Below are 142500 nucleotides of genomic sequence, written 5' to 3'. Positions count from 1 at the left end.
TCGTCATCGCATATATGTCTCCAAAATCAAAACGTCTCTTTCTGGAGAGAAAGTATGAAGCAGCATTCACCGTGAGATTTATTCCAAAGCAGCATTAAGACAAACAAGCTGGTTATTAAAAACAGATGCACACTCATATACAGGCTCTCAGACTTCAGTGTGTGAGATGTGGAGGGTAGAGACGTGATTTAATGAAGCTGTTTTGGAGGCTATATGCTTTTCTGTGCGTGTGTGTACATGTATGTGTGTGTGTAGTTACAGTGAATGTTGTGTATCATGTCAGAAAAAAGTGATACATCTTCATTGCTAACTTCACAGCTAATTTCTAAGAATTACCAACATAACGATAACGTGACTACTTCTGATATTCTCACACGTTTTCAACCATGACGTATGCACAATTCCGGTTGGAACATAAAATAACATTCTAATTCACCGTTTTGCTAAACGGGTGGGTCTCTGATAACGTTCTAAACTGGTTTAAAAACTTACATTACTGCCAGAAATTTCTATGTACAGTAAGTCTAGGAGATCATGTGTTTGTGAAAACATGACTTGCCTTTTGGTGTGGCCAGGGGAGCTGTCTTGGTCCTCTGCTGTTTTCCCTATATGCTTCTATAGGAAACATCATTAGTCAGCATAATGTTAACATATAGGCTGCCAGTTGTCATAGTATTCTGTATATAAATTCATATGATCACAGCAAATACTAAGAACATACTAAGGCTGACCGCGAGTCCACATCAACATGGTCTAAGCATTTGTTGGCAAAGCCTACACTGCCACAGCAACTTGCTCAGTTGCCCTCAAATGGATCATTATTTTTTTATATTATTATTATTATCATCATCATCATCATCATCATCATCATCATCATCATCATCATCACCATCATCATCATCATCATCATCATTATTACAGTGCATGAAAATGCACTGTACTGTTCTTCCTATTCTTCTTATTATTACAGTGCATGAAAATGCACTGTACTGTTCTTCCTAGGCTTCTTATTATTACAGTGCATGAAAATGCACTGTACTGTTCTTCCTAGGCTTCTTATTACAGTGCATGAAAATGCACTGTACTGTTCTTCCTAGGCTTCTTATTATTATTCCACTACTTCTTCTAACGCTCGCAATTCAGCTTGAACCGTTTAACGTAGAAACTTGATTCAAACTTTGCTACGTAGGTCTTACTTAGGAGACCTGTGGAATATATTTTTCAACTTTGTAACTTTTATACTTTTTAAACTATGAATTAAAAACTATTAAAAATGTCCCCATAGACTTAACATTGCTCATTATGACATCACGGCAGCAATTAGAATGTTACGCCAGGTGGCCAGTCCAGGTGCAGCAGCTCTCTCTCTCTCTCAGGCTCTTGAGACTACATTTTCTGTTCCCCTGTATCAACTGTATCAACATAAGTCTTCCTAATTCCATTTTAACTTTCTATCCATTCATCTTCTTCAAACCATTCACTCATCCACCCATTCTAAACAGTCTGCCTATCAACATCAATTAGACGATCTACATTCAACTTTTAAACAATCTACTCTGTCTCAGGCTTACACTCTGGCTCTCTCAAGACTAGCCAGTTAAATTGATTACACCTGTATCTGTATCCACTACTCTCAGTAGAGAGCTGTGTCTCTCCACTCTACAAGAATATAAAGCACATTCCATCCAACTTTCTATCCATTCATCTTCTTCAGACCATTCACTCATCCACCCATTAAACTGTCTATCAACAGTGATGATTGATTACACCTGTATCAACTACTCTCAGAGAGCTGTATCAGTGTCTCTCTTAACAAGAATATAAGGCACATTCCATCCAACCTTCTATCCATTCATCTTCTTCAGACCATTCACTCATCCACCCATTAAACTGTCAATCAATATCTATTAAACAATCTGCCTATCAACATCCATGAAACATTCTGTCTATCAACATTAATTAGACTATCTACATACAACTTTTAAAGTATTTACTGTGGGTGCCTCTCAAGCAGCGTTTATATGTCCTCCCTCGCTCCTCGATCCTCAATGATCTACATAAAGAAAGATAGAAGAAGGGCTAGACTATCCCATTGTTGCCGCTCCATCATTCTTTATGTAGATCAGTGAGGATCGAGGAGCGAGAGAGGACGCGTAAACGCTATATGAGAGGCATCTTCTGTCTCAGGCTTTAAGCATACAATCTCATTAAGGCGAGACACGGCAGGTGAAAACATCGTTTTTGTGACCTCCGGTCAATTTCAATATTTTGTGCTAGTTTGCTACCTTAGCATGTATTCTACCACCCTACTACAACAATAAAGTCCGATTTGCACATTTAGGTGTTTATTTCATGACATTTTGTCTACTCGCGCCTATATATTTCTCCTAATTTTACCAAAAGTTCCCATTCTAAAGTGTCATGTACTACCGCGACCGTGAACCAAATCATATCGTGTGTGACACCGTTCAAAAGCCCCTTTTCTCCTGAATGACGCTATGCAATCCAAATATGGACATTTCCTTTGTATTAGCAACCAATCGCGAAAGTTCAAAGGCGAGTCTAGGCTTAGAACGTATCCCATTGGCTGTGTTTCAAGGCTGTTTTCTCAAAATGAGTTTCTTCTCCCACTCTGAGAACATAATCTCCACTTCTGAAGCACTTACATGCGCCAAACTTTCCAGTCTTATGCCAAACTATATTTACAAGACTTTTACAGAGGGGTTTATTGAAATATGATTCCTAACCTGATATATATGACATTTTATGCTTAAAAACATGGCAAAAACCGATTTTTCAAGGCTATTGACACTATATGCTGATTTACAAGACAACAGAAGTAGATATCCATAAATCCCTCTGTATTTTTTCTCCCATCTAATATATTAACACAATGAAAAAACAATTTTGAACCTGGCTTTATCCAAAACTCAGATTATGCATTTTAAAATATATGCAAATTAGCGCATATTTAATGAGATAATGCCTCATTTGCATATTTAAACATTAAGTTACAAAAAACTTGTAATACATTTTTTTCTTATGTTGATGTAAGTAATCAACTGGGGAAGTTTCATAGTGATATCTGCTAGTTAAAAATGTTACCCTATTCACCTGTAGTGTCTCGCCTTAAGACTACAGATCCTGTTTCACTACTTCCTCTGTCCACAACTGTTTCAAAATAAAGGTCCTCACTGCAATAATACACTATTAAATCATTTAACCATTGTAACTACTCAACTATTTAACTGTTCAACCATTCCAACTGTCAGTTATCAACTATGCTTCCAGTCAACTAAAACTCCATGTACCTAGCAACCAACATATCAACCATTAAAATTAAGCGTTTATGACCGTTTCCATAGCAACCAACATGATTATACTGCAGTAACTTATTGTTTCCTGATAGTGGCCACCATGGATACCCTAGCAACAAATGTTTCAAAATAAAAGTCCTCACTAGCAAGTTAGCTAGTTAGCATGGTTAGCATAGTTAACATTGTTAACATTTTTAGCATAACTGCAAAAAAAACATCAACTAAGTTAGCTAATCAACCTGGTTAGCATTTTTAGCATTATTTCTAGAAATCATCAGTTAAGTTAGCTAATCAACCTGGTTAGCATTGTTAGTTTAAGTTAGCATTGCTACCATAGTTAGCATTGCTAGTATAGCTAGCATTTTTAGCATAACTGCTAGAAATCATTAGCTAAGTTAGCTAATCAACCTGGTTAGCACTGTGAGCATAGTTAGCATAGTTAACATTTTTACCATTACTGCATGAAATCAGTAGCTAAGTTAACCAATCAACCTGGTTATCATTGTTACCATAGTTAACATTTTAACATGAATAGTAATCATTAGTTAAGTTAGAACTGGCAATGTTTCAGCTTTAAACTGTCTACCTTCACACTATCAACTCTCTGTAAACTATGCAACCACCATGTTTACCCTAGCTACACCTTAGTAACCATATCTACATTATCTATCTATTTTTGCATTTCATGCACTGGTAATTCCTTGGAATTGCATTTCTAGTTATTACAGTGCATGAAAATGCACTGTACTGTTCTTCCTAGGCTTCTTATTATTAAACTTCTTCTTCTAACGCTCGCAATTCAGCTTCAACCGTTTAACGTAGAAACTTCATTCAAACTTTGTTGCGTAGGTCTTGCTTATGCCATATGTGCTTTGTATTTTTCAACTTTGTAACTTTTATACTTTTTAAACTATTAGTTAAAAACTATCACCATTTCCCCCATAGACTTAACATTGCTCATTATGACATCACGGCAGCAATTAGAATGTTACCCCAGCTGGTCAGCCACCTGGGCACCAACTGTCAGTTTCTCTCAGGCTCCTCTCTGAAGACTACATATTCTGTTCCCCTGTATCCTCTGTGCACAACAGTATCAAAATAAGTCCTCCTAATTCCATCCAACTTTATATCCATTCATCTTCTTCAAACCATTCACTCATCCACCCATTCTAAACAGTCTGCCTATCAACAACATCAATTAGACGCTCTACATTGAACTTTTAAACAATCTACTCTGTCTCAGGCTGGCTCTCTTAAGACTAGCCAGTTAAATTGATTACACCTGTATCTGTATCCACTACTCTCAGTAGAGAGCTGTGTCTCTCCATTCTACAAGAATATAAGGCACATTCCATCCAACATTCTATCCATTCATCTTCTTCAGACCATTCACTCATCCACCCATTAAACTGTCTATCAACATCTATTAAACAATCTGTCTATCAACATCCATTAAACTCTCTGTTTATCAACATTAATTAGACTATCTACATTCAACTTTTAAACAATCTACTCTGTCTCAGGCTGGCTCTCTTAAGACTAGCCAGTTAAATTGATTACACCTGTGTCAACTACTCTCAGAGAGCTGTATCAGTGTCTCTCTTAACAAGAATATAAGGCACATTCCATCCAACCTTCTATCCATTCATCTTCTTCAGACCATTCACTCATCCACCCATTAAACTGTCAATCAATATAAAACAATCTGCCTATCAACATCCATTAAACATTCTATCTATCAACATTAATTAGACTATCTACATACAACTTTTAAAGTATTTACTGTGGGTCCCTCTCAAGCAGCGTTTATATGTCCTCCCTCGCTCCTCGATCCTCAATGATCTACATAAAGAAAGATAGAAGAAGGGCTAGACTATCCCATTGTTGCCGCTCCATCATTCTTTATGTAGATCAGTGAGGAGCGAGAGAGGACGCGTAAACGCTATGAGAGGCACCTTCTGTCTCAGGCTTTAAGCATACAATCTCATTAAGACTACAGATCCTGTTTCACTACTTCCTCTGTCCACAACTGTTTCAAAATAAAGGTCCTCACTGCAATAATACACTATTAAATCATTTAACCATTGAAACTACTCAACTATTGAACTGCTCAACCATTCCAACTGTCAGTTATCATCCACTATGCCTCCAGTCAACTACATGAAACCTCCATGTACCTAGCAACCAACATAGCAACCATTAAAATTAAGTGTTTATGACCGTTTCCATAGCAACCAACATGATTATACTGCAGTAAATTCTTGTTTCCTGATAGTGGCCACCATGGATACCCTAGCAACAAATGTTTCAAAATAAAAGTCCTCACTAGCAAGTTAGCTAGTTAGGATAGTTAGCATTGTTAGCATAGTTAGCATTTTTAGCATAACTGCTAGAAATCATCGGTTAAGTTAGCTAATCAACCTGGTTAGCATTGTTAGTAAAGTTAGCATTGCTAGCATAATAAGCATTTTTAGCGTAACTGCTAGAAATCATTAGCTAAGTTAGCTAATCAACATTTTAACATGAATAGAAATCATTAGTTAAGTTAGAACTGGAATGTTTCATCTTTAAACTGTCTACCTTCACACTATCAACTCTCTGTAAACTATGCAACCACCATGTTTACCCTAGCTACACCTTAGTAACCATATCTACATTATCTATCTATTTTTGCATTTTCATGCACTGGTAATTCCTTGGAATTGCATTTCTAGTTAAACTTCTTCTTCTAACGCTCGCAATTCAGCTTCAACCGTTTAACGTAGAAACTTCATTCAAACTTTGTTGCGTAGGTCTTGCTTATGCCATATGTGCTTTGTATTTTTCAACTTTGTAACTTTTATACTTTTTAAACTATTAGTTAAAAACTATCACCATTTCCCCCATAGACTTAACATTGCTCATTATGACATCACGGCAGCAATTAGAATGTTACCCCAGCTGGTCAGCCACCTGGGCACCAACTGTCAGTTTCTCTCAGGCTCCTCTCTGAAGACTACATATTCTGTTCCCCTGTATCCTCTGCGCACAACAGTATCAAAATAAGTCCTCCTAATTCCATCCAACTTTATATCCATTCATCTTCTTCAAACCATTCACTCATCCACCCATTCTAAACAGTCTGCCTATCAACAACATCAATTAGACGCTCTACATTGAACTTTTAAACAATCTACTCTGTCTCAGGCTGGCTCTCTTAAGACTAGCCAGTTAAATTGATTACACCTGTATCTGTATCCACTACTCTCAGTAGAGAGCTGTGTCTCTCCATTCTACAAGAATATAAGGCACATTCCATCCAACATTCTATCCATTCATCTTCTTCAGACCATTCACTCATCCACCCATTAAACTGTCTATCAACATCTATTAAACAATCTGTCTATCAACATCCATTAAACTCTCTGTCTATCAACATTAATTAGACTATCTACATTCAACTTTTAAATTATTTACTGTCTCAGGCTTTAAGAGTACACGCTGGCTCTCTTAAGACTAGCCAGTTAAATTGATTACACCTGTGTCAACTACTCTCAGAGAGCTGTATCAGTGTCTCTCTTAACAAGAATATAAGGCACATTCCATCCAACCTTCTATCCATTCATCTTCTTCAGACCATTCACTCATCCACCCATTAAACTGTCAATCAATATCTATTAAACAATCTGCCTATCAACATCCATTAAACATTCTGTCTATCAACATTAATTAGACTATATACAACTTTTAAAGTATTTACTGTGGGTCCCTCTCAAGCAGTGTTTATATGTCCTCCCTCGCTCCTCGATCCTCAATGATCTACATAAAGAAAGATAGAAGAAGGGCTAGACTATCCCATTGTTGCCGCTCCATCATTCTTTATGTAGATCAGTGAGGAGCGAGAGAGGACGCGTAAACGCTATATATGAGAGGCACCTTCTGTCTCAGGCTTTAAGCATACAATCTCATTAAGACTACAGATCCTGTTTCACTACTTCCTCTGTCCACAACTGTTTCAAAATAAAGGTCCTCACTGCAATAATACACTATTAAATCATTTAACCACTGAAACTACTCAACTATTGAACTGTTCAACCATTCCAACTGTCAGCTATCATCCACTATGCCTCCAGTCAACTACATGAAACCTCCATGTACCTAGCAACCAACATAGCAACCATTAAAATTAAGTGTTTATGACCGTTTCCATAGCAACCAACATGATTATACTGCAGTAACTTCTTGTTTCCTGATAGTGGCCACCATGGATACCCTAGCAACAAATGTTTCAAAATAAAAGTCCTCACTAGCAAGTTAGCTAGTTAGCATGGTTAGCATAGTTAGCATTGTTAGCATTTTTAGCATAACTGCAAAAAATCATAAACTAAGTAAGCTAATCAACCTGGTTAGCATTGTTAGCAAATTTAGCATTGTTAGCATAGTTAGCATTTTTAGCATTACTGCTAGGAATCATCGGTTAAGTTAGCTAATCAACCTGGTTAGCATTTTTAGTAAAGTTAGCATTGCTAGCATAATAAGCATTTTTAGCGTAACTGCTAGAAATCATTAGCTAAGTTAGCTAATCAACATTTTAACATGAATAGAAATCATTAGTTAAGTTAGAACTGGAACGTTTCATCTTTAAACTGTCTACCTTCACACTATCAACTCTCTGTAAACTATGCAACCACCATGTCTACCCTAGCTACACCTTAGTAACCATATCTACATTATCTATCTATTTTTGCATTTTCATGCACTGGTAATTCCTTGGAATTGCATTTCTAGTTAAACTTCTTCTTCTAACGCTCGCAATTCAGCTTCAACCGTTTAACGTAGAAACTTCATTCAAACTTTGTTGCGTAGGTCTTGCTTATGCCATATGTGCTTTGTATTTTTCAACTTTGTAACTTTTATACTTTTTAAACTATTAGTTAAAAACTATCACCATTTCCCCCATAGACTTAACATTGCTCATTATGACATCACGGCAGCAATTAGAATGTTACCCCAGCTGGTCAGCCACCTGGGCACCAACTGTCAGTTTCTCTCAGGCTCCTCTCTGAAGACTACATATTCTGTTCCCCTGTATCCTCTGCGCACAACAGTATCAAAATAAGTCCTCCTAATTCCATCCAACTTTATATCCATTCATCTTCTTCAAACTATTCACTCATCCACCCATTCTAAACAGTCTGCCTATCAACAACATCAATTAGACGCTCTACATTGAACTTTTAAACAATCTACTCTGTCTCAGGCTGGCTCTCTTAAGACTAGCCAGTTAAATTGATTACACCTGTATCTGTATCCACTACTCTCAGTAGAGAGCTGTGTCTCTCCATTCTACAAGAATATAAGGCACATTCCATCCAACATTCTATCCATTCATCTTCTTCAGACCATTCACTCATCCACCCATTAAACTGTCTATCAACATCTATTAAACAATCTGTCTATCAACATCCATTAAACTCTCTGTCTATCAACATTAATTAGACTATCTACATTCAACTTTTAAATTATTTACTGTCTCAGGCTTTAAGAGTACACGCTGGCTCTCTTAAGACTAGCCAGTTAAATTGATTACACCTGTGTCAACTACTCTCAGAGAGCTGTATCAGTGTCTCTCTTAACAAGAATATAAGGCACATTCCATCCAACCTTCTATCCATTCATCTTCTTCAGACCATTCACTCATCCACCCATTAAACTGTCAATCAATATCTATTAAACAATCTGCCTATCAACATCCATTAAACATTCTGTCTATCAACATTAATTAGACTATATACAACTTTTAAAGTATTTACTGTGGGTCCCTCTCAAGCAGTGTTTATATGTCCTCCCTCGCTCCTCGATCCTCAATGATCTACATAAAGAAAGATAGAAGAAGGGCTAGACTATCCCATTGTTGCCGCTCCATCATTCTTTATGTAGATCAGTGAGGAGCGAGAGAGGACGCGTAAACGCTATATATGAGAGGCACCTTCTGTCTCAGGCTTTAAGCATACAATCTCATTAAGACTACAGATCCTGTTTCACTACTTCCTCTGTCCACAACTGTTTCAAAATAAAGGTCCTCACTGCAATAATACACTATTAAATCATTTAACCACTGAAACTACTCAACTATTGAACTGTTCAACCATTCCAACTGTCAGTTATCATCCACTATGCCTCCAATCAACTACATGAAACCTCCATGTACCTAGCAACCAACATAGCAACCATTAAAATTAAGTGTTTATGACCGTTTCCATAGCAACCAACATGATTATACTGCAGTAACTTCTTGTTTCCTGATAGTGGCCACCATGGATACCCTAGCAACAAATGTTTCAAAATAAAAGTCCTCACTAGCAAGTTAGCTAGTTAGCATGGTTAGCATAGTTAGCATTGTTAGCATTTTTAGCATAACTGCAAAAAATCATAAACTAAGTAAGCTAATCAACCTGGTTAGCATTGTTAGCAAATTTAGCATTGTTAGCATAGTTAGCATTTTTAGCATTACTGCTAGGAATCATCGGTTAAGTTAGCTAATCAACCTGGTTAGCATTTTTAGTAAAGTTAGCATTGCTAGCATAATAAGCATTTTTAGCGTAACTGCTAGAAATCATTAGCTAAGTTAGCTAATCAACATTTTAACATGAATAGAAATCATTAGTTAAGTTAGAACTGGAACGTTTCATCTTTAAACTGTCTACCTTCACACTATCAACTCTCTGTAAACTATGCAACCACCATGTCTACCCTAGCTACACCTTAGTAACCATATCTACATTATCTATCTATTTTTGCATTTTCATGCACTGGTAATTCCTTGGAATTGCATTTCTAGTTATTATTAAACTTCTTCTTCTAACGCTCGCAATTCAGCTTCAACCGTTTAACGTAGAAACTTCATTCAAACTTTGTTGCGTAGGTCTTGCTTATGCCATATGTGCTTTATATTTTTCAACTTTGTAACTTTTATATTTTTTAAACTATTAGTTAAAAACTATCACCATTTCCCCCATAGACTTAACATTGCTCATTATGACATCACGGCAGCAATTAGAATGTTACCCCAGCTGGTCAGCCACCTGGGCACCAACTGTCAGTTTCTCTCAGGCTCCTCTCTGAAGACTACATATTCTGTTCCCCTGTATCCTCTGCGCACAACAGTATCAAAATAAGTCCTCCTAATTCCATCCAACTTTATATCCATTCATCTTCTTCAAACCATTCACTCATCCACCCATTCTAAACAGTCTGCCTATCAACAACATCAATTAGACGCTCTACATTGAACTTTTAAACAATCTACTCTGTCTCAGGCTGGCTCTCTTAAGACTAGCCAGTTAAATTGATTACACCTGTATCTGTATCCACTACTCTCAGTAGAGAGCTGTGTCTCTCCATTCTACAAGAATATAAGGCACATTCCATCCAACATTCTATCCATTCATCTTCTTCAGACCATTCACTCATCCACCCATTAAACTGTCTATCAACATCTATTAAACAATCTGTCTATCAACATCCATTAAACTTTAAATTAAACATTAATTAGACTATCTACATTCAACTTTTAAATTATTTACTCTGTCTCAGGCTTTAAGAGTACTCTGGCACTCTTAAGACTAGCCAGTTAAATTGATTACACCTGTGTCAACTACTCTCAGAGAGCTGTATCAGTGTCTCTCTTAACAAGAATATAAGGCACATTCCATCCAACCTTCTATCCACTCATCTTCTTCAGACCATTCACTCATCCACCCATTAAACTGTCAATCAATATCTATTAAACAATCTGCCTATCAACATCCATTAAACATTCTGTCTATCAACATTAATTAGACTATCTACATACAACTTTTAAAGTATTTACTGTGGGTCCCTCTCAAGCAGCGTTTATATGTCCTCCCTCGCTCCTCGATCCTCAATGATCTACATAAAGAAAGATAGAAGAAGGGCTAGACTATCCCATTGTTGCCGCTCCATCATTCTTTATGTAGATCAGTGAGGAGCGAGAGAGGACGCGTAAACGCTATGAGAGGCACCTTCTGTCTCAGGCTTTAAGCATACAATCTCATTAAGACTACAGATCCTGTTTCACTACTTCCTCTGTCTACAACTGTTTCAAAATAAAGGTCCTCACTGCAATTATACACTATTAAATCATTTAACCATTGAAACTACTCAACTATTGAAATGTTCAACCATTCCAACTGTCAGTTATCATCAACTATGCCTCCAGTCAACTACATGAAACCTCCATGTACCTAGCAACCAACATAGCAACCATTAAAATTAAGTGTTTATAACCGTTTCCATAGCAACCAACATGATTATACTGCAGTAACTTCTTGTTTCCTGATAGTGGCCACCATGGATACCCTAGCAACAAATGTTTCAAAATAAAAGTCCTCACTAGCAAGTTAGCTAGTTAGCATAGTTAACATTGTTAACATAGTTAGCATTTTTAGCATAACTGCAAAAAATCATCAACTAAGTTAGCTAATCAACCTGGTTAGCATTGTCAGCAAATTTAGCATTGTTAGCATAGTTAGCATTTTTAACATTACTGCTAGAAATCATCGATAAGTTAGCTAATCAACCTGGTTAGCATTGTTAGTAAAGTTAGCATTGCTAGCATAATTAGCATTTTTAGCTTAACTGCTAGAAATCATTAGCTAAGTTAGCTAATCAACATTTTAACATGAATAGAAATCATTAGTTAAGTTAGAACTGGAATGTTTCATCTTTAAACTGTCTACCTTCACACTATCAACTCTCTGTAAACTATGCAACCACCATGTTTACCCTAGCTACACCTTAGTAACCATATCTACATTATCTATCTTTTTTAGCATTTTCATGCACTGGTAATTCCTTGGAATTGCATTTCTAGTTATTATTATTATATAAGCAGGTTGAGTTTGATGATTGAGGCCAATATATTATTATTATTATCATCATCATCATCATCATCATCATCATCATCATCATCATCATCATCACCACCATCATCATCATCATCATCATCATCATCATTATTATTATTATTATATAAGCAGGTTGAGTTTGGTGATTGAGGCCAATAAGAGCTGTATTTAGACTGTGATTTTAAAACCAGTTCATTACTAATTTAATTTGTTTTACTTGTGATTGTAAAATAACTGATAGAAATATTAGAAAATGAGGGCATCCCCCTATGACTTTTTGAGGATTAGATAAAGATGGAATGAATTAATAAATTAATAAATGTCACTCGATCTTACTCTATTGGAGATGAGGTAGTCACAGGCAGAGTTAGGGGCCAGCAGTCTTTTGTGATAGCTGAAGAGAGACAATATTTTGACACATACAGATCTCTTTGATATGTGTGTGCATGTGTGCGTCTGTCTGTGTTATCTTATATTGAAACAGACAGGCACACACACACACTACAGAAGATTGATTAATTTCTATAGAGAGCGACCTCTGGGCCATATGTGATGTCATCTGTTAAGAATGTCTGAAAGGGGGAGGGGAGAAAAGGAGACACATCAAAATAGCTTAGGAGAAAAAGAGAGACTATAGTTTAGGAGAATAAGAGAGACTTAGGAGAAAAAGAGAGACTATAGTTTAGGAGAATAAGAGAGACTATAGTTTAGGAGGAAAGGAGAAAATAATTGGTACAATTATTGTTGTAGACAGCTGGCTTTCATAGTACTGCACTGACAATTACATGTTGAATAGAACAAATGTGTATCTTTTATTGAACACTTGTTTCCTGGACTATAAAAAAATGTGGTTTGTTAATTAGTGGTTAGGTCATATTGCAATAGAGTTTGTGTGACTACATCACGTTTGGATAGCGACGGCCATTTTATGTTAAATGAAGATACAGCGATTACTAAGGAGCGTCAAGTGGGGATAGGAAAACACATGGGCTGTGATATGAGCAAATGTGAGCTTATTCACAACGGCGAGAAGGCAACGTAGTGAAATAAAATAAAGCCCATTAAATGCAGATTTTCTGATTGTGAGGTCTATTTGACGTAAGTCATGCCGACTCCTTTGGATTTCTATCTGCACAGTAGCCGCCGTTACCGTGATTCCCACAATTCTTAGCGGTTTTGCGACACAATCCCGAGCTCCATGTTTCAGTGTTGTAGGCCATATCAACAGCCAGCGCTTCCATCATGTTCTTACCATTATCTCAACATACAGTATATAGGCTATAGGAAAGGAGAAAGAGAGAGGGGGAGGGAGAGAGAAAGAGTGAAAGTATGCCAATGACCCTGATAACCCTGTGTGTGTGTGTGTGTGTGTGTGTGTGTGTGTGTGTGTGTGTGTGTGTGTGTGTGTGTGTGTGTGTGTGTGTGTGTGCACGTTCTAGAGATGCCGTTCAGATTGATCAATGCGTATAACATCAGCGCCTGCTGAGCAATAGGCACACACACACACACACACATTCTCACTCTCTCTCCGTACAGAAGTTCTTTGCACAGGTGCCCACACACACACAAAAAGAGAAAGAGGGAGAGAGAGGGAGAGAAAGAGAAAGAGAGCGAGAGGTAGATAATCAATTAGAGCTGGTGCTATTTAGGGTGTACATGGTGCCCTTTTCACCTGTGACCTGCTGGTGGAATGCTTGTACTCTCATGAACACAAAAACACACACTCCAATTCTCTCTCTCACACACACACACAAACACACTCTGACACTAACTCGCACACACACATATGCACATGCACGCCCACACACAAACACACACACACACACACACACACACACACACACACACACATAGACATACTCACACATCTCTTGCATGTGTGTATTAGCTTGGTGTCGGAAATCATGAGTCCTCTGCTTCATGAACTAGTGAACTCTGTTATATTTAATCAGGAAATGGCTTCCTATCTGACGACTTATTTATTATAGGAGAACCTTCACCTGAGTCCAATACACACACACACACACACACACACACACACACACACACACACACACACACATACACACACACACACATATACGCAACACATAAAAACACGCATAACACATAGACACACATACAAACACACACACACACACACACACACACACACACACACACACACACACACACACACACACACACACACACACACACACACACACACACACACACACACACACACACACACACACACACACACACACACACACACACACACACACACACACACACACACAGCCTAGTTAATCTCCACCCTTGCTAAATAGTGGCGCTCTGAATGATTCCCCTGCCTGCTGAGAGCAGTGATGATGGGCTCTGGGCTCCGACCCAAACCAGCCAACCAGCTCTGTCCTCTGGTCCTCTACCGCCACCCGCTGGACGACTCTGGTATTTCCTTCCTTTGCTTCAGTTTATTGTCTAATGGTAGAGGAAAAGAATTTCATCCCAGTTTGCTGTTTGACATGAACACACAGCTTTTTTAAAATGTCTGAGTGATAAGTCAGAGTCTGCAAATGGGCCTTACATAGTTGGGAAATTAGGGCTTATAAAAATATCGCCGCAAATTACCAGCCGAAATTCCGAAACTTTACTTCTTTTCCACTTATTGGTCAGTAATACAGTATATCAGCCACCGACATATCGTGCTTTCCTACTTACAAGCACGGATTAGGATCTCTTTCCAGCGGTAAATTGACCACCCACACTCACCAGTCAGTTGATGATTTTATTTGGATCTGAACACCACACAGTGAAACCGTCAGCACATGCAGACAAATCAGCACCGTTGGCACAAACAAGCAAATAACCAAATCACATGAGGAGAAGAGCAAAAGATAGATCCCTGCTGAAAAAAAAACAGCAAGAAACCAGCTTAGCTGGTAGCTGGTGTTAGTTGGTTTTAGCTGGTCTTTACTGGTTTTCTTCCAGCTATTGCTGGTCTTTGCTGGTGTAGCTGGTTAGGCCGCCAGCTAAACATGCTGGTGTGACCAGCCTCTCGTTTGGGATACAGCTGGTTTAAGATGGTCATGCTGGTGACCAGCCTGTCAAGCTTGACAAAGATGGTCAAGCTGGTTTTCTAGAATGACCAAAATAAGCTGGCCATGTAGACCAGCAACACCAACTGAAATGACCAGCTTGAGGTGGTACGACAATCAAAACCAGCTGAATTACCTGGGTAAACCAGCTGAAGGTATGTTTTCGCGAGAGTTTTGCTGGTCTAGCTGGTTAACCATCATAGGGTGCATGATCAAATAAGCTGGTTAACAAGCTGGTCAACCAGCAAACCACCTTTAGCTGGTCAGGCTGTTTTTTTCAGCAGGGATTGATAGAAAGAGAGATAGGTTGATAGACAGAGAGATAGATCGATTCATTGATTGATTGATAGAGAGATAGATAGAGAGATGGATAGACAGTTGATCCCCGAAGGCGAAGAGGAGATGTCCGCTGAAGGTGGTGAGATGTGCTGTGTAGGCCGCGACCCACCAGCCTTCCTCCAGGATCAATCTCACCTTGTCTCCCTTCTCCAGCAGCAGGGTCACGCTCTGGGACGTGGTGATCTCGTGTTCGGCCTCGTGGTGAAAGGCGGTCACCACCACATCCTCGTTCTGGTAGAGCTTGGCTCCGGTTCCATATTGGCCTCCGGCAAAGATGTGGTATCTGAACTGGTAGACACCTCTCAACGGGGCGGTAAAAAGGCCTGGGGCAGAGACAATAAGACGGAGACACACATAAGGTTCCACTAAACAAGGAGCAATGGGGTTCCATCTCTCTCTTTTTTCTCTCTCTCCCTCCATCTCTCTCTTCTCTCTCTCTCTGTCTCTCACTCCATCTCTCTCTCTCCTCTCTCTCCCTTTTTATTTCTCCTCACCATCCAGTCAAAAGTTGTCTTGGAAAAGGAGAGGATAGGTCCTAAGAGGACGCTCGGAGAGGCCATGAAGAGTAGGACAAGGGAAAGTCATGAGGACTATGACAGGTCATGACCTCAAAGGAACACTGAGCAATTACAAACAATTCACCATATTCACACGGCCGCCATCTTACTATGACGTCAAGCTCAGGGTGGGAAGCAGGTGGGAAGTTCAAAGTTCTGAAAACAGTTACAGTTGTGTGTCGCGACTCGCGGATGTAACTGTTTGTATCCATTCACGAATATGTCTTACTGTTGTGTGCCTGGATGTAATTCCTACAAAAGACGGGAAAAAGACAAAAACCTTTCATTCCACCGGTTCCCGCCACCACAGTGAGGAGAGAGTGGATTTCTAAAATTAGGAGAGACATCGGTACATTCTTCCAGGTAAGTGTGAATATGGTGAATTGTTAATAATGTGTAACCGGTTAGTTAACTTCAAGCTAATGTTATTAACGATAGTTAGCTAGTAGGCTAACCAACCTAACGTTGTCATCCTACTTGTTAGATCAGCCGCAGACATGATGTCGTTTTATTTATGTATTGGAGGACAATGTGAACAGCCTTGATAAATGTCTCAAGCAGTAGCCTAGCTAGTCTTTTGCCGACTTCAGGGAAAGCCCTGGTCGCTGTATACTGCAGGTAACGGGTAGGATGTTGTGTGTTGTTCGTGCAGATTACGTCCAACACAAAGGTTTGCTCAAAACATTTCCCAAATGAGTGTTTTGTACACCATGAGGCTGGTAAAACATGCCTGCTGCCAGGAAGTGTCCCTCAGCTGTTCGCTTGGACAAAAAGTCTTCATGTAAGATCAACAAGAACTAGAGAGGGAGAGAGGTTAGTTAATTAAAGTCGTTTCACACGTCTCTTGTGTCATGTTTAGCCAAGGCCTACTGGTTGGTCTACATGTCACAATGTGTTGATTCATAGTAGTTTTTCAAGAATTAATATGTTATTATTACATATACACAGCTATGAACCTGCTGGAGAGACAGAATATGCAAGTGTAGGCCTGGCTGCAGGTGACACTGAGTAAGACACTTATAAAGCATTGCCATGTACATCTTGCAAAATATCACACAGCTGCTAGGCTACATAAGATATTATGTAGCAGCAGGGTAGACCTGCAACATGTAATCTTCATTAATTAAACAAATTCACTGCAGTAGCTTACATGGTATACTATACAGTGTGATACACATGCAATTGGAACTGAACTTTTTTTATTTGCAATTTTTTCCTATAGTGCAGACCAAGTCGTTAAGCCAGCACCCTACCCTGACCATGACTATGCTGAACCCTCTCAGTCACTGGAGGAGCAGCTAGAAGCAGCACGGCAGGAGATCTCTCGTCTTACGCAGGAGAACACCATCCTCAAGGCATCCCGTTTCAGCCTGAAGCGTTTTCAAAATGACTCGAAGATGCTGACATTCTACACTGGATTTCGGGTGAATAATAATCAAACCTGCAAGTTTTTGCTACAATGTTGTTACTATAGTACTCTCTACATTACTAGCAATACTTTGAACACAAAAACTCATACAGTAATTTATTTTCCTTGTGCATTAACTAGAACCATTAACCCAGTTTGTTTACGCACACCTGGCCAATAAAGCTGATTCTGATTCTGATTAACTTTGTGCTGATCTGTATTGTACAGTATAAATAAAAGGCGTCGATTTTCTATTTTCTGTTTTCTTCTATTCTATACTTTTTTATAGGACTACGAGACACTGAGAGCATTGTTCTTGTCCCTCCAGCCAACTGCAGAGAGCATGCTTAGGTGGAATCAGGCACAGAAAATGGTCAAACAGGATAAAACTCCGCAGGAAATGGCCCGAGTGGGCTTTAGGGCAGAGAGCTTATGTTTATTTGATCAGTTTTTTCTTTTTCTGTGCCGTGTAAGAGAGGGAGCATTAGAAGAGTCACTGGCAGAGCGTTTTCAGGTGTCCCAATCCACAGTTAGCAGGACACTAATAACATGGGCAAATTACTTATTCTTTATGCTTGGTTCATTGCCGATATGGCTACACAGATCAGCGGTGAATGCAATTATGCCACAGTGTTTTAAGGACACATTTCCAAGAACAAGGGTCATTTTGGACTGCACTGAAATTTACATTGAGAGAGCAAGTTCTAAGGTTATAAATTCTGAAACCTATTCTAACTAGGGATCAACAACTCTGAAGGGATTGATTGGTGTGTCCCCTTCTGGTGAGATAGCATTTGTTAGCAGTCTCTATGAGGGATCGATCTCTGACAAGCAGATTACCAAACAGTCAGGCATCTTGTCACTACTTGAGGAGGGGGATGAGGTAATGGCAGACAAGGGTTTCCTTATTGGAGATCTGTTGTCACCTATAAATGCTTCACTTGTTGTGCCACCATTTCTTAATCAGAGGAGACAGTTCACCAGGGAGGAAGTCACCACAACACAACAAATTGCCAGACTCAGAATACATGTAGAGAGAGCTATAGGGAGAATTAAGCAGCATCATGTGTTTGATGGAGTCCTTCCCCTTTCTCTGTTGGGGACTGTCAACCAACTATGGTTTGTTTGTGCCATGCTGACCAATTTCCAAGGGCCACTCTTTTAGTCATAGAGTAATGTCAGTCATGACATACTGTATCATATCCCTAACAGGAAATGAAATAAACTGAATAGATTCTAAAGCAACACAATGTAGTTCTTTTACTTGTAATGCATTGAAACGTTGGCTTTAAATGTTGATGCTAGATTGGCTTACAACACAGACATCAATAAGGTGAATAGCCAACAGATGAAGAAATACATTTTTAATTATAACATTTATGTACATCACAATGGAGCTGTGGCCACTTAATAGCCAAGAGTTGGCAAGAAATATTCAAAAAAGAACTGGTCAAGTTTGGTTTTCATTTCTTTCCAAAACACCGCATCAAAGTGCACTCTCTCCAGATGGTAGTCCTCCTTGCACATTACAAAAAAGTCACACCATTTTGCTCCTGTAAGAGCCATCTGTCCCATAACCTGAAAGTAATATTCATGGCTATCCTTGAGGGAGAAGGTTCCACCCACTGTTTTCAGGTATGCACAGTTTGTGTAAGACTCTTGATTTGGGCATTTTATTTCGAGCAGGCCATGGCAGGGATCCGAATTCAGGTCAGTGACTCTTCGGTCAGGTGTGCATCCTAGATGGGGTGCATTGATGTTAATTACAAATCCACAGGGGAAAATCTCATTTCTTGTGATATCAGAATATAATTTTGCAGCCACTGGCTCTAACTCAATTCCTCTTTTCATGGCTTGAGTTTGGATCGTTTTCTTCTGTAACACAGTGGCAAGAAACTCAAAATCTGCTCGCCGGGAACAGATTCGCTTGAAATTTGAGGCGGTTAGCCGTTGAGATCGTACATCGTGCCATAATGAGCTATTGTTTTGGAGCCTTGTTTCTTCTTCTAATTGTAGAGCTTGGTCAGAGGAAATTTTGAATGAGTCATATATTTCAGATAAAACACTGGGCAAAACATAAGAGTAATCAGATGGCTGTGCGGGACATATAAAAGTGGGCAAATCGTTTGAGAGATCAGGGGTGGTTAAGGTCTGATATGTGAGGGGTGATCCAAATGGAAGATTCCCAAATTCAGTGGGGATGTATTTCACACCAGTGTTGTTCTCCAACAGTCTTAACATCTGGCTGTTGCTTTGAATTGACTTTAAGTTGTCTAACAGTGAACTGGCAAATGATTCACTGGGTAGGGGTAAAGGGATGGGAGAGTACAACTTTGGGCCAATGCCATAATTTTTTTGTAGGCCTACTGAACTGTGATGACTGTAGGTCTTGTTGGATTTTATCTTGTTAATTTTTAAGAGGGTGACAGGTTTGGGCTGTAGGCCTAATTCTCGAGAAGGGATGTGCCATGTTTGGGGTAAGGAGGTTTTACTTTTGGTGATGGGGACTGATTTGTATCCTAATTTAGCGTAATGAGCAAGAGTATAAAGGAGGCCGATAAGGTGTGAGCAATGCCCAAGACCTGCTTTACAGGCACAGCTGGTTTGCTGAATCTGCTGATCCGTAGGCCTACTGGACAATTCAACCTGGAAAAAAAAATATATATTTAAAACGTGTTTATGACTTGTTTAAGTCTTTCTGCAAAGCCTGTTGATGCTCTGACCTCAAAGTGTTCAGTTCGTTTAGTAAAAAATGTATAGTATGCTATTTGACATAATTAACCTACAGTACCTGTACCCTGTAAGCTTGCTCATTTTTACGCATACTGGGATATGCCTTAGCCCTGACCATCACAGTATTGGCATTAGTCCTACCCTCCTCAGCCCTGACTGAAAGCAAAACATAACTTTCAATAATAGACAACTTGACAACTTATTGTAATCTCCGCGAAAATAAGACAATACAATCAAAGGATAAAGAGGAAGATCAATTAAGCTACGACGTGGGTTGCACCCAAACATTAATTATAGCCTGGTTGGGTTTGTAAGACAGATAACAGCCAACAGGGTAGCCTGCTACAGTGATCAGAATCGTAACTTGGCGAACACTACGATAATAATTTACCTAGCGCTCAAAACTCAATAGCCAAAGAAAACGGCCTGACTGCTAAAATGCTGAAATAGGCAACAGCCTTTGTTGATTGCTTGCAGGTTTAAATGTGTTCTGGACCGAAATAATAAACAATAAGGCCATACGATACGTTAATACAGGTTCATTGGTGCAGCACAGCTAGCCTACATAAAGTGGTAATTAGCGGTATCGTCTTACCTTCAACATCGTGGATATTCTCGATGTCAGGTTCCTACGTCACAGTCCTCCGCCATATTGGAATTGGGGAAAGAACATCGTCTCCGCCATAGGAACCCATTCAATTTAGCGTCAAAAGGTAGTAGTCAAACTTTTAATTAACGTGTCATTTTTTAACTTTGAGTCATTATCTGGAGAGACTAAGGCCTGATATATACACAAATCGATGTCAGGTTCATGGCCGCAGCCAAATTGAAAAGGGGGAAACAAAACATCTCCGCCATGCAGCGCCATAGGAACCCATTCATTTTTCAGTGAAGATCCACCGGTCTTCACGTACCTCGTACGGGCATCTCGTATAATCCAAACCTACCTAATTCGATTTGTGTATATATCAGGCCTTAGTCTCTCCAGCTAATGACTCAAATTATAAAAATGACACGTTAATTAAAAGTTTGACTACTACCTTTTGACGCTAAATTGAATGGGTTCCTATGGCGGAGACGATGTTCTTTCCCCAATTCCAATATGGCGGAGGACAGTGACGTAGGAACCTGACATCGAGAATAGCCTTCAATCCAGTTGCTGTATCCTTTTTGTTGTATTCGTTTAGGGATGCCGACCTGTTCATCTGCCCATGTATCAATTTCTTGAAATGTCAAGGCTGGCAGATTGGTTAAGTTTTTGGACCATCTTGCCATGATCGCGAACACCAACAGCTGACAGTTTTGACAGTTTTGACAGTTATTTGTTTAGGCTTCCTCTGGGCTTCCCCAGAGAGTTCCCACCCTGAGCATGACGTCATAGTAAGATGGCGGCCGTGTGAATATGGTGAATTGTGTGCATCTTTGGGCCTGTTTATGTTTGTTTCTATGATGCATCTTGCAACACATAGTCGTTAACACATGTCACTGTAACTAAAGTGTACAGCCTGAGAAGTTGCTGACCACTCGTTGCTGCCAATGTCACATTCATTAGAGCTCCTATTTTCTGGAATGCACTAACATTTACAGTACAAAAGATACTGTATGCATTAGCGTTTACAGTATGAAAGATATGTATTAGCGTTTACAGTGCAAATGATATTGAATGCGTTAGCATTTTACGCTACAAAAGGCATGCATTAGCGTTTACGCTACAAAAGATATACATTGCCGTTTACGCTACAAAAGATAATGCATTGATGTTTACGCTACAAAAGATATGCATTAATGTTTACGCTACAAAAGATATGCAATAATGTTTACGCTACAAAAGATATGCATTTGCGCTTACAGTACAAAATATATGGAATGCAGTGTTTATACAGTACAAGAGATATGCGGTCAAAAGTGCCCCAGTGCATGGTTTGAGTGATGCATCTCGGTGATTGTGTAAACTTGTATTTAAAACTGAGCACTTGTGATCAGATCACCCAAGACACATTTTAAAGATGTTGGTGCTGTAGTAGACTGGGCATGCAGATGAGTGTTACGGATTGTAGTGACCTGAACTCAGATGTGTGTGTGTGTGTGTGTGTGTGTGTGTGTGTGTGTGTGTGTTCAGCAGCGGACTGAAAATATAGATGTGAGTGTGTAGCAGTGAAATGAAAGGATAGGTGTGTGTGTGTGTGTGTGTGTGTGTGTGTGTGTGTGTGTGTGTGTGTGTGTGTGTGTGTGTGTGTGTGTGTGTGTATGCATAGCAGTTTACTGAAACTGTGTGTGTGTGTTTGTGTGTATAGCAGTTTACTGAAACTGTAAATGTGTGTGTGTGTGTGTCTGTAGCAGTGGACTGAAAGTGCAGATGTGTGTGTAGCAGTGAACTGAAAGGATAGATGTGTGTGTCTGTAGCAGTGGACTGAAACTGTAGATGTGTGTGTGTAGCAGTGAACTGAAAGGATAGATGTGTGTGTACTGTATGTAGCAGTAGGTTGAATGCATCAGTTTTTACCTGTGTTGGGGTCATAGGCGCTGCCGATGTTGATGAACACGTAGTTGAAGATCAGGGTGGTTGCAGAGCTGAGGGGTCCGATGTCTTTGTCACTTGAGACATTAAAGGAGGCGGAGAAAGCCACCTTACTGTCTGTGGGAGAGAAACAATAAGGCTCTGTGTTTGTGTTTTTATGAGAGTGTTTGTACACACACACACACACACACACACACACACACACACACACACACACAATACAGTACGTCGATCCATTTAAAAATGGCATGGAATAATAATAATAATAATAATAATAATACATTTTATTTATATTGCGCTTTAAAAGGATAAAAGTAACACCATAGAGGAATTTAAAACTAGCATATAAACTAAGCTATGGAATGGATGAATGTGTGTCTCTTACCTCCAGTGTTTGTACACACACACACACACACACACACACACACACACACACACACACACACACACAATACAGTACGTCGATCCATTTAAAAATGGCATGGAATAATAATAATAATAATACATTTTATTTATATTGCGCTTTAAAAGGATAAAAGTAACACCATAGAGGAATTTAAAACTAGCATATAAACTAAGCTATGGAATGGATGAATGTGTGTCTCTTACCTCCATTTTCTTTCTTCACTTCCTCTATTTGTTTCTCCACTTGGGCTTTGGCCTGGTGGAGCTCCACTCTCTGCTCCTCCACCGTCTCCTCGCTGGCTCTCAGGGCGTACTCACACTAGGCAATTCGTACCGTACCCGAGTACACTTTGCCCCTAAAGTCCGGTTTATTTGACCAGTGTGATCGCTTCGTTCCGTACTGGGGTACGGTACGCTAGTACGCTTCGAGGAGGTGGACTCTGGTACGGTACGCATGGAAGCACGATGTCATTAATGACGAAATAAACAATAACGTTCCAATTAACAATCACACGTTGCATAAAGATTCTAGAACACAGCAACTCAATCGTACCCAAGTACGGTTTGATATTATGCAGTGTGAGCGCAGACCAGGGACCAGAGGCAACCGTGCGCCAGTACGGTACGGGTGAAACGTACCTAGTGTGAGTGCGCCCTCAGTCTGGCCTCCAAGGCCTTCAACTGAGCGCTCATCCCTCTCAGCGCGGTGTAGATGTCAGGCTGGCAGGTTTGTTGGGTGGAGGCTGTGGCCCCCTCATCTCCCCAGGTCTCTGCTTCACCGGAGTGCGCCCCCTGGTGGTGATGTCCCCTCTATGGCATTGCTACATTCCCAATAAGGAAATAAGAGATAAGATACACACACTCTCTTGCTCACACACGCGCACACACACAGACTTGCTTCCAATAAGGAAATAAAAGATGCAAACAGACATGGAGAGAACAGCCAGTGTGTTCCACTGTGGTGTGATGTGTCCCGCATCCCCATCTTACTTATATTACAACAGCTAACACAGAAGGGGCGATTATTTAAAACAACATATTAGCTGCTTTCACCTTCCAACACGACAATGATCCTAAACATACTGCCAAAAGAACAAAGCAGTGGCTTAAGGAAGGTGAATGTCCTTGAGTGGCCATTGCTGGCCAAGTCAGCCCTGACTTAAATCCTATAGAAAATCTGTGGATTGACTTGAAGAGAGCAGTCCATCGCTGTTCCCCCACAGAATTTGACTGAATTTGAACAATTCTGCAAGGAAGATAGGGCAAATATTCCCAAATCCAGGTGTGCAAAACTAATAGACATATCCAAACAGATTGTTGACTGTAATTAAAGCAAAAGGAAGCTCTATAAAGTATTAAATCAGGGGTATGATGACTTTTCCAACCTTGTTCTTCTAGTTTTTCATTTTTTTTAAATTAATTTTCAGAACTTGTCATTTTCTTTCATTATTTTGATGTTGTACAGCTACATTTGTAAATAGAATTGGAAAAAGATTTAAAAAAAAAAAGGGTTTTGATTTCAGGCTGGAAGACAAAAAAAGTATGGGGTATGATGACTTTCTTTCGGCCCTAGAACTTACGACATGAAGGTGCATAATATGTCCAAAAGAGAAACATTCGTGATCTCGAGATAGCCACAGTGCAAGACCAGATGAACCTTGTTAATTTTGACAGCTAGAAAAGTGTCACCAAGAAAGCTGGGAAACTATGGCAATTTTTAAAGTGCAACTGACTTTATTTTTGCAGAGAAAAATTACACTACAAATACATAAGGAAAAAAAAAATATTCATGACTGTTGTGCTTTCCAAAGAGAGTAATTCTCTACACAGCCTATGACTATCTTAAGCCTTCAAATGTGTCAACATAACAGACTACAGTACATTACAGCAAGTAGGCTACAAATGTGCAGGAAAAGTCTTATGTCCAAGATATTCCATAAATTCAACTCTTCAATTTACCGAGAGAGAGAAATCAATAGACAGGGAGATAGAGAGATATAGGGATAGATACATAGATAGATAGATCAATAGACAGAGAGATAGATAGATAGATATATAGATAGGTAGATAGATAGATAGACAGATAGATAGTCGATTATATCAATCCAGGGAGCCGAAGAGCAGATGTCCGCTGAAGGTGGTGAGATGTCCGAGGTAGGATGCGACCCACCAGCCGGCCTCCAGGAGCAAGCTCACTGTGTCACCCTTCTCCAGAGTCAGAATCACGCTCTGGGACGTGTTGATGTCGTGAGGGGCCACGTGGTTGTAGGCTGCCACCACCTGATCCTCGTTATGGTAGAGCTTAGCTCCGGCTCCGTTGTCACCTCCGGCATAGACGTGGTAGCTGAACTGGTAGACACCGTTGAGCGGAGCGGTGAACTTGCCTGGGGAGGAGAGAAGAACGCGGAGACACTCGTGAGATTCCAGAGTGCAAAGAGCGGAGTGACGGGGTCCAATTCACAGAAGCGACAGCGGAAGCGTCTCTATGGCAACATGCAAACTAGCAAGGCTTTGGAGTGCCTTGCTAGTTTGCATGTTGCCATAGAGACGCTTCTGCTGTCGTTCTCTGTGAATTGGTGTTCTCGTCATTTACAAGTTCAGGCTGGTTAAAAAGTGCTATTCAATCTGCCCTGCACTGACTAGCCTGAAGTTTGGAACATGACCAGTAAGTGCTGGCCTAATACTGTAGGCCTACTTATACTTACTTTCAGAATCGAACTGGTGAGTCTTCAGTTATTCATTGTGCTGAAGCTAACCATAACATGAACCATATAAATAAACTTCTATGTCATGAGCATGCAACTTTCAGTCACACATGAGAGAAGTAGGCTAACTGTATTATCGGGATAAGAAACTCAAAGGTACACTCGAACTCTAGATCACTCTGCACAATATCAATTTCCTTTGCACGGCTACCAGACGACTTAATGTGTTCAGTCCGTTATTGTCACGTTATCACTCAACTGACATGAGTTACGCAGGGTTGCCAACTAGGGGTGTAAATCGGAGCCTTCATGCCGATTCGAGTCGATATCGATTTCTTAGGTCAGCGATTCGATTCTTTTCGATTATTTAGAATTCCCACCGATACGATTCGATTCGATTCGATTTTTACATGATATCTATTAAGTTTAAAAAATCTAGAAAAATAGAAATAATTTGCCTTTTATTGAGAATACAGAAACAGTAGCCTATTCTATTCACATGATGTGTATGTTACAGTATAAACAGGGCCAAATGATCTTTCTACCAGCCTTTTAGTGCAGTTTCTTCCTCCACACGCTGTGACATAGCCAGTAGGCTACCTGCTGACTGTGAGATAACCTAATACAAATTGTAGGCCCAATATATCTGCTATGGCATATGCATTTTGTGTGTAATCAATATTAGAAGATTAATTAGCTAAACGTTTAACTTTAGGTAATTTAAGTCATAGGCAGCCTTCACTGTATTGGCGATGTGAGATTAAATAGGTGTCTGTCACTTTAAGGACGTGAACTTGCGAAAACGTTCTGAAGTTGGAAAGATTCCATGGCCATGTCGTAGCGGTACAGGCTATGATAGTTGTCACTGTTCAAAATAAATCAGTCCACAACTGGAGAACTTTTTGAATCTGAGGAACATGCTCAGCCAAGACAGTATGGGAAACGAACACAAATCATAATCTGAAGCATGTTCAACTAACGGGATAAACGTTTCCCCAAAACTTTAAATTGATTCGTTTGGACACTCGTTTCTCCAATTCCACTTCGTCCTAATAACTGTTATTAAATAACACCTGCTACTCAGAACACAGAAATGTTCAGAACACGTAGCCTAACTTGTAAAACGACACAGTAACTAAAAGGTCTCTAGAATGCATTGGCCAAATGTCATTGCGTATAATAATGAATGACTAACGTCACTGTTAGCGTGCTCACTTGATCTGACGAATCCATCAGCTGTTTTCCACAGGGAAAAAACGTGTGCATCAGTGAAGCTATGGTAGGCCTAACAGTGAGGGTCACTATGCAAAACGTAGTCCACCAACTTATGCGATGATGACAAAACGCTTTGTTGCGGTGCTGAACGTTTACAGTGAAGCATGTATGTCAACAACCCGCCAATTGCGAATGACCTTTTAATTCTACTCGCCAATGCAGATTTTCACTCACATTTGGCAAGTGGCAGAGGGTGCCAATTTTAAACCCCTACTAGGCTATAAAGTAGAAGACAATAATGAGGATAGCGCTACCCGCAGATTAGGAGCAGGTAGTAGGCTACGCATAGGAGCATAATGCTGAAAATAAACAGACGAAAAAATACTAAAATAAATACATTAATCGATTATCTTGCGGACGTATCGATGCATTGAATCGTCGGCTCTAGAATCGATGCATCGATGCAAATCGATTAATATTTACACCCCTATTGCCAACTTTGGGTGTTTGGCTGGAGTGAGATTTTGTGAAGTTTGGGGGGGGGGGGGGGTTGCAAAAGGTATCAGCACAATCTTTAAGTGCAGGCCCCTTGCCAGACACACGGGCCCGCCTAGACCACAACATACTAACATATGGTTGTTACACAGGTGAATATAAGAGGCTACCAGTATGGGTTTCTTAATGTCATTTAGTGGTGTTGTAGACCGATACAACTCACATCCAATACAATATAGCTATTTACAGAATAATGTTCTGTAGGCTATCTATCCATCTATCCATACATATATTTAGGTCTATCTATCTCATGCATCAGTTAGGAGCCATAGCCAGTGAAAAATACATTATGAGAATTTGAATGTGTCACAATTGTTTTGATATTGATATCTCTTGATTTGATTTGGGATGCTAGTGCTTGTTTTCTAGTAAAAAAAATAAATAAAACTAAACAAGTGGAAGAGCAGTAGCCTAGTTAATTATTTTGGGGCGCTACATAGCCTGCAGTGGTTCTCAAACTTTTTCTTTCATTCCCCACTTTGATCAAGGGGGCTTTCTCGAGCCCCACCTGTCCATCATCATCACTCTAAAAAAAGTAGAAGCCTAGGTCAAGCTCAAAATTGTCAAATTTATTGACATAACGTCACTTGCTAAATATACCTCAGTAACAAATAACAGTTAGGTTACAGATAGGCCTAAATATCAGTTCAGAAATAGAGAAAATACAAATCTAAATCAATGACCAATATCGTCAGTTTTTGTCATTGACAAGGTGTTAATCCTTGCTTCAAATTTGCTGATTTCCAAAATTACAGAAATAGGGCCAACTATAGGCTACCATTGTGTTATAGGCTCAACATTTTAGTCAGGTCAGGTCAGGCCCTGACGCGAGCGCTTCCCTTGAATGAAACAGTCCGTCCGTTGCGCATCGGGCGCTACCCCCTCTTTCACGGTCTGGCCATTTCTTTTACCTGCTATCGTATGTGCGCCATCCGAGTCCCTCACAGCTTTCCCATTTGATGTCATGTTCTGCCAGGTAGACTAGGGTAATTGTTGAGAATGTTGAATAGCTCATCAGCAGTGGCCCTACTTTTGACAGAATAGAATATCTTTGCTCGCTGTCAAGTTAACAAAGCGGACATAACTTTGTTACAGTCATTGCTATTGCAATTTAAAAACTGGAATAGGCTACTCGGGAATGACTTATTATACAAATGAATTGCATTAATGTAGCCTAATAATAATAGGCTGCCATCAGAAAGATCGCGCTCTGTCAAGTGTCATTCATATCAGTGTGAACTTCGTGAGCAATCCGACAGAAACGAATGGTGCGCATTTTGCACTTCGCCCGCCGCAAATAATTTCTCTGCGCTGAGAACGTTGTAGACAGATATTATATACCTGCTATTGATCTAAAGAGCCTATACATGCCTTAAGTTCGTCTTCTGTCTACAATAGGCTATGATCTGCTGTGGTCTAGTCACCAACTGATTATGAACGGGTTGAAGAAAAAGAAGAATGGATTTTGGCGTGACATTGATGCTGAAATCGTGAGTGTCACGGCGGGAGCGTGAGAGTTGGCAACCCTGGTTACGTTACATCAGTACACCGACAGGAACGGGTTCAAATTGGCTTCACTCGTCTCTATTGAAGTCCTATAGGGTGACTGTGTCCATTTAACGGGTTCAAATTGGCTTCACTTAACTGTATTGGTTGTGTCCATTTCTTTTGCTGTGTATGACTAGAAGTAGAAGAGGTCAATGAAGATCTGGAGAGTTCAATGGAAACTAGGACGGGGGACCTGGAGATAAGGATAGGTCAATGGAAACTACAGTAGGACAGGTCAATGGAAACTACAATAGGACAGGTCAATGGAGATTAGGACAGGTCAATGGAGACTACAGTAGGACTGGTCAATGGAGACTAGGACAGGTCAATGGAGACTAGGACAGGTCAATGGAGACTAGGACTGGTCAATGGAGACTAGGACAGGTCAATGGAGACTAGGACAGGTCAATGGAGAATAGAACAGGTCAATGGAGACTACAGTAGGACAGGTCAATGGAGACTACAGTAGGACAGGTCAATGGAGAATAGGACAGGTCAATAGAGACTACAGTAGGACAGGTCAATGGAGACTACAGTAGGACAGGTCAATGGAAACTACAGTAGGACAGGTCAATGGAGAATAGGACGGGTCAATGGAGACTACAGTAGGACAGGTCAATGGAGACTAGGACAGGTCAATGGAGACGTCAGTGGTCACAAGGAGAGGTCAATGGAGCAGGAGAAGACATGGAGACTGTGTGTGTGGCTTGTAGTGGACTGAAGGCTCTTGTGTGTCCTGTCTTACCTGTGCTGTTGTCGTAGGCATTGCCGACATTGGTAAAGACTAGGTTGAATTGCAGGGTTTGGTCTGTCTTGAAGGGTCCGATGTGTGTGTCATTGTTCGTGAAGAGGGAGGCGGAGAAAGCCACGTTAGAGGGCCTGACTGCTGAGGGAGAGAAACAGTTAAAACAGTGTGTGTGAAGGCGCAGACGACTCCAGCATGATTCCGCGAAGCCAAACATGCTCTTCTATTATGCTTTTACAGTATGTCTATACAAATTTAGGAATGTGACTAGTGAAAGGCCATTTAAACATCTTCCCTCGAGTGTGATTGAGAACTAATTAGTAAATGTTTCTCTTTATAATCTTGCTTTATTGCTTTAATTGTACAAAATTAATCATGTACAGTACAATTCAATTCAATCAAGAAAAGGACAGTGGCACATTCATTTTCTTTCTTTTTGTTTAAGCGGGCAAGAGGCATGATTTTCAATAACTCACACCTGCAGCTTCCTACTCACTGTCTAGTGTTTTCTATTGAGTGTTTTCCGAATGCTAAGAAGTCTTGCCTCGTCTTTGAAGGATCTTACTTGGCAGGACCCAGATAGGAGGAATCCTCAAGTTTGATTCACACAACACAAACACAGGCACACAGAGACAGAGTTAGAGATAGACGGGGAAATATCTTGCCTCCGTTCTTCAGGTCCTCTATTTGTTTCTCCACGTGCGCTTTGGCCAGTTGGAGCTCCTGTGTCTGCTGCGCTACCAGAGCGATCACCTCTCTCTGCACAGCACGGACCTCAGTCAGACAGCTCTGCTCTGCTGCAGCCACAACCCCAACCACACCAGACCACAGCAACAGCAGCACAGCTACAGCAGTCTTCATCTTTTAAACTCTTCAGCTCAAACTGGAGCAGCTCATCAGCGTTAAACTAGCAGCCCTCTTGTGTTCTCTGTGTCCAACTCTGGTCTGTGGGCTTCATTTATTTGGGGTGAGAGAGGCATTGTGGTCATGTGTGTGTGTGTGATTCTGACATTAGGGATATGGATGTTGAACATTGTTGACATCAGCTGAGGTGGGGGAAAAAAGAGCTACCGGTGCATTTCCTGTTCTGTGGTTCAACAATGGAGATACTATAAATCTGTCTAGAGCTTAATCCTGCAAGCTGTTGTGTTGTTACTCCAAGAGTGAGCTGCAACAAAGGGGACATGATACCGTAATTTCCCAACTAGCCATAAATTGATTTTGCAAAATTTCTTCAGCTATGAGATTAATACACGAAGGCGGTTAATATGGTATTAATATGGTTCCGTTTCTTTTAACTTGCATAAAACACTGTCCTGTGGCTTACACTATACACAATGTGGCTAATAGACATTGGTATTATTCTGTTACAGCGCATATACTGTATTTGGGGCGGCATGGATGTAACACAAGCCAGTCATTTGCTCTGGAAATATGTGATTCAGTGTCACATCTGACTGTTGAATACCTGAAGACCTTCCCGTTTTTACCTGTCTAGACCATTTCTCCACTTGGTACAACTTGTTGCAGCTCAGGCTGGAAACCTACACATCTATCGCTTCTGTTCCCTGCCAGAAGCTTTAGCTCCAATCACTAACTAGCTTGATGGCATATAGACAGGTTAGTGTCAATGAAAACTTTTCTGAAAACTGACAAGTGTGCTCAACTTTATTTTTGAAAACGGAGGGAAAGAATGATTTGTTTATCAAAATATCTGTGTATGTGTGAACGTAGCCTCACTCAACATTTTGTTGTCTCTGTACTCTCTCTGACAATAAAGTTGAATCTAATATAATATAATCTAGTGTGTGTATGAGGGTGTCGGTAGAGGCCCATGCTAAACCCCAATGAGCAGGTGGGTCCCTGTACCCAGTCAGACAGCTACACACACACACACACACACACACACACACACACACACACACACACACACACACACACACACACACACACACACACACACACACACACACACACACACACACACACACACACACACACACACACACACACACACACACACACACACACACACACACCCTTTAGTGAAACACAGATCATCCCAACCTGTAAGCTCGGGTTAAAAGCACATTGTTGTTCTGTGTGGACAGGGAAGTGTATGTGGGCAGTTAGCGATTGCTTAAAACACATTTGTTAATTTGTTTCAAGATTGTTTTGTTTGACATCACATTTTCAAAATAGTTACCACACATGCTGAAGCAGAGGCATGTTGGTCAGAGTCCCTTATTTGGTCAACACACTGCTCACACAAACAAAACATACCACAAAAGCAAGTATTTCCTTCAAAAAATTCACCTGGGGTCAAGTTATTAGTATATCAAACATTACACAATGGAGCCAGTTGTTTAGTGCTGCTGATTAAGCAGTCTTTGCATAATCATAGCTGATTAAGCAGTCTCCTGGCATAGTCAGCTACTCAATACAGGCGCAGGACATAAATACCTATACCACTTGCCAAACAGTTTAAATGGAAACATTTGCTCTTCTGATGAGTGGAGATAGACAGTTTCGTTGCGTAAAATTGGCGTGGTCTCATTCAACAGTCTGTCAGAGGTGACACTGAATCACATACTTGCATTGATAGGCACCCCATATAAATGACATGCACTGTGAAAGCACAGCATAAATACAATTATTATGAAGTGCTTTTTGTTGCTGCTCGCTCGCTCTTGGAGTAACGACAGTTTGCAGCATCAAGCACAAAACAGATATAGTATAGTACTGTATCTTCATTGTTACACCACATCAAGCAGGAAATGCTCTGGTAGCGGTTTAATTTCCCCACAACGGCTGATATCAACGTCTACATTCCTCATGTCAAAATCACACACACACACACACACAACCACAATCCCTCTCTTCTTGGATAAAAGGAGCCCACAGACCAGAGTCAGATACAGATAGCTGGAGAGAGCTGCTAGAGAGTTTAACGCTGACGAGCTGCCCCAGTTTGAGCTGAAGAGTTTAAGGGGGTATTCACACCTGCCTTGTTTAGTTCGATTAAAACGAACTCAAGTTCGTTTCTTGCTTGGTTCGGACCTTTTTGACTGGTGTGAATACAATCACTCGAACTCTAGCGCGGACCAAACAAGCGGACCGAGACCCAGCTGAGGAGGTGGTCTCGGAGCGGTTCCTATCGAACCCTGGTGCGGTTCGTTTATGGTGTGAAAGCAGACCGACCTCGATCCGACCCAGTTACAGAAATCTACCTTTTTTGGATTTGACGAGCTCCCGTAGTTTTTGCGCATTATGGGAAATGTAGGATAGCTCCGTGACGCACAACAGCTGTAAGCAGCAGTGGGCTAACGCTTTTTTGCCAACAATAATTTGATTTTGCATCTCCTACCAGTTCCGTCTTCCGTAGGCCTGCTGTTAGCATGTTGGACACACATGAGAGCTCTTCTCAGCTGTTTTGTTGCACGTCTTCGTCGTTGCAAAATTACGAGCATGATATTGTTAAACTTGCATCAAACGGTCTTGACGCTCAAGCACTTCTGCAAAGCTGTAACAGTATAAACTATATTGCTAGGATAATAACGAGTACGCAAACATAGTATTTACGTGGGCCAACTTTGGCTTTGCCTTCCTATTCTTCACCCCACCTACACGTTTACCAGCCAATGGTTGAACGACCTTAGCACATGTGCTTTTGTTTATAAATTCTGGTCCGGTTGCAATTAATCACGGTGTGAAAGCGAACCGCACTAAAAAAGAAAAAAAGAAAAAAAAATTGGTCCGGACCAAATAAGTGAACTAACGGACCTTCCTGGTGTGAATACGCCCTAAAACATGAAGAGTGCTGGAGCTGTGCTGCTGTTGCTGTGGTCTGGTGCGGTTGTGGCTGCAGCAGAGCGTGGAGGCCTCCATCACCAGGCCACAGGTGTAGCTGCAGCCTCCACCCAGCAGAGTGACCTGACGGAGGTCCGCGCCGTGCAGAGACAGATGATCGCTCAGATGGCAGAGCAGAGAGAGGAGCTCCGGCTGGCCAAAGCCCAACTGGAGAAACAAGTAGAGGAACTGAAGAATGGAGGCAAGAGATTTCACCATCTGTCTCTCACTCTGTGTGTGTGTGTGTGTGTGTGTGTGTGTGTGTGTGTAGACAGAGACTAACTGTTCTCCTCCCATAGCACTCAAGCCCCTTCCGTACCGTTTCCAAGTGGCCTTCTCCACCTCCTTCTCTGTGAAGACTGACAAACACATTGGACCCTTCAAGATAGACAGAACCCTGATATTTGACTGTATCTTCACCAACGTCGGCAATGCCTACGCGAAAGGTAAGACTAGAAGAGCCTTCAGTCCACTACAAGCCACACACAGTGTCCATTGACCTATAGTCTCCATGACCTCTCCTCGCCTCATATGACCTTTCCAAGGGTGCCTCTCATTTGATCTTTTATACATCCTCCCTCCCTTCCTCGGTTCTCGTCCTCACTGATCTAGATAAAGAATGATGGGGCGGCAGCAATGGGATAGTCTAGGTATATAGTGTTAGTTATAGATCAGTGGGAACGAGCCTGGAGGACAGAGCATCGAGGATCGAGGAGAGTTTGAGAGCCACCCCTAGTCTTCATTGACCTCTGCTAGTTTTTATTGACCTTTCCCAGTCTCCATGACCTCTCCTAGCCTCCATGACCTTTCCTGGTCTCCAATGACCCATCCTAGTCTTCATAGACCTCTCCATAACCTCTCCTGCTCCCCATGACCTCTCTTATGTTGTATTTTAATTACGGTTCTACTCCATTTGTGTAGGCTGGTAGAAATTTTGGGTGGGAAACTTAGCAAAGTGGTCAAATTGGATCAAAATCAACAAAATGTTGTGTGGAAATTTCCAGGAATAATTCAACACTTAAGAAATGTCTCATATTAACAGCACACAGTGACTAAATAGAGATCTGTGTGAAAAACGGTCAGAATTTTCCTTGAAAGGGGACATATTATGCAAAACTCACTTTTTGCGGGCCTTTGTGTTCATATTTAGGCCTCTACTGTTCTTATAAACACTCCAAGCGTGAAAAAAAAACCATCCATCTTTTCTGTAGATCAGTAGAAAGACTTTGCTGTCAAGAATAGTATGCTGCTGTGAGCCATTTGGATTGCTCCCTTATTCTGATACTAAGAGAATTTGCATAGACCTGACCAACCCTAGCACCAGGGTCTAACATATGTGGTTGGATGCCGGCTCTGTTTGTAGTCATTTTCACCTGTGAAACGAGCAGCGTAATCAATACACGCAGCCGGAGGCGTGGCCAGCCCAGAAACGGCTCAATTTGGGAGAGACCAATTCTAACCTCGTTTAAAAAGAGGTATAATATGTCCCCTTTAAGGCATCAGGGTGGGGGGTTACCAAACGCATACACAGGCTTACAATACAGCTATATAGTGCCTATAGAAAATCATCATACCCCTTTTATAACTTGAAAAAAATATATTTTATAATGGGTTTTGATTTCAGGCTGTAAGACAAATAAAGTAACTATTTCAGAGGGGTATGATGATTTTCTATAGGCACTGTATCAGCTATCTACCATTACACTCAACACCAACTCCTGCACTGTACATCCAAGCTGGGTTTGAGACTGCACATTGCGCAGATACACCACTGAGAAATTGTGGCTTAGCCCACCCTGATCCCTACACAGAATTTCCCTGCATCCTACCCACTGCACAGGGTATAAATTCCAAGGAAAACAGTTCTTATTTGGAGTGCCCTGCTAGTTTCATATTGCCATGTAGAGATGTTTTGGCAGTAGTTCCCTTTCGAACTGAAGCAGAATACAGCAGAATAGAACCTCACGTGTCTCTTTGTTCTTCTCTTCACTCTAGGCCAGTTCATTGCTCCATTCAATGGCGTCTACCAGTTCAACTACCACATCTTTGCCGGAGGTGACAACGGAGCCGGAGCTAAGCTCATCAAGAACGAGGATCAGATTGTGGCCGCCTACAACCACAAGGCCCCTCACGACATCAACACGTCCCAGAGCGTGATTCTGATTCTGAAGAAGGGCGACATAGTGACCCTGCGTCTGGAGGCCGGCTGGTGGGTCGCGGCCTACACCGGACATCTCACCACCTTCAGCGGACATCTGCTCTTCCTCACCTCAGAACCATAAAGTCTAAAAAAAAAAAAAAACTATCTATCTCTCTGTCTATTGATCTTTCTAAAATGGATACTGTAGTTCCGGTCCTTGATTATGATTGGCTGAAGCGCGTTCGATCCCGTTGTTTATTCCAGTATAACCACACACCTTGACCACATTTCGTTCTATAGTAATGCGCTACCACAACTAGCACAAAAGTTAGAGTGGCTGCGTCTCATTCACATGGAGGGAATACATTTTTTGGCGGACGAATGATTATCTATGAATACATCGTTACTTTTTTCGCTGCTGAGCGTTTGTTTCATGAAATCGTTTTAGAAAAGCAATAAGCCACTCGGGTCCGTGGTTTATACTGTATGTTAGAACAGCTAAGGTAAGCGAACAGCTCCGCTTCGCGTCGTACCTAACAACGCCCCTTAGCTGTTCTAATATACAGTAGAAACCACGGCCTCTCGGGGCTTATTGCTTAAATCTATCTCTCTATTCCTCATTTGCTCGTCTGTGCCAACGGTGTTGATGTGTCTGCATGTGTTGATGGGTTCACTATGTGGTGTTCAGATCCAAATAAAATGATCAAAAGGCTGGTGAGTGTGGGTGGTTATTTGACACGCTTTGACATAATTCACAGCTGGAGAGATTCTTATCTGGGCTGCTACCATTTGAAGCAGGGCTCCAGATTGCCCATCTTTATGGTCAACATTGATGACAGGGTCCAATGCTAGGCTGTTTCTTTTGGTTTCATCCAGTCCCACAACACTTGCACTTGTATGGCATTGTGGCCAGTGTAAACTGTATTTTATATGTGCCTTATAAATCCATTTTACTTACGTTACTTACTTACAACTGAAAACACCCCGTCAGCGTCTGCATGGGCAGTGGCTAATAAATTAAAGTCTGAACTCGAGTGAAGATGGACTGATATTGGATTAATCCCAAGAGAAATGTGGCAATCGCTTTATGAAAATAACAGACACTAATAAAATACAATGGTTGAAGATGTCATCAGCTCTCTCAAAAATGAAACTGAAAAGAATTTTGTCATTTTGACAAGATGAGTGACAAGGTGCAGGATCTGACCCAGGTTAAAGGAGAATGCCGGTGTGAAATTGACCTTAAAGCAATAGTTCGGAATTTTGGACAAAGGACCTCATTTCCAACTTAGTCGGGGTGATATAGGTCGGTGAAGACCATTTTCAGTGAATTTCTGCCCTTCCTTGAGTTGCAGCGTTCATCTCGTGCTAACCTGGAGCCGAGATAACGCAAGTCAACGGTAACATCCAGCCTGCCACTGAAAACACTCCACAGAACATCCGAAACAAATAAATTATAACGTCAGACTATCGATGCACATGCCTGTGTTGATAGAACAATGTTAGAAATAAAACTAACCTTGCATCGCATTGCAATAGCCTACTTTGTTCCCTGTATGGCAGTGGCGGATTGATATTGAGAAACTAGTCCCTCAAAATGTAATAAATCATTGAGTTGCAAGGTTAGTTTTATTTCTAAAATTATTCTATCAACACGGACATGTATATCGATAGTCTGACGTTTTAATCGACTTGTCTCGGGTGTGCTGTAGAGTGACTAAGACTGTTGTTGATGTCAGACTGATGTTACCGTTGAAATGCTTTAGCTCAGAACCAGCATTAGCAAAGGGGAACGCTGCAACTGAAGGAAGGGGTTAAACGCGATAAAAACGGTCTCCACCGACCTATATCACCTCGGTAACGTTGGAAATGGGGTCCTATGTCCAAAATTCCGAACTATTCCTTTAACTGTACCGAAAGTTACAGTTAAAGGAATAGCTTGCGAAGTACTCACACATGTTGAAGACGCACCTTCGCTCACCCCCCAGCATTCCGAACTCCGCTGTTTTCAGCCGAGCCAAGTTACTCCACACTGCATTGGTAGACTTCTGAGGGTCCTGACATTTAAAACGAGATACTGAGAACTTTGGAAATGCACAGGAAGTTTATTAAAAAAGACTGTTTACAAGCAGTACCTTCATAGAATCTCTCCGCTGGGCGCCATCTTGTAATCAAGTCGCGATAAACCGACTGACGAGCACGAATGAACAGTAATTCCATAGGAAATATATAGTTATACTGTCTACATAAGCATGATGAGTAACAAAGCTCAAAATGTTTGCAATATGTCCCCCTGTCTGTGTCTGTTCAACTTGGTTAGAGTAGGGGATATGAATAGTTAATTTGTTTAAGTTTGTTGTTTGTTAAAAAAAAAGACAAACAAAATCATTCTATACTTGTTCATGTTTGCTTGAGTTCATTGAGAGCCAATTAGTGTGTGGCAGATCCACACAAACACACACAACACTGTTCATGTATCCAATGGAAGAGATTTTATTTTGTGTCAGCACAGACACACATGGTGTGGCTCCTCCTGCCCTCGTTCAGTCAGGTACGCTCTCTGCTTCAACTCCAGGCAGGTGTGTATGAAGGTGTGTAGATCAGTAGCCAACTACACACCCCTGTGGGCCCTTTGGTGTTGACTTCTAGTCTTGAATTTTCTATCCCAAGCGAAACCTGGGCAGACTACACTCCTGACCTTTACAGCAGGTGAGGAGCCCGGAGAAGGCCGATGGGCAGACTTCACCTTTGACCTTTACAGCAGGCAAGGGGCCCGGAGGAGGTCGATGAGCAGATTTCACCTTCGACCTCTACAGCAGCAGAGGAGCCCGGAGAAGGCCGATGGGCAGATTTCACCTTTGACCTCTACAGCAGCAGAGGAGCCCGGAGAAGGCCGATGGGCAGATTTCACCTTTGACCTCTACAGCAGCAGAGGAGCCCGGAGAAGGCCGATGGGCAGATTTCACCTTTGACCTCTACAGCAGCAGAGAAGCCCGGAGAAGGCCGAGGCAATGCGAGATCTCAGTGATGGCCTCCTGGTCCTCTCCTCGACTGGTCTCTCCTCGACTGCAATACAGAGCACATCACATGAGACAGGCCTATCTCTCACGACAGAACCTCAACAATCTGAGGGAATAATACGGAATGACTGGAGATCAAATGCTGTAGGTGAGACATACCTGCTGCTGGCGCAACGGATCTCTAGAAAAAGAAGAGGTGGAGAGATGGTGTTGAAGCAACAGATATATGCATGATGCTTGATGTTCTTACAAAAGTAACAACGTTAAATGTTTGCTTAGAAGAGATGGAGAGATGGTGTTGAAGCAACAGATACTGTATATGAATGATGCATGATGTTCAACTTCTTACAAAAGTAACAAATATTTGCTTACTCTAGATTTCCAGCGGATTGTGAAAACCCTTCTCCGCCGCACCGGCTCCCCAGCCGAGGACTTCACGTGTGCCGAGGCCTGCTCAAGTGAGCAACAGGGAAAGAACACAATTTCATTACTACTGTATTCATGGGTTTCATCAGGTCCCTTTCCACAGGTGGGTCAATCAAGCACCATGCAGTCTGCATTCATAATCAAGGTGCTTGATTTTATACACCTGTGGAAAGGGACCGGATGACACCCATGAATACTAGTATCACAACACATGCCAAGACCATTTCTGACATGGCCAGGTTCGTGTTCAGCATGTTATTGTTGTCTCACAGATAGGGATGGGAATCGAAAACCGGTTCTCGTTCAGAACCGGTTCCCCATGTTTAGATTCCTTGGAATCGCTTGGCAGTTTTGCAAACGATTCCCTTATCGATTCCAATGGGCACGAAGGACGTTGCCACGCAGGTTGCGTAGCTTACGCAAGATACGCAATGTCCGTGGCGTCGTCGAGTTCAGCGCAGGCGACTGCCATGGATGCAGCACGAATGGGTTTACACCCGAAAGGATGACAACAGGGCAAGTATAAAGCAAAGTGGATATTTCTTCAACAGGAGGAAATACTACCAATGTGCAGAAACATTTCCGTATAGGCTACAGTGAGTTCTATGACTTTGTAAGTAGGCTACACCGAACCAAAAGAATAAATCAATCAGTGGTTGCGCAATGACATGTAGCCTATCGATGCATGACAAACACAAAACTTCATAAGGCTAATGCAGAAAAGTATACACCAGCGTTCAATGTCCATTGCCCAATCAGTCTCAAATGCTAGTTAGTTTAAATAAGTTAGGTTATTAAGTTAGGCTACATTTGACGTTAGAGCACAAATGCAGTCCAAAACTGAAAGCACTCGGAGGGCGCAAACCTCCGCCAGCACCTCTGCAAAAGTGTTTAGCAGTAGCTAAACTTCATAATGATTATGATAAATGATATAGCCTAATAATAATAATAGCCTAATAAGTTGGCAGAAACAGGCAAATTGGGCGGACTGGTGCGATAGCCATAAGTCCTCCTCTCTTGGTCTCTTTGTGTAGGCTAGGCCTATGTGCAAGGGCAATCAAGAAGCAACAGAACAAGAAAAAAGGTATTGTTTCTATCATGTGTCTTTATCTATTTGATGGAATGAGTAGGCTTTAGGCTAAGCCCGTGAACGCAAAGCAGATAAAACTTGCGGTCTTTATGCAACGTGTGTTGGCAGCCAAAATAATATTGCAAACGTTGCTTACAATCCTTAAATTATGACCCGAAATTATATTTAACTGAAATAAATAAGAGCTCTTCTTAATATTTTATATTGTTGATTAGTTGGTTTGATATTGTTGTCAATTAAAAGTCGTTGTACACCATGGGTTTCCAACACACTCGCTTGCCGCCCCGTTCTGAGGCTGAAGCAGGAGACGACATTTAAACACAATTGGAGGCATTCCAGCCAACGTATTTAATTAAAAGTAGGCTAAATCATGCATAGGCTACCTAAATACTCAATATAGGCTACTTGGCTAATGCCTACTGAAGAAGGTTTCCATAAGCCTACAGCACCCACATTCAATGAATGAATGAAAGCGGCGCTCTGTCTCGTAATAAACAGCAGGTGGAAATACCGACACTGTTTCAACTACATGAAACGCAATCGTGATGCATCAAATACCCCCGAGCTTTCAGTGGTCATCAGTCACAACATTTAGCAATATAAGCAAACTGTCCAAAATTAATTAAATCCCAAACCAAATTGAAAATCTTTCGATTTTGATAGCCTACCGGTAGGCCTACATGTCTCACAATGAAACACGCAGACGGCCTGTCTCCAGTGCACGTCTGCCCCAAATAAAGTCCTCTGCTTTGTGCAGCCTAAGCAAATAAAATAATCTAGCCATAATTTGAGGATATATGGTATAGTTTAGCATAGACCTTTGAAATTATAGAGGTTTGGTTTAGCATAGTACCTACTTTTAAACAAACACTTTTTTTCTGTTTCACCGTTCATGTTAGTGCCATTTGCCTAGTTGTAGCACCTGCTATTTAACAGTTAACATTAAATGAACGCAACCATCTCATGCATTTAATTTAGAAGATGACTGTGACAAGGGGCGGACTGGCTCAGAGGCTGGCAGCACATGTCTTAAGCGGTATCCGCCGTTCATTCCGACATACCAGCACTCCGACATTGACGTCCAATTGTCGTAGTGGAGGCATGTCTCCTTATGGGAAAAAGTCCCACCACTCCGACATATTTTTTTTTCATGGTCGCAGTGGCGTATTTAACTTTTTTTTTCAAACAACGTGCCATTCCGACATGAGGTAATTAATAGGCTATTAATGTTACAGTTATTATTTTCCTGTCACTTCGTCTGTTTTATGACCTAGAAGGTTGTATTTGGCATCTGTGGATAGCTCTAGCTCTCCTCTTTTATCTGACATGCAAGCCATATATTTTTTACCATGGTTTCACGAGTAGCCTAAATCAAACGAAAGTAGCGGTAGCCGAAGCTATGACATTCTTATTTGTTCGTCACTTCGTCTGTTTTTATAACACAAAAGGATCGATGTGTTTGGTATCAATGGAAAGCTCTGTTTCTCCTCTTTCATTTGATATGCGTGTCTGTTGCCTGCGATGCCTGGTCCCGGAGTAATCCAAGCGAGAGCAGTGGCTGCGTGGAGCAATATAGACTGTAAATATGATAGGCCTATACTTTGATTTAAATTCATGATTTTATTTTATTTTCATACTTGATCGTACAGACACTGTCTAGTCTCGTTAAAGCCCCGGTTCTGCTCTTTCATGCAATATAGGTCTCATCTCGCTATGACTAATAATCGTGGAGCAATGTACAGAGAAAAATGGGTGTGTTTTTTGACGCACTTTGCGTCCGTCGGGCTCATAGGGTCCGTTAAATTGTCTTGGGAAAAAAATAGGATTTGTAAATTGTCGGAATGGGGGTACTAAAATGTGTCGGATTGGCAGCATGTCTAAATAGCAGCATGTCGAAATAGAGGCATGTCTAAATGGAAGCATGTCGTAGTGGTGGCATGTCTGAGTGGCAGCATGTAACCGTCTTAAGCCTACCTTACACTGACAAGATTTGGGAAAGATTCTTGAAAGATTGTAGTCTTTTAACTAATGCCCCTCATTCAGACTTTACTCAAAAGACTACAGTCTTTCAAGAATCTTTCCCAAATCTTGTCAGTGTAAGGTAGGCTTTAGTCTACCTCTAACCTCTCTTTTCACTTCTGAACTGAACTAAAGTTGATGCTACTTGATCGATGTTATTTTCTCCAAATGAGAGAATCGATAAGAGAATCGATAAAGAACCGAATCGTTTCGCAGAATCGAAAATGGAATCGGAATCGGAAAAATCTTATCAATTCCCATCCCTACTCACAGAATAAGATAAGCACAACTACACATATTTAGAGGTGAATAGAGGGACGTCAGCTTTGCCCATTAAAATAACCTCGTTTAGCATACAGCTGGCTAGTGAATGACCCTGGGTTTACCTCATCTGAACTCATGGCGATGGTTGCAACAGCCTCTGGTGTGATGGCAAGGCAGGAGGACTCCCTCGATCTCCGAGAGAGAGGAGTGTTGGGATAGCAGGTGGAGCTACTGGTGACACTGTTACTGCTGCTGCTGCTACTACTGCTGCTGCCTCTGCTACTGCTCCTGTTTCTGCTGTTGCTGTCTCTGTTGCTGCTGCTGCTACTTCTGCTGCTATTTCTGCTGCCTCTGCTGATGCTGCCGCTACCTCTGCTGCTGCTCCTGCTACTACTGCTGCTGCCGCCGCTACGTCTGCTGCTGCCTCTGCTGATGTTTCTGCCTCTACTGATGCTGCAGATGCTGCTGTGCTCATCCTCAGGCAGATGAGGAGGGGCAGCTGAGGTGTCAGCCTCTGTGTCCAGGCCCGCGTCCAACTGCTCAGATCTCAGTCCATCTGAGTCTGTCTGTAACAAAGCTGTAACAGCAGGCCATGGATAGATGAGCATCACCAGCTGATATTCTAAACATCAAATCTGGACAGCGATGCACACAGCCAAACTGATGCTAGTGACCTCTATCTAGCCTGACAACAACAATCTCTTCATCTCTGGTTTTGCAGACACAAATGACCATGAGATCGATAATCGTGAAGAAGGCAGAAAGTCTCATATCACCTCTCTGTCTGCTTATTCTCTCCACCGCCTCATCCAGAAACGTAGCCACGTTCTCAGAGACAGCCCTACAGAGTAGCTGCCACACAAACTCTCTGTCTGGCTCATATCCCTGTGGTAAGATTTAGTTAACATTTAATTTACATTGTACATTTTACAGTAATGAAATACATCTCACCAATGGGGCTGGGCGATAAACCGATTTTATCGATTGAAGAGAAACTATGCAGGATTGGCGATTTCATCTTAAGTTTCGATTTTGTTTTTCATTTTCGCTCGTTTTATGCTTGCATATTTCTCTGCAGAGCTTCCCCGACAGCTTTAGCGTATATATTTATACATATATAGGCTATATATAAATATGTAAATTGCAAGCGTGGTTCTTCTTGTTCTTTATGCGTCTCAGCCTTCCAGATGTAAACAGGGAACGATCGTCTCCTGAACAAACTGCAAGGTTGCAATAGCAGATAGGGACACTGGGGGCGGAAGGAAATATTACTGTTTTCGATAAAACTGGTCAGTCAAGCAAAACAACGATTTCTAAGCGATTTTATGACTATGAAAAAGTTGCATAGGGTCTCTTTAACTCGAGTGTGTAGTTCACGTCGACTTCGAAAATCGGTTTTCTCTTTAACATCCGCTAAACGCTTCCCTCTGGCCTACCGTAGAATGGGCTCTGCCCTCCCCTCCTCACAGAGCGCACATTTATCAAATAGTGAATGATAGTGATAGTAGTGAGTGACAACATGGCAGCAAGCAGGGAAGAACTCATTTTATGAAATATTATATAGGCTGCCTGATGAAAGTGGACAGCTAAGAGACATACTGACTAGGCTAGGTACTGTGTGGAAGATCTGCTCCATCCTTGTAAATGACCGATAGACAGCCAATCTGAACACCTGCTTGTACTACACCAACCAGCGGTATATTAGGCTACACATTGCCAGCTTTCGCTGGGCCCAGCAAAATAAGCGGTCACTCATTTAAAATCTTAACTAGCCCAGTCTGTAGCCTACCTAACTCGTATGCTTACGCATCCCACGTTATTAGGCAACCTGCTTGCCGACTATGAGGGCAGCAAAGTGAAGTAGGGCTGCGGTCGCACAGTCCAGTCGAACTTTTACAAATAACGATCCCAATTGCCACTCCGCTGTTGATGGGGCTTTTGCTAAAGGCGGCGAATGCATGAAATATAAACCTTACAGTGAAAGACGTAGGCTATGGCTTCTGATAACGCGATAACTAAATAAATGGTGGATAATGGCGCATTGGCGCTTCAGTGCTGTAGCCTCGCAACAAAATGAGAACTAGAATGTCCTAGTCGTAATAATAATTATTTTAGACTATTTCATTCTTAAACATTATTAGGCTACATCAAAGCCATCGATATCTCAAAGTTGTGACACTACCGTTGACTCCCGTGAACAAACAATGGCGGCACTTCCGGGAACTATTCCATTGAGAATGAATGAATATAATACGACTTTTCTACATAACTTATAGTCGTGTGCATAATAATGCATTTTCATTGAGTAATGTATATGTATGTGGAAATGCAGTTTATAGTAATTTTCATCGAGTATTCACCGTAAATATTAATGCGATCGCTGCTGTCAATCCCGTAGTAAACCAGGGACCGAGGGAACTACCGAGTCTACCCACTAACCACGTGACCGCGCTAATCTGGCTTTAACATGGAAGTCAACGGCTGTCGCAACTTTGAGATATCGATGGCTTTGGGCTACATGTTTTACGTTCAATGTAGGCTACACTGCGAGATATGTACTGTAGCCTTAAAAAGACAACAACACATTCACATTGCAAGGAGGACTTATTTGAAAAAGTCGGTATCTCAGACTAATGTTTTTTTTTCTTCTTAAATTTGCACTGACAGCCTCTTAAGCACCCTACATGTGCATCAGTTCTAGGCTCAATTTCATTTTCAGGGAAAGGTTTTTATATTATATATTTTAGCTTAGTCTACAGCAGAGATTAAGTGCCTGGCATGTAGGGGCGTGGCATCACGATGGTTGCTTTCCATGGTGATGTCTGTCAACCATCTCTTCAAGCTGTCCGTTAGTGGAAATCACTGTACAAATTCAGTGCGCATGCGCGCTGTACTTCTTCATCTCTTTGCGCTCTTTCTGTTAAAGAGGTCAGATTCCAGAGCCATATTCCTCACTTTGACAGATCTGTTTGGCAGCTGCGGTCACACAACTCAACTCAACTCACTCAACTTTTCACACCCAACGTAAGTTTCTATTATTATTTTCTTTTTTAATGTAATGCTGTAAAATGACTCGGTTAGCGGAAGTTCCTATTATTATTATTATTTTTTATTATTTAATGTGCTAACTGGTCTCGACAAGGGTCTGTGGAAACGTTAAGTCTAGCAGCTATAGGCTCTCAACATGGCTCTTACGTTAAGAGTTAGCAGCTAGCTGCTATGCAAGTCTGACTGAACTGTCGGTCGTTGATGTTTGCAATTGTATTTAAGTTAAACGATATTGTTCATCTCAGACTTTAAAAGTTATATATGATTATTTTCTTATTGAATGTATAACAATATGCTAGTTTAGGATGACCAGACTTTGCCGGTTTGAGGGAACAGTCTCCTTTTGTGGTTGCCTGTCCCCGGGCAAATACAGAAAAACTACCCATGTCCCCGTTTTTTTTAAAAAGATAAAACTTGTATATTTCAATCAGATTGATCGTCAAACTGAAAATGTCCTAGTTTTTTTCCTCACATTTTTGGGATTATGTCCCCGGTTTTGGTCTCAGACATCTAATCAGTAAAAGATCACCTCAGTCTAGCTGTTAGCTGATCTTAGCTAGCGTCCGTCGAGACGTTAAAGTTCCAACTATCGACATAACGTTAAGAGTTATCCAATTCAGACTGAACTGTCGGTCGTTGACGTTTGCAATTGTATTTCAGTTAAACGATATTGTTCATTTCAGACTTTAAAAGTTATTTCTCTTGACTGGACGACGGATGTAGCTATTGCTTTGAATTGGTGTCATCGCCGACAGCTAAAATCTATCAGAACATTTTGTCTTCATTTCAAGTAGCGTCTGTATCGGAGGTTAACGTTAACCGTGTCAATACAATTTGCAGGCACTAATTCCTAAATAATTAATATGGGCTATACAAATATATAATTTTCTTTACAAATGTAGTTTTGTTCCTGTTCATTATGACTCTTTTATTGTAACTTAATAGTTGTGCAGATGTTAATGATGATGATGATGAGAAGTGATTCCCAAATGATTGGTAAAGGTAAAAGATAACAGCACATTGAAATCTTATTTTCCTTTTCCTTTCAGATGGATCCAGGACGAGCGATGCCCTATAGCCAGAGCAGCATTAAACTGGCCTGTGTTGCCACAGTCCAGCGCCCTCAGGCAAAATCGTTTAACTTTGTCCCCACCCTAACAGCCCATATGGGCTCAGTTATGGTGGCAGCACTTACTGATGGGGCTCGGGTCTATACGGTCACTCCCACAGAAGAGCAGGCCCACAAATTAATTAAAGGGCAGTCATACGCCTTTACCAGGATCTCAATCAGGGGGTCCAGGGCCTATTTTGGGCCTGGTACAGAGATATTCCGTACAAACCACATGCATATCAGCGCAGAAGTTGTGGAGAGGGGAGACAGAGCCCTGTTCCCGCCTAGCTTCCCCATGGAGACTGGGGATGCTCATTCCCCACCTGCAGAGGGGTTCATAACCCTGCAGGGCTTTGTGGACTCCGTAAGTACAGTTAATTATATGTTAGTCCATTCTGTTGGGTTGGTTTCCAAATCTCTAAATGCAACGCGATTTTCATTGTCTTTGAAAGAAAAACATGATTTTGTTTAAATTCATGTTTTGTGAATTTAGTATATATTCTTAACCTTACTTGATTCAATTAGAAAAAGTGGATTGCTCAAACCTAATATGGTTGGTTAAATTGCACAGCCCTAACTTTTCCATTTTTGTCTGCATGTTTCTGTTTTCACAGATTTCAGCTCCAAGACAGGTGAACTCTGGGGGCCAGATAGTACCTGTAGAAGACATCAAATTAAAAAATGGATCAAGGCCAGTGGCAGTGGCGTTGTGGAGGGAGGCTGCGCTGACACCTCTGGATATCAATAAATACCTGTTCGTCTCTCATCTGAAGGCATCTGCGCGGGAGGGGTTTGGTCTAAAATGGAATACGACCGTGTATTCCCGCATCACAGTAAGTCATAACAATGACAATTATTAAAATATGCTGTCTTTGTTTAAAATAAATACACCCCAAACTTGGTGTAGACTTGGGGGCAGGGGGTTTGTTTTGTAGGATATCACCTGCAACACTGCTGTGTTTTATTTTTTACAGATCATGGATTCTGGCGCTGCAAGGCGGGAGGTGGTTGTGGAAGGTGTGAGCGCAGGGGCGGACCACTACACCCTACTCCTGCAGGGAGATGAGCGGGTCTTGGTGCCAAACGAAATGTGGAGGGGCACAGAGGAAGACTTCATTGCAAGGATCCCTTTAAGGCTCAGCCTTTTGATCCAGGGGGGGGAGGCTCGTCTGCGCTCGTCTGCGACCTTTTTTTTTTACAGTAAGTAGAACAGCTGACTAGTGGGTGGATGATATGACATTAACTTAGTAAACAATTTTAATGCAGTTAAACAGAGTCCACATGCAATATGTCTATGCCTGGGTGTTTGATGGAAAATGTAAATTCATCAGCAGTAGGCCTATACGGTCATTTCCTGTCTCATACTGACTATTTAGCATAATTTAAAATGTCCAACATAAAGATTTGCATTGAGCATTACGTTTGATATGATTTGTGAAAAGTGATAATTTTGTGCATGTATGTTTACAGAACTATAGTAGCCTAATATTTCCCACAATTTGTCTCCTCTGTCTAGGATGAAGACTAAGAAGAGGCCTTTTTTTTTTTTTTTAAGGCCTAAAGATGTTTGCATGATACATGCCACAGGGCATGTCTAAAGCCAGAGGTGGTAGATACAGTAGGCTTGTATTCCTGGCTAAGAATGTTTAGAAAAGTTTAGAAAAAAGTACCCTATGCTGTCATGTACAGATACCTGATGCTGTGGAATGTTAGGTTACATAAGGTTACATGTCATGTTACATTTTCACAGTTTACAATGGCAGGACCTGCCATATTGCCTTTTTGGCTAGTTGTTGTTGATTGCACTTTAAAGAGAAACTATGCAGGATTGGCGATTTCATCTCAAGTTTCGGTTTCGTTTTTCATTTTCGCTCGTTTTATGCTTGCATATTTCTCTGCAGATCTCCCCCGACAGCTTTAGCGTGTATATTTACACATATATAGGCTATATATAAATATATAAATTGCAAGCGTGGTTCTTCTTGTTCCTTACGCGTCTCAGCCTTCCAGATGTAAACAGGGAACGATCGTCTCCTGAACAAACTGCAAGGTTAATAGCGGATAGGGACACTGGGGGCGGGAGGAAATATTACTGTTTTCGATAAAACTGGTCAGTCAAGCAAAACAACGATTTCTAAGCGATTTTATGACTATGAAAAAGTTGCATAGGGTCTCTTTAACTCCGAGAGAAATAAAAATAAACAATTATTTTTTGGAACTATTTCTTTGTCATCTGCATCTGAATTTGGGGGCTGTTGAGAAAATCGATTTAAATCGTACATCGGATTTTTGTGAAAAAATCGGGGATTTGTTTTTAGGCCATATCGCCCAGCCCTACTCACCAATTGTTTTATTTATATTTGGAACATAATATAAATGTATACATTTCTGCCTATCTATCTATCTGACATTTTCACTGCATTCTTTACATTAGTAATCATATGCATTTGACAAATAAACATCCTTGTATCTACAGTATTTGCATAGAGAGCTTCTCATGATAATGTAAGTAATCTGTTGTGTAGGCCAGTGTTGTAAATAATAGTGAGAAGATTCCCATGATAATGTAGGTAATCTGTTGTGTAGGCCAGTGTTGTAAATAATAGTGAGAAGATTCTCATGATAATGTAGGTCAGCGTTTCTCAAACTGTGGGACATGCCAGGTGGGGCGCGAGCTGACGTGAAAAACCGGAGATTTTTTTTTAATCTGTAGGCTATGCCTTCCTTTATTGATAATTACGAGCATGCACCTCCATCTCACAAAACACACACAAACAAGGTAGGCCTAATATAGGCTCTTGTATCATTGACCAGATGAAAATGTCAGTCTGTCCTGGAACCATAATTCGAAAAAAAATGATTGACGTCGGCATTTTAATTGCAGCGGAAACAAAAAAAGAACGTTCATGTTCAAGACGAGCGCAGTGAAATTGAAGGATATCTTGGCTATCTGTCCAACGATACAATTGCTGCTTTGCGATCTCGAAGAACAACTGCTTGACAAACGGAAACACTCATGTTTTGTCTTGCAAGTGGACAAGGCCACGGACAGTAACAAAGGTGGTTTAGTTATTGCTTATGTCCGCTTTGTTAACTTGACAGCGAGCGAAGATATTCTATTCTGCGAGTATGTCAAAAGTAGGGCCACTGCTGATGAGCTATCACATTCTCAACAATTAGTCTACCTGGCAGAATATGATATCAAATGAGAAATGTGAGAGACTTTGCTCGGATGGTGCACAGATGGTAAAATAAATGGTCTGCAGGCCATGATAAAGAGGGTATAGCGCCCGATGCGCAACGGACGGACTGTTTCATTCAGGGAAGCGCTTATGTCATATCAAGGCCTGACCTGAATAAGATTTTGAACGAGGTTGTGAGATTGGTGAACCTTCATTTATAACACAATGGTAGCATATAGTTGGCCCTTTTTCTTTATTTTTGGAAATCAGCTTTTTTTGAAGCAAGGATGGACACCTTGTCAATAAATGACATTATTGGTCATTGATTTAGATTTTTATTTTCTCTATTTTTGAAGTGATAATCTGTCTTCAAATGTTATTTGTTAGGCCTACTGATGTAGCCTATATTTAGCAAATGACATTATGTCAATAAATGTTACATTTTTGAGCTTGACCTACTACTTTTTTAGAGCGATGATGGACAGGTGGGGCTCGAGAAAGCCCCCTTGATGAAAGTGGGGAATGAAAGAAAAAGTTTGAGAACCACTGATGTAGGTAATCTGTTGTGTAGTAGGACTTGCAGCAGCGCAGTTCGGCGGTACCTGTGGAAGGGTTGGCACCTCCTCCATCTCTGCCCCGACTCTGGAGGTGTACAGCAGCTGCAGGTGGCTCGGAGCATTCATGAGTCTCTCCAGCAAGCATCTGGAGGACTCCAAAATGAATTGCCCCATGATCCGACTCCGGAAATCAGCGAATTCATGTTCCACAACGTCTCCGCTGCACTGAATCTGCGATTGCCTCATCCCAACCAGCTGCTCTGCTGTGCCCTCGATCAGGTCCAGGAAGGCTTCCCTTCTCGGAGGCTGATGCCGGTTCGTTCTCAGGGACTTGCAAAAGTCCAGAGAACTGTCGTACAAGCCCCTGTCCCAGATGGAATACCCTGGAGCCATCTCCAGGAGCAATGACGGAATCTCCAGAGCCTTAGCGGTCACAAATTTGCCCACTTTGGTGCAGGTTTGTCTGTTTTTTCCAAACCTCTTGGTGACCAGGAAGTGAGGATGTGGTGTGCTGGCCAACACGAGGGTCTCTGCATTCTGCAGCCACCAGTCGCCTCCTGCTTGTGATCCATCGAGGTCCTCCCCACAGCCAGGAGCAGGTTGCACTAGTGCCACCGGGTGGCGCTGTGGAGCCACAGGGGCCGGCTTGGAACGGGGTTCCATCCGCACGCAAACCCTCAGAGCAGGCATGAGGAAGTCCAGGGTGAGGAACGCAACGCACCTGATGACCCGCTCCATGGCCCAGTCCAGCTCCTCATCAGTGAACTAATAATAATAATAATAATACATTTTCTTTATATTGCGCATTACATCAAATAAATTATCTCAAAGTGCTACAATGCATACACACACACACACACACACACAAAAGGTTAGAACTAGAGCCAGATCATGAAAATCACAGAGTGACTGATACACATCACCAACATACCATGGCTATGCTAACATATTATAAATTCCATACTGTCATGATGTATAATTATGTTTCTATGTAGCATGTGTCTAAATTATGTGTTATGTTCATTGTTGTCACTGTGATTTAAAAGAGTGAACCTGTGAGTTTACTAGCCTACTCTGTAGGCCTATTGATACCATATTCCACAGACCTTAATGGAACTGTCTATAGGCTAATGTATTAAGGTTGGCCTGCCTGCTTTGGTCCAGCCATTGATTTTTTTTCTTTCTCAAACACATTAAGAAGTAGACTTTAGGCAATTTTCACATCATTTACTTACTGCAACAATGAAAGCTGCCCTTATCATATCCAACTCCCTGTAACACAAAGCATAATCTTAGCCTGCATATTAGACACATAATGATGATAGGTGAGTGATTACATAAATGATTACATAAACTCATTACTGGGCATCTACAGCTTACTCACTCTGCAGGAAACTGCTGGGTGAAAGGAAGGACAACGATTCTGCAGATGTCCACATCTGGAATGTCGTCAAAACATTGACGCACAATCTCCTAGAAAGGTAATGCCATCATATTACAATTAGCCGACAGGCTATACTATACTAGCCTACTTTAACTGCCTGCCTATTGAGTTCGTGGTCTTTAGCATGTGCGCATGTCACGCATGTCCAAGTTGGGCGATAAATTGTCATGAACCCACATCGGCACGCAGTTAAAAGGCCCAGAGATAGGCCTACAGTCTCGTGTGGGTCCCAGACCTAGGCTTAAAAATGACTGACTGTTAAAAAAAATTGATAAGCTAGCCTACGTTTTGCATTTTCTAACCTTGTCAGTGCAGCTAAATGCCAGTTCAAACTATTTACGAACAGACGAAAAATATTAACTCTAACAACATTGTAGGCTACATACCCCAATTTCTCGAGTTCTCGATATGAAACTCCGCGATTTACTCGCCATCGTAAAATGCACGCGCTGATACCGTATAGAAATGAGTAAATACAGAGGCAACTTTGCTTTATGAATGTGATCCTACACTAATTTTTCACATTGCCTTACGTCACAGAGCAGGGGGAATGATCTCATAAAGCACACCATCTGCCACGACAACAGTTTCACGTCCGTTGACTTGTCAGATGCAGTGACTTTGACGGGTACGCTGTAAAATGAAATGAAATGTACAGACTGGGAATTTCCTTTCCTTGTGGAGTAAAATATTTAGCAAAAAGAGGGCATGTTGTATGAATGTAAATAACCGAGGGCAAAATAACCCAGGTCATTGATTCACTCTGCTCCGTTCTAGAATCTTTGGTAAACGAAGGATTTCAGAGACGTGACGTTCTGTTGCTATGACACTGCCGCATCTACTTGCTCACTATGATCATAACCAAAGATTCTAGAACAGAGCATCTTTGATCATAACGGAGCCGTTTGTAGGCTAGTTACCACTGGTCACACAAGCAGCCTGGATGAATGTAAAATATATTTATCATGAGGCAAACATGGTGTTTGGATTATTTTCTACACATTTATTTAGATATAATACTTCAAATCTGAAGTTGACAATGCATTCTTGTTCATATTTCATATTAACTAAAACACATCATTCTCTTCCAAACATAAAAACCAATCAGATAGGCCTAAACTTAAAAGTGCACTGTCATTAAATTGAAATAAATTATTTGGTTTTCAATAGCTGAACACTACTTTTATAGTATACTTTGTTAGATATACTGTATATAAATACATCTACAAATATTATCATTTTTTAATGAATGCTTTATTCTGAACATGTTATTTACTGGTAGGCCTAAATCATTCAACAAAATGTTACAAAGCAACAATATTTATCTAACAATTAACAAACATATGCATTAACAACACATCAACACGGATAAAATCTCTCAAACCAGTACTGGGTTTCTGACCTTTTCTCATTGACAGATTTGCTTTCTGCAGGAGTTTTCACACTGCACTGTTTAGAATGCACAGAAGAGGCACCACGATGGTAGCCTGGTCCTGACCATCCCATAATACTACCATTTCATTTCGTATTATGGTCTGGAATTTCTTTGCTCTGAAGCGCTTGCAGGAAGCGGGAAGTAACGCCCAGTTCTGGTTTGAATTGATTGGACAGCTCTCACCCAATCGGCGATAGTTACTCATAACAACATAGCGCAGGCGTTTAACGTCATCGTCACGAGTAGTGCCCTATATGTGGAGAGTATCGCCAACTCAAATCATGGGCGCCATCTTTACTACCGGAAGTGACGTTCGTCTCAATGATGGTCAATAGGGCGAATATGACATGTTGAAACAAATAGCTTAACATCGTCATAAACAAGCCTATACATTTTATAATGTGCATCACTATCCATTAAGATGTTAATGCTGTTGCAAATACGCTGCATTATACATTTTGAAAAAATTAGCAAAGACCAGATAAATAGTAATAAACGTTGCCTAGTCGGAGCCAGCTAGCTCTGAAAACGCCTACGAGGCGAACTTTGTTTATCCAATTTCTTACAGCAGTTAGATATTAGTCTGAGGAAACACCTTGAAATAAGGCAGTAAGAGAAAGCTGAATGCTTCATTTTGGTGAAATAAGCCTGTTTAGGGCACAATGAATAACATCTTACCTTACTTAAACCAGCGATCCCTACATGTTGCAGCAACTCTTTGAATCACTGTTAGATTTGACGTCTGACCTCCAGATTCGGACATAATGTATTTCGACCGTGCATGAGGCAAGACTAAAATATGCTATTTATTTTCTTTTTTATCAATAAGTATGTTGTTTCAATAGACTCTGGGACAGTAAAAGAAAATAGTTTTAATTGAACATTTTTTTTTAATGTTATTAAAAATATATATATATTATTATCATAAAGTTAGGCTATTATTATATAAAGTTATTATTATTATTACAAAACTACATGGAGGTCACCATTAGTTTGACCTCAAACTTTTCTGTTAAATAATAACTTACCCCTATGCACAAAACCTGCCAGACAATAATCACATTTTTCCCACTTCCATCACTCTCCTGAACTGTTTTTGTAATTGGACAGCACCACCTTGGCCATAAGTTCAACTTTTACAGACTAAATCACATGCTTCTTGCACATCTCTTGCAATACATTTTGGACTCAATCTATTGGTAGGTGCCTTATGTATATTGTGGTGCTCTAGTATGCATCTTCTGACTGCATACTACTGTATGTCTAATTGTTCCAACAGCTAATGCCAGTCAAATTCCTTGTAGATATACTTGGCCAATACAAGCTCATTCTGATACTAAAACACACAAACTTGCTAGGTTTTCAAAAATATTTTTCAATAAAATACATTTCCATTTATTATAATCATATTAAATAATCAAAGACAACAATTTCTGACTTGTGTAACAAACATTTACAAGACCATCAGAATCTAGGCCTATATGAAATGCAATATAAGCATGAGGGATGAGGATGAGAGATCTCCATGTGCTCTTTTCAGGTGTCACATTGTTGTCCTCCACCAAGTCCATCCCTTCATGGTCCTTTACATGGCCTGATTAGATGACATGGAGTTGATCAGCTGTCTGCGGTGTCCTCCCCTCAGACCAATTGTACCTTTGTTCTCGTCCTGCATGTAAAATAATGAAACTCTTGTCATTAAATGGGTAGATGTACATAAAAAATACCACTATTTCTACCACTGTAGTAAGGACTGCTCTTCTAAAAAATCTGAAATGTGCACAGGTTGTCATTAAATGTGTATGCTTCTACACCACACTCATTTATCTGTCTCACACTCTCTCACACACACCCACAAAACATGGGACACAAAGGGAGCAGACCGTGAATCTCCTCTCTCAGCCTCAGACTTGGATAATACAAGGCAGTACCATTTAACACCACACACGCTACATCCTCCTAATAATTTTACTAATGACATCATAGCAAAGTGTACCTGAGAAACTGCAACTAAGTGCCTTAATTAACCAAAAATATAAACATAATAATGTTAATGGTAGAACACGATGAAGAAAGGAAGCTGTTGTTTATCTTGACTTAAATTGATCCAGCTGAGGAAAGCACTTGTTCTTTGGAAGGAATTTCAATTTGTCTGCATGCAATATTGACACCGATCACATACCCTGTCTGTGTATAGTGTATTGTGCACACTGTGGTGGAGACTTGGGTCCATGTTGGGTCCATGTTGACTGGGCTGATTTGGTGATGAGGGGTGTCAGGCATCAGGGGAAAGGTGCTGAAGCAAGGAGCAGCAGCAGTAGCCTACAGGATCTTGAGGATGTTGAGGCGACGGGGCAGGGACCTTGAATCAGCAGACAGCTGTATCCCTCTTACTTCACCAGCCACTGACTCTTCTCTACCTACATCTAAAATAACAAAAAAGACAAAGAGGAAGCATAATATTTACTATATTGCTTTGTTTTATAATACAGACATAATTCATCACCTTAAACCATGATTCAATAAAGCATGGCACACTCACTAGAGGGCTGACAGATTGACAGATTGAAGTATAGCCTACAAAACCAGTGTTGAGCTGAAGTCTGTATTGACACCACTTAATAATGTTGTGATTAGCACACCACCTATCAAGTTTGACAGATAGCTAGCAAACGATATATCTTCAAACTATGCTGTGTACTTCAACAGATTTATTTGGACAATACATTCTTAAAATAGGCAAACAAGACGTTGTCTTATTTTGCTCGACAAGAAAGAAAATGCAAAACTAACAAGTTTATCAATGATTACAGATCGCTATGTTACCTGCTAAGCAGCTGTAGCACAAACACACAGGACACAACACTACGTACTGGCTGCTTGTCTTAATAGCCACTTTAGTGCTTCAAAAACGCAAAAATGCAAGGAAATTAAGACCATAAATGATAACAGTATGAGATGAAAAACCTTATTTACCAGAGTTGTTCCAACCGTTTTCCTTTTAGACAAGGTTAAGACGAACGATGTATGATGTATTCGCTGCTCCTCCAGAAGTGGCATCTCTCCGGGTAGTTAGAAACAAAATCCGTGCTGCAAATGTCTTAACAAGTCTTATCACTAAAAATGCTTATGACGTAAACGTTATAATGTTAACGTTATCAGAAAAGTTTCCAGTGAGAAAATGGGTCGCTGTATGGTGAAGATATTAAGACTTAATGCCAACGATACTCAAACACAGCCATCTGAAAGCATTAGAAAGCATTCTAGTCAAAAGTACTTTTGGTAGTAAAAATGGCGTCCATAAAACACGTGACCACCTCTGAACCAATCCTTGGCAGAACTGCTCTGAACATTCCAAACACAGTTGGCGGTACTCTCCACATATAGGGCACTAGTCACGAGCGCCCTCCCCCTTTCGCCCCCACCAACCCGTCTCTTCGTTTATTGGCTGCTTTCTGGAGGGGGGGCGTTCTGTTACAATAGGGCTCGGGAACAAGCCTTGCGTTATAGGAATAGCCGCCATATTGGTAGCGCACCGAGCGTAATATCCATTCATTCAGATGCAGAAGACAAGAAGCAGAAATGTGGTATTAGCGATTCTTTTCCTCTTGCGATCATGGGTGGTGCTGTTACACCCCACTACACAGCAACACACGACCAAGAAGGCAAAAACTAAGTAACAGGAACACACTAATATAGGCGGGAGTAAATCCATAGTAAATTTAGGAGTGAAGCTGCCAATATGGCTGCGCCTGCGAAGTTTTTTACGTCATGATCCCGAGCCCTATTCTACCGAGCAGAATGCTCCACAGAGGAGCACGGCCAGACTCGTAGTAGAGGCAATCCTTGGCCGGAAGTACGTGGATGGCTCGCAAGGCTACCACGATGGCTCTTCAACCAGGTCCTTGTATATTTTCTACGATCAAACTTGGAAGTCGGTGAGCCGTTGATATTAGAGAGTCACTTCACCCCATAACTCCACCCACTTCACATTTCTGAAAAAGGCTTTCAAAATGGGCGAGACATTCTGAAATTTGGAGAGGGAGTGCAGCACTGCTGCAACCAATCAACCATGGTGATTTCGTGTCAATCTGGGAATGAGTGCTGCAGACATGGCTTATCACAGGTAGGCTAATCAGGGCAGCAGGTGTTGGGGCGTTTCATTCCTAATTTGTAACGACCCGGTGACATAGAGTTGGACGAGAAGTACAGGACTTCATCAGCATTCCAATAGCATTTTGGACCAATATGCCATGGCATGTTTCAACCTGTAGAATGCGCGGAGAGCAATATCTTCAATACAAAATCAGACGAAATGTTACTTTTGTCGAGAAACACGATTTTTTGTCAATATTAACCCTGGTAATAGTACAGTTCACCACTTATGAGTATTTTCAATCAATCAACAGCTCAAAAAACATATTTTAGGGTGCAGTGACTCTTTAAAGGGATAGTTCGGATTTTAAGACACGAAGTTGTATGGGTTCCCTGTCAGCAACGTAGTGCATCAGCACTGACTTACCCCCGACAGCGTCCTGTGAGCCGAGATCCAGCCGGTTTTAGATCGTTTTTGATGCTGAAGAAAGTAGTCCGGCAAGTTTCTGGGGTCACGAAAGTAAAGTGTTTTTCTTCTCAAAACCATATGCGTTCAACAGAGTGATATATTTGCACCACAAAAACGTTGTCCAGAAAAAAATCAAACCTCGTTATCACTTACTTATTTTTCGCGATTCCTATCACTGCGCGCTACTGACAGCTGGACAACGTTTTTGTGGTGCAAATATATCACTCTGTTGAACGCATATGGTTTTGAGAAGAAAAACACTTTACTTTCGTGACCCCAGAAACTTGCTGAAGAAAATAGTCCGGCATCAAAAACGATCAAAAACCGGCTGGATCTCGGCTCACAGGACGCTGTCGGGGGTAAGTCAGTGCTGATGCACTACGGTGCTGACAGGGAACCCATACAACTTCGTGTCTTAAAATCCGAACTATCCCTTTAATCATGAAGTTTGAGATCAGAAGGACAGCCCTCTTGTCTGAGCTTATATTTTTCATAAGGCTAAAGTTCCTCTCACACTCTGCTGTACTGACAGGGAATGTTTTCATACTGTTCAAGTGGTTTTAGGTCCTTGGGCTCACTACTGGGCTCTTTCAGAACGTGCCGCATCCCATTCAGTGCTTGGTCTGTGCACAAGTTACACAGTCGCAAACTTGTTCTTCACCATGGTGGATGCTGGGCTTTGATGGCCACTTACTCTGATCAAGGATGCTGAGGTCCATGTAAGAACTGGCCTGGATTGATAGACTTCAGCTTTGCATTTGTTTTCAGAGCTATAGACCGAAACTACCTTGTCTGTTTTGCTTCTAAAGCGTCACTATATTTCTCACCCGGACTGTCTTTGAATGACTGGATCACTCTGATTGAACGTTTCAGCAGATGCTCTGCTCTGAGGAGAGCTATAGAACGAGACTGAAGCTCCCGTGACAGGAGACTTAGTTCATGGAGAGTGTCCAACATGAGGCCAAGGTCACAAATGAATTCTGGACTTTGAACACACACACACACAAAAAAAAAAACCGTGGCTTTACCACACTCAGTTTTTCGACATCTGTGAATTGCTGTGAGTCATACATCTTGCTGATCTCTCCAAGTCAGTAACATTACACATGAAGCGCAAACATAATATAGCAATTGTATACACACAAACTCACCTTTAAATTAAAACTGGCTGAACATTTTTATTATCTGCAGTAATTAACAGCAACACAGCGCAAACTAAGGTGCAAAATGAGTATGGCTCTGCCAGCCATAATGATCGTAACTCACAGGCTTAGTTTTTTTGCTAGGAAGACCATATCTGCTTTTGCTGGCTTTAAAGCTGATCGAGTGCAAGTCACTAGTATATTCCCTCCAGTGCTGAACAGACGCTCTGAGGGGGCACTTGTGGCTGGTACACACAGATATTTGCCGGCCATCTTGCACAGTCGTGGAAAGTGAATGTCGTGCACCTTCCACCAGGCTAAGGGATCATCCTCTCCGTCAATGACAGGGGGTCAACAGGTAGCTATTTAACTCTGCCTCCACAACATCTTCACGTGGCAGAGGCAAAGCTGAAGAGGCCGCACTGGTTTTAAAAAGGCGACGTATGGCGTATTTCCACTACGGGGTAAAACCCCGGTGTTTGGGGTAAAGCCTCGGGCTTGACGTCTTTCCATGATCCGGGCCGGCCCTGGGCCAGGGCTCAAACGGCCTCAGTCCGGTCCCGGAGTTGGGCAGGGCCGAACCGAGGCCAGACCGAGGACTTCGAACGGGAGTAGAAATGGAATCAAACGTAACAATGTTTTTAGCCTAGCCAGCTAGCTGCTACCGTTATTTCAGTTATTTGTTTCGAGAAAGTAAAATATAAATAAAAATGGACGCTAGTTTTCACGTGTTATACCACTTTGCAGCATTCCTGGTCACCCCGTTTTGAGTCAGTGCTTGATTTGTTTAGGTAGTAATAAGTTGCCAGCTAGTTCTCCAACGTCCGAGTGAGGGGCTGCTACAGTCAGCTTTCATGCAGAACTATTAACCTACCGTTAATATTAGCCTTTGTAGGCGTTTTAGTTTCAGCAATGTCGGAGGTTACTTCTGCTATGATAGGCGGCGATATGCATCTAACGTAGGCTATTACATTTGTATAGTAAACATTCCAAGTTCACGTAAAACCCCGGTGTTTAACTCAGTAGTGGAAATACAACACTGGGGCTAGGCACCGGTGTTTAAGACCGGGGTAAAGCCTGGGGCTGGCCCAGGACCGTAGTGGAAATGTCCCACAAGAGACTTCTTTGGCTTTCCCCCAGAGGCCTGTGCCGTTTCAGTGCGAGACCTCTGCCAGATGGGAAAAAAGACATTAGTTTTGCAGTTAGCTTATATAAATATTATGTGTTTGTGGAAATACAATTTTCAAGGATTAACCTGGTTATGTGTATGTAGCCCAGACAATAATGGGTTAAGCTCTGGCTAGCCCTTAGCCAATGGGTGCCGCCTGCACTACCAGGTAGCTAAGGCAACCAAACAAACTTCAAAACAAATTGAATAAACGGTACGAACGGCAGACACAAAAAGATATATGTACGAAAGGAAAAGATAAGAAGAAAAACGATAGAAGACAAAAAAGAGATAAGATAGAAAAGACAACGACACCAACAACGATACACGAAGCAAATAACCAAGACAAGACTGAACTACGCTGAAGTCTGTGAAGGAGTTTCAAACTGGTCAAGTTTTTTTAAAGAGATATTTGAAGTCGATGGCGAGCCCCCCAGACGTGAATATCCATCGAACTTCCCCCTATCGTTTTTCTTCTAAGTTCTTCTTATCCTTTCCTTTCGTACATATATCTTTTTGTGTCTGCCGTTCGTACCGTTTATTCAATTTGTTTTGAAGTTTGTTTGGTTGCCTTAGCTACCTGGTAGTGCAGGCGGCTCCCATTGGCTCAACCCATTATTGTCTGGGCTACATGTACGTCTTGCCAATTCCACCATTTCTGTCTTCAGTAGGGCCTAAAATAATGGTATTTGAATAGTTAATTCAAATACCATTATTCGCCATATCTCAATTAAAGGGATAGTTCGGGTTTTAAGACACGAAGTTATATGGGTTCCCTGTCAGCAACGTTGTGCATCAGCACTGACTTACCCCCCGACAGCGTCCTGTGAGCCGAGATCCAGCCGGTTTTTGATCGTTTTTGATGCTGAAGAAAGTAGTCCGGCAAGTTTCTGGGGTCACGAAAGTAAAGTGTTTTTCTTCTGAAAACCATATGCGTTGAAAAGAGTGATATATTTGCACCACAAAAACGTTGTCCAGCTGTCAGTAGCGCGCAGTGATAGGAATCGAGAAAAATAGTGCCAAGATAACGAGGTTTGAATTTTTCCTGGACAACGTTTTTGTGGTGCAAATATACAGCGCCCTCCACAATAGGGCTCGGGATCATGACGTAAAAAACTTCGCGGGCGCAGCCATATTGGCAGCTTCACTCCTAAGTTTACTATGGATTATGGATTTACTCCCGCCTATATTAGTGTGTTCCTGTTACTTAGTTTTTGCCTTCTTGGTCGTGTGTTGCTGTGTAGTGGGGTTTAACAGCACCACCCATGATCGCAAGAGGAAAAGAATCGCTAATACTACATTTCTGCTTCTTGTCTTCTGCATCTGAATGAATGGATATTACGCTCGGTGCGCTACCAATATGGCGGCTATTCCTATAATGCAAGGCTTGTTCCCGAGCCCTATTATTGGCACCCCTGGTTAAGATGTGTTCTTTAGCTTCTGATAAATTCATTTTTTTTCCAAATAATATAGGGCCACAATGGAAAAAAAGCGTAAAATCCAACCTTTAATACAAGTGCATTTATTTAGAAGGAAAAAAATCCCACATTAAGAAATAATTATTTTACATCAAATCATGTGTGCCACAATTATTGGCACCCCTGATGTAAATGCTTTGTACAACCCCCTTTTGCTAATAAAACAGCACCTAATCTTGTTTTATAATGTTTCACAAGATTAGAGAAAACAGAAAGAGGGATCTTCAACCATTCCTCTTTGCACAAAATCTCCAAATCATCCAACGACCTGGGTTCTCTCCTCTGCACTCTCCTCTTCAACTCACCACACAGGTTTTCAATGGGGTTGAGGTCTGGGAACTGAGATGGCCATGGTAGGAGCTTGATACGGTGTCTGGTGAACCATTTCTGTGTAGACTTGGCCATATGTTTAGGGTCATTATCTTGCTGAAAGACCCAGTGACGATCCATCTTCAGCTTTCGGGCAGAGGCCACCAGATTTTGATTTAAAATGTCCTGGTATTTCAAAGCATTCATGATGCCATGCACCCTAACAAGGTTCCCAGGCCCTTTGGAAGATAAACAGGCCCACAGCATCACCGATCCTCCCCCATACTTCACAGTGGGCATGAGGTGCTGTTCTGCATACTCATCTTTTTGTTACGCCAGACCCACTTAGAGTGTTTGTTGCCAAAAAGCTCTAACTTTGTCTCATCTGACCAAAGCACACGGTCCCAGTTGAAGGCCCAGTACCGCTCCAGACGTTTGTGCTTATGATTTTGAGTGAGAAAGGTTGTTTTCCCTGCATGCCTCCCAAACAACTTGTTGGCATGTAGATAGTGCCTGATGGTTGTTTTGGAGACTTTGTGACCCCAAGATGCAACCATTTGATGCAATTCTGTAACAGTGAGTTTTGGAGATTTTTTTTATTTCTCTTACCATCCTCCTCACTGTGCGTGGTGGCAAAATAAACATGCGTCCTCTTCCAGGCTTGTTTACCACTGTTCCAGTTGTTTTAAAGGGATATTCCGCCATTTTTGGAAATACGCTCATTTTCCACCTTCCCTCAAGCAAAACAATCGATATTTACCTTGTTCCCGTTCATCCAGCCATTCTGTGAGTCTGGCGATACAACTTTTAGCTTCAGCCTACAGATGGTACGGGTTGAGAATGCTCCTTTCATTCCCGCACATCGGGAAAACTGCAACCGCAAGGGGGCAACATAGACCGCCCGAGTTTTCGAATGTTTACAGCCTACCTCACAGCTCTCTCACTCGACGTAGCCTATAACTCAGTCAGTCCAGCAGAGATGCCAGAGCAACGTTTTGGTCAACGGAGAGGGAGAGAAATGCTCCGCATATCCGTCTCATTTAATCATTAAAATGAAAGTGATTGGCGAAATTAATCAAACGACGTTTCAATAAACCATTGTTGAAATGAATGAAAATGGTTTTAGAAACCTATAGGCCTATCAGAAGGACTATTTCCTTCAATTCAACCTGAAATAGGCTACTCGAAAGGCAACCTTAGATTAATTCATGAATTCATTACGGTTACAAGACCGCATTTCCGTGAATAGGCTATTATTGTCAACGTCAAGGCGAAGACGAAAGAGATGGACAAGATGGACATTTTGGCAACATTTACATGCTAGGAATACTTAGAAATGTGTAAGCTATTTTAAAACGGAGGCTTGCTCATTTTAACCGGCGACGTTTCAAGTACATCTCCCGAATAAAGCCTACTGAAGTTCACATCCAGCTGTGGCGCAAGTGGTTGATGCATAGGTATCGTATGCCAGCGACCGGGGTTCGAAACCTAGTCAAAGAACCTCTCCGGAACCCATCAAAAGAAAATTCATCGATTTATTAAAAGAAACGAAAGACTTCCTGTTTTGAGATTCTTTTTATGTTTGCGATGTCTGCTGAAAAGAAAAGTTAATATGTTAATTCGTGGTTCAGCGCGCACTCACACACATTTTTACATTGACATAGTGTCGGGCTCAAGTGTCGTGTCGTCCTCAGTGCCGCATATAGGCTATAATGTAGTGACCTGGTTAGACGAGTGTGGGGGAGGGGGAATGATCGCACAAGACAATAATGCTCTTCATGAAATGGATCTCACAGGCGGCTGTCTGTTTTTAAATGTAGCCTACTACACCACTTGCGAAATCGGACGTGGCACATAGCCTAATTATTAGGCTACTGGATAGCAAATCCATAGACTTTGTTCATCCTATATCCTTAAAATGAAAGTGATGACTGGCGAAATTAATCAAACGACGTTTCAATAAACCATTGTTGAAATGAATGAAAATGGTTTTAGAAACCTATAGGCCTATCAGAAGGAAATAGCCTTCAATTCAACCTGAAATAGGCTACTCGAAAGGCAACCTTAGATTAATTCATGAATTCATTAGGCTACGGTTACAAGACCGCATTTCCGTGAATAGGCTATTATTGTCAACGTCAAGGCGAAGACGAAAGAGATGGACATTTTGGCAACATTTACATGCTAGGAATACTTAGAAATGTGTAGGCCTAAGCTATTTTAAAACGGAGGCTTGTTCATTTTAACCGGCGACGTTCAAGTAGGCCTACGGCGACGTTCAAGTACATATGCCGAATAAAGCCTTTTGAAATTCACATCCAGTTGTGGCGCATGCGGTTGAAGCATGGGTATCGTACGCCAGCGACCGGGGTTCGAAACCCAGTCGAAGAACCTCTCCGGAACCCGTCAAAACAAAACAAAACGATTTATTAAAAGAAATGAAAGATTTCCTGTTTTGAGATTCTTTTTATGTTTGCGATGTCTGCTGAAAAGAAAAGTTAATATGTTAATTCGTGGTTCAGCGCGCACTCACACACATTTTTACATTGACATCGTGTCGGGCTCAAGTGTCGTCCTCAGTGCCGCATAGGCTATAGGCTATAATGTAGTGAACTGGTTAGACGAGTGTGGGGGAGGGGGAATGATCGCACAAGACAATAATGCTCTTCATGAAATGGATCTCACAGGCGGCTGTCTGTTTTTAAATGTAGCCTACTACACCACTTGCGAAATCGGACGTGGCACATAGCCTAATTATTAGGCTACTGGATAGCAAATCCATAGACTTTGTTCATCCTATATCCTTAAAATGAAAGTGATGACTGGCGAAATTAATCAAACGACGTTTCAATAAACCATTGTTGAAATGAATGAAAATGGTTTTAGAAACCTATAGGCCTATCAGAAGGAAATAGCCTTCAATTCAACCTGAAATAGGCTACTCGAAAGGCAACCTTAGATTAATTCATGAATTCATTAGGCTACGGTTACAAGACCGCATTTCCGTGAATAGGCTATTATTGTCAACGTCAAGGCGAAGACGAAAGAGATGGACAAGATGGACATTTTGGCAACATTTACATGCTAGGAATACTTAGAAATGTGTAGGCCTAAGCTATTTTAAAACGGAGGCTTGTTCATTTTAACCGGCGACGTTCAAGTAGGCCTACGGCGACGTTCAAGTACATATGCCGAATAAAGCCTTTTGAAATTCACATCCAGTTGTGGCGCATGCGGTTGAAGCATGGGTATCGTACGCCAGCGACCGGGGTTCGAAACCCAGTCGAAGAACCTCTCCGGAACCCGTCAAAACAAAACGAAACGATTTATTAAAAGAAATGAAAGATTTCCTGTTTTGAGATTCTTTTTATGTTTGCGATATCTGCTGAAAAGAAAAGTTAATATGTTAATTCGTGGTTCAGCGCGCACTCACACACATTTTTACATTGACATAGTGTCGGGCTCAAGTGTCGTCCTCAGTGCCGCATAGGCTATAGGCTATAATGTAGTGAACTGGTTAGACGAGTGTGGGGGAGGGGGAATGATCGCACAAGACAATAATGCTCTTCATGAAATGGATCTCACAGGCGGCTGTCTGTTTTTAAATGTAGCCTACTACACCACTTGCGAAATCGGACGTGGCACATAGCCTAATTATTAGGCTACTGGATAGCAAATCCATAGACTTTGTTCATCCTATATCCTTGGCGGAGATAATAATTAGGCATATCAAATTAAAAGCACACTACGACAGGTATACTTGTGTGATCACGCAACACAAGAGAGCATTTAGCGATGGGACAGTTGTGAATGAGTGCTTAACACCCTGGAGTCTAAATACCCCCGGGGGATTTGAAAAACTGTTCCAAACACACATCTCAATCTCTGCTTTTATCATATTATAGAGACACCATTAGAAGCCTTTAATCAACTCGTTTTCAAATATATAGCCTATGTTTTAAGAGAATATGGCAATGATAATGGCACTTTCTAAAAACAATAAATTCGTAGGATTTGTCCTCTCACCTGCAGCAGGCCCATTCAAAAGCCCATCCACCTAATTTGCATTTGAAAGAGCCAATCACTAAAGTGACACATTTAGTCTAGCCTACTTTATTAGTTTTTTTTGACCCCTCTAATAAATTGCCTATAGTCCTACTACGATAATGGAGGAAGGGCTGCCTAACTGTTCCCCCTAAGAGTTTTTTCATAAGATAAAATGTTTACTCTATTTAAGTTTAGGATTTGGTAGACAAGACAACCTCGGAAAAGTTCTTCAGATAAACAATGTTTTATTGAATTAAAGGAAAGAAAATGTATCGCCAGGGTTTCGGGGCTTGCGAAGGCATTCGTTGATCTTATCGATGCAGTCCTTGCGGCCACTTCTCCCCATCGTAGGAAACTTTCTGCTTAGTGTTGACAAAGGTCTTGACGTTGTGTGGCAGTGCTTGCTTGCCCTTCGATCCATCCCAGTTGGTGGTTTTGCACCAGGCTCTAGTGCTCCTTTGTGGTGATGGCTCTGAAGAGCAGGCATCCGTATCTACCAGTGATGCGCGGGCTGATCCAAATCGAGCGGGCGACCGCGGTCACCCGCGGTTATGGGTCAAGAAAAAATATTTTTAATGATATGCGGGTCATGTTTGGTCGGGTCGGTAAAAAAAATAAATTGTCATTTATATCGTACATAATTGTCTTTAGAAGAAAAAGACATAAGTTGCAGCATTCCCACTGAAACGCGATTCTATCCCCCACATTTTGTCACGAACATGTAGAAATGCACTTGTTGTTTCTGCGTAGACAGACCCTCGGCTACACTTGACATGCAGTTGTGTTCTGTTCTCAGAGCATATGCTTTCTCTGTCTATGATCTGCAGCTTTTATCTCGAACTGCTGGCCTCTACAGAAAGTGGCAGAATCGTCTACTGAGCAGCGAAGTTGCCGATGCAATGCGTGTTTCTCAAGTCTGATAATTTCCAGCAAGATCGAATGGTATTATGGAAAGAAAAATAAACTAAAAGTTTCCCAAATCAGGAAATATTTCTTAATTTAATGTCATCAAGGCATATAGCCTACAATTGGTATGAGCATGCAATATGTGCGTCCTTGCGCAACTTATAGGCCTAGTGGCTCGTTGGAAAGCCCCACGTCTGCTCTTCCCCACGTCGTGCAATAAAGGTTTCATCTCGCTGCAATTTATAATCGCGGAGCAATGGACTTTTGGTCCATTGATGAAGACGTTAATAAGGAGTTTCTTAATAATATTCTATGCCTGCATTTCATGCTTGGGAGAGCTTCAAGGCATTCATGTGAGGAACGGCTGAAACAGAATTTGTATAGGAAAATCCTAGGCTAATTATGTTCAATGTTGAGTCAAACAGCCACATTTTTGGATGAATGCTGACACGGAACAAAAAAAAGGTAGACTAAATGCATGTTTCCCAAATTCTGAGCAATTATAGGCTATATATAATTAGGCAATATAGGCTATATTATTGTTTTACATGCATATGAGATACCAATTTTGCATAGCTCAATGACGCTACGACTAAGTTAGACTAGGCTACTTTTTACAATAAGCGGGTCGGGAAGCGGGTCGGGTCCTGTATTTCAATATTTTTTTTTTTGCGGTCCGAGTTGCGGTCGGGTTAGTTGTAAACGGCGGGGCGGGGCGGGGCGTTCAGACACGTACCCGCGCATCACTGGTATCTACCAACGTTGCCGCGACTCTGCTGGTGAATTCGAGCATGTTGTTCTAATCTGGGCCAACAGCAAGCAAAGTCACGTCATCGTGCTGAGAAGGAACTTGAATGCTGTTGTCGAATGTGGCAGAGAATACAGAAGAAGACTTTAACTATTACTTATATATTCTTATGACGAAACGCGAAGAAAAAATACGAGGACTGACCATCTCGCCTCTCCGCGTTTCCCCCAATAGGCCTACCATGGCGACAAAGAAATAAATATGATTTGACATTTTAATGTTTGTAGCGCGCCAGTTTACCCAGTGTGTGTGCATTGAGTAGTTCCTTAAAATACGGAACAAAGAGCGTCCCGTAGGCTATCTGTTCAATACAGAAGAAGACTTTAACTATTACTTATATATTTCTTATAACGAAACGCGAAGAAAAAATACGAGGACTGACCATCTCGCCTCTCCGCGTTTCCCCCAATATCATGGCGACAAAGAGAAATACATATGATTTGACATTTTAATGTTTGTAGCGCGCCAGTTTACCCAGTGTGTGTGAATTGAGCAGTTCCTTAAAATACGGAACAAAGAGCGTCCCGTAGGCTATCTGTTTAATACAGAAGAAGACTTTAACTATTACTTATATATTTCTTATAACGAAACGCGAAGAACAAATACGAGGACTGACCATCTCGCCTCTCCGCGTTTCCCCCAATATCATGGCGACAAAGAGAAATAAATATGATTTGACATTTTAATGTTTGTAGCGCGCCAGTTTACCCAGTGTGTGTGCATTGAGTAGTTCCTTAAAATAGCCTACGGAACAAAGAGCGTCCCGTAGGCTATCTGTTTAATAGAGAGCCGAAGTCCCGCCCCTTCCGATTGCCTCCATGGGACCTATCTTTGGATTTTTTTTCAATGGCAGTCAATGGAGAAATATAAATTATTTTCTGGTCCCGATTGTCTTGTGCCTTGAATTACCCATATGATGTTTGTCAATTTTAATGACAATTTTTCATGTAAAGACATTTGAAAAGTATGTCGTAACTAGTGAATTACAACATTGTGAAAGATCGTGTTTCCAATGACTACAAACACATCAGTCGCGTTAGTGACGTTAGACCAATTCACAGCCACGGGCGCCAGCAACAGGTCTTATTTGAGCTTCCCCCTTGCCGATGAAAATATCATGAGTCAGAGGATTAAACACATCAGATAAGTTGTATTTCATTCATAGACTGTACAGACACTACTGTTAAGTGACTTAGCTGGCAGCAAGATGTAACCGTTAACTAGCATAATAGCTAGCTAACTAGCCAGCCTCTCATTTGCTAGTTGGTGGCTCAGTTGGTGACGTGCATCGTTTGAGACGAGAAATGTAGTCCACTGAACGGATTCGCACAAAACTTAGATAACTTTTAAAGTCTAATGAAAAACATAACTTTATTAATGTGAAAAATTATCTTTTAAATTCCCACACATCATATGTGAAATGCACGGTCCAACTCGAACGGGACCAAAAAATAATTGTTATCTCTCCATTGACTCCCATGCATAAAAAATCGTAAAATAGGTCCCATAGACCGGAAGTAGAAGGGCGTGACTTCGGCTCTCTATACGGAAGAAGACTTTAACTATTACTTATATATTTCTTATAACGCTGGCTGTAGGCGATTTCTATAACCATTTTCATTCATTTCAACAATGGTTCATTGAAGTGTCGTTTGAATAATTTCGCCAGTCATCACCTTCATTTTAATGATTCAGTGAGATTAAGGAGTCGACTATTGACGGATATGCGGTCTTCATCATTAAATGCAGTTGAAACTTTCTGCCACCTGGTGGTTGTTGGGTACATTGCCTTAGCCTCGAAAAAAATCGGCTTGACGCACTGCGGGATCTCTTCGGGAGTCCCGCGGGAGAAGGTGCATTCTCAACCCGTACCCACTGTAGCATAGATCATTGAATCGGATTAGACCATTAGCTTCTCGCCTGCTAGCTTCATGTTTAAAAGTGACTAAGATTTCTGGTAATTTTCCCATTTAAAACGTGTCTCCTCTCAAGTTAGAAAGTGCAATAAGACCAACTGAAAATGAAACCTGGCGTTTTTCAGGCTGATTTGACATGGAACTACACTCTCATCTGGCGTAATAATCAAGGCAACTTGCAGCTACTGGCACTACTACTGCTTGTTGTCTATGGGGACTATTTTCAGATGCTGCGTAAGATATCACTGCGCCTATGGTACGTTTGCAAGTTGCCTTGATTATTACGCCAGATGAGAGTGTAGTTCCATGTCAAATCAGCCTAGAAAAACGCCAGGTTTCATTTTCAGTTGGTCTTATTGCACTTTCTAACTTGAGAGGAGACACGTTTTAAATGGGAAAATTACCAGAAATCTTAGTCACTTTTAAACATGAAGCTAGCAGGCGAGAAGCTAATGGTCTAATCCGATTCAATGATCTATGCTAGGCTGAAGCTAAAAGTTGTATCGCCAGACTCACAGAATGGCTGGATGAACGGGAACAAGGTAAATATCGATTGTTTTGCTCGAGGGGAGGTGGAAAATGAGCGTATTTCCAAAAATGGCGGAATATCCCTTTAAACTTCTTAACGATTCCTCTGACCATAGATATGGGCAGGTGTGCGAGTGGCTATTTTCTTATAGCCATTGCCTTACTTGTGAAGGTCGACACACATCTGCCTTACTTGAACAGTGTGTTCCTTTGTCTTTCCCATGTTGAAGAGAAATGGCCTCTGTGTCACGTCATATTGATAGCCCAGGGAAACAGGATGCTAAGAATTACTAATTAAATGTTCCTACATACTCTGATTGACTTTGTAAACTACTGTAGAAATGACAGAAATACTTTAAATACATTTATTTCCAAGGAATTGTTAGGGGTGCCAATAATTGTGGAACAGGTGATTTTATGAAGAATAATTATTTCTTAATGTGGGATTTTTTTCCTTCTAAATAAATGCACTTGTATTAAAGGTTGGATTTTACGCTTTTTTTCCATTGTGGTCCTATATTATTTGGAAAAAAAATGAATTTATTAGAAGCTAAAGAACACATCTTAACCAGGGGTGCCAATAATTGTGGAGGGCGCTGTATCACTCTTTTGAACACGTATGGTTTTGAGAAGAAAAACACTTTACTTTCGTGACCCCAGAAACTTGCCGGACTACTTTCTTCAGCATCAAAAACCGGCTGGATCTCGGCTCACAGGACGCTGTCGGGGGGTAAGTCATTGCTGATGCACAACGTTGCTGACAGGGAACCCATATAACTTCATATCTTAAAACCCGAACTATCCCTTTAAGGGTGGGGAAAAACATGGAACAGATATGAAGACGCAAGTAGGCTATTTAATGTAACGCTTTATTCAACCTAAAGGTGCGCTGGTGAGTAGACCTACTGTTGTATTCTAAAATAACAGAAGAAGAAGAAAACACGGTGTGAATAATCCATAGGAATAATCCAGAGACCGGCTACGAGTAAAAGTTCTGCATTAGACTCGTTTACATCAGCCGTTTTCCGACAGGCGTGTATAATTTCCGTAAGGTTCACAGACTTTTCATATGTCCGTATAATATATCTACTAGCCTACCGGAACCTTTCCTGTTGCTGACCTAGTAGGCTAATGTTGCCGCCGCAGGTGCTATGTGAACGCAATTGCGAAAAAATTCCACACTTGTTAGTGATGATCGGAGGAAGTATTAGGTGTATTTAAAGCGCCCTATGTCACTGTATGTTCCATCTCTAACACGCTGCAGGGAATGCAGCAACTCTCGCTGAATCCACCATGCTGCCGGTGTAAAAATGTCACTCTTCTGCTGTCAGGCATGCACAGCTGACATCGCGGCCGCATAGGCTATCCTATGTGGTTGGTCATGCATGGTCAAAATTGAGATCTTAGTGTAATATTTTTTTTAAGGAAGGCATGATCAAAAAGTGATCTGTTAAGGCCGACGGGGTTCTTTCATAAATTAAAGGCTGCTTATCAAAGAACACCATCGGGCCTTAACAGAGCTCTTTTTGAACATGCCTTTCGTTCATCGAGCTTGTAGGCTACGTGAGTACTATGTGTAGGCCTACGTAAGGTCGATTTTCGATTAATATTCGAATAGTTGTCATCAATCGAATTGTGTTTTTGGCAAAAAGTCACATCCCTAGAGGGCATTCTGTACCTCTTATCCAGTGTAGTTACCAAATCATTGAACCCAGGCTTGGTCACCGTATTGACGGGCATCATGTCTTTCGCGATGCATTTGGTCACTGCTTTGGTGATTTCCGCGTGCCATTTTGAAGTGCGTTCATATGGCGTGACACCTTCAAACAGTTCGGGCAGTGATCCTTGCCGAGTAACGTCAGGCCTACTAGGATTAGTCTGCACAGTACTTGATTTTTTAGCCATACATCTATCATACACTGTTTTGTGCTGTGTTTTCAGGTGCTGGTACAGGTTGGTAGTGTTGCCCCGTGAAGTAGCAACTCTAACAAGACAGGTTTTACACAGTACCTGACTCTGCGCAACATATTTTTTAAAGCCAAAATAAATCCCACACGACTGATGTACTGTTACTCTTTGACACTAACATCCCGTCAGTGTCTGGTTCGGTTGAGCCTGAGGCCATTGTGTAAGCTACAGCTTGCGAGTTCACTCTCTGGTAGACTGTTTCAAAACTTTGATCTCCGTGTCACTTGACCAGAGTTCAGCCTCTGTGGTCACGTAAACGCGATATAATCACAGCCTTTGCAGTTAGAGAATTGTACTTGGTCATATCGCGATATTATCGCAAATGCAATATATCGTTCAGCCCTACTAGCACGTTACCTAAGACCGGACACAGCCACATAAGTAAATAGTGGCTACGCGGATCAGTATAACAATTTATTTGTCAGGTACAAGTTAGTCATCCAATACATTACAGAAGTACTGTACATCTAAATGCAAAGTGTGAAAGTTACTTCAACAGGTTCAAGAAATACTTAGGCTAAGATACAAAACAGGCAGAGAATGAATCATACTTTACCAGCTCAGAGGCTGCACACCATTACGCTACACACCATTACGTAGGGGTGCAACGGATCGAAAAAGTCACGGTTCGGATCGTTCCTCGGATCAAGAGTCACGGATCAGATCATTTTTCGGATCAGCAAAAAAAAAAAAGACAAGAAAAGACAAATAAACATAGTTTTGTCTTTGACGGGATGTTGTAACGTGGCTCAAGCACTTTCAGCATGTGTTTAAAGTAGGCTAGTGTCGTCACGATACCAAATTATTGTTTCGATACCGATACTAAGTCAAGAATGACATTTTTCGATGCTTTTTTACAATTTGATTTGGTGTTTAATCACCAGTTAGCCTTATATTGAATATTGTGTGATCATTCACACCAGTGGCCATCCAAGATTCTACTTGACCCTCCACACACAATCTGCATACTTAGCCTACTAGTAGCTACAAATGTTTAGTCATTTGTGTACTGATGTAGCATATCTTTAATGTGGTGTGTAGGAGTGCGCATAGGAGGTGTGTGTAATTGAGTCCCTGTCGCTTTAAGAAATATGTGAGGGTAATTAGCCTTCAGTCTCGTTTTTATTCTTCGAAAATAAGTTGCATGATGACAAGGATATGTCGATGCAATTCGTTATGCTTTCTATAAAATACATGTTAATAAAACGAACAAGTCGAAGAAAATCATTCTGGGATCATAAAAGAGATGAGTGTCTTGCAATGCTCCTTTATGATTTTAGTGAGCACAAGCTATCCCCAGATGTACAAGTTAGCCAAGGTTGCATATAGCTTATTGCTGACATTGAACACAACAGTAGGCTAAGCATAAATTACCTAAATATCATAGCATAGGTAGGTGCGCAACAAACTTGAGAGATGTAAGTGTGCACAAACGAACTTGATATTAGGCTATTATTGTGTTGCAGCCACATCAGCACTTAAACTAGCAGCCATGTATTGCTTATGGCATGACCGCTAATAACGTGTGTGAGAGCAGAAAAGACGCGCAGGCAGGCAAGGGGAGCAGAGCCTACTTGTAGGGTGGGACTAGAAGCATGCCTTGTGGACACGCATGTTACTTCAAAAGAAAACACGGACATTATTATTAATAATTATTATAAATAAATCCGCGGATCATGTGTGTGCCGAACCGAAGATACTGATCCGAACGGATCACGGATCAATGATGATCCGTTGCACCACTACCATTACGGGGTGGGAGATTCTGACTACAGAATGGCTCCTAGATTAGTGGGTTGACTATCTTTAAATAGGCTACCAAGTTTGTGATTGGTTTGGACAGTGATTAGGGTTACATGAATGGAGATCACTTGAGTAAATCAATCAAGACCACAGTTTATGAGAGGTATGGCTTTGATGCTAAAGATATTTGGAATGTTGATGAGACCGGGCTTACGTCAGTCCAAAAGCCGGGTCACCTTGTTGCCACCAAAAGAGAACGGAGAGTTGGGAGTATGACATTGGCTGAGAGGGGGTGCCTGGTTACCATGGCCATGGCTGGCAATGCTTTCGGAAACATCATCCCCCTCACTTTGTCTTTCCAAGGAAGAAGTTCCTGCCCCACTTCATCCGTGGTGGTCCTGAAGGGTCAATTGGCACAGCCAATGATAGCAGCTGGATGCTGGAACAAGATTTTGTTTGTGTGTTCCTTCAGCATGTTGTCAGCCACACACGGGCATCTGAAACACACAAAGTCCTGCTCCTGCTGGACAATCACACCTCCCGCATGTGAATAGAAGCAATTATTCCACTGCTTGGTTGAATTCCCCATTGTCCTGCGTTCTAGAAGGGTGTGCATTAACTTTCGATGTACGAACAGCTATGAAGTACCAATTTGTTGGCTGTATCACACTTGAATATTAATTTGCCAAACCCGTTAAGTTTAAGTGCACTGTCACGTTACATACAGTACACGCTGTAAAATACAGATGTTCAGATCATAGTAACATTTAGCATATGACGGAGGTGGCTTCAATGAATGTTATGCCCTTGGCCGATGTCCAGATAGAGTCAAGGGCCGCTGTTTTAAATGCAAATTTTAACAGAATGCTACCGACGTGTGTGTCGGCCTGATCAGGCAACAGAAGCGCTAGGCAACCGCGGTTGTTGATGAGTAGCCTAGCCTATGCAACGTTACGTGACTTTAACAGCCTGCTTACCAACATGGGTGCATGTGTGTCGGACTCAGCATGTTTATTAATTGACACAGAGCTTTCCAGCAAGCTGCTGGTGCAATTGACGGCTGCCATGTCCGAATCAAGGCACCAGGCGGCCCTGATGGTCAATGCTACAGAAACAGGAAACTGTTTCCATCGATCATCTTGCAGGCTGTCTGCGACCATCAGGCCCGCTTCACTGACACCTATGTGGGCTGGCCGGGATCGGTTCACGACTCACGAGTACTCCGGTACAGCCCATTGTATAGACAGTTAGTGTTTCCTCCTCCAGGGCACTTCATTTTGGCTTACGGTGGGTACCCGTGCCTCCGACACCCATTCCCCTCATCACTCCCTACAAAAGGCCAGTGCAAGGTGTGGGAGCCCAGCGCTGATGAAGACGAGGTTTCGGGCCATCTTCCTCCAAGCGCTGGAGGTGCACCACACCTTTGTGCCGCAGGTAAGGAATTTTTTGGACAAGATGTAAAATTAAATCAAACAAGCTTGTTACAAATTACAATTCCACCTCGGGGAAGCGCGGAAAAGCTTTATCAGCCACACAATGGGAACTTCCTCAAAGAGGTTGAGCTCATGGCCAAGTTTGATCCGTTCCTCAAACAACATCTTACTGAGGTGGAAAGAGGAGAAAAGCACACAACACACTTAGGAAAGACTATTCAGAACAAGTTGATTGATTGTATTGGTGACAAAACAGCATATGATTAGGGAAATAAAACAATCAAAATATTCATTTTGGATTGTACTCCTGATGTGAGCCACAGAGAGCAACTGTCAGTTGTAATGCTAACTGACGCAATACTAGAAAGAGCAACAGTAAAAGAGCACTTTACAGGGTTCCTTGAAGTGAAGTCTTCCACCGCAAAATCTCACAATATCGCCTATGGGCCAGAACCGGCCCTGATTATGCCAGTGCCGGCAGAAAGATAGGAGATGTACGGCAAATTACATTATGAAGAAGTGAACACCTTCACTTTAAAGGTATACTATGCAGGATTGGCGATTTCATCGCCGGTTTCGCTTTTAATTTTCGCTCGTTTTATGCTTGCATATTTCTCTGCAGAGCTTCCCCTACAGCTTTAGCGTGTATATTTTACAAAACTCCTCAATCGGTCAGTCTGCTGTGCCTTTTCATGAGACTTTACATGACACTTCCTGGAGTGGAGCATGGGTGCGTGCCCGAGGTCTCCTGAAGTTGCAAGCGTGGTTCTACCGCTACAGACCACTAGAGCGGCCAAAAAAACCACTGTTCGACCGGTAATGACTCATTTAATCATATACAGATGGTACGGGTTGAGAATGCTCCTTTCTTTCCCGCACATCGGGACTCCCGAAGCATCGGGAAAACTGCAACCGCAAGGGGGCAACATAGACCGCCCTAATAATATGAAGGTTCGGCTCATGGAAAAACCCGAGGACACCGCGCTGGTGACAAGCGGAGAAAAGAGACATGACGCTTGGCATGTTAGATTGCAGTTGCAGAGTTTTCGAATGTTTACAGCCTACCTCACAGCTCTCTCACTCGACGTAGCCTATAACTCAGTCAGTCCAGCAGAGATGTCAGAGCAACGTTTTGGTTGGAGAGGGAGAGAAATGCTCCGCATATCCGTCTCATTTAATCATTAAAATGAAAGTGATGACTGGCGAAATTAATCAAACGACGTTTCAATAAACCATTGTTGAAATGAATGAAAATGGTTTCAAAAACCTATAGGCCAATCAGAAGGAAATAGCCTTCAATTCAACCTGAAATAGGCTAACCTACTCGAAGGCAACCTTAGATTAATTCATGAATTCATTAGGCTACGGTTACAAGCCCGCATTTCTGTGAATAGGCTATTATTGTCAATGTCAAGGCGAAGACGAAAGAGATGGACAAGATGGACATTTTGGCTACATTTACATGCTAGGAATACTTAGAAATGTGTATAGGCTATTTTAAAACGGAGGCATGTTCATTTTAACCGGCGACGCTGGGTAGCCTACATGTACCCAGCACTTGTTATCACAGCTTTTGTCCCCACCACTTTTGACGACTGAAAATAAAATGTATTTAACAGAAATCTCTTTAATACATGCCTATGCTTGTCACTTTACTTATAACCGTAGGCTACATGCATGGAGAAGATCGCGCATTTTGTAACATAGTAACAATGGATGGTCAGATATGCGATAGGGCAGTGAGGGTGATTGTAACCATCGACAAGGAGGCCTAGCTCCGCAATATAAGTTTCTAGCAACGTATGTATCGTATGCATGTTCATGTTGATTCAGAGATAGGCATAGACTACCATAGGCTGCTGGGCGTCAAGCTATATGACAGCATTTTATCATGTGGTGAATTAATAACTAACGTCAGTTTAACATGTCAGAACTTTTGATCGGCGTTTCAAGTCCATGGCGCGAATAAAGCATAATGGTGGATATAATCGAGCTGTGGCGCAACAGGTTGGAGCATGTGCAAGGTAGCCTACGCCAGCGATCGGGGTTCGAAACCCATTCGAAGAACCTCTCCGGAACTCATCAAGAGAAAAGTTGTCGTTTTATTAAAAAATGAAAGATTTTCTGTTTTGCGATTTTTTTATGTTTGCGATGTCTGCTGAAAAGAAAAGTTAATAGCCTATGTGAATTCGTGGTTCAGCGCACACTCACGCACATTTTTACATTGACATAGAGTCGGGCTCAGGTGTCTGTCGAGAGAGAAGAGGGAGAGGCAGTCGTCCTCAGTGCCACGTATAGGTAGGCTATAATGTAGTGAACTGGTTAGACGAGTGTGGGGGAGGGGGCATGATCGCACAAGACAATTGCTCTTCATGAAATGGATCTCACATACGGCTGTCGATTTTTAAATGTAGCCACTACACCACTTGCGAAATCGGACGTGGCACATAGCCTAATTATTAGGCTACTGGATTTAATATAGCAAATCCATGGACTTTGTTCATCCTATATATACAATAAGTATACAATCCGACAATCCAAAACGATAACGAGATCTCCCAGAAACGAAAAACAAGTTTGTTGAGTAGCCTAGTCCTTCCAACAATCTCAGCTTTTGCGTTTGATAGATAAAAGGCATCCTGTCCTGCTGTATTCCAATGAGAAAAAAATCTCTCTCTCTCTCTCTTTCTCTCTCTCTCTCTCTATATATAGACCTGGCTTTTTACCAAATGGCGAACCTCGAAAATTATTTAGGATATAGAGCCGTGTCCATTACGCACTACAGTTATATTTTAGGCTATTGTTTTATTTGAGTGTTTTTGTCTACCATGGCAAACATAGTTGAAACGTTCGCTCTAAACTTATGTATTGTTTTAAGAGAATATGCCAATGATAATGGCACTTTGTAAAAACAACAAATTCTTAGGATTTGTCCTCTCACCTGCAGCAGGCCCATTCAAAAGCCCATCCACCTCATTTGCATTTGAAAGAGCCAATCACTACAAGTGACACATTTAGTCTGAAAAAAGTAGCAGGCTAGCCTACTTTATGAGTTTTTTTGACCCCTCTAATAAATTGCCTATAGGCCTACTACGATATGGAGGAAGGGCTGCCTAACTGTTCCCCCTAAGAGTTTTTTCATAAGATAAACTGTTTACGCTATTTAAGTTTAGGATTTGGTAGACAAGACAACCTCGGAAAAGTTCTTCAGATAAACATTTTTTTATTGAACTAAAGGAAAGAAAATGTATCACCGGGGTTTCGGGGCTTGCGAAGGCATTCGTTGATCTTATCGATGCAGTCCTTGCGGCCACTTCTCCCCATCGTAGGAAACTTTCTGTTTAGTGTTGACAACACAAAGGCCTTCACGTTGTGTGGCAGTGCTTGCTTTCCCTTCGATCCATCCCAGTTGGTGGTTTTGCACCTGTCCCTGAGTTATAGTCTATATCATGGGTCTTCAACCGGGGGTCAAGGCATTCTGCGTGAATTCATTAATCCAACGTTCTCCGCGATGTCATAGCCTACCATCAAAATGAAACGATAACGATAATCTTGTGTGTTTGTGTTTCCTTGTGTAAGACAAGTTATATTTACACAAGATGCAGAGGCTCTCTGTCTGTATCAGGTTGAGCAAATGAAGCTTTGCCTGAATTTAGCTGAATTTATACCACCAGAGAGGGTTAAAGCGGAGCTTCTCACACTTGAATATTAATTCGCCAATGTGAATGTAACGGTAAACACAGCAACGTTGTATCTAAGACAGCGGCAATATAAACGAAAATGATAGTAGCAGTGGTATAAACGGGATAATCAACTCTGCGCCGTGCGTTTATAGGAAAATAATGCACTGCAATAATGCCTGCGACGTCGGGACCTTATTAACACTTAAAACGTGCATTATTTTCCTAGAAACGCACGGTGCGTCGTTGATTATCCCTTACATATCCACCTTAGTTGACCCTTGTGACATTCATTCTATTATAGGGCGAGTTTATGCAACACTATGTAAAGAATTATCAGAAACGAGTTGTATAAAGCAGTTACCCCCCTGTTAATAATAACTTATGTTTAGAATGTGTGCGTTCGTGTGTGTGCGTGCGCGTACGTGCATGCATGTAGGCACTAATGACTGACGGTTCAAATGATAGGCATGATTTGAGGTGTGCCAGGTGTGGGGGTCCGTGCTCAGTCTCTCTCACAGCCAAGGGGTCCTTGGGCTGAAAAAGGTTGAAGAACCCCTGGTCTATATGAGTAAGCGCTTATGCTCTAACCGCATAATAAAAGAAGCAACTGCATTCCACAGCAGTGCTTATGGCAAGGCTATTAACACCTGTCACTGAGCTATGGACAAGCAGTTATGCTCGAAAATTATCATAATAACAGACACACCTAATTGTATGGCTCTATGTTTAAACACATAAAATTAGCAAGCATTTCCTCCCGATAGCAGCAACGTTTGCTTTCTTTTTCTGTTGGTCCGCGGTTGCTTGGTCAATTGCGCAGCAAATTATCAGATCACCGGACCTAATTTCACTCCATGTCTCGCGGACCAGCAGCAGTCTCCACGTTTCGCGGCCCATAGTTTGAGAAACGCTGCATTAAAGTGTCATTTGGTTGTAGTTTAGCGATTTCTTTGTGTGTTTTTCATTGTAGTGTGTGTGCATTGAGTAGGCTAACCATTTTCATTCATTTCAACAATGGTTCATTGAAACGTCGTTTGAATAATTTTGCCAGTCATCACCTTCATTGTAATGATTAAATGAGATTAAGGAGTCGACTATTGACGGATATGCGGTCTTCATCATTTTGAAAGGCGGGATGAAACTTTCTGCCACCTGGTGGTTGTTTGGGTACATTGCCTTAGCCTCGAAAAAAATCGGCTTGACGGCCTGCGGGATCTCTTCGGGAGTCCCGCGGGAGAAGGTGCATTCTCAACCCGTACCCACTGTAACAGTATGGAACGAATTGATTAATTGAAAAACGTTGCATAGTATACCTTTAACATCTTTTGTAGTTCAATGTATTACTTTGGTCAGCGTCTGGTAGTCATATAAACATGCCAGTGGTGTTGTAAGGTGAAATGGGTTGTGATCGCAAATTTACATAGTTATTAAACTAGTGATAACAGCACTAACATAGGGCAGCTAGATCGTAGTCTACTGTTAATATTAGCCTACTGTATATTAACTCCCATATGATCGTAACACAATAATAACAAAAAAGACTAATTGTCCGCCTTTTTGTTCGAAAATTCTAAAACACCGCTGTTTTTTAATACCTTAAAATAACAATAGCTAAACGAACCTCACATTTTTCAGTAGTCATAGGTGTGTAGATTTGAACAATATCTGGCTTGGTTCTTACCGGGGCCTTTATCTCCAGAAATATCCAATTTAGTTTACCACGCTCGGAGTTTAGTGCTGGCCTGAGGTGCGTTCAAGTTCACCGAACATAGGCAACCGTTTGCGAACGTTCGCAAACAGTATTCCGTTAGCCTTGAGTTTTTGGCGAACGTTTGCTAATAATCGCAAACAGTCTGAGGAGGTGGTGCGCCGCGAACATACAACTGGACGTGAGTTTGACAAACGCAACAATGCAATTACTGTTAGAATGGAATGTTAAAACCAAATCGTTCAAATTTAACTATTCAAAGAAAACATGTTCATCACGAACGTTCGCCACTGTTTGCCAATTTGAACACACCTCTGGTGTGTTAACTGTTGTCGGCCTTTTCACATTGTACATCAAAGATTCTAGAACAGAGCAAGATGGATCACAGGCCAGATAATACGATACGTTGAAGTGCGTTCTATGACTCCATAGGCGCCATTTTCGTAAGCTGGCTACTGTGGGAATCCTAAATATGAACTGATCCATCTTGCTCCGCTCTAGAATCTTTGCTGTACATCAACGGCTAGCTCGTCGCTAATCAAAATTCCACTCGAGCTCCAAGCGGTTTTGTAAATGCAGCCTTACAACAGTGTTTTACAGCTCTTCAAGTCACGGTAAAATGTCATTTTTAGTACATAGGTCATTTAGAGACACTTATGGTGTGGGTGCTTGTGTTTCTTTACGAATCCTCCGTCTTAGTTTGTATAGAAATTAATATTAAGTTGCACCTACACGGAAGAGGCCGACAATACGCAACGTCCGACAATACGTATCGTTCCGATAAGTATTTCTGGGCTAAAATATTTCAAACCGACGATTTGGCCACTTTATTTGTAATGCTCTTAACAGATGTAACATAGTCAAAACATGTCATTGAACACTACTATTAGCTATCCTAGCTAACGTTTATCTTAGCACTGAACTCGTTAAACGCACCGTCCCATTCAGAGTTTATGGTTGCTATAACAACCCTTGCTGAGCTTAGTAGACGGACCAGATGACAGTCCAATCGTGGTTGAAATACCCCCGGAACACTCAAGAAAACAAAGCAAAATATATCTGTATCAAGTAATCGGATGTTGATTCATTACAAACAATATGCTAGCAGTGGTGGAAGGGCATTATGAAGGTTAAATTTCACTATAATCTCTGAGCTATGTCCCAATCGGAACCCATTGATTCAACTCGTCTTCTTGCCCTCCAGCTAGCTATTTCGCTGTGGCGCGAGCTTTTATGACATCATTGGCAAGGGGTCAATGTTAAATTCCCATAGAGGATTTTTATTTTTATTTTCAAAGGCCAGTTATTTCATGGATCAGGACACTATGCACCAGTGGCGGCTGGTGGTTAGAAAAATAAGGGAGGAAGGAAGGTGCACTTGATCGGTGTTAGTGGCAAATGTGAGGTTGTGATGGTGTTGGTGGCATATTGACAAATGTGAGGTCATGATGGTGTTGGTGGCATATGTGAACAATAGAGTATGTAGGCCGCCTACCCAGACATTTAAACCACCGTTATGCACTTGAGCAAGGCACTTAACCCCAAATTGCTCCAGGGACAATGATCTTTGTTATATAATTGACATATGTAAGTCACTTTGGATAAAAGTGTCTGCTAAATTAATAAATACAAATGTTAACACTTGGAGGTCCGGGGCCTTTTCAGGCACCTTGAGGCAGCTAGCTATACCTTGAGATTTTTAAGTTTTTCATCTAACTAAAAACATCTATGCAAAAGTGGCACATATGGTTATATTCAAGAGGTCCTCCAAAATAATTATATGAGAGTAAAGTGGATGTAATGAAATCACTTTTTATAATAATTCAGTGTAAACACAACTATTTAAAAAACAATTTCAAAGGTTAAAGGTCAGAGGTATAAAAATACACTATACATATATATCGAGCTAAGACTTTTGAAGTTTAAACCTTGAAAACAATGGTGTTGGCTCCATATAAGTAAAAAGAACATTTAAAAATGTTATGTAATTTTACTACAAATTGGAAAAAAGTCAGACTAATGGGTCACTTAGTGCGTGTCTCTTTCAAATGCAAATTACTGTAAGTTGAATGGGCTTTTTGGATGGGCCTGCTGCAGGTGAGAGGACTGAAATCCTAAGGTTTTCTTTTATTGTTTTTATTGTTTTTACAAAGTGCCATTGATACATTCTCTTTTAACTAGTTGATTAAAGGTTTATGGTGTCACTTATATGTTTCTAGGACAAAAAACTAGCAAAGATTGACATGTGTGTTTGGAACAGTTTTTCAGATCCCCAGGGAGGGATTTAGACTCCATTAATCAATCTAGTTCTGGGAAGTCAGGAAAAATATACGTTTTGGATATTGCCGAAATTAGATCGTTTTGTATGGTTTTAGACATGCCTGTAAATAGTGACGAATTGTTGTCTGAATCAGCCCCCTCGTCATGCCCCCTGAAAGACAGTTCTTGCATGCCCAGATAGGCTGTAGCATCAATCAAACGCTTCACAGTCTCCCTGTTCTGGCGCACCTTTGCATTATGCTGTGCAGTCTGCAACCGCACACCTTCGTCCATAACCTGATCAATTGGCATTGTGCCCAGCAATCACAATCGAATTACAGCTTCAATGTGCTCATCACACAAATCGTGGCGTTTTGTTGCCCTATCCAAATTTCCAAATTGGCGTTTTGTTGCCCTATCCAAATATCCAAATTGTCAGTAAATCCCTGAACTGTCCACGTTCGTGACTTCCCCATTAGCAGGCAAGGCCAGCAGTATAGCAGACTGTTTTCTGTGCTACCAGTTAGCCACGAGTATTTGTCATACCATGTAGCATTCACTACACTAGATTTAGCATTACCATCTTTTTTTGGAATATGGATTTTTGGAACTGGTCTTCCTGCTGCTTTGATCCTAACCTTTGCACTGTAATTGAATGTGTAAAATGGTTTGTTCAATAAAAACATGGACAGCGTCCTCCGATGCCATTGTAGTCTTTATTTCACGAGCAATTAGCAATGCAAAACAAGCCTCCCGTTCAAAACAATATTCTTCTCGTTGTGGACGCAGATCACGGTCTTGCACGGTGTAATCCAGAGGAGCTAGCTGCTTATTGGTTCACCGTTGGCGCTAAATTCCAGAGCCTCTGGCTAGACCCGCCCACTCCAACGGAGGAGCTTCCTCCCTTGCCCATTGAAAACGACGGGGTTCACGAGCCGCTGGGGTCTGAGAAGTTTATAATGGACTTCAATGAGGGGTTTGAGGAGGAAGCTCCTCCGTACAGTAATTTTGAATTGTGATAGGGGGTGCTGTTGGCATTTTGACCTAGGAGAACGATTTTAGCTCATTCAACGTGTCCAAATAGTAATATTAAGAATAATTTATCAGATAAATTAAAAAAAATAAAAAATAAAAAAAAATCCCTGAAGTTTTAGGGAGGTTGTTCCTCCCTTTCCTCAATGGAGGAGCCTCCTCTGCTATGCACCCTGATTAAGTCCCCTTGGTCTTTGAAATGAAAATAACCCCTAAGATGCATGCTTTTATGTCAGTTATTAGCTGTTAGCTAATTAGCTGGTTTGAATTGCATTGAGCTCAATGAGAATGAAACCAGCTAATAGTGACACATTTAGTTTGACTTTTTACCAATTTGTAGTAAAACTATATTTTGAATGTTCTTTTAATATGGAGCTAACACCGTTGTTTTCAAGGTTCAAACTTTAAAAACCACACTAGAAACATATCGAGTTAAGACTTTTGCCTTTGGAAACCCTTCTAGGGAGAAAGGAAACATACCGGAGTTACGGGATAGAACCCCAAATGAATACGATTGGTTGTTGCGGCTATGAGTGCTCTGGTTGGTCGGATTACTCGGCATTCCGGTGACGTTCCTTTCACGACGTCAGAGCCATGCTCTGAGCAGCTCTGAGCGACGATCTCCATTTCTACGTGACGTTTCTTTCGGCGACCTACTACTATAGTTTTTAAACGTAAGGTACACAAAACAAAGAGATGGAAAATGGTAGGTCCTTCTTATAAGTCAGCAGAATATTTACTTATTTGATAAGAAAAACGTCATCTTCGTTAATGTGTCTAAACGTGTCTGTGTCTAATTGACCCTTCCAGAGCCACGCCCTAAAACCGCCACAGGCCAATCGTGGCTTAGCAACCCGTAACTAGGCAAGCAAGGCCTGGCAAGCTTTCGAGTTTTTGCCATGTTAACCTATGGAGACTGCATAGCCTGTGGGCCATTAAGGGCATTTATTTGGATGTGTGGTGCCCCCAAACACGTAAAATCACCGTGAAATAACATGTTGAACTATATTGACATGATATAGTTTGAAACAAGTGTTTTTCTAACTTTAAATTTTGCATATTGCGTGATAATTCCATAACCGCGAGATACGTTTCACGATGGCGGCAAAATGTTCTTAACAGACATTCAACGAGACGTATGTTTAGCCCGTCAGCAATTCTGTCTAAAATAATACCTAGTTGAAGTACCAATCATGTTATGTTGTCAAATATTGACGTTATGGAAGTATAGCTTAAAACGTTATGCTAGTTTTGTCCCCCGCCCGTTTCATTCGTACTAGCCTGGAGGAACCATCGAAAACAACGCGTACCTTCGACTTTTGCTTAAATAACTCATGAACGGTTTTGTTCAGAGCTGAAAATGCAACTGTAGTTGACAGAGGACAGATGTAGCTCGCTAGTGACCAAATATGAGCTTTCAGTGTGGTGCGATGTCTTTGTAAATTACATTTGTTTAAAAAATCCCGTGTCTCCTCCATTGTAATAGACGGGCAAGGTGCGAAAGTTTGACAGGCGTAGCAACAGTAACTATGGAGGGCGGGACTTCTGGAAGGGTCAATTGTACTTGATATCCATGCATATTTATTGTAGTCTATGCAAAACAAAGCATGCATGTTAGCTAACGTTAGCTATAACTTCTAATTCGTGTTAGGGTTTTTGTAATCGTGTTTAAAGCAGACATAAATTTAAATAGCTTCATTCATTTTGTTCATCACTTCACTCAGGATAAATAAACTATCTCCATCTATCTATCTATCTATCTATCTAATAATCATAATATACTTATCTAGCTTATTTGTGGCACTAAAATAAAACGTCACATACACTAATTCTAACATTTAATATGTTGTGTCTGATTGCTTAAGTATTAAAAGTGAGTTTTGTATTTAGTAAGTACGTTTTGTAACTACTGGTTGTTTTTCAAGCCATAATAACATCCTAAATTACTTGCAAAAGCTATCCTAAATATTTTTATAAACTGTGCACACTCTTTTAGAAATGGTATTTGTACATCAGAACACAGAAGTTATTTTGTGCACACTCTTTTAGAAATGGTATTTGTACATCAGAACACAGAAGTTATTTTATTTTACAAATGTGCTTTACCTAGACAAGCCCAAGCACAGGCCAAGGAGCCAAGCCCAAAGGAAGAGGAGGCATAACCTGTCTCAGTGGGGTCAGGTACAGAAGAGGGTAAGCAATGGTTAAGGTCTTGGTATAATTCCGTGCACATGGATTTGCAAAATGTAGACATGAAATAGTTCCTCCATCTAGTAGACCTTCCATGTAATTCAGATCTACATTCATGTAGATTGTAGATATACTTTATGTACTGTAGTGTTGTGGAGGTGTGCGTGTGCGTGTGTGTGTGTGTGTGTGTGTGTGTGTGTGTGTGTGTGTGTGTGTGTGAATGAGTTTTATTTTTTAAATGAAGAGGACCAACAGGAGTCAATCCCAGAGCAAGTGATTGGTATGTACTGTATGACTAAGGTAAGGTTGTTAAAAGAGCTATTGTGGCTTAGTGGCTTTGGCTTTTGGCTTTGTCAATGCAGAGTGTGAGAGAATTTGCTTGAAGCTTGCTTGCTTGGACTGCTGCTGCTTCACACTGTATGGCATCAGACTCTGCTGGAGCTTACTGCATTATGATGTGTCAAGTGTTTATTAATACCTATATTGAGCCATTAATGCTATATATAAATTGATATTTTTCAGATGAAGAGGGCCACACCAGACCAGAGAGGTGCATGTGACTGAACACAGTGGGGGCAGTAAAAATAGTGGCGACACAGCCTACCATTTATTAGGCTATTTGTTCTGTATATTACCGGTATATTGTTGTTACTATCTTCCAGCAGTGGCCAACGAGCAGGAAAAAAACGTGAAGAGCCTAATCCATTTGTTGTGGTGGCCATGGTAGTGCTTTTGTTTGGGCAGCTGTATGTGTCCTATTCGGTCTGTCTAACGTCCTATTTGATCCACCACTGTATATCCATACATCCACGTCCAACAGTTTTCAAGGTGATACACTGTCAACAAGTGCGGTGTGCCAATGCCCTGGCCTCAGCCCGGCTGTTTTTTTTGTAATTCTTATTTTATATACAGTATATCTATAGATAGATAGATTCTGCCTTCTGTTTTGTTCTGCCTTCTATGTCTGTGAAGGTTCTGCCTTCTACTTTGCTTTTGCCTGGCTTGGTGCACATTAGCTATAGAGATTGCCTGCTTTACACTGTATGCCCGCTTCTTTGTCTATTTGTTTCCCTCAGTTGCGGTGGAACCCTGTGGGTGTAGTGGACCTACTGTTTGGCGGTTGAAGTACAGCTTCGGATAAGATAAGATCATTCATCCTGTAATGTCTATAAATAGTCACACATGATACATATACAGTATCTACTGCACTGCACTACTGCACTGCACTGGATCACACCCTCCTACCTGCAAAATATCTCACCTCGTACGTGGTAGGCGGGCGTCGCCAAACTCACCAGCTCAACTCCAAGCCAGTAGGGTGTAACTATGGGACACTTACACCTAGGTGCCTTAAATCATATATTTTCTGAAAGCTCTCGACATATACATGTCATTTCATGTATACAACAACATATCACACCCTCCTACCTGCAAAATATCTCACGTCGTACGTGGTAGAAGGGCGTCGCCAAACTCACCATCTGAACTCCAAGCCAGTACATTTTAGGGTGTAACTATGGGACACTTACACCTAGGTGCCTTAAATCATATATTTTCTGAAAGCCCTCGACATATACATGTCATTTCATGTATACAACAACATATCACACCCTCCTACCTGCAAAATATCTCACCTCGTACGTGGTAGGCGGGCGTCGCCAAACTCACCAGCTCAACTCCAAGCCAGTACATTTTAGGGTGTAACTATGGGACACTTACACCTAGGTGCCTTAAATCATATATTTTCTGAAAGCCCTCGACATATACATGTCATTTCATGTATACAACAACATATCACACCCTCCTACCTGCAAAATATCTCACCTCGTACGTGGTAGAAGGGCGTCGCCAAACTCACCAGCTCAACTCCAAGCCAGTACATTTTAGGGTGTAACTATGGGACACTTACACCTAGGTGCCTTAAATCATATATTTTCTGAAAGCCCTCGATATATACATGTCATTTCATGTATATAAATACATATCACACCCTCCTACCTGCAAAATATCTCACCTCGTACGTGGTAGGCGGGCGTCGCCAAACTCACCAGCTCAACTCCAAGCCAGTACATTTTAGGGTGTAACTATGGGACACTTACACCTAGGTGCCTTAAATCATATATTTTCTGAAAGCCCTCGACATATACATGTCATTTCATGTATACAACAACATATCACACCCTCCTACCTGCAAAATATCTCACCTCGTACGTGGTAGGCGGGCGTCGCCAAACTCACCAGCTCAACTCCAAGCCAGTACATTTTAGGGTGTAACTATGGGACACTTACACCTAGGTGCCTTAAATCATATATTTTCTGAAAGCCCTCGATATATACATGTCATTTCATGTATACAACGACATATCACACCCTCCTACCTGCAAAATATCTCACCTCGTACGTGGTAGGCGGGCGTCGACAAACTCACCAGCTCAAGTTCAAGCCAGTACATTTTAGGGTGTAACTATGGGACACTTACACCTAGGTGCCTTAAATCATATATTTTCTTAAAGCCCTCGACATATACATGTCATTTAATGTATACAACAACATATCACACCCTCCTACCTGCAAAATATCTCACCTCGTACGTGGTAGGCGGGCGTCGCCAAACTCACCAGCTCAACCTCAAGCCAGTACATTTTAGGGTGTAACTATGGGACACTTACACCTAGGTGCCTTAAATCATATATTTTCTGAAAGCTCTCGATATATACATGTCATTTCATGTATATAACTACATATCACACCCTCCTACCTGCAAAATATCTCACCTCGTACGTGGTAGGCGGGCGTCGCCAAACTCACCAGCTCAAGTTCAAGCCAGTACATTTTAGGGTGTAACTATGGGACACTTACACCTAGGTGCCTTAAATCATATATTTTCTGAAAGCCCTCGACATATACATGTCATTTCATGTATACAACAACATATCACACCCTCCTACCTGCAAAATATCTCACCTCGTACGTGGTAGGCGGGCGTCGACAAACTCACCAGCTCAACTTCAAGCCAGTACATTTTAGGGTGTAACTATGGGACACTTACACCTAGGTGCCTTAAATCATATATTTTCTGAAAGCTCTCGACATATACATGTCATTTCATGTATACAACGACATATCACACCCTCCTATCTGCAAAATATCTCACCTCGTACGTGGTAGGCGGGCGTCGCCAAACTCACCAGCTCAAGTTCAAGCCAGTACATTTTAGGGTGTAACTATGGGACACTTACACCTAGGTGCCTTAAATCATATATTTTCTGAAAGCTCTCGACATATACATGTCATTTCATGTATATAAATACATATCACACCCTCCTACCTGCAAAATATCTCACCTCGTACATGGTAGAAGGGCGTCGCCAAACTCACCAGCTCAACTCCAAGCCAGTACATTTTAGGGTGTAACTATGGGACACTTACACCTAGGTGCCTTAAATCATATATTTTCTGAAAGCTCTCGATATATACATGTCATTTCATGTATATAACTACATATCACACCCTCCTACCTGCAAAATATCTCACCTCGTACGTGGTAGGCGGGCGTCGCCAAACTCACCAGCTCAAGTTCAAGCCAGTACATTTTAGGGTGTAACTATGGGACACTTACACCTAGGTGCCTTAAATCATATATTTTCTGAAAGCCCTCGACATATACATGTCATTTCATGTATACAACAACATATCACACCCTCCTACCTGCAAAATATCTCACCTCGTACGTGGTAGGCGGGCGTCGCCAAACTCACCAGCTCAAGTTCAAGCCAGTACATTTTAGGGTGTAACTATGGGACACTTACACCTAGGTGCCTTAAATCATATATTTTCTGAAAGCCCTCGACATATACATGTCATTTCATGTATACAACAACATATCACACCCTCCTACCTGCAAAATATCTCACCTCGTACGTGGTAGGCGGGCGTCGCCAAACTCACCAGCTCAACCTCAAGCCAGTACATTTTAGGGTGTAACTATGGGACACTTACACCTAGGTGCCTTAAATCATATATTTTCTGAAAGCCCTCGATATATACATGTCATTTCATGTATACAACGACATATCACACCCTCCTACCTGCAAAATATCTCACCTCGTACGTGGTAGGCGGGCGTCGCCAAACTCACCAGCTCAAGTTCAAGCCAGTACATTTTAGGGTGTAACTATGGGACACTTACACCTAGGTGCCTTAAATCATATATTTTCTGAAAGCCCTCGACATATACATGTCATTTCATGTATACAACAACATATCACACCCTCCTACCTGCAAAATATCTCACCTCGTACGTGGTAGGCGGGCGTCGCCAAACTCACCAGCTCAACCTCAAGCCAGTACATTTTAGGGTGTAACTATGGGACACTTACACCTAGGTGCCTTAAATCATATATTTTCTGAAAGCCCTCGATATATACATGTCATTTCATGTATACAACGACATATCACACCCTCCTACCTGCAAAATATCTCACCTCGTACGTGGTAGGCGGGCGTCGCCAAACTCACCAGCTCAAGTTCAAGCCAGTACATTTTAGGGTGTAACTATGGGACACTTACACCTAGGTGCCTTAAATCATATATTTTCTGAAAGCTCTCGACATATACATGTCATTTCATGTATATAAATACATATCACACCCTCCTACCTGCAAAATATCTCACCTCGTACGTGGTAGACGGGCGTCGCCAAACTCACCAGCTCAAGTTCAAGCCAGTACATTTTAGGGTGTAACTATGGGACACTTACACCTAGGTGCCTTAAATCATATATTTTCTGAAAGCCCTCGATATATACATGTCATTTCATGTATACAACGACATATCACACCCTCCTACCTGCAAAATATCTCACCTCGTACGTGGTAGGCGGGCGTCGACAAACTCACCAGCTCAAGTTCAAGCCAGTACATTTTAGGGTGTAACTATGGGACACTTACACCTAGGTGCCTTAAATCATATATTTTCTTAAAGCCCTCGACATATACATGTCATTTAATGTATACAACAACATATCACACCCTCCTACCTGCAAAATATCTCACCTCGTACGTGGTAGGCGGGCGTCGCCAAACTCACCAGCTCAACCTCAAGCCAGTACATTTTAGGGTGTAACTATGGGACACTTACACCTAGGTGCCTTAAATCATATATTTTCTGAAAGCTCTCGATATATACATGTCATTTCATGTATATAACTACATATCACACCCTCCTACCTGCAAAATATCTCACCTCGTACGTGGTAGGCGGGCGTCGACAAACTCACCAGCTCAACTTCAAGCCAGTACATTTTAGGGTGTAACTATGGGACACTTACACCTAGGTGCCTTAAATCATATATTTTCTGAAAGCCCTCGACATATACATGTCATTTCATGTATACAACAACATATCACACCCTCCTACCTGCAAAATATCTCACCTCGTACGTGGTAGGCGGGCGTCGACAAACTCACCAGCTCAACTTCAAGCCAGTACATTTTAGGGTGTAACTATGGGACACTTACACCTAGGTGCCTTAAATCATATATTTTCTGAAAGCTCTCGACATATACATGTCATTTCATGTATACAACGACATATCACACCCTCCTATCTGCAAAATATCTCACCTCGTACGTGGTAGGCGGGCGTCGCCAAACTCACCAGCTCAACCTCATGTATACAACGACATATCACACCCTCCTACCTGCAAAATATCTCACCTCGACATATACATGTCATTTCATGTATACAACGACATATCGCACCAGCTCAAAATATCTCACCTCATCAACAACCTCTACTGCAGAATTAGTGTATCAGAAGAAGTGATTCCCTTGTATGGGAAGATACCAGAAGCAAGTACTATGGAAACAATGGAGGTTGAAGCGAGTGTGAATGCAGACTGTTTGCTTATTAACTTTGGTGCAGTAATGTAATATAGGGGCTTGCTTTCTTGCTTGCTTGCTTGCTATCTTGCTTGCCTGCTGGGACCGCTACTGTTGCTTTTACCTTTGTGCAATCTGTTACTTGAATGCAGAATCTGTGTATGGTGGTATTGCTACCTGATTCAGGACTAGAACTTGAAATATTGCATTATGCAAATTTCGTTTTACTGTAAGGGGTGAATAACAGAATACTGGAATTAATAATAAAGTTACTTTAAGCTAACTATCTAATTACTGATGTGATATCTTAGTGTGTGGATTTCCACTCAGCTATTTAAATTTATGTAAAATCATATCCATTTCACGGGAGTATACCAAAACCTTTTGTGCTGTCATTCAGTTTCATAATACCTGTAAATCAGTCTGTGACTAGACCTGTGAATTATATTAGTGAGATAACATATTACAAAATATTCTTTTAGATTTCAACGTGGTGCAATAAATCGCAAAATGAGTTTGGCGTTACGCCATTTTGCTTTTCTTTGTGGCTTGACACAAAGAAAGGCAAAACAACCGTCAACTTTACAGGTATTGGTAGTTGTGTCCATCTAGAGCACCAAACCATATACTCCCTTTTGGAAAGACATCATTCTAATTTCACAGTTAAGTAAATCACTGTTCTAGCTGGCTGTTCAGAGTGTTTTCATATTCAGTTCTGGCACTGAAGTTGGGTCACACAGAGTCTTAGTCCATGATCATGATTGGTATAATCATTCAACGCTTTGAGTCTTTTTTCTTTACTGTGTCAGTTGTAACCTTTTTTAAAAAAATAGTGAGTGAGTCTATACCTTTCACAGATTTTAGAACAATTAAGAGGCTGTGTTTACAAAGAATTTTATTTTGGAACTAAAAGACCTCCTAAATGGTCCTAACCACTGGTTGTTTTGTTTGCTGTTGCTGGCATTACTGCATTCTTTGCAAGCTGCACAATAATTCACTGGGGATAATGAGTTATAGGTCCTCTGAACCTTTAAACTATTGGAGTCTTAGCTACTTCTTTGAAATTGCTTTGATAATAGGAACACCTTTTATTTTTTAGATTCTTTGTCAGTATGGCCTCTGGTCTAAAATCTGTGTAACCCACAGCCTCCTCAGTACTATTGCTTTATCACATACTGTACACTGAACATTGCCCGATTGGAACATTTTGCCCGGTACAAAATAGAATGGAGTGGTTAGTTTGGTGCATCTATGATGGTGGTTCATTTTGTGAGTTCAAGGTTCAAAGTTTGACAGTTCAAAAATGGTGTACTTATGAACTGCCATATTGTTATGACTACAGTTTCACTGCAGCTTTAGTGTCCTGACATGGTACTGAATCTGTGTTGTCTCTGTCTATTTGTGCATTGCACATATGTTCATGTTTTACTAAGACATACAGTTTTATATCCCTGACTTTCCCACCTTCCTTTGATGCTGCCTGTCAAAACAAATTGATGTGCAGCTGGAGCTGCACATCAAAGGGTTATTATGGGATATATGTTATGCACCTTCACCTTCTAAATTCTTGACATTGAGAATGTTTGTGACATTTAATTTACGGTTTGTTTGTAGCAACCACATATGCCAACACAGGTTCTTTCTTAGGCTGAAGTTACAAACATCTTCATGTAAGCCCTGTTTTAACACAATTCTGGCACCCAAACTTGCGTTTGTATGTTTGTTTGATAAATGAGGGGAAGCGTGATATTTATTCCATTGTGATATGCTAAAAAATCTTTTGGATTTCAACCTTTCACATGACAAAAAGGTGAAGGTGTTTCTTATGCACTACTGTTTAATCTTGCTATAATCCTGTTCATTTGTTTCATGTTCAATCCTGTTCATTTGTTCTGTTCCTGTTCTGTTTGTTTTATTTTCTGTTGTTGTTTATTATTGTTATCATGACATTGATACCACATGTTTATTTACACAGGACCAGAGTATTTGAAGGCGTTTTTCAATGACGATATGGTGACAAAATTGATTGAGCACCACTCGTCATACAAGCAACACTTCTTGGGTAAGTTTATTGTATAGTTTTTCTCAAATGCTAAAACACAAAAGCCAATCCTCTAAACCAAATGACCTGTTGTCTAAACACATTTACTAAATCTAGCCATAGTTTTTCAATATCATAAACACATTTCACATGAAGACACAATTCACAAAACACAATCCCCCGTTCTCATAAATCTAAGCTTGCTAAAACACATTCTCAAATGAAAGCTCATGTGATGCAAAATGCTTGCCACAGTCAGCAATATCTGAACACTATGAACACACCTGGCGTCATTTATTACACACAACGACTCAAAATTGAAGACACTTGTTGCTAATGCGCACAGTGACTGTGGTGTGTGTGTGTGTTATGTTATTTTGAAGTTACTGAATTTGTTTCATTTTTCTTTATTCTAAAAACAATGAAGAGCATGGAGCTGCAGAGCAAGGAGCTGAGGGGGTGTATGTCGACCCCAGTGTCGACATTCACTTCCTGAGGGCTACTATTGGCACCATCACGAAGAAATACTGTAAGTAAATGTATGTTACAGTAATAATTGGTATAGTTACCTCAGCTGGCAGCAAGCTGATCAAGGGCAGATCAACGAAATCACAACAAAAACATGCCAAAACTCATAGTCCACAGAGTTTCTGCCTGTATCTTCTCCAGGAAGCCACAATTTTCTCCCAAAGTTGCTTTTAGGAGGTGTACTGCCACGTGCCACCACCCTAAAAAGATCTTTGGTACTTGACGGGTGAATGCATAACAGCTGTCCTAAATTGATCACAAAGCATCCATGATGACTGTTTTCCATTGTTTGTTACCTGATCATGTCACATCTAAATATTTCATGAATATCTGATCTACTTGAAATGTCACTTTACTATACTGTACAAGTATTTAGAATCACTTATCTGAGTTTAACATTGAGTGCTCAACAACATAGAGCTCACCAGTATTTGTGTAACCCTATATGTACGGTCACCTCCCAATGTTAAACTCTGATGTAATTATGAATACTTTGTCTGATGACAGTGAAAGAACAGAAGAAATCACACAGGTACCTGCCTGAAAATCGACCTGCCTGGTGGCCTCTGGCAATACCTTTCAGCTCGCCAAACAATGGTAAATAAACAAATATGGTTTATGACATATGTTTTTCGATAGGACATATGTAAAAGCTGTAACTTTTGCTAGTTTATACATTGTGGATGCATCTCTCTAATTAGGAAAAAATCAAGAGAGGAAAGACCTCGATGTACAGGCACTGCTGGCCATTGCAGTGTCATATAATGAATTTCATGGATTCAAGAGGCCAGACGACACTGAAAATGTGAGACGTAGTGGTGATGTGACTTGCAGCCTTGCCATTTTAACTACATAGATAGATATACAGTAGATACTTTATTAATCCTGAAGGATGTAAACAAACAGTAAATAAACATACAGTACATATAAACATACAGTACACAATCCATACACATACTAACCTATACTGCCTTACAACACACATAGTAGCCTACCTACCCTAAACAGACAATACAACCCTATGCATCCCTCCCAGTACTACCAAGACATTCACACACTATACATACTACACCAATATGAAATACAGTATGAATGAATGAATTATGTACCCTTACAGCGAGTAACTAATGCTAAGTAGCATATAGAAATTATATAGCCTATTATTATATGGTGCAGTGAAAACAACAATGGCAGTGCAAAAACAATGTACTATTCAAGTCTTCTTTTTTTCCTTTCCTTTAGGAGCAAGTGGCTGGGACTTCCTCTTCTCAACAAGAGAATTAAATGATGGACAGTGTTGGGCAGTTCTTGTGTGATCTACTGTATTGTGATGCAAGAGTGGTGCCACAATTAAAACACAAAAGGTCCACAATGTACCCCAAAACCAATCGTGTGTCATCTGTCACTCACATGTGCACATTGCAGTAAATAAAAATAGTCATAAACAGTCATATTAGACCATATATAGGACCCAATAGAGAACATACACATAGAACTACTATTCTGGGAACTGAATGTGGAAAAAACACCCAAGGATTATTGTTTTAAAAATGTTTTACCTACATAAAAGTACAATTACTTACTATATACTGCTGTGTGACTGCTGTGTGACGACTATTGAGAGACTGTTAGTTTGATCACTAGAATCTTAGTAGAGGGTTGGATCATTTTGTTTATTTATAGGCCTTTTTGTACACATAGTGCTGTAGCTTCATGTTAGTTAAACTACTTCTGCCATTTTATTGTATTTATCTTGGATGTTGGCAACTATTTACCACATTATCATTGAAGAGTGCTTTTAGGTATACCTTAATGTGTGTAATTGAATAGGCTACAGTACACCTAGCTCTACACGCACCTATAGATACATAACACACTGTATTTAAATTCTGAGGAGATACGTCCTACACTACTGTACCTTGAAGTTAAGTGTTGTATTTCCACAGTGATAGTGTACCCCTATGTCTCCAAATCACAGTCTAATATCAACCGAATCCCTCTGTCAAGCATGCTTTCTAAGGATGTATGGTTCATGAATGTTGGCAAAAAGACTAAAACTCAGACCGATGGGTCTGTCTATGTCCAGTGCACACACAGTGATAGAAATCAGTCCATATATGACAGTTTTGAAGGTGTTTTCGCACTTGGTGTACCCCTATGTCTCCAAATCACAGTCTAATATCAACCGAATCCCTCTGTCAAGCTTGCTTTCTATGGATGTATGGTTCAGGAATGTTGGTAAGAAGACTAAAACTCAGACCGATGGGTCTGTCTATGTCCAGTGCACACACAGTGATAGAAATCAGTCCATATATGACAGTTTTGAGGGTGTTTTCACACTTGGTGTACCCCTATGTCTCCAAATCACAGTCTAATATCAACCGAATCCCTCTGTCAAGCATGCTTTCTAAGGATGTATGGTTCATGAATGTTGGTAAGAAGACTAAAACTCAGACCGATGGGTCTGTCTATGTCCAGTGCACACACAGTGATAGAAATCAGTCCATATATGACAGTTTTGAGGATGTTTTCACACTTGGTGTACCCCTATGTCTCCAAATCACAGTCTAATATCAACCGAATCCCTCTGTCAAGCTTGCTTTCTATGGATGTATGGTTCATGAATGTTGGTAAGAAGACTAAAACTCAGACCGATGGGTCTGTCTATGTCCAGTGCACACACAGTGATAGAAATCAGTCCATATATGACAGTTTTGAGGGTGTTTTCACACTTGGTGTGCCCCTATGTCTCCAAATCACAGTCTAATATCAACCGAATCCCTCTGTCAAGCATGCTTTCTAAGGATGTATGGTTCAGGAATGTTTGAAAAAACACTAAAACTCAGACCGATGGGTCTGTCTATGTCCAGTGCACACACAGTGATAGAAATCAGTCCATATATGACAGTTTTGAGGGTGTTTTCACACTTGGTGTACCCCTATGTCTCCAAATCACAGTCTAATATCAACCGAATCCCTCTGTCAAGCTTGCTTTCTAAGGATGTATGGTTCATGAATGTTGGTAAGAAGACTAAAACTCAGACCGATGGGTCTGTCTATGTCCAGTGCACACACAGTGATAGAAATCAGTCCATATATGACAGTTTTGAGGATGTTTTCACACTTGGTGTACCCCTATGTCTCCAAATCACAGTCTAATATCAACCGAATCCCTCTGTCAAGCATGCTTTCTAAGGATGTATGGTTCATGAATGTTTGAAAAAACACTAAAACTCAGACCGATGGGTCTGTCTATGTCCAGTGCACACACAGTGATAGAAATCAGTCCATATATGACAGTTTTGAGGATGTTTTCACACTTGGTGTACCCCTATGTCTCCAAATCACAGTCTAATATCAACCGAATCCCTCTGTCAAGCATGCTTTCTAAGGATGTATGGTTCATGAATGTTGGTAAGAAGACTAAAACTCAGACCGATGGGTCTGTCTATGTCCAGTGCACACACAGTGATAGAAATCAGTCCATATATGACAGTTTTGAGGATGTTTTCACACTTGGTGTACCCCTATGTCTCCAAATCACAGTCTAATATCAACCGAATCCCTCTGTCAAGCTTGCTTTCTATGGATGTATGGTTCATGAATGTTGGTAAGAAGACTAAAACTCAGACCGATGGGTCTGTCTATGTCCAGTGCACACACAGTGATAGAAATCAGTCCATATATGACAGTTTTGAGGGTGTTTTCACACTTGGTGTGCCCCTATGTCTCCAAATCACAGTCTAATATCAACCGAATCCCTCTGTCAAGCATGCTTTCTAAGGATGTATGGTTCAGGAATGTTTGAAAAAACACTAAAACTCAGACCGATGGGTCTGTCTATGTCCAGTGCACACACAGTGATAGAAATCAGTCCATATATGACAGTTTTGAGGGTGTTTTCACACTTGGTGTACCCCTATGTCTCCAAATCACAGTCTAATATCAACCGAATCCCTCTGTCAAGCTTGCTTTCTAAGGATGTATGGTTCATGAATGTTGGTAAGAAGACTAAAACTCAGACCGATGGGTCTGTCTATGTCCAGTGCACACACAGTGATAGAAATCAGTCCATATATGACAGTTTTGAGGATGTTTTCACACTTGGTGTACCCCTATGTCTCCAAATCACAGTCTAATATCAACCGAATCCCTCTGTCAAGCATGCTTTCTAAGGATGTATGGTTCATGAATGTTTGAAAAAACACTAAAACTCAGACCGATGGGTCTGTCTATGTCCAGTGCACACACAGTGATAGAAATCAGTCCATATATGACAGTTTTGAGGATGTTTTCACACTTGGTGTACCCCTATGTCTCCAAATCACAGTCTAATATCAACCGAATCCCTCTGTCAAGCATGCTTTCTAAGGATGTATGGTTCATGAATGTTTGAAAAAACACTAAAACTCAGACCGATGGGTCTGTCTATGTCCAGTGCACACACAGTGATAGAAATCAGTCCATATATGACAGTTTTGAGGGTGTTTTCACACTTGGTGTACCCCTATGTCTCCAAATCACAGTCTAATATCAACCGAATCCCTCTGTCAAGCATGCTTTCTAAGGATGTATGGTTCATGAATGTTGGTAAGAAGACTAAAACTCAGACCGATGGGTCTGTCTATGTCCAGTGCACACACAGTGATAGAAATCAGTCCATATATGACAGTTTTGAGGATGTTTTCACACTTGGTGTACCCCTATGTCTCCAAATCACAGTCTAATATCAACCGAATCCCTCTGTCAAGCTTGCTTTCTATGGATGTATGGTTCATGAATGTTGGTAAGAAGACTAAAACTCAGACCGATGGGTCTGTCTATGTCCAGTGCACACACAGTGATAGAAATCAGTCCATATATGACAGTTTTGAGGGTGTTTTCACACTTGGTGTGCCCCTATGTCTCCAAATCACAGTCTAATATCAACCGAATCCCTCTGTCAAGCATGCTTTCTAAGGATGTATGGTTCAGGAATGTTTGAAAAAACACTAAAACTCAGACCGATGGGTCTGTCTATGTCCAGTGCACACACAGTGATAGAAATTAGTCCATATATGACAGTTTTGAGGATGTTTTCACACTTGGTGTACCCCTATGTCTCCAAATCACAGTCTAATATCAACCGAATCCCTCTGTCAAGCTTGCTTTCTATGGATGTATGGTTCATGAATGTTGGTAAGAAGACTAAAACTCAGACCGATGGGTCTGTCTATGTCCAGTGCACACACAGTGATAGAAATCAGTCCATATATGACAGTTTTGAGGGTGTTTTCACACTTGGTGTACCCCTATGTCTCCAAATCACAGTCTAATATCAACCGAATCCCTCTGTCAAGCTTGCTTTCTAAGGATGTATGGTTCATGAATGTTGGTAAGAAGACTAAAACTCAGACCGATGGGTCTGTCTATGTCCAGTGCACACACAGTGATAGAAATCAGTCCATATATGACAGTTTTGAGGATGTTTTCACACTTGGTGTACCCCTATGTCTCCAAATCACAGTCTAATATCAACCGAATCCCTCTGTCAAGCATGCTTTCTAAGGATGTATGGTTCATGAATGTTTGAAAAAACACTAAAACTCAGACCGATGGGTCTGTCTATGTCCAGTGCACACACAGTGATAGAAATCAGTCCATATATGACAGTTTTGAGGATGTTTTCACACTTGGTGTACCCCTATGTCTCCAAATCACAGTCTAATATCAACCGAATCCCTCTGTCAAGCATGCTTTCTAAGGATGTATGGTTCATGAATGTTTGAAAAAACACTAAAACTCAGACCGATGGGTCTGTCTATGTCCAGTGCACACACAGTGATAGAAATCAGTCCATATATGACAGTTTTGAGGATGTTTTCACACTTGGTGTACCCCTATGTCTCCAAATCACAGTCTAATATCAACCGAATCCCTCTGTCAAGCTTGCTTTCTATGGATGTATGGTTCATGAATGTTGGTAAGAAGACTAAAACTCAGACCGATGGGTCTGTCTATGTCCAGTGCACACACAGTGATAGAAATCAGTCCATATATGACAGTTTTGAGGGTGTTTTCACACTTGGTGTGCCCCTATGTCTCCAAATCACAGTCTAATATCAACCGAATCCCTCTGTCAAGCATGCTTTCTAAGGATGTATGGTTCATGAATGTTGGTAAGAAGACTAAAACTCAGACCGATGGGTCTGTCTATGTCCAGTGCACACACAGTGATAGAAATCAGTCCATATATGACAGTTTTGAGGATGTTTTCACACTTGGTGTACCCCTATGTCTCCAAATCACAGTCTAATATCAACCGAATCCCTCTGTCAAGCTTGCTTTCTATGGATGTATGGTTCATGAATGTTGGTAAGAAGACTAAAACTCAGACCGATGGGTCTGTCTATGTCCAGTGCACACACAGTGATAGAAATCAGTCCATATATGACAGTTTTGAGGGTGTTTTCACACTTGGTGTACCCCTATGTCTCCAAATCACAGTCTAATATCAACCGAATCCCTCTGTCAAGCATGCTTTCTAAGGATGTATGGTTCATGAATGTTTGAAAAAACACTAAAACTCAGACCGATGGGTCTGTCTATGTCCAGTGCACACACAGTGATAGAAATCAGTCCATATATGACAGTTTTGAGGATGTTTTCACACTTGGTGTACCCCTATGTCTCCAAATCACAGTCTAATATCAACCGAATCCCTCTGTCAAGCTTGCTTTCTATGGATGTATGGTTCATGAATGTTGGTAAGAAGACTAAAACTCAGACCGATGGGTCTGTCTATGTCCAGTGCACACACAGTGATAGAAATCAGTCCATATATGACAGTTTTGAGGATGTTTTCACACTTGGTGTACCCCTATGTCTCCAAATCACAGTCTAATATCACAGTGATAGAAATTATTCCAGCCGAATTCCTCTGTCAAGCATGCCTTTATCTGTGCTGATGTGGATCACACTCTTGCCAGGATTTGCACCTGGAATCTTCCACCCAAAGGATGGATGTGTTGCTATTACACCACAAGAGTTGTGTCAAATCAGAGCACAAATAAATAAGAAATAATTCATACATTCTAGGAAACATGATTGAGGAAGAAGTTATGTACTGTACCTTTGACCTTCAGCTCGCTGTCCACGGGTTTGACGGCGGAGAAGTCCTGCTTGCATTAGCGGTGGTGTTGTCAGCTACACAATGAAAACAAAATAAGCATATCCATCAGAGAGTTTGTTAGTGCCGATACATGTTAGTGTAGTGTTGAACACGTGGCAACATACAGATTTGTTGTCTCAGTTAAGGACTCAAGACCAGCAAGCAGGGGGATGTTTTAACTGAAGCTCATGATCATCTACAATTACAATTACTACCTGTTCTTTTTGAAAACAAACACAAATAAAACCTTCATATAACCTAAGCTTTGCTTTATAGTACTTTATCATAGTACAGTTTTGAAGAAGTTCTCGGACAGTTCAGAGAGGACAGTCAATTTTCAATTTCAATTTTCAAAAGCTACCAACACTTAGGCTACCAGCACTTAATGACTTCAACAATGATAATCACGTTCTCAAACTTTTGTGAAACTGTCATGTAGCCTACTCCCTGAGACACTCACTGCTTGCTTTGACAATCAAGGTTTCTGCATAATTGTTGATACATTAACAATATGTAAACACATTATGTTTCCGAACATACTGTAACAACATGGTGGCAATTAGGGATGGCTTGAATAATGGATCTTTATGCTGGGGAGAGCTAAGAACCTATTTGCAGATTTATTTAGCTATTTTACAAAAAGTCTCTGGAAGAATAGAACAAGTCAGTCCACATTTCTATATGTTCTATGGTAATTCGATTTTTAGCAGTGTTCTTTACAAAATCATAATCTCTGTTCTAATTCCTTCATATAAGGTAATAATAATTATGATAATAATAATACTAATAATAGTAGTAGTAGTAGGTCTAGCTTACCAAACCAACATCAACATCTCTGAAGGGCCCATCACATCAGACGCGGCATGCGCTATGAAACCCATTACCAATGGGTTGAGAGCGCAAGAACTGGTCTGCCGCTGCGCTCAGTATAGCGGCATTTTTGCCGCTTTGACGCTCTTGCGCTACCGCGGTCAAAGTTGAAATATGTTGAACTTTGACCGCGGCGCGCTGTAAGTCAATGGTCTTTTGCGCGGAACCCAGCGGTAACCACAACAACAATCGTTAGAACTTTACCTCAACCAAGAGCATTCCAGCGGTGAGCGCAGTGCATGCCGCCTCTAATGTGACGGGGCCTTAACACATGCCAGGTTTTCAAGCATCAACAATGACCTTATGTACATCAATCACTGTGTGATTAATAGGAGATTTGCAGGTAGGAACAGCATGCAGCAAAAGTAATATTATTCCCTCTGCCTTTGCAGTTAAAACACAAAATCAATGTGATCAATTCAATCCATAGCCTGTTGCTTGAGGTCATCTAGTGCTGTGAAATGTGAAAACAAGAGAATCACAACACAAACATGCATTTAAGTGTTAACACTTATTACAGTTATTTAATAAACAAAACACAACCACATCCCAAAACACAGTGACACCACAGGACAAAAAGACAAAAGCCTGTGGTGTACTATTTGAAATATAATTATTCATGTACCCTTATAACAATATAAAAATGATTATTACTGATACTACTAAAAGTTATTGTAATAATAAAATCTAATGTACTAATAGAATATAACCTAATAATACTATAAATAATAATAATAATAATAATAATAATAATAATGACCTACAGTATAAGGATATCACACGTGTAGTACTACTACTGCTACTACTAATAATAATAATAGAAGTAGTTGTTGTAATAACAATAACCAACACCATATAATTGAACAATACTGCAAATAACATAATAATAATAATAATAATAATAATAATAATAACAATAATAATAATAATAACCTACAGTATAAGGATAGTACACTTGTGTAATACTACTACTACTACTACTACTAATAATAATAATAGAAGTAGTAGAATAGTAGTAGAATAGTAGAACTAATTATAATGCTAATTATGATAATAATACAAGCAGTCTATGAGGATATCACACTACCATATGTCATGAAATTAAACTGCTTCTGCTTCTGGAATGCTTCTGAACTGCTTCTTCTTCTGCTGTCTGGAATGGTACCACAGGAACAGCTTAACATGTCTGATGAAATTTTCCCGAGACATGTAGGGAAGATGGTGCTTTAATCGTTTCAGCCGTGAATTGAACTGTTCTGCAACCTGGGAGTTTAGGGCAGAGAACTGGGGATACAGGTCCATATTATACCCGCCATTGCATCCTGTGTGCACCAAAAATATCACAAAGTCAATGTTATGTTCACTGTGTACTTGAGTAAAGGAGAAATAAAATAAAAGGGAAAAATAAACGCACTCTTAAGTCGGATGCGTTTTGGCAAACAGCCATCCTCAGTGTCGGCAGCTGTTTGCCAAAACGCGTCCATCTTGGGCATGTGATCAGTGTAATAAAACTACAAGAATTAGTACTTGTGAGTGCGTTTATTTTTCCTTTACAAACTGTGTGACATTGCTGACTACACCTTTCGAGTAAGGCCACACCATTACTGAAGCATTCCAATAGATCACATATGCCACAACAACTCTCTTGAATAATCTACACACGTGATAAGACAGTTTTTATGTAAATGGGGACACAACACAAACGCAATGCAGCCAGTGTAAGTTCATGGTTTTCCAAGTTCTCTTTCTATGAGGTTTAGTATGCCTTAGTATGTATATCTGTGTCTGTGTTTTTGTGAAAAAACATTGTATAGTAGCCTGGACATGCACAGGCTCACATCAAGATGAGGTTGGGTCTGGGGAATCACCATTGGTTCTGTGTCCTAAAGTTATTTTGAGGCTAAAAGTAGCTCCTAACGGGCAAATGTAGGAGAAAATAATGGGCGTGTCAGTCGCAACTCTAGGGCTCCAATGTCTTTTTTACTAAAAGTCATTCACAAAGACATTTAGTGCTAAAAGTAGCACTTACTGTAAGTCTGGGACCGCTTAGAAGTATCCCAGAGGACTCACTAAGATCAATTAATAAAACATCCGAAGACAGTAGCATCTTTTGCTAGAATGTCGAAAGGTGTTGGGGAGTGAATCTCTGCACAGCCTAACATTACAGTATTCAATGAACAAACAATATGTACCTGTGTGGTTCTTCCAATGAAGACGGTCCACCAGAAACCAGGTTTCCTTAAAGAAGTCTGGATCCCTGTTAAGTGCATATGCATGCAGTTTGCATGCATTGTCGTAGAGGACAACCCTGGGCCCTAAAAAATAATACAAAAAATTGTCTGCAAAGGTTAGAAGTGTGCATGCACATTTCAATTGCATGCACTTCTGTCTGGCGCAACCATGCCATTGAAGTCAATTTCCAAATAGTAAAAAATCAGGAAACAACTGCAATTCCTTGTCTGTCGCAAATCTTATGTGATGATCAACAGAATATAATAAGCAAAATAAAATAAACACAACCCATCCCATAACACATCACACACATCTCCCCTCTGTCAAGCATGCCTTTAAACAATGCTTGAACATTCTATTTTGGTCCCCAACTACTTCCTGTTACATTAACATAATATGGAATGTTAAACAAGAAGTCCTGGGGGACCAGCAATGGAACTAGAACCTGAAATGGCCTATACGTTTTGAAAAGGTGTACCCATGCGTTGAACACAGTAGAGAGACTGGCATAACGAGTTCAATCTCCATTACAAACTAATCAAAAGACGAGAGAATAAACTATGCTGCTCCGACATGAGCAATATGCTGTTTCACCTTGTAGTGGCGCTCGACCTTATTCCAGCCCTCCAGAGTGCGTAGCTGGAAAAGTGCTTAAGCCATGGCAGAATGCGCGCAACAGTTGTGTATAAAAGAAACGCCCAGATTTTGGGGTTGCTTCACCCAAAACGTGTAACTCTCTCTACCACGCGTACATTACCGAATAAATGGGATGGCAGAATTCACTTAGCGGGAAATGTGCGTAGTTGCACGTTTTTTTGGACTTACAGTACGCACCCTTACGTGCATGGGAGAATTCCCCCCTATCTGAATAAAGGCATAAAGGCATAACTATATCAATTAACCAAACCAACCAAACCAAACTAGTTAAAGGCTCCAGACCGAGATTTGAGAATAAGTCTAGTGTCAGTTAGCCAAGCTTATTCATTCTCCAATAAATAATTTAATATTAAAGGCCATATAGCTCTCTTTTAACACTTCACCTGACTGGAACCTGGTCCGTAAAATGGTGAACGGGATGTTGACCGATTCAGAGGTCTCCATTACGGCAAAGCCATAGCACACTCCTGTAGATAATACACAAAGTATTCATTGTTTTAATGGTATGTGTCAATGACCAGTTTAGTGAAAATATGTAAAACTATTTGAAGAGCCCCTTGTATGAAAGGTAAAAGAAACAACTTTCTAAACAAAGACACATTTTCCTACTGATGAGACTGATCAAACAATATTTTCCATACGTTCCTGGTTTACAAGTAAGACTGCTTACCATGGACACAGAACAGCGTAAAAATCCCTGGAATCAGGGTTGAATGATGCCCTATAGTCTTCCTGCATCCATCTGGAGGACCCTCTGTTCTTCCATTATCTAGAAGGAACCTTCCCCTGGTCCTCTTCATGGGGAGGTGGGGGAAGTACTGCAGTGCGCTCTCTTGTGGAGGTTCAGCTGGGCAGGTGACCGGGCCTCCCACACCGTCAAAAGCCTGTTTCGCCACCCTATACATTGCTTGAATGAGGGGTACCACCTCTTTCCTCAAGCCATCAAGACACAATACCTGCCACAGCAGGGGGCAATGCAAGTGCAATTTATGCATCAAGGCTGTATGGTGAACGATACTCCCTGATTGCTCCTTCGAGACATCTTCAAGGAGGCTGTCCAAGTCGGTACAGGGGTGTAACAGTGCACACGTTGGTGACGACTTGGACAGCTCGGCGAGGAGGCACCGGTAGGCCTGTGGCGCTTGGTGTTGATGGCCGCCACAGCTGAAAAATTGCAGTAGTGGAGACAGGAAGCTGGCTGTCCTTTTGGCCTCAGCCTCCATCTCCCTAAACTGTTGTTCTGTACAGCCACCCCGGCTGTACTGGGACAACATATCCCTCAATGTTTTAGAGGAAATGAGGACCCGGTCCATGTGCCTAGTACTCAAATAAGGAAACACTATTACAATACAGTAAAATGTAGGGAAAGCGAAGCAATTCATTTTGTGCATTTCGTATTCAATGTAGTAAGTTAAACGATTTAAAGAGGTTTTTGGACATGAAAGCAAAAGACGCAACAAACTTGCACATTTACAAAGCCATATACAGTATACTTATCTTCCTGTTCCCAAATACACGTTGTCCACCGGTGGCAGATCCATTTTGTATCTCTGGTGGTAGCCCAGTGTTGTGCCATCCATTACAAGCTCTCTTAAGTGAGAATTAGTGGAGAACATAACAGAGTTGCAATTGAATGAAAATAACCATTCATTTCACCCACCACCACAGCACCCCAAAACTGCACACTATACACCCCTACAGTTATGCTCAGAAACCTGATGCCATTTCAATACATACATCTCTATCAAGATCACTTTAGTCAAAATAGTTAAATAATATTTGAAATAAGTTACATTTGGCAGTATGGCTCTGTTCTGGGACCTCAATACCCTTCCATGTGCCAACATGGAAAGCCCAAGGCAGGGAGAGCAGTAAAGAAGAACCCCCCACAAGGAATACAGAAAAGAGCAAGCATCGATGACAACAGCATTGATTAAGACAGATAAACAAAGGTGGAGTTGGCAAGCCTTTGCTTACGAGGCCAAAAATGTAAATCCTTGTATTCATTTTCTTACTTGGGCTCATCCTGACACAGGTGGCACCTGAAGCCTTCAATGCTGTCCAGCTCCAGCAGAGCCAGAAATGCATGCCATGCCATACGAAATTTGTAATATGAGAGTGTGAAATCACTCCCATGATCCTGGTGGCGGGCTTCCAACACCCGGTAAAAGTTAAAAATAGATGTGCTGTTTTCGTATGGAAACACAACATACAGTACAATTAAGCACACATTAAATCTAGGCCCTGATTCTCCGATGGGCGCTTAAGTCAATTTTTATGCACCTTGAATTGCACGCAAGGCATGTTTTGACTGAGAGTACCCACATTTTGAGGTTGCTCCACCTAGAGAGCGTATCTTGAACACAGGCGCGTAAATAAGTGCGCAAATGGCATCGCTGAATGCGCTTAGCAAGTTACACGGCAGATACCCAATTTTTTACTTACACGCATGGGAGAATCGGGGCCCTAGTGAAAAACATTGGTTCAGTGATGAAGTTCACTTTCCTATGAAGTTCACTGTTCTATGAACTGTGAACTGAACTTAACACAATTAAAATCAAAGAACTTGAATTTCTTTAGAGAGAAACACGTGCTTACCCAGAAAACAGAAAATGAAGCATGTAGTCGCGGAGAACTGAATGGTGGATTAAAAAAGTCCCCATGTTCAACATGAAAGACTCCCCTCCATCAAAATAAAATGAGCAGGGGCATCTTGTGTCCACACATACATACTTGAAAGCTAAATTATGGAAAAACAGAAGGTTATTTACTATGACATGATTTAACACATTTTCATTTTGTGAAGTCAAAACTGACATTTGTAAGGATAGCTTTAAATAAAACACACTCTGTGTAGAGAACACAGCTGTGTTGCAAAACAGGGGGGCTTGCTCAGCTGGTACAGGTGTCATCGTAGCCCCACACACACACTCTCCCTCTATTTTAGGCATGAGCTGCAGCACCCCATCCACTGATTCAAACAGCTCTGTTGGAGCTTTTCTGTAGACTGCCTACACACACAAACATCAGAAATTAGTTTTCAGTCGATTGGTGGGAAATTTCGGCTGAAAAGAAGGCAAAGAAAGTCAATGCACACATACACAACGAAGTCAGAGTAAACGTGTTACTTCACTCACACACAAACAAACAAACACGCATGGTTGAAAACAGACAAACCTGGTCTGCCTCCTGTAGCTGAAATTTAACTTTTTTTTTGGAGACAGCAGCAAGAGACCTCTCCTGGAAATGTGTGGCTGTCTCCACACAGCGCATGAAATCCGCGACCTCTGGCATATGCCGGAGGCTTTTTATTTCATTTATGTGGATGCAGCTGTAGCGGCAGGAGCAAAGGCAACAATACATTTTTTTATCTTTGCCTGCCACTACACTGCATCCATGTCTCCCTTTGAAAACGAACTTCGTTGGATCAAAAGGAATCCGAAGTAGAATATCGGAAGAGTCCTGAAAGGGCAAAATCACACATTAGAAATACTCATCCTTACAAGTATGCACAATTTAAAGCACTAAAAATAAATATTAATGTTATTTGTCTAATGAAATACAAACATAGTTGGATGAAGATTAAGAGTTTAATGTGTTTAACTTACATCCACCAGCTGCATGTCAGGGTCTGAAGAATGTAAAAAAGGTGAAAAGCACTTGTGAAGAACAGGATAAACAGAAGCTTTGCTACAGACAGTATTCTATAAATGTATATGCTGTCACTATTACATCAGTATGAGCCACTTACCACTTGTCATTTCATCCCCTACAATAACCATTAATGCCCGAGCATGCAGGCAATTCGGATATAGCCCAAGAAACTCTACAGTAGATCAAACATGGAAAGACAAGTGTAGTCCCATTGTCATAGTATTACACAGCACACCACAGCACATATTGCATACAACAAAATTCTTCAATTGGGAGCACCTCGACTCGGCGCAGTAATATCCTCACTCCAAAGTGAAACTGAAAGTGCCACAGTGAAGATATTAAGTCGAAGTGCTCCCAAGTTATTCCGCCACATAACATAGTTATCCCTCTTACCCGCTTAGAAATACACCATGTTTTATTTTCTCTCACCATACTTGGTCGTGTGACTACTCGTGTTACTGAATTTTAATAGAGAAAACATGGAGATGTTTGGTCGCTTCTAAATTCATCTCTGTTTGGATCCTAATGAATGAACTGAGCTAGCTAAGTGCTATCAGAGTAGCGCCGCGCGCCAGGGCCAGTGAGTGCACGCATTGAAAAGTGTAGGCAATGTATGATAATTACCTGCAAAGGTTAATTGGCCTTGGCACTGGACTTGCCTATTGACTCTGATGTAACCATTGGACTGGAGTGAACATATTTTTGTATGAATCATTTCAATTGTGCTTGCTCCAGTCTAACATTCATTACCATTTTTGGTTTAAATCTGTTTCCTGAACATGTCATATCAGAGTCAATCAGGGTCCACAAATACTGGTCATATATATTTTTTTTTCTCTCAAACTTAGATAAGTGATCATAAATACTTTACAACAATATAGTAAAGTGACACTTGACGTTGGGTTCATAAGATATTCATGAAATATTTAGATGTGACATAATCCTTTAAAAAAAAAAAAAAAAAAACACTGATGCAGCTTTGAGGCTGTTGGACTTTTATTTTGATAAGTTCTCATCATTCGGTCTTCCATGTTTATGAAAGGTTGGGTATGAATGTTGACTCATGTCTTATGAAAAAGAACTTCTACTTGAGTACTTGTGTACTTTAAGTAAAGTGTAACCGTCTTTAGTAATGTAGAGAAAAATGACATACCTGCACGAGCTAGAATCGATTTCTGTTGGCTCGCAGATATGGCCTTTGCTTGGATGTTGTTGCATGAACAAGTGTACACCCAATGAAGCCCATCTGCGAACTCCATGGCCTGTCGGCTGACCATGACATACTTTGACATCTAAATAACAATAACAGTGATGTTAACATTTACAACAATAAAACAACTTAAAGATATAAAAAATGTGACATTAAAACATAGCCTACATCTGTGGAGCTTCCACGATACTGTGCCAACAAATAAGTTTGCCTGCTGCCAGTGCTGCACAGCATTATCTCGTCTGAGAGAATAAGTTGCTGGGCGTACTCCTCATCAGGTGACTGAAAAAAAAGGATCACTCTGCTTCATGAATTTGAAATGAAAAATGAAACTAGAAAATGTAATTTCGAGGAAATTACCAGTGCATGCAAAAGCAATACATACATTAAGATAAAATGTGAAACAAACTTAAATTTAGAAACAGTTGTGGACAGAGGAAGGTGAACAGGATCTGTAGTCTTAAGAGAGTCAGATTGGGGGGGGGGGGGGGGGGGGGGGGGGGCAGTGTGTTGTATGTGTCTGGCTCCGAATCTAAAGTCGGAAAATTCAAACTGATACAACTTTCAGTTCCCTCCCCCAAACTCTCCAAGCTCCAAACTGCCCCCCAAACCCCTCCCCCTCTGTAGACAAGGTTGTTTACGTGAGCAGCAGAGTAGCAGAGGTTGGATAGCAGCATGCACAAGCTGTGACTGACGGGTAACGATTCCTCCCCCCTAACATGATTGCTTAAACAATATAGGGAGCGCTCGATTTTTGCGAGCACGATTACAGGTTTTAGAGGGAGCTAGAGAATTCGGAATCTTTCCTAAACAGCCTATTTAATATTCTACCTCCAGAATCATGACAGTTCAAGCTAATATGACTAAAAAAATGCTGCCGACGGCAGCTTTAATAAGATGCTGGTAAGGGGCAGTGTGTGCAGAGGTGGAAGTCCAGCTTCAGAAAGTAAAATTCCTACCACATATCTGTGCCAACCACTTCAACCAGCTGATTCTAATCTTGAGCCAGGCAGAGCAGTGGGCAGTGGCCAGTGGGCTGGATGTTGTCTGTAAGGAGTGGGGCTTGTGGGGAAGTGAAGTGGGGGAGTTACAGTAGGTTAAGGTGAGAGTGTTGTGGAGTGCATGAAGAAGTGTGGAATGAAGTGCTGCAGTCAGGTGTGTGTGTGTGTGTGTGTGTGTGTGTGTGTGTGTGTGTGTGTGTGTGTGTGTGTGTGTGTGGATGAGTGAATGGTTTGAAGAAGAGGAGTGGATAGAAAGTTGGAAGGAATGTGCCTTATATCCTTGTAGAATGGAGAGACAGAGAGCTGAGCAGAGAGCAGTAATGCAGGTGCAATCAATTTAACTGGCTGTCAATTAAACTTGATAAGGCCTACGTTAAACGGTTGAAGCTGAATTAGATGCAGAAATTTTGGTTAGAAGAAGAAGAAGAAGAAGAAGAAGCCACCGCCTTCGGATAACAGAGCAGTGCATTTGCATGCACTGTAATAAACTGCATACATGAATTGGTACTTACAGTTGCTAAACTAAATTCCTCAGTAGATGAAATGACTGCAAATAAGAAGAACAAAAATAATTGGCAAAATGGAGAGTGGTCAGACATTTGGTTTGAGTCATGTAAACTTCTCCTTCTGTTTCACATCATTTGGCCATATTCCAGTATCTGGCATAACCTTTCAAAACCAAAATAGTTTAACCGTGCTCATTTATGAAATTATTTAAGTCTTACCAGTATCTGAAGAGGAAGGAAATTCCACCTGAGATGGCAAATCTGTAGAGGAGAGGAGATAAAAATGCCCCTATTAAATAACCATGTATTAGTGATAAGTAAAAGACACAAAAGACACAAAAATACTGTGTGTGATTAAACAAAACATCAACTATGGCCCCAAAAGGCATAAAAAAAATACAGTTTGGCGGTAAAGAAATTAGCTGATATGGTATTCAGAACTGAATTTACAAAAAAATAGATAACAACCTCAGTGAAATAAAACCTAAAACCTTAACTTTATATAAAATATTTACGATCAAATAGACATGTTGTGTTTTTTTTCCGGGAGCTCTTTAGTCTATTTTAGTAGATTTCAAGATTCAACTTCAGTAAATTTCGCCAAAACCAAAATTCAACTTCAACAAAGATGTGTAATTATTTACCTAACAATTCAGAGGCAGGTTGAGTAGCTGCTGAGCCTGTGGCAGGGGTAAGGGTTGGGGCAGGGGCAGGGGCAGGTTCCAAGGATGATGCCAGAGTACCTGATACAAATATTATATAAGTACAATTCAATACAAGTTTTATTTATCACATGCATGTGGTTACTTAAAGTGCATAAAATATATTTGGGAATGGCTAGGGGTTCTATTAAAAGTTAAGAATTAAACTAAAAAAAAAAATAAAAAATAAAAAAATATTAAAAACAGGGGGATGAAGATGTAAGGTGAATGGTGAGGACTAGGGGCAAGAGATGTGGCTTGCTTGGGGGGGGTGGGGGCAAAATAAACAAGGGGCATCCAAGGGGCAACAGGGGCAAGGATAAAAAGAGGAGAAAGATCAAAGAACAAAAGGTTGCGCCCATGCATTACAATTTTTCACAATTGCTAAAAAAACTAAACCTCTCTGAACTACTGTACATTTCTCAGTTGCCTGGACATATTTATTGACCATAAACACCTAGTTCACCTAGGAAAACAACTCAACACATTCAGATCCCACTCCTCCCCCCTCTCCTCTGGTGTTCCCCAAGGTTCTGTCCATCTCCATCAACAATTCATCTGTGTCCCCCCCCTCCCCTCAGGTTAAGAGTCTGGGTGTCATCCTCCATAGATTATCATTCCAGTCCCACATCAATAACAGCACTCAGTCAGCCTAATACCATTTACAGTAAGTAACATCTCTCGTCTGCGCCCATCTCTCCCCCCAACAGTGCTGAAATTCTGGTTCATACCCTGGTCACTTCCCGCCTAGACTATTGCACCTCTCTCCTCAATGGTTTACCTGACAAATCCATTCATAAACTACATCTAGTCCAAAACTCTGTTGACCGTAACATTACCAGAACCCATGGCTTATGAATGTTTTAAACCGGAATGGATTTAATTGATAAATAACATCACTATGTGACATTTTACTCATAACTAGGGCCTCAATTTTTTATACATTAAAAAAATGCAACTTATTATTATGCAGTGTTGGTTCAATTACCTATAGGTCCAGATGGAGCAGCTGGAACAGGTGCTAGGGCAGGTGCCTGTAGAGCTAAAATAAAATTATATATTTAAAACTGAAATCTGAAACATACTACTTACTACAATCTGAAACTTACTACTACATGTATTTAAGGTTTTCATTCAGTAATAATGAAAGTAATGAAAATAGATTCATTCAATAACAATCGGCCTACCATGTGAGCTCCCAGAGGACATGGATGGAGTCCATGGTTTCTGATGATTACAAACAACAGTTTAACAAAAGGACAAACTGTCCGCCAAAAACACAAAGAAAGCTGCTTCTTCTCACTAAGACAGCACCCACCCTTACACTGAACATAGTCAATCAACCTGTTCTGCTCATCAACCTCGTGTGCACTTCAATCTTACAGTTACAATATTGTTATTAACGCATTATCATTGCACTGAACTGCCTTGCACTATATTCTTAAACCTCAGTCTGTACTGATATTGCGCTGTTCTCATAGCCTAGAAATCTAGACGCCCCTAGTGACGCAAATCTTATTTGGCTGCCAGGGCAGTCTAGCAACGCTCCGTAGAACTTGGGAGCTGGGAAATGGAAGAATCACGACCGGACCAATCACATTGTGTATAGAGTCGGTGGGCGGGCTTAGGGTGACTGACATGCGACCAGTAGTTGCAACGGTTACGCATCCTGCTATTTGAAGAAGAAGATGATTCGTTTAGTGTTATCCTATTGTGTGGAGAGGGAATTTGAAAGACAACTGTTCCCACCCCTCCGATTGAGCCCTGCCTATGGTGAGTTCCCAGACCCTACATCTTGTTGTGGGTCTGGCTGGTCAGGCTACTATTCCCACCCTCTTTTCAATTGTAAATTGCATCTTGCCTGTTGAGGTGTGCATGACCATGGCAACCTTGACAGGGAAAACAAGGAGGCACTCCCCCTCCGGACAATCGCATTACCCTTTCCCACCCATAGTCTATATTCTACTGCCCTTCAATCTATTCTTACGGTTCTATGCTTTTATTCTTTTTGTGTTTTATTTGCTGAGTGTTATACTTTCAGAGCAAAGATTAACAGGAGTCAAATTCTTTGTTTGTTTATGCAAACCTGGCCAATAAAGCTGTTTGAGGAAATGATCAGTACATGCAAAAGCTATACATACATTAAGATAAAATGTGAAACAAACTTCAAGTTAGAAACAGTTGTGGACAGAGGAAGGTGAACAGAATCAGTAGTCTTAAGAGAGTCAGATGGGGGGGGGGGGGGTGATCTTAATAAGATGCTGATAAGGGGCAGCGATAAAGTCCAGCTTCAGAAAGTAAAAGTCCTACCACATATCTGTGCCAACCACTTCAACCAGCTGATTCTAGTTAGAGGAAGAAAACATCGGAAGACAGAACAGTGTGCATGCACTGTAATTAAGTAAGCATAGAATTGAAAATACGTACAAGTCTACTTCTCCTGATTTTTTTTAGTTTTGGAATCCTGCCTAAATCAATGGATAAATCATTTGGACCAATGAATTGTGGCTTTAAATCACTTATGCGACGTTTGTCTGCGAACAAAAAAACGAAATTAAACAAATCAATACACATTAGAGAACACATTACATTACAAAGAACACCAAAAATATATATAGATGGGAATTGTCAAATATGTTTGAAAAATGTTTCTTTATGGTCATTCGATAGATTTCTGTTCTATGGCCAATGACGGCACTAAATCAAAGGCACATAGAGTGAGTTACAGGGGGGTTGTATGTGTGTGACTTAAAAATGTGATTAGGCTACATATTTCACTACTTATGTACTAGGGTAAATACTACTTATTTTACTAAGTAAGCTACCTCCTGCACTTCCATTCAGTAGCCTTTGTATTGTTAATGAAATGATAACAAATCATTATCATTTTTCCATTCTATTTTACAGTCAGTGAAATGAGACCCATTTCACATTTGAAAACAAATTGTATTCATGGGTTTCATCAGGTTCCTTTCCACAGGTGTATAAAATCAAGCACCTTGATTATCAATGCTGAGCTGCATGGTGCTTGAAAGGGACCTGATGAAACCCATGAATAGCCTACTCTTTATTACTTATTTAGCGATTTAAACGATTCTCAATGATGTTTTCAGTGGTTTGTTTTCAGACGGGCTGATTTTCTAATGAGCATTGCTACTAGAAATAACATGTTATTTTCCAATAAAATCTCTTCTAAATGTCTTCTACAATCTACTGTAAACCTTTTCCAATCTATTCCCATAGATGGCGAAAGAGTGCATTAACTATCACAGCGGTACAAAAACAATAGAAGAAATGTCTTGGTTCGCCTCTGGTTCGCACATTATTTGCACACAAATTACACGGGATAATGTCGTGCAAGAGCTAACAACGCTAAAAACAAGTAGAAACCCTCGTGCATTTTAGCTAACAAGTGTAAACAGAATGCTTTAATAATTGTATGTTGCGTTTGACAACAGTTTGTAGTATCAATTGACGGACGCTAATCAAATGCCGCAACTTACCCGCCATGATCTTCGAAAAAAGGCCGTATCCGGGTATGTAACCAATCAGAATCGAGTAGCGTTTCAACCAATCATTTACATTTGGGGTTCTATCCCGTAGTCTTGGACTGCTTCCTACCTCCTTCTAGGTGAGGAAAAACAAACAATACAGCTTGCAGCTCAGTTTGTGTATTTGTGCCACAAGGTGAGAGAAAACACCTAATGGACAAAGATCAGACATCCAATCCTAGTCTCAATCTGCGAGATTACCCAGATTTCGATTCTTAGATGAAGGCCGAGTTGTCGTCACCATCATCTCAAAGGACTGCTGAGCCCGATTCATTTGAGTCAAGAGTTGACTGTGCTTGCTTTGATTTGCAGCCTCTGATTCTCTCAACCAATACACTGTTTGGTGGCCTAAATCTCGGCCTAGGAGTACTGGCCCTGGGTGTGTTCACTAACCTGACTGTGCTCACAGTGCTTGGAGGACAGGATACAAAGGGAGCTGCAGCTGTGCTACCCTGTGGAGATGGGCTGGCCTGGCTAGCTGCAAGTAACTCCCCACCCTCACTGAAAACAGGGCTGCGGATCTGGGTGCCATGGGATGTTCCAATAACTGGAAATTTGACATTGTGATTTGGCCCCATTTCATAGAAAAACTTGAATCGCATAGTTCCCCTCCCTGCACGTGCTTCCTTTCTTTTTGTAAGCGTCCACAAGGGTGTTCCATTTTCTATTTAATTTGGCAGGGTCAGATACTTGACCAAAATGGTCAGACGGCTGACTAGCCATTTCCTCCCACATACCTTTAAACCTTTTCCTGTTTTAATCCTACTATTAAGCTCTGCCAAAGTGCGGGGGAGTTCACTCCCATTTGCCTCCAGGTGTCTCCTCATTAAGTCTATAAGAAAGAGCCTGTGCTCTCTAGTAAAGGTATCGATGGTCTGCATCTGTGCACTGCTGGACTCTTCTTCCATACTATCCTCTCCGTGATCCTGTCCCTGCCTCTCTCATTTTCTGTCAGAAATTGAGGATGTGGTCAGCTTCTTTCTTTACTGTTTTCTTATACTTCTACTATGATCTAAGCACTAAGCACTTCCACTCTGTTGTGTTCACACTCTCATCTGGCGTAATAATCAAGAAAGTTGCAACCGTACCATTCCTGCTTGTTGCCTAGGGGGACTATTTTCATATCACTGCGCCCATGGTACGTTTGCAACTTGCCTTGATTATTACGCCAGATGAGAGTATAGTTCCGCGTCAAATCAGCCTAGAAAAACGGCAGGTTTCATTTTCAGTTGGTCTTATTGCACTTTCTAACTTGAGAAGAGACATGTTTTAAATGGGAAAATTACCTGGGCCCGTATTCACAAAGAATTTTAGGGCTAAAAGTAGCTCCTAACTGGCGAATTTAGGGAGGAACTCCTAAAAATAATGGGCGTGTCACTCCTAACTTTATGACTCCTAATTTTTTTCACTAAAAGTTATTCACAAAGCATTCTAAGCCTAAAAGTAGCTCCTAAGTCTAGGACAGCGTAAAAGAACTCGAGAGGACTTCTAACTCACTAAGACCTATTCACAACCCGCTTTTAGTGGCATTTCACGTCGCGATGTTTTGAAATGACCGTGCAGTGCAGGAGCTCGCTGTCATGCAAGGGAATAAATGTGCATTGCAACTAAGGATGCAAATGCAATAATGCCACCGACAACCAAAACCACCATTGCATGTAAACTAAATGTAACGTCTTATTGTGCCTAATTAAATTAAATCGCTTCTCCTCTTTGCAAATATAGGCTACGTGTTTTCATACAGATTAATTTAAAACATGTTGCAAATATACTGCTCCAGTCCATAGTGTTTCATTAAGCCTAGGCTTGCTTTACTCTTTATTCATTAAGGTTATGCCTATTTATTCATCATCTTCCATCCTTCGACAAAGAGAAATAAATATGATTTGACATTTAAGCTGATTGCTGACAAATTTGCCACACAATTCGGGAGAAGCAGCGGACAGGAGCGCCACCACAAGCAAGCACTTCTAGCCCAAATTAACATGGCAACGTTGCCTATGACTAAAGTGTCTAAGTAGGCTAGTCCTACTAATATTACATTTGATTGGTAACATGTTTGTAGCGCGCCAGTTTACCCATCCCCTACATCAAAACAGCTTAATCAATCAAAGAATAAGCTGTGTCGGCGTGAGGCTGTAGGCGATTTTCTATAACCATTTTCATTCATTTCAACAATGGTTCATTGAAACGTCGTTTGAATAATTTCGCCAGTCATCACCTTCATTGTAATGATTAAATGAGATTAAGGAGTCGACTATTGACGGATATACGGTCTTCATCATTTTGAAATGCGGGATGGAACTTTCTGCCACCTGGTGGTTGTTTGGGTACATTGCCTTAGCCTCGAAAAAAATCGGCTTGACGGCCTGCGGGATCTCTTCGGGAGTCCCGCGGGAGAAGGTGCATTCTCAACCCGTATCCACTGTATGTCCCACATGTGGAGGAAGCATGCACTGTCTAAGCATAGGAATCGCAACATTACTTCTGCCCTTACTACTGTACTAGGCATGTTGGTTTGTCAGGTTGAGGGATGTGGTCAAACATTGGCTGGTTTACTTAGTCTGTGTGACCACTTAAAGTGGCATATTAGGGATGGTAAAGGGGTTACCTGTCCCTCTCCGAACTGTGGGAAGAGTTTTCATGTCATCCTTCACATTGCTTGTGAAGTCTTGCAGGACATAGAAAAGGCTGATCGTGAGCAGGTCGATGATGGAGTGGCATGCACTCTGATTCTTAGTCTTTTACTTTCTCATAAGTCGGCTGATACTGTAACGTTAACAATGACTAACATTAGCTTCTGTTCGGGGTCATCCCTATGTTCCCCGTTTTTTCCCAAAAGGGTCTTATGTTCCCCGGTTGCAATACATACCGGGTAACATAGGACCCTTTCTAAATTGAAAAAAAAGGGTCCTATGTTCCCCGGTCCCATACAAAGTGGGGAACATAGGTACGCTCCCCTTCTGTTCCATTGGGCTGATGGGCTTGCCTTGACTAGCCTGCCTTGAGTGTATCATTTGTTATTTTGTAAATTTGTTTGTTTATGCCTTGGTGTTACGGGTACGGTCGGAAGAATCCTTGCCACCAATAAATGCCTTCAAAACCGTTCTGTTCATCTTTTGAAGAATGAATATTCGACAAATTAATTGAAATAGCAGAATCAATGTCAGTACACAACTCCTCGCTGCGTGCCGCCATTGTTGTTTGAATCAAACACTTGTTTCGCCACTCCTGATTGGTTCATTGCATTGCACGTGAATGCAATGTGTTATCCCTATAGTTATTATTCTTCCTCCGACCAAAATCCACATTTTATAACGCTAAAACCACTTAACCGTTTGACGTCATTCAAACACTCCTACAAAGGTCTTGTACCGGAGATTTGTCCAATGTATTTTTCACATTTGTGAACTTTATACTTGTAGAGATATTTACGATAAAAGATTTTAAAATTCCCATAGAGTTAACGTTGAGACCCTTTGGCGGCAAAGATTAATTGTTACGTCAGTGCTCAGCTGTCTGTAATCAAGGATCTCTGATCCAAATGCCACCGTCCGCTGCACCAGGCTGTAACAGCCATATATCTATGGTAACAGCTATGAAAACATTCTACCATGCCACTGCTGTAAACCAGGACGTTATCGTCTTGTCTCCTGCTACTCCTTACTTGATTTGTTTATATCGTTACAGTAACCGGTTTGCTCTCGGTAACGTTATCAACAGCTAAAGACAATCTAACCTAACGTAAACACTGTATTTAGCTAACGACAAGCACGTTAGCAAGTTACAAGCAACTAGTTGCTAGCCTGGCACGCCTTTGAAAGTCGATGGTAATCAGGCTAACTAGTTGCACCATTTAGGTTCAAGCCTTCTTATCACAGTCGTTTCTAGTAGCCTACAAACTGCATTGCTATCATTTTTACGTTTGTTTGTTAGCAAGCTAGTCATTTCAGCTATAGGGACTTGCCAGCCAGGCAATCATGTAAAGCTTTCGGCATCATTCACAAATTAAAAACCTTTGTTAACTTAGCTTATTGTACATTCCTATTAGGACAATCACACACCTGGAAACACTTTGAAGAACATACTAGCTCATCCTGTAATATGTGTAGCCTACATAAAATATCCTACTGTAAGCTAACGTTACATTTGCTAGATATCCTACTTGTTGCTGCATCATCGTTGATTGATTGGCGTTGTTTGAGATTGTATTCCGTATTCCAATGGTGTCTAAATCTATAGCCTATGGCCTACTTTTAACCTGCATTAGTGTAGATATGACGGCTATGTAAGCTATCCTACCAGTCGTCACTGTAGGCTACTAAAGTGTCAGCTCTTGCAACTCGTTTTAAGTACTGTAGGCAACTTCATTTCAGTCTTTTAAATTCTAATAAATGAAGAGTTATTTTCCAAAATAGCCTATATCCACAATTTTGATGCATTTTCATAAATCACTTTTTAAATGTGACTTTCCAAGTAATTTCAGTGGAATTGTAATTGGGTTATTGTTATTCTATTCTTCTGTGTAGCCTAGTTGTCTTTTTAACAATAGGCCTAATACAATGTTTTACACAGTCAGCAACCTTTTTGCATTTACATGCAATGGTAATTCCTTCCATGGAATTATATTTTCTAGTTATTTTTTGCTCCCTTGAAGGAGTTTGCATTGCCCTCGAGCCCAGACCCTTGTGTGGAGCTCAGCGAAACACCTCTGGTGGAGCATGGCGGAACTACAAGGGTCTGGTGAGAGTCAGGCTAGGTGTCAGTGCCATTTCTATGGAAAGCCTTTGTGTCATCTTATATTTAAATGTCTTCAATTTCCCCGTGGCAATCAATATATTATCTATCTATCTATATTCATCACAGCAAATCTGGCTGTAGTAGCTCAGATAAGTGTCTCTCTCTATCTGTGAATTATGTGAAAGCGTTGATCATTTTATTTGGATCTGAACACCACATAGTGAAACCCATCAGCACATGCAGACAAATCAGCACCGTGGGCACAGACGAGTAAATCACATGAGGAGCAGAGAGATGGATAGATAGATAGATACAATAGAGATAGATAGTTGACTTTATCGTTCTGAGGTGGGGAAAAGCATATGTCCGCTGAAGGTGGTGAGATGTCCGGTGTAGGCCGCGACCCACCAGCCAGCCTCCAGACGAAGGCACACCGTGTCGCCAGACTGCAGCTTCAGAATCACGCTCTGGGACGTGTTGATGTCGTGAGGGGCCTTGTGGTTGTAGGCGGCCACAATCTGATCCTGGTTCTTGATGAGCTTGGCTCCGGCTCCGTTGTCGCCTCCGGCAAAGATGTGGTAGTTGAACTGGTAGACGCCATCGCGTGGAGCCGTGAACAGGCCTGGAGTGGAGAGAAGAACATGGAGACACGTGAGGTTCCGTCGTGTATGGAGCTGTGCGACGGTGTTCAGTTAGAAAGGGAACTACAGCCAAAACATCTCTATATGCCAACTTGAACACTAGCAGGGCACTCCAAATAAGAACTGTTTCTGCCAATAAAGGTAGGGTAGAAGATCCTGGAAAACAATTCCAGCAAAGCTGCATTTTGAAAATACACAGGTCGAAAGTCCCAACCCCTTTCTTTAGACTTCCCCCCTGAAGCCACGCCTCCAGAGTACAGGAACGTGCTATGCTTGTTCACAAGCGGGAGGGAGGAACAGATTGCAGTTTGAGACATGCATCAGAATCCAATCATCGTTAACAGTCCGTTCAGTATCATGGAGGTATTATATATAACTGGAGAGCGTGACTAAGTCCCGCCCTCCATACAAATGAATGGCCGATGCTAGGCTAGTAAATCCGGCCAATTTTTGTCAACGCCATATTGAACACTGGAGCTCCGATCCAGCGCCTGTCGGCTCTGACCATGCGCAAAGTTCCAAAGCTGGAAATGACGCATGGATCTACATTGATTTCTAATGGACATTCTGTAAAAAGAGTCATCCTCCAGTTCAGAGGGTGGCGATGCACATACCTTGCTTGCCGCGTAACAACAAGCAGAAAAAGTTGCTCTGGAACGTACACCTGAGTCCAGTGGCGTGTCGCACGGAGTAATGATTGGCTGTAGGTACCCGTCCACCAACATGTACGCGCATGAGAGCTCGTGCTCAACACGGATTTTCGTGCACGGAGCTGGTTCTAAATGCTGTCGCCATACTTGAAAATGGCGCTTGCTAACATGCCGAAGCTAATCTACACGGCGTTGACCCCTGGATAGGATAGTGTTTTTCCTGAATTGTTCGTTCTAGATGCCACTAAAACTTTTAATTAATTGGTTGCAATGGGAGTGTGAAGAGTATTTCAAGCAATATGTTAAAAAATGCTCCAGAACATGCTCCAAACATCTCCTACCCCACCTTTAAGTTGCCTGTGACACTTCCTTGGAATTTATGCCCACAGGAATGGGCCATCCCTAAGCTAGGCTTGGTCCCTTAGTTCCAGTGAAAGGAACTTTGAATGCTTCAGCATTAACAAAGAGATTTTGGACAATTCCATGTTCCCAACCTGCACAAACTTTGCATTGGGCAAAGTAACTCAAAGATGAATTGACAACAAAAGTAATATTATCAAAACACACAACTATTCATGCACATTGACATATGCATTTATGAACATGTAAAACGACTTGACTCGTTACAATGACATTAACAAAACACTTCAGGGGTGCGTTTCCCGAAAGCATCGTAAGCCTACGATGATCGTAAAGTCCCTCTTACGACCGTCTTAAGGTTTGCCGACTGTTTCCCGAAACCATCGTAGCTTAAGAGCATCGTGAAAACACTCGTAGATCTACGAGTGATCCAGAGTGCTCTTTACTGACTAAGAGCGTCGTAACGCTATGCCTCAGTGGAGTCACCAGCAGGATATGCAGGGGGATTACAACTAATATAATGATCCAACTTACGTTACCATTCTTTATTGTATTTACTTGTGATGATTCATTCAGATTTTAGCGTGCAAAATAGCATTCATTCAATGGACATAATGTTAAACCAGACAAGAATAGCCTACAAGTTATGAAAGTAGACGTTGCCAGAAAAGTTTTCCATTATCTTTTTATGTATACTTTATTTTTTATTTTTTATTAGGCTTATGAGGTAAAAACAGAGAAAGGACTATGTGACTATAGTCTGTTCTGCGTCAAAATCTAAGCCTATAGGCTATGTTATTTAAGCCTACACATTTCCTCATTTTCTTATCAACCTCTTTATTCAAACGTCTGCTTAAGTGACACCTGGAAACATTATTGCACAGGCAGCACACCGTGCTCTCACAAGTAGCAAAGAACTCGCATAAACGATGTAGGAGTAAGCTAGCCGAAGCCTAATATGTTACATATCTTCCAACAAACATAGAAACAGGGCAACAATCTAATGTTAAATAATAAAAAAGTATGTATGCGTGTGGTATAGGCCTATGGCCTAGGCTAATTGGAATGCTCACATGCAGATGTCAAAGGTTTTCTATTTTCGTATTGATGTTAATTAATGTATAGATCCGAAGTTCAGACGGTGGCTTAGCTATGACGTGCAGTCACCTGACATCACCATCAAATTAGGGGATATTTCAGAACTTTTATAGTGGACAGCTCCCTTAAGAGCATCGTAAGAGTAGTGCACGCGCGTTCACGCTACGAGCATGTTCGGGAAACAGTCGGCAAATCCTAACGATCGATCTTAAGATGAATCGTAGAAAACCCTCGTAAGAGGGTCTATCCATCGTTATCGGGAAACGCACCCCAGAAATCTTACTTAGCCAACACTTAAGATATACGTATTGCTTCTTTTTCATCTTCTTTCCATCCCCCCTCTCTCTCTCTCTCTCTCTCTCACTGTATGTGTTCTCTGCAAAGATAAAATATGTTGCAGTGAACTTAAGGCTTCAGTGTGTCTAGTCTTACCTTTGGTTTTGTCGTAGCTATCGCCAATGTTGGTGAAGACACAATCGAATAGCAGGGTGGTGTCCTTCTGGAAGGGTCCGATGTGTTTGTCAGTCTTCACAGAGAAGGAGGTGGAGAAGGCCACATTGGCAGGATACGGAAGGGGCTTGAGTGCTGTGGGAGGAGAAACAGTTAGTCTCTGTCCATATGTGCGAGTATGTCGAAGAGAGAGACCAATGCTCTCAATAGCTTCTTCAGGATGTTTTTTGAAGCACAACATTAGTTCAGGCAGCTTCCCTGAATGGCCCAGCTGACTGTCAATCTAACTGCTCAGCTGATTGCCAGCTGGCCAGGCCCTTCTTTCATTGACGGAGATCATTCAGAGCGCTTATTTGAGCTGCCTTTGCCAATCTGCTTCCAGCGGCTTTTTTTTGTGCAGTTTTGCCACACATCTCCTCCCCTTAACCCCTTCATACTTCTGACATATCAATGTCTTGATGTCAATGTCAGTTCAAAAAACTAAAAGTAAAAATGTGAGAAACAAGGAAAATGGTTGACAGCTATGTGTTAACCCAGCAGATACACACAATTACACAGAGTGAGAGACAGATGGTGAAATCTCTTGCCTCCATTCTTCAGTTCCTCTACTTGTTTCTCCAGTTGGGCTTTGGCCAGCCGGAGCTCCTCTCTCTGCTCTGCCATCTGAGCGATCATCTGTCTCTGCATGGCGCGGACCTCCGTCAGGTCACTCTGCTGGGTGGAGGCTGCAGCTACACCTGTGGCCTGGTGATGGAGGCCTCCACGCTCTGCTGCAGCCACAACCACACCAGACCACAGCAACAGCAGCACAGCTCCAGCACTCTTCATGTTTTAAACTCTTCAGCTCAAACTGGGGCAGCTCGTCAGCGTTAAATTCTGCAGCTCTGTGTCTGACTCTGGTCTGTGGGCTCCTTTTATCCAAGAAGAGAGGGATTGTGGTTGTGTGTGTGTGTGTGTGTGTGATTTTGACATGAGGAATGTGGATGTTGATATCGGCCGTTGTGGGGAAATAAAACCGCTACCAGAGCATTTCCTGCTTTATGTGGTGTAACAATGAAGATACAGTACTATACTATATATCTGTTTTGTGCCTGATGCTGCAAACTGTCGTTACTCCAAGAGCGAGCAAGCAGCAACTAAAAGCACTTCATATAATAATTGTATTTATGCTGTGATTTTACAGTGCACGTAATTAGGCATGTGGGGTGGCTACCGATTCAAAATCACAGAAGTAACACATATTTCCAAAACAAAAGGTTTTGATTCAGTGTCACCTCTGACAGATTGCTGAATAAGACCACCCCAATTTTACACAACAGGACTGTTTCTCCACTCAACAGAAGAGCAAACGTTTCCTTTTACACTGTGTGGCAAGTGGTGTAGTGAGGGCCTGCACCTGTATTGAGTAACTGACTATGCCATGATTGGAATTGCGCCCAAAGTCAGTCAAAGTAACCCCATAAGGCACTCAGGTTCATATTGTGTACGTGTGACGGCCGCAAGGCCTTGCTGTGTCTGTCTCTGTCTCCTCCCAATTAGGACTGATGAGGTGGGCGGGGTCGCCAGGTCCGCGGCCTATATGGTGCTCCGGATTCCAGCATTCTAGGTCTTGATTTTGGCATGTAGGCCAAACGCCGGGCTGGCTTGCTGCTGCTTTAGCTTTAGTTATTATTTGATTGATTGTAACATGCAACACGCACACACTACATTACCTACACGCAACACACGCCCGCACTTCACCACTGATCACTGATCGCTACCTATCTACCTACGGCTTTGTTATGGTATTATTTCATCGTAATTTGGTTAATAAACCACCATCTATTGTTTAAACTTATCACGCCTCCGTCCTCCCTCATTGTATGGTTCCCTAGGCCATTACAATGTGGGGGCTCGTCAAACTAGTTATAGTCGGTATTTTTTGGTAGTAGCCTATGTTTGATTTTCCGCCACTTCCTTTTTTGTGAATGAATGGGCGCGTCACGTGAGTAACTCTAGTATTTGTTTACGTTGCTTGCTTACTATAGTGACTGAGCCGAGATCGTTCTTCTTTTAGTGGGGGGGCGAGAGGTGAGATTAGTGTGTTAAACATTATATGTTAAGTAACACAATTTAATTGTCGGGCACTGTAGGATGTTGATCATGAGTAGCCTCCGATAGTTTAATTGTTGTTGCCGGTTTTGAATGAGTCTTCGGATGTAATTCATTTAGTATATCAGTTTGTTTGTTGGCGAGGTGTTTTGTGCTTGTGGGCTGTGACCATATAATTCCACAGTAACGTGTTCCCCATTAGAACGCTCCGGCGTTTGGGCTTAGGTTCCAGCGACTGCGGCTGGGCTGGTGGGCACCGCCGTGGAATGAAAGCTGAATTGACTTAGGTCAGGATGGCTGGGCCTCCAGCGGTATTGGTGAGCATAAATTTCTTTTGCTGATCCCCGGCCCTCGGTTGCAGTCAGAAGATAAGCTAGAATAGTCGGGGGGTAAATGTTTAGGGGGAGCTCTATACTGTCTGTCTGGTTACACGTAGCATTACACCTTTGCTTGTATTTTGCTTAATTTAGGAGCAGCTGGTATAGCCTAGTCGTATTGTTAGTGCCCACAATTACTGTCGTTTAACGAAGCATTTCATACTGGGATGGCTGAGATTGATAATTTTGTGTCCGCTCCTACAGTAGAGGCTTTCGAGGCGTTTACTAAGGAACAGCTTCTGTTAGTCGCGGAGCGTTATGAAGTGCCATTGTCCAGCGCTGAGAAAAGAAATAAAGGCGTAATGAAGATAATTATTCGCAATATCTTAGTTGAGAAGGAGCTTTTGCCGCCAGGAATTCTTGAACAGTCTTCCACTTTATCGTTTGAGCAACAGAAAGAAATTCTGAAATTGCAGTTAGATAAAGGCAAGCAACAACTTTCACAGCATCAAGCTCAGATGGAATTGTTTAAGTTGGAGCGCGATCTGGAGCTCGCAAAACAGGAGCTTGCGCGTGACAAGTTGGCGCTTGAGAGCAAGCGCTTAACCTTAATTGAGCAGGGGAAATTGGGCCCCACCACGCCGGTTAACGTTGATAATTCGGATATCACGAAGAGCATAAGGCTTCTGCCAAAGTTCGAAGAGGCTAACGTGGATACTTTCTTCACTTTGTTTGAGCGTGTAGCCGAATTGCATGATTGGCCTGATCCGACGCGTTGTTTACTACTCCAGTGTGCTTTTAGTGGTCGTGCGGCCAAAACTTATGCTGCTCTTGGAGCGCCCGAGAGTCGCACTTATTCGTCTGTTAAAAAAGCTGTGCTAAAGGCATATGAGCTCGTGCCAGAGGCATACCGTCAAAAGTTTCGTAACATACGTAAACATTCTGGTCAAACTTATGTGGTGTTTGCAGACGAATTGTCTATCCAGTTAGATCGCTGGTGTTCAGTATCGGGAGTTGAATCGCATGACCAGTTGCGTAGTTTATTTTTAGTTGAGCAATTTAAAAATTGTCTTCCCGAGGAAATTGCTACGTATATTACAGAACGTCACGTTGAGACTCTGTCTGACGCAGCCGTTTTGGCAGACGATTATGCCTTAATCCACAAAACTAAGTTCTTTGTTACACCACCAGGCCGTGACCGTGCGCCGTGGAGCCGCTCATCTCCCCGTGTAACTACAGCTGATACGTCCACTGCCTCTGGCTACTCAGAATTTCGTTCTGGGCGAATTCAAAGCAAAATCGATCCTAACATAACCTGTCACTATTGTCTGGGCGTAGGGCATACTAAATGGCAATGTGAGGAGTTAAAAAAGAAAGAAAAAGAGAAAAGATATAAAACTAAGTTCGGTTCTCAGTCTAAAGGCTCGGCCTTGGCCATATCTCTCTCTAGCCCATTGATTGACGTGAGCGAGCCAGACGTCGAAGCGAGTTTTTCTCCCTTTATTTCGAATGGCTTGGTGTCACTAAGTGCTGACGGAGTAAAGGTGCCAATTAAAATACTCAGGGATACCGGTTCGGTCGAATCATTTATCCTACAATCAGTTTTGCCGTTCTCGTCTGTCTCAGATTCTGGTCAGTCTGTTTCCGTGCGTGGTATTAACCTTAATGTTATGTCTGTACCCTTGCACAGAGTGTATATAGACTCTGATTTGGTCCAAGGTGAGGTGCTGGTGGGTGTGCGTCCCGCGCTCCCGTTGCATGGCACTGCCCTGATTCTTGGTAACGGGCTGGCCAAGTCTCGGGTATGGGCCAAAGTGTCGCCTGATGTGGATGATTGTGAACCTAACCTGCAATCTCTTTTTGGTGTGAGTGAAACTCCCTGTGTGTCTCCCGTGAGTGTCGTGACTCGTTCTGCTTCGCGTGCTGTAGCCAAAGCAGGTGATGGTGATGTTCCTGCGATGCCACCACTGCCTGGTTTGCCTGATTCAATCCCACGTAAACAGCTGATCGTTGCGCAACAATCTGACACTACATTAAAACCTCTATATGCTAAGGTGAGTGACACTAAGAATGACGATACGTATGGTTATGTGGTAAGAGACGACGTCTTAATGCGTAGGTGCCCACCGCGCAGCGGACTTCCAGGTGATTGTGGTTGGCAGGTGGTAGTGCCTTCGTCATTGCGCAAAATAGTGTTGACGACTGCCCATGATGATGCGGGTCATATGGGTATTAAAAAGACGTATGACCGAATTCTGCGCTACTGCTATTGGCCTCGTATTAAACGAGATATCGCTTCCCACATAAAAACCTGTCATGTTTGTCAATTAACTGGCAAGCCCAACCAGACCATTAAGCCTGTACCTCTTCGGCCGATTACTCCCACACCCAAACCTTTTGAACATCTTGTGATTGATTGTGTCGGACCGTTACCTCGTTCAAAGGCTGGTTGCATTTATCTGCTTACAGTAATGTGTCAAACGACACGTTACCCCGCCGCGTATGCACTGCGTTCAATCAAAGTCAAGCCCGTGGTTAAAGCGCTTTCCCAGTTCATTTCTGTATTTGGCCTGCCTAAGGTAATACAATCAGATCGTGGTACAAATTTCACGTCTAAAACATTCTCACAAATACTGCACGTGTTAAAGATCCAGCATAATAAATCGTCGGCTCGACACCCTCAGAGTCAAGGGGTCTTGGAACGTTTTCATCAAACGTACAAGTCTATGCTGAGAGCGTATTGTGTGCAATTAGGCAGGGATTGGGAAGACGGCCTCGCCTGGTTACTGTTGGCGATTAGGGAAGTTACTCAGGCGAGTACCGGGTATAGCCCAAACGAACTCGTGTTTGGTCATACTGTGCGTGGTCCGGTAGCATCTTTAATGGACGAGGGAACCGAGGAGCCTCCTCAGTCTCTAACCGATTACGTTAATGGATTCCGGCGACGGCTATATACTGTTGGTCGGTTGGCAATGGAGAAGCTGCAAACTGCGCAAGTGAAAATGAAGCAGGTGTATGATCGGAAGGCTGTGTGTCGTTCTTTCAAGCCAGGAGACCAGGTCATGGTTCTCTTACCGGTCATACACTCTCCATTTCAAGCTAAATTTGCAGGGCCATATACAGTGATTCGCCAAGAGAAAAATGACAATTATGTAGTGGCCACGCCGGATAAAAAGAGGCGGACGCAATTGTGTCACGCCAATTTGCTTAAGCCCTATTTTGACCGTGATTGTGTTGGAAAAGGTGAGTTGCCGTTTGTTCAAACGGACTTGAGCTCTGCCCCTGGGTCGGTGGTGGCAGCACTGAGCGGGGACAGCGCTAATTGTTCTAATGCGTGTGTTGCAACATCTGTCTCATCCATGCCAGCGGTGGCAGCGCTGGAAGAGGCAGATGCTAAGGAACCAGACGATGCAGCTTTGTTGGGTAAACTCAATAATACGGAATCTTTGGCTAATTTACCATTGATCTTGAGCCATTTGACTCCAGATCAAGCGATTGAGTTAGGTGCGCTGATTAAGGAGTTCCCATGTCTGTTTTCTGACACACCCACTCAGACTAATTTGATTAGCCACGATATTGACGTTGGGGAGGCCGTCCCAATTCGGCAACGCTTCTATAGAGTTTCTGGGGAGAGACAGGAGATCTTAGAGGGCGAAGTGAAGTATTTATTAGAGAATGATTTGGCAGTAAGGTCATACTCAAGCTGGACAAGTCCTTGTCTTTTAGTCAAAAAGGCCAATGGAACACATCGGTTTTGTACTGATTATAGAAAACTGAATAGCGTCACAAAGTCTGATTCATTTCCCCTCCCTCGCATGGAGGATTGTGTAGACCAAGTCGGGTCGGCCAAATTCGTTACCAAATTGGATTTATTAAAGGGATATTGGCAGATCCCTTTGACCAAACGTGCGCGTGAAGTTTCCGCCTTTATAACATCTAGTGGGTTGTATGAGTACAAAGTTATGGCATTTGGATTACGCAACGCCGCAGCTACGTTCCAAAGACTTATGAACCAAATAGTTGCAAATTTGGACGGTTGCGCAGTTTATTTGGATGACGTAGTTGTACACAGCGCCACCTGGAGTTCACATTTGGAACGTCTTCGCCATCTGTTCACCCGACTTGCACAAGCCAACCTCACCGTCAACCTGGCGAAGTGTGAGTTCGCCAGGGCGACGGTGACCTATCTTGGTAAAGTAGTTGGTCAAGGCTTTGTGCGTCCTGTGCGTGCGAAGGTACTGGCCATAGATAGTTATCCGCCACCCACGAGTAAGCGAGAGTTGATGAGATTCCTGGGGATGATCGGGTACTATCGTAGTTTTTGCCAGGACTTTTCCTCTGTCGTAGTACCTTTGACGTCTTTGTTAAAAAAGAACAGGCCTTTCGCGTGGACAGCTGTTTGTCAAGCCGCTTTTGAGAAAGCCAAACATCTCCTTTCTTCTGCACCTCTACTTGCAGCTCCGAAAATGGATCAGCCATTTAAGCTGCAAGTAGATGCGAGTAATGTCGGAGCTGGAGCTGTTTTGCTCCAAGATGATGATGCTTCTGTTGAACGCCCTATTTGCTATTTTTCAAGAAAATTTAATTCCTATCAGCTGAATTATTCCACCATAGAAAAAGAAGCATTGGCATTAATTTGGGCTTTACAAAATTTTGAAGTCTACCTTGGAGGTAGCCCAACTCCTATAGTCATCTACAGCGACCATAATCCCTTAACCTTCCTTCACTCGCTTCAGAACCCTAACCAGAGATTGATGCGCTGGAGTCTTTTTCTCCAGCCATACAATCTGCACATTAGACACATCAAAGGCAAAGAGAACGTCGTGGCGGACGCGCTGTCGCGTGCTCTTGCCCCCTAGTGTGTCTGACATGTAATTGTGGTAATTTCTGCAATCTCTTGTCTTGTCTTGTCCGTGTTCCAGGCGCCGGAATATTGGAGCAGGTTGAGTCTTGGAGATGCTGGTGAGGTTATGGGCTGAGTAATGGATGAAGGGGAATTATTTTAATCCTGAAAATTAGATGTGACTTTTATGAAATTATGAATAAATTAGGCCTATATAGTCATTATCTAATATTGTTGGTGGTAGCGTAATGCTGAGATGTTGTTCAGATCCAACTGTAACGATAGTGATTGTGGCACTGGTGGTGATGAGCTAATGGTGTCGGGTAATTGAAGTTGTAGGCCTACATGGGTGAATTGCCTATTGACACTGTAATTTTATGGTGTTTGATTCTGCAGATGTATTTGGTATGGTATTATGTTATTGTTTGTTGGATTCGTAGTTGTGTCCTGTCCTGACCTCATTGGAAATCCAGTGGATTTCTTTTATGGGGGGAGGTGTGACGGCCGCAAGGCCTTGCTGTGTCTGTCTCTGTCTCCTCCCAATTAGGACTGATGAGGTGGGCGGGGTCGCCAGGTCCGCGGCCTATATGGTGCTCCGGATTCCAGCATTCTAGGTCTTGATTTTGGCATGTAGGCCAAACGCCGGGCTGGCTTGCTGCTGCTTTAGCTTTAGTTATTATTTGATTGATTGTAACATGCAACACGCACACACTACATTACCTACACGCAACACACGCCCGCACTTCACCACTGATCACTGATCGCTACCTATCTACCTACGGCTTTGTTATGGTATTATTTCATCGTAATTTGGTTAATAAACCACCATCTATTGTTTAAACTTATCACGCCTCCGTCCTCCCTCATTGTATGGTTCCCTAGGCCATTACAGTACGTGATCAGAGACATGGTTCCATAATAATAAGGAACAATATCCCAGATACACACAGTAGTAGAATCACTCACACACGCTTGCGCACACACACACTTAAAGTGACAGACAGTGCTGTTCAAAGTAAATTCAACATCACTGGCCAATCTCAGATTTGAGCACAACATCTGCTTTCTTCAAAGAACCAATAGTGGTCATTAGGTGGAAATGTCACATTGTCCATGAATGTTGTTGTGGACTGGTGGTCTCTATGAAGATGTTTGGCGTATGCATTGAAGTTATGATACGTTCTTGGCCAATCATCTTGGATGCAGATAATGGTTGTGTCCTGTCCATCTGTTAAGGCATGTATTTCACGAAGATGCCAAATGACTATCCTTACTTCTGTAGATATCCATCGTTTGCACTTTGGACACGAATACATTCTGTTATTTAATGCGCAGCCTGAAGCTTTGAAAGGAGTCCAAGTACCTTGGCTCTCTAGGTTGAGACGGTCACACCATAGATGTATTCAAAGAAGGTGAAGACAGAGCTCAGCTGTGGTGGATGCAGTACGTCAAGATGCACATCCGTAAAGCTTGAATAGCTTGTCAATGGCACATGTCAGGCCATCATTTACAGGAATGGTCACCTGGTCATACCTTGCAGTGATAATGTATTGTCGTACTGGGCTCCTGAGACTGCCGATGCAAATTAGCTGTGGCTGGGTCCTTGATGCATCTCGGAGTTCTCGCAGAGGGATGCAATAATAGTTCCAGTCTTAAAGAAAATGAAAAAGATGCCATTTAAGAGTTTAATGCACCATCAAAGTCTAAATATGGATACTAGGTAAAATGTTGGTGTAATTATTCTTCTGTAAGTCACCACTTGCAGCTACTTAAACAATATTCGCAACACAGGCAACAAGACAAGACTATCAAATTCAATAGTCATGGGCATGGTAAAAAAAACGGTTTAGACCATTTGCACAGTTTATGAATTATAATGAAATCATTACAAATATTAAATCTATTTTTGCAAACTGCAATTAATGACAACAGTTGAAATGCAGGCAATTTCTAAATGCTGCGCATATGTTGTCAAATTGATGAAGATGTTTTCTTAAGTTGCCTATGTATATCTGCATGTGTGGTCATAAATTGCAGGGCGTTTGAAGGAAATACTTGCTTTTGTAGCATGTTTTGCTTGTGTGAGCAGTGTGATGACCAAATTAGTGCCTCTGCTACAGCATGTGTGGTAACTATTTGAAAATGTGGTCACACAAAACAATCTTGAAATGAGTGAACAAATGTGTTTTAAGCAATCGCTAACTGCCCATACACACTTTCCTGTCCTCACAATGCAACAAACAACAATGTGTTTAACCTGACCATTGTGTGTGTGTGTGTGTGTGTGTGTGTGTGTGTGTGTGTGTGTGTGTGTGTGTGTGTGGCTGTCTGACAGGTACAGTGCTTGGTACACTGCTTTGGTTTTCAGGACTTTTTCTTGAGCCCGGCCATTCCTGACCAAATGGAGCGTGACTGTGAGGTAATGATCTTGACTAAAACTGGTCCATCCATCAGCAGTGATGGCTGCCTTCGACACGTGTTTCAGCTCAGAGTTCATATTTCCCTTTTCAACAGCATACCAAGCAGGGACCAAGTGGTTAGATAAACTGTCTCTGGGGCTTTGTACTTAGGGTTGAGAATCTTCGTCATATCCCTAGAAAATATTTAAAGGGAATGATGACACACAAGCCCTTTCCACACTAAAAGCCGGCACATTTGCGGTAAGCGTGATGTAAAGTGATGTAGCCTACAACAGGCGTTGGAAGAATATTTTGTTTCGGGACACTTTCAAAACAACAAAATCTGACAGTTGCTTTGGAGTTTAGGAAGTAGGCTGCAGGCAGCAGTTGGATACACAACTGGCATAGGCTGCGTAGGTTTTTGGTAAGGTAAAAGTAACGACCAAAATGCAGTGAAAAAGTCTCACATTTTCTGAAAGCAAAATTTTGACAGGTAGACTATGATTCGGAGGCTAAATGGCTATTGAAGCTAGGATGACAGTGGCGAAAAGGGCTACATGTCGGCAGTCCGACATCCCTTTCGTCCGACATGCCGCTATTCAGACATGGTGTTATTCCGACATGCTGCCAATCCGACACATTTTAGTACCCCCATTCCGACAGTTTACAAATCCTATTTTTTTTTCCACGTCAATTTGACGGACCCTATGAGCCCGACGGACGCAAAGTGCGTCAAAAATCACACCCATTCTTCTCTGTTACATTGCTCCACGATTATTAGTCACAGCGAGATGAGACCTATTGCATGAAAGAGCTCAGAACCGGGGCTTTCCAACGAGACTAGACACGTGTCTGTACGATCAAGTATGAAAATAAAAATAAAATCATGAATTTAAATGAAAGTATATCATATTTACAGCCTATTGCTCTGCGTTCACCCACGCAGCCTGCTCTCGCTTGAATTACTCCGGGACCAGGCATCGCACATACATAACACGCATATCAAATGAAAGAGGAGAAACAGAGCTTTCCGTTGATACCAAACACATCGATCCTTTTGTGTTATAAAAACAGACGAAGTGACAAACAAATAAGAATCATATAGCGTCGGCTACCGCTATACTTTCGTTTGATTTACTCGTGAAACCGTGGTTAAAAAGATACGACTTGCATGTCAGATAAAAGAGGAGAGCTAGAGCTATCCACAGATACCAAATACAACCTTCTAGGCCATAAAACAGACGAAAATAATAACTTAATTTAGCTCCACTTAGTCCGCGAATAATGAGACAGAGAAGAAAACTTGCCATGTCTAGAACTGCTTTCACTTCCCCGAGTCGTGCACGCAACAGACACATAGCCTAACCATATCAAGAAGTCTTCACAATGACATTTTAAATGTGAATCTTTATTATTTTACACAATTGGATATAGTTCTGATATTAATAGCCTATTGATGACCTCATGTCGGAATGGCACGTTGTTTGAAAAAAAAGTTAAATACCGCCACTGCGACCATGGAAAAAAAAATGTCGGAGTGGTGGGACTTTCTCGCATAAAGAGACATGCCTCCACTACGACAATTGGACGTCAATGTCGGAGTGCTGGTATGTCGGAATGAACGGCGGTAGCCGGCGAAAAGGTGCAAAAAGACGGCTTGCTGTACAGTGTGAAAGCGGCTACAGACACTCACACACACACACAAGGGGAACAAGAACAACACAACACACACATTCACTTACCGAAATCAAGGGCATCTGCAAGCCTTTGATAACAAACTTTGTCACTGCTCGGTGACATTCATCTACCCTCACCTGGGTCATTTTAGCTTTTGCCTACATGAAAGGAGAGGCTAAAGGTAGACTGCATGTACTGCCAGCCTCTAAGCCAGTCCCTTTGTCACAGTTATCTTCTAAATTAAATGCATAAGAAGAAGGTGTTCATTTAATGTTAACTGTTAGTAGTAATAGGTTTTACAACGAGGTAAATGGCGCTAACATGAGTGTTGTTACCTGCAGTATTAATAGCAGAGGGCATGCTAACGTCGCTGCTACTGCTAGGTTTATAATCATTCCGGAGCGGATCAAAAATGCAACATTCAGTCAAAGTTATCCCATGCTGGGTGCGCAAATGTTTTTGCATGTTGGAAGTATTTCCTCCCGCTGAAGAAATTTCGACTTTGCAAGCATTGCAACTTGCCCTGTTGTCATCTTTTCTGGTAAAGTGTAACCATACTTTAGAGCGTTTGTTTCACCTGGGTGCCATTTTTACTATCTGCTACACTGAACTCGACGGCAACGTCTTCTTCTTCTTCTTTAGTTTTTTGGCGCCACCAACTGTTTCGGGTGTGGAGCATCAATGCTGGAACTCAACATCGTTACGCACGTTGCGTATCTTGCTCAAGCTACACAACGTGCGTGGTGATGTCATTCACGCCCACTGGAATCGATAAGGGAATCGTTTGCAAAGCTGGCAAGCGATTCCAAGGACAGTAATGTCAATTTGTAAATTCCGTGTTGCCTACATGCATTTAGAACTAGGCCTTCTGCCGACATGAGCAATATGCTGTTTCACCTTGTAGTGGCGCTCGACCTTATTCCAGCCCTCCAGAGTGCGTAGCTGGATAAGTGCTTAAGCCATGGCAGAATGCGCGCAAGAGTTGTATATATGAGAAACGCCCATTGAATTTCATATGAATTAAATAAATTACATGTATAGTGTATGAGCTACAGTTATGAGTGCATTTACTTTTTTGCTTTATATGTTCAATATACACACCTTATCCCCTGGACACCTCCATACCTGCCCCCTGGATCAAACTGAGAATCCTCCGCATTTCCATACGTTTTACCCACCTCTTAATCCCAGCATGTGCTGTAATATATATATTCACCATACAGATCTCACAAAGCCTCAACATATGGTGTGAATATTTTTTTTACTATTCATGTAAGCCACACAGCTCCCTCTAGTGGGTATAGTACATTACAGCAGTTGTGAAAATAATTTCTTTGATGCTTTTAGACACACTTAAAAAACATTAAAAAGTGAAGTGAGTGTGATGTGGCAGACTCCCTTAACACTAGAAGCGCCGCGCCGTTCTGACCCACTTATACCTAGAAGCGCCGCGCCCCGGTCATTTGACCGCTTTGACGACCTACTAGAAGCGCCGTGCTGTTGTGAACTACTTAAAGCGCGGCGAGGCGGTCAAATGACCGCTGAGTCCTTAGACTGGGAGGCTTTTACTTACACATAATGATCGCTAGATGGCGCTTCGTGCACGAATGAAATCGTTTGGTCATAAATTCAGTTTGCACTAAGCCATGTGTCATTCGTGTCAGACCGTGTTGTTGATAATCTGTGGTTGTTTGTTTCATTATGACATACAGCACGTTTGAGTTATCTGTTCATGTATTTGTGTTGATTTGTGTTGTTTGAGGTAAAAACTTTGGAAGAGTTCTTGAACAAACCTTAAGCAAACTTGACTTTCAACTAAAATGCTCTAAAAGTGAATGTGGCTAGTTCTAATTCACTCCCCAAATTCACTTCTATTCATTTAGCCTATATGTTCGCGCCGCCGAAAATGATCGGACCTGGTCACCTGGAACAAAGAGCCTAACAGTCTGGTTTCAATTACACAGTAGCCAGGATTTCATGCCGCATTTTACAGGCTACCGTGGCTACTTTCTAAAACAACTTTCATTCATTTAGAGAGAAGCATCTTATAGGGTCTAGGCTAGCTACCTCGGACGGAGGGAGATAGAGAGAGCTATGCTGAGCAGGCATAGGGAGGGAAAGTAATCTCATCGCCACCTGGTGGTTGCGTTCCTAGAGGCTAGCGGGAGAGGATGGGATTTTCTTTTAGAAAAAATATATCTCGGCCCACGATCGGAAGTTAGTTAAATGCCTTCAATATGCTATCCATGTAGGTCAGCTCTATTGCTTCTAGTGGTCATACTTTATTTTTTAGGATCAGTTTAATTGTTTTGAGTTTGTTTGTAACATGGTGATAACGAACTACAGTAGCTAGCTACAGTAGCATTTGACGTCACCAGTTTGGGCGCTCCATCTCCAACTGATCAAAACGGCAATTTGCTTAACTTGCTTATCATATTTTTGTAATAACAGAGAGCGATGTAAACCGCGTGGTAATTACCTTTATGTTGGGATAACTTGTGTTGTGCTCCTACTCACACAAGAGCTGGCAGTAAGTGTGATTGTCTACTAACTAACCAACTAGCTAACAGGCTAATAAACAAACCATGCTAGGTGAGTAACGTCGTCGAAGGGTGTCACGTCACTTGAAGTTGTAGTCCATTTATGAAATGAAACGAGCAATTACGTTTTTTTTTAATTAGGCGAAAAAGAGTCTGATATTTTCACAGTTAGTAGATTATTACAGTATGCCGACTGAAAAATATTTTTGGTGGATAAGATCGCTGGTATAGCTGCGTAGTATTTTTTTGAAAAGTCGGTCTATGGGACTTAACATTGGAGCTGCTCTTCGATAGGAACGCAACCACTTGGGGCGCTGGTTTTCACTTTCCCTCCCTATAGACGTGAGAAGTAGCATAATTTAAAATAATGAGTGAATGATATTCTCCGTTTTGCGAATGTGTAGGCTTTGTTTGAGATGTCTGCTGAAAAAAAGCTAGGCCTATTGTTTCTACAATTTAAGCTAACTTCTATGTGAATTCGAGATTCAGCATTGAGACACACATTTTCACACGATTGAAAAGGAAGGCTGTAGCTCACTGGTTAGAGCTTCAGCTTGAGAGTCTAAGGAGTGTTGGTTCGATTCCCAATCTATTCATGACGGAAGTCCTTTTGAACAAGGCATCAATTAAAGGTAGGGTATGGAATGAGCTTTTTTGGTCATTTTTGCAAAATCACTTGAAATCCTATTCCTAACCCACTTACAGCCACTGAGTTGGAAGTACTGAAATGGAAATTAAACATGTCAATCATCTGCAGAACGGGCAGGGCTCGAAAAACTCCAGCCAATAGAATTCCAAACCCCATACCATCATTTCACAGCTCATTTGTCAATCTAACGGTCTTCCTCTTCCTCCTCCCCCTCCCCCCCGCACGCGCGACCCGATCGTGCACATAGCACGAAAGCTGTTGACCGCGAGTCAGTGCTGAAAGTGAAACGAAACTAACTAGGCCTGCTACACGTCCCACAATGTTCCCCTCAAATTGTATGTGTCACTTCATTTCTATACATAGTAAGGCAGCGGATACCTACGGAAACTCAATCACCCACGCAATAAATAAGCTATGTAGCAAAAATTACATTTGACCGTGACTCGAAGAGTAAACATGAAATCGAAACTTAACCGCTTGGAGCTACAGTGGAATAGGCGAACCAGCGGGCCAGCACTAAACTCGGATATTTCAGAAGATAAACGCCCTGGTAAGAACCAAACCAGATTCTGTTCAAATATACACACCTATGGCTACTGAAAGATGTAAGGTAGCCTATATCAAATGTTATTTTGGTGTATTAAAATGCATCGTTGTTTTAGAATTTCCGAACGAAAGGGCTGGTAGACTAAGGTGCTTTTACCATAATGGCTATAAAATCATCTACCTTGTCTGATTTGTGGAACTATTACCTACAACCCTTTGGAGGTGAATAAAGAATGTAATTGGGGAAGTTGATGTGGGCGATTGTATGGAGACTAGAGCTCATAGTGCTGTAGACGCCAGGCTGGCATTTCATTTAGCCTGGCTCGCTCTCGCGCATAATTTTCGTTGGTGCATGGAGGGCGGGACTTGAGGTTGTATGTATTCAAAATCTGCCGGCCGTTTTGCGAATTCCGTACCCAACCTTTAAGTAGGCTATATTATATTATTTTCTATTCACATAACTACACGCACGCTGGCGAATTCGAACATTCTGAAACGCGCATATGCGATGAAACATTGCGCATTCTTCCACGAGTTGCCTAAACAGTCAGCCTACAGGCTTATGCAGGGACAGATAGATGGGGTGGGTGTGGGGAGGCAGTTAATTGTCCTCAATACCTCGGTGATGTCTGTAGCCTAGCCTAGACGAGTGTATGGGGGAGGGGGGGATGATCGGTTTCAAATAGGCTGCAATGGATAGTGTTATGTATAGACCCCGAAGCCATTTGCTTTGAGAACGGCTGGCTGATGATGAAGTTGTTGGCTGGCTAGCTGGCTCAGCCAAAACCTTAATGCAGCCGCCACAGTTTTCATGACTGATAATGGCTTTAGTTGCCACTTCATGTCTACAGATGTGTATATTGTATTAGATATCAACACACAATATTATTGTATTGTTTTGGACAACGTTCTGCACGTTTCACTTCAATGTAGACTGCATGCGTTCATTGCGTTGTGAATGCGCAGCAATCTCTGGAAAGGAAACGGTGGAAGTCGCAGCAGTAGCCTAATAGCCTATCACGTTCAATGCTGTCAATCCATCTGTTGCAGAATATTTGGTTCATATCATCAATCTTTGATTTTGGTGTTTGTGCAACCGGGCCCTGACGATTTAACAAAAGTCTGAGTAACGTAGGAATTAGGAAAGTATGTAGGCCTAAGGTGAGATCAAAATCAGGCTACTTTGTTTCCTTCTTTTCCCCATGTCATTTTCATTGGTCGTCAACTCACTGTGAGTCCTGTGTATCGTAGCAACGAGCACAATACTGATGTGGTGTGTCCAGTGGGAAAATCTCATGCAGGCCTAGTTTCTAAGCTATCGTTTATTTTTTCGCGTGTCACTATGATATAATTATTTTTAGATGCAAAAAGTCTAACTGGCTTAGTCACAGTTTGTCAGATGGCGGCAGAAAATGATTGGCTCGCGAAATTATTTTTCGTTAATGGTAGGCCTAAACATATTGCGATTCATCCGTTTATTTCAGATAGGTTGTTATTAAAAACCATTAACAAAAAATAATTGTTCATCGACGTTGAAAACCGGTCAGTAAATTCAATCGATATAAGATTGTGCACTTCGCTCCTACCGAGATGTGAACACGGGTCTACGGCGTTGCAGACAGGAGTGTTAACGCTGCGCCACTTGACATTATACAACATCTGTGTTAGGATAGGTAGCCTATTTGACTTGAAGTAACTCAGTCAGTCCAGCAAATATGTAAGAAAATGCTTATACATTAGTCTGAGCTTTAAAAGATAGCCTACAAATAGAAGATAAGATAAACAACTATGAATGTACGTAGGCATACGCGCCCTACGTACATAAATAGGCTACGACGAAAATATGTTTTACACATGTAGGCCTGTCGCAACGTTTTCAAAACAAACTCGCATTTTACCACTGTAAATCGCCTCCATAGACTATGCCATGTAAATGAAAAATAGTTATTCAAATAAAGCACCAGAGGAGGCTCCTCCATTGAGGAAAGGGAGGAACAACCTCCCTAAAACTTCAGGGATTTTTTTTTATTTTTTATTTTTTTTAATTTATCTGATAAATTATTCTTAATATTACTATTTGGACACGTTGAATGAGCTAAAATCGTTCTCCTAGGTCAAAATGCCAACAGCACCCCCTATCACAATTCAAAATTACTGTACGGAGGAGCTTCCTCCTCAAACCCCTCATTGAAGTCCATTATAAACTTCTCAGACCCCAGCGGCTCGTGAACCCCGTCGTTTTCAATGGGCAAGGGAGGAAGCTCCTCCGTTGGAGTGGGCGGGTCTAGCCAGAGGCTCTGGAATTTAGCGCCAACGGTGAACCAATAAGCAGCTAGCTCCTCTGGATTACACCGTGCAAGACCGTGATCTGCGTCCACAACGAGAAGAATATTGTGTTGAACGGGAGGCTTGTTTTGCATTGCTAATTGCTCGTGAAATAAAGACTACAATGGCATCGGAGGACGCTGTCCATGTTTTTATTGAACAAACCATTTTACACATTCAATTACAGTGCAAAGGTTAGGATCAAAGCAGCAGGAAGACCAGTTCCAAAAATCCATATTCCAAAAAAAGATGGTAATGCTAAATCTAGTGTAGTGAATGCTACATGGTATGACAAATACTCGTGGCTAACTGGTAGCACAGAAAACAGTCGGCTATACTGCTGGCCTTGCCTGCTAATGGGGAAGTCACGAACGTGGACAGTTCAGGGATTTACTGACAATTTGGATATTTGGATAGGGCAACAAAACGCCAATTTGGAAATTTGGATAGGGCAACAAAACGCCACGATTTGTGTGATGAGCACATTGAAGCTGTAATTCGATTGTGATTGCTGGGCACAATGCCAATTGATCAGGTTATGGACGAAGGTGTGCGGTTGCAGACTGCACAGCATAATGCAAAGGTGCGCCAGAACAGGGAGACTGTGAAGCGTTTGATTGATGCTACAGCCTATCTGGGCATGCAAGAACTGTCTTTCAGGGGGCATGACGAGGGGGCTGATTCAGA

The 142500-nt window shown here is 41.5% G+C and overlaps 5 protein-coding genes and 2 long non-coding RNA genes across 9 annotated transcripts; 2 read left to right on the top strand and 5 right to left on the bottom strand.

The window, feature by feature from the left end:
* Positions 1-24986: 24986 nt before the first annotated feature.
* Positions 24987-30965, bottom strand: LOC134064023 (complement C1q-like protein 4). 2 transcript variants are annotated; one of them, XM_062519799.1, is made up of 3 exons: positions 30700-30965; positions 30035-30175; positions 24987-25650 (listed from the first exon to the last, which is right to left on the bottom strand). In XM_062519799.1, the coding sequence occupies exons 1-3, from the start codon at positions 30893-30895 to the stop codon at positions 25367-25369; spliced, it is 621 nt and encodes a 206-aa protein (XP_062375783.1). In that variant the 5' UTR covers positions 30896-30965; the 3' UTR covers positions 24987-25366. The 2 variants fall into 2 exon arrangements, with proteins under 2 accessions (XP_062375783.1, XP_062375785.1); XM_062519801.1 differs by having other exon boundaries at positions 30035-30172.
* A 2782-nt stretch (positions 30966-33747) lies between these two features.
* On the top strand, positions 33748-36180 carry LOC134063867 (complement C1q-like protein 4). Its single transcript, XM_062519611.1, has 3 exons — positions 33748-34085; positions 34183-34329; positions 35879-36180. Exons 1-3 carry the CDS (start codon positions 33845-33847, stop codon positions 36163-36165), a joined length of 675 nt encoding a protein of 224 aa, XP_062375595.1. The 5' UTR covers positions 33748-33844; the 3' UTR covers positions 36166-36180.
* Positions 36181-54909: 18729 nt separating this feature from the next.
* LOC134063893 (uncharacterized) lies at positions 54910-56873 on the bottom strand. Its single transcript, XR_009936214.1, has 3 exons — positions 56596-56873; positions 55802-56045; positions 54910-55288 (listed from the first exon to the last, which is right to left on the bottom strand). It is a non-coding gene; the product is annotated as an uncharacterized LOC134063893 (long non-coding RNA).
* A 27992-nt stretch (positions 56874-84865) lies between these two features.
* On the top strand, positions 84866-96507 carry LOC134063814 (uncharacterized). Of its 2 annotated transcripts, none has more exons than XM_062519539.1 (8): positions 84866-85017; positions 86422-86504; positions 92866-92971; positions 94359-94445; positions 94852-94953; positions 95460-95549; positions 95654-95757; positions 96195-96507. In XM_062519539.1, exons 1-8 carry the CDS (start codon positions 85008-85010, stop codon positions 96234-96236), a joined length of 624 nt encoding a protein of 207 aa, XP_062375523.1. In that variant the 5' UTR covers positions 84866-85007; the 3' UTR covers positions 96237-96507. The 2 variants fall into 2 exon arrangements, with proteins under 2 accessions (XP_062375523.1, XP_062375524.1); XM_062519540.1 differs by lacking the exon at positions 92866-92971 and adding an exon at positions 87024-87051 and having other exon boundaries at positions 84870-85017.
* On the bottom strand, positions 95816-112274 carry LOC134063815 (uncharacterized). Its single transcript, XR_009936201.1, has 2 exons — positions 112242-112274; positions 95816-96272 (listed from the first exon to the last, which is right to left on the bottom strand). It is a non-coding gene; the product is annotated as an uncharacterized LOC134063815 (long non-coding RNA).
* LOC134064364 (uncharacterized) lies at positions 104074-107174 on the bottom strand. Its single transcript, XM_062520283.1, has 4 exons — positions 106532-107174; positions 106245-106328; positions 105165-105287; positions 104074-104294 (listed from the first exon to the last, which is right to left on the bottom strand). Exons 1-4 carry the CDS (start codon positions 107172-107174, stop codon positions 104074-104076), a joined length of 1071 nt encoding a protein of 356 aa, XP_062376267.1.
* Positions 112275-121401: 9127 nt separating the features above from the next.
* Positions 121402-125306, bottom strand: LOC134064200 (complement C1q-like protein 4). The gene is made up of 3 exons (XM_062520026.1): positions 125014-125306; positions 124409-124561; positions 121402-121849 (listed from the first exon to the last, which is right to left on the bottom strand). The coding sequence occupies exons 1-3, from the start codon at positions 125252-125254 to the stop codon at positions 121563-121565; spliced, it is 681 nt and encodes a 226-aa protein (XP_062376010.1). The 5' UTR covers positions 125255-125306; the 3' UTR covers positions 121402-121562.
* Between the last annotated feature and the right edge of the window lie 17194 nt (positions 125307-142500).

This window comes from Sardina pilchardus, chromosome 18, assembly GCF_963854185.1.
Source record: "Sardina pilchardus chromosome 18, fSarPil1.1, whole genome shotgun sequence".
NCBI lineage: Eukaryota > Metazoa > Chordata > Actinopteri > Clupeiformes > Clupeidae > Sardina > Sardina pilchardus.
This window is presented reverse-complemented; position numbering and strand designations above follow the sequence as displayed.

Coding starts and splice junctions, on each gene's coding strand:
- LOC134063814 (XM_062519539.1), top strand. Junction 86,505..92,865: donor GGGGTCAGGTACAGAAGAGG/GTAAGCAATGGT, acceptor ATATTCTTTTAG/ATTTCAACGTGGTGCAATAA. Junction 95,758..96,194: donor GGCCAGACGACACTGAAAAT/GTGAGACGTAGT, acceptor CCTTTCCTTTAG/GAGCAAGTGGCTGGGACTTC.
- LOC134064364 (XM_062520283.1), bottom strand. CDS start 107,174: ATGGACCGGGTCCTCATTTCCTCTAAAACATTGAGGGATATGTTGTCC. Junction 105,288..106,244: donor ACGGACCAGGTTCCAGTCAG/GTGAAGTGTTAA, acceptor ATTATTTTTTAG/GGCCCAGGGTTGTCCTCTAC. Junction 104,295..105,164: donor TCATTGGAAGAACCACACAG/GTACATATTGTT, acceptor TGGTGCACACAG/GATGCAATGGCGGGTATAAT.
- LOC134063867 (XM_062519611.1), top strand. CDS start 33,845: ATGAAGAGTGCTGGAGCTGTGCTGCTGTTGCTGTGGTCTGGTGCGGTT. Junction 34,086..34,182: donor AGAGGAACTGAAGAATGGAG/GCAAGAGATTTC, acceptor CTCCTCCCATAG/CACTCAAGCCCCTTCCGTAC. Junction 34,330..35,878: donor CGGCAATGCCTACGCGAAAG/GTAAGACTAGAA, acceptor TCTTCACTCTAG/GCCAGTTCATTGCTCCATTC.
- LOC134064023 (XM_062519799.1), bottom strand. CDS start 30,895: ATGAAGACTGCTGTAGCTGTGCTGCTGTTGCTGTGGTCTGGTGTGGTT. Junction 30,176..30,699: donor AGAGGACCTGAAGAACGGAG/GCAAGATATTTC, acceptor TCTCTCCCTCAG/CAGTCAGGCCCTCTAACGTG. Junction 25,651..30,034: donor TGCCTACGACAACAGCACAG/GTAAGACAGGAC, acceptor TCTCCTCCCCAG/GCAAGTTCACCGCTCCGCTC.
- LOC134064200 (XM_062520026.1), bottom strand. CDS start 125,254: ATGAAGAGTGCTGGAGCTGTGCTGCTGTTGCTGTGGTCTGGTGTGGTT. Junction 124,562..125,013: donor AGAGGAACTGAAGAATGGAG/GCAAGAGATTTC, acceptor CTCCTCCCACAG/CACTCAAGCCCCTTCCGTAT. Junction 121,850..124,408: donor TAGCTACGACAAAACCAAAG/GTAAGACTAGAC, acceptor TCTCCACTCCAG/GCCTGTTCACGGCTCCACGC.